Below are 142,075 nucleotides of genomic sequence, written 5' to 3' on the forward strand. Positions count from 1 at the left end.
CAACAAACTGTTGGTTCATAGTGGATATATTCAGCTATTAAAAGAAATTGTCACATGCATCAAGTTTTAACCCTTGGTTATCCAGGCATAATCTGGGATGTGGGGTCCTGTAGCAATTGCATATATTTGTCTATGGGTGGAACACCAATAAATGGAGTTTAATAACAGATCTCAGGAAGGGTCAACTTTTTGTGGTGTGCTTCAGCTGTAAGCTTTGAAAATCTGCCAAGTAACCCTGTTATGAATTCAATGCAGAGAAGTCTCCGTTCTTTGCAGTCAAGAGAGTCTACGCATTCTAAAAATAGTAGAGTATCCCTGGAAGCTGTTCTGCAAAGCTTAAAAAATATAGAAAAATAACGATATTTTTTAAGAATACTAGTTCAAAATGCTAACTCAGGACCAGGTTCTGATCCAATTTACACCCTGAATCAGGAGTAGCTCCAGGGAAATCCATGGGTTACACTTGTATAGAACCAGGCAGAGATCAGAATTAGGTCCTCATTTATAGAGCCTGCTTCTGGTGCCCTTGAAGTCATTGAATTCGATGAGAGCAAGAATGAGGTTTTACATACAAGTGGACTAAAGGGACCAGATCCTAAACTGGTGTAAATGGGCAGAGCTGCACAGCCCTGTTGACTTCCCCGGAGCGCTGCCCATTTACGCTAATTGTGGATCTAGCCCCAAAATGACAAATGACTATTTATTATTTGTATTGCAGTGGCACCGAAAGGCCACGATCGATGCTCAGTTGTGCAAGGTGCTGTACACACATATAATAGTAGGGGAATCATTTCTCTCTGAGTCAGTATTGAATCAATGTCCCAGTGGAGCAGTAAGGGTCAGCTCTCAGGTGAGATGTAAGATAAATGTGCTGACCCCAAGATGCTTTTCATAGGGTATTTGTTAACAATGCATGTGCTGGCCAAATTCACCCTCCCTAAAATTATCTTGGAAGTTCAGTCTCCTTCTTCTCCTGCAGGGAGGCCCTGCACTGACATACAGCTGCTGAGTCCCATCTCATAGGTGGCTAGAGTGATTCTTGTGTCCATGAAGCACGTGGACAAGATAGGCACTCATAGATAGATGGATACTAAGGTCAGAAGGGACCATTATGTTCATCTAGTCTGACCTCCTGCACAACGCAGGCCACAGAATTTCACCCACCCACTCCTGCGAAAAACCTCTCACCTATGTCTGAGCTATTGAAGTCCTCAAATCGTGGTTTAAAGACTTCAAGGAGCAGAGAATCCACTCGATATAGCTGAGACGTTATCATTGCAACTAAAAAGCCGTTGGTCCAAAACTGTGTTGGGACTTGCCAGTAAAACAGTCAGAGAAACCGCAATGAGGAAAGGTTGGTAGTTTGAGACTAGAATGCATTTTCTGTCCCCCCAGTTCCACTGAGACGCTTTCTGTGATCCTAGTGAAAAGCCAAAGCAGAGCAATTGCCTTTTGAAACAAGTGGCACGGGGCAACAGCTCAGTTTCATTATGTTTTTCCTTCAGGTAGCGATAAAGGTGGATTTCCCACTGGGCTGCTTTGATCTCACCCTTTAAACAGTCCATTCTGAAGCCCCCAGCCCTCTTATTAATCGACTTCCCCAACCACAGTTGTGGATCCTAATGCTCTGTGTTTATATTCCAGCTCGGGGCTGGCATCAAAGCATCACTGTGGGAAATTCTCCAGCAGGATGGGACGAATGATTCATAAAACAGATATGCTTTCAGAGGAGCATTACAGTCGTTCAACTGACACAACCCTGGCCTACAGTCTTTGGTGTTCTTTGTTTTGATTGGCTGGCCATTGTGAGTATTCAGCCTCTTCGATGAAAGTGGGGTGAGGGCCCAATACTGGAAAAGTCAGGACCCAACTATGTTGTTGTTTTGCATCTTTTTGTACAGCTGCCAGGCTGTGACAGGCGCTCTACAGAACCAATCAGAAGGCATGGCCCCTGCTTGACACGCTCATGTTAGAAGTGACACAACAAGTCAAAGTAACAAACAAAAAGAGGGAGAGAAAGGACAGGGTTTGCAATAATACTTTCATGCGGTTGCTTGGGTGCAGCATGCCCCTGTCTTGATTCCATTCAACGTAAAGCTTTTGTCTTTTTTACTGATCCTTTTTTTTACTAAATAACTTGCAGGTGGCGGATCACAGAGGCTACCAATGTATGATGAATGCAGCACTATAGTGTCGGCATTTCGCAGATCCAGCTCTCCAGCTATGCAAGTCATCCTTCCTGAAAGGGAGTTCCTCCTCCTTATGCCAGGTGTGTTTGGCCCAATGAGCTCAAAGTGCCGGGTCACCTGTACAGATGCCCAAAAATGTTTTCGGTAACAAAACTCTATAAATTGCCTTTTACAGATGATGTATTTTTGAAGAGGGATTTTTAAAGCTATGATCAGTGAGATGCGCCCTCTGAGCTAGCCGAGCTGTGTGCCGCACAGAAGAGAGAGTTGGAACAAAGGTGATTTGTGTCACTTTTGCAGCTTCCCAACCCTGGCAGGGCTGGTTGGGAGCCAGTTCGGACCCGAGAGTAACTCAGAGCAGCCTCGACAGTCTCACCCAGATCTCTAGGGCCCCAGCAGCCAGGAATGGCCAGAGTGCAATGGCACTGTGGCTATGCCCCCTTTACACCAGGCATAGAACTAATTCATCAGCTCTGCACAACCCAGAAATTCCCCTTACCCTGGAGAAATTCTCAGGATGCTAGTTAAGCTGCCTTTACAGTCCTTTTCTGCTTCCAAAGCAGTGCAAAGGTGCTGTAGTAAGCTTAAAATTGTGACCTGAGATGTAAAATATAAATGAATCATGTAAAGTACATGCAATAAAAGGGCAGAAATCTCTGCGCCACACTGCAGAGCCTCCACCTACTTCCCAATCTGTAAACCAAGATCCCTGAAATGGAAGCTGTTCCAGGGCAGAGTCTGAGGTGGGCATTAACAGGAGCAAATGGGGCCCAGAAAGAAGGTGCCAGTGGCTGGCACAAGGTCATGGTTTGGTGGCTGATTAAGCACCATCACCTCATTTTCAGCAGATGGAATCCAAATGTCCCGGTGTGGGGGAAAAATCCCTCTGTCCATTTAGAGTGTATCCTGCATTGCAGACATGTCTTGATATCCGCTCACGTTGCTACTAATAGGACTGGAAGATGATCTCTTGAGATGACTTTTCATGCTGTCTGCGGCTCTATGGGAAATTTCAGAAACCAGATACTGTCTATGGTGATAAAAGTCTGACACCTAATGGTCACATCCGATAGTGTAACAAGAATAGAAATTGGCCAGCTATTCAGTTATTGGAGGGGAAACGTATAGCATTTATTAAGGATGAAACCAGGAGGAGTCCACCGAGATTTAGGAGATATCTGTGGAGATTACTCTCATAATCTACAGAAAATTAGATACTTTCTGTGTTTTTTAAACCTCCAACAGAATTTATAGCAGGATTATTTATATATGTGTGTATATGGAAGGAAAGAAAGAAAGAAAACCTTCTGATAGCTTTTTAACCTATTTATAGCATGTAATGGAGACTTATTCTCTTCTGATTTCTAGAGACAGGTCAAAATATAAGACTTGTCTATAATGGTAACCAGAAACAGAAGAGGTTGCAACCAAATCTTTTGGCATTAAATTCTATTCCTAGGTTTTACTCTAATTCCAGGTGTGCAGGCTGCTAGCACCAATATAGGGAAGACTGAAAACAATACCTGACTCTGCCCTATACAAATTCTGGGCCCAATCTTGGGAGGTGTTGAATACTTTCAGCCCCCATTGGTGGTAATGAGAACAGAGGCTGTTCAGCACATCATAGGATTGGATCCTGAAACACCAAAAGTAATAATTTTCCTTTGGATACACTTAGTAAGTACCATGTGCCTCTATTTTATTTTAAGTGGCATGTAAGGGCCATTTACATTGATTGATCCCTATGTTGCAGTCGCAGTGAAGGTGCCAATGACGAACTGGGCCATGATGACTAAGAGTGGAAAGTCAGTGAAGCTATGCTGATTTCACCAGCTGAGGACCTGCCCTCAATTCCCCTCCTCCCCCGACAGGTGGGCCTTCCAGGTCAACACTGAGGCACTCTGGGATAGAAGCTCACACTACCTCTGCTCCTGCTGTATCTCTCCTGCGAGTAAATGGAGATATTCAGTTTCCAAGGTTGTTCGCTGGCAGCTTTCACCAACGGTGAATTCACTCTTTAGAAAATTAGATCTGTCTCTTATAACCTCAAGGCCCCAGATGTGTCCCTTTAGCATTCGTTAAATAACAACTTAACTGTACAATCAGTGATATTACTCCCTGACCTGATCGTTCTCCATCAGGCCTGCTGAGTATAACCGGGTGGAAGGGATTTAACAATGTTTCAAAATGAGAAGGTGCAAGTGGGCATTATTTGGGGACCATTCCTTGTCACTCCAACCCACAAAATTACAGTGTTTATAACAATCCTGGAGAACTGATGCAGTTCTTTGTTTGTTGCCAGCTGATGTCCCCTGGTGTTCAGAGCAGTGGGCTGTGCTTCCCACATTAGTGGGAAGCAAGTTAGATCCACACACAAGTTTTGCAACAAAACCAGGGGGAACATCCCTTCTGGGTTTCACCATAAAGCCAAAACGTGCACCAGTTTTGCTGCAAAGTTTGCTGAGTCTCATGAACCTTGGTTGACAGCCATCCAAACCTATAGCCCCAAGTTCTGAGTAAACCCAGGGGTCAGTTATAGCTTCAACTTGGAACCATACAAAACCATATAATTTTATACCGTTTCCACCCCCAAACTCAATGACCTGGGCTGGATTTCACTTTTTAAAGGTTTGTTTGAACCTGAAATTCAAAGTGAAACTCTGCGAATGTAAACCTACCAGGAAAAATAGTTCACGCAAGCCCCACAGGCTGAGATTGGCAAGTTTCACACTGCTCTCAACACAGCTATATGCTTGTGCATTGTACAGTATAGGAACCCTTAATGGTCTGAATGAAACAGGAGCCTGGTAGAAGTGTGTGGGTTTTAACAAGTGTCACTATGAGAAATATAATTGGACATGGAGCCACAGGTTACCTAACATCAGGAGAAACTGCCAGGTGATTCTTTTTTCATGTCTTTTCAGCCTTGTCCTTTTTCTGTCTGAAAAAAAGCCATTTTCAATGCTCCAGGCTCAACCCTGGATAATCCATATACAGAAGCAGCTTTAGTGTCTAATGCATCGCCCCATATAAGCAGAGCCCCCTGCAATGAGCTGCAAATGAAATAGTCAGATCCTGTGGTCAGGAGAATGTTCCATTTTGAAAACACTGACATTTTCATTCTAGTAATTTTAACAAGGGTGCCAATTAGTGCTAATCAGTTTTGTCATCTGTCCCTGAGGGAACTGGGCTGAGAGCACTGGCCTTATTTGCATATACATTATTGATCAGAAAGACAAATGACCTCAGGAAGTGGCTTGGTTGGTCTCTCAAGTCAAGGGATGTGCAATGTGGCAACTCACCCAGCAGAGACGTAAAATCCTGCCACAGCTTTCTAGTGCTTGGTAACTGCAGAGTGCTGTCAGTCAACAAGCAATTTCTATGCAGCTCCCAAGGAAAGGTGTGTGTGCAAGAACAGTGCTGCAGTCATTTAGGTTTTTATCTTAAAAAGTGTATGTATGTGCAAATCGAACTGGTACATTTCCAATGGGGTGCACAAACATTGAGTCCTTCCTCCTTTCTCACATGGCTTTGGAGGGAAGGACGTGTCATGCAGAGAGCATACCTTAGGGCTACACTTGCAAGTTAGAGTGCATTAAAGCAGCCCCAGGCACCCTAACTCATGACCTGTCCACACTAGCAGGGCACTTAGAGCGTCTGGACTCTGCAGCTGGAGTGCTCCTGGTAATCCACCTCCACGAGAAGCATAACGCTTGCTGTGCCTCGGCTGAAACGCCCCAGCGTCAGTGTGAATGAGGTGTTGCATTACTGAGCTCTGATCAGCCTCCGGAAACATCCCATAATCCCCTTAAGTCAAGTGGCCACTCTTCTCATTGTTTTAGAATCGGCTGTAGGAATGCGGATATGCCCTTTCAAAGCTCTGTTTCTGACAGCTGGCATGCTTATCTGCTCTGGGACAGAGCAAACCATTACTGTGGAGTGTTGCTTGTTGTGAGTATGTGTGAGAGAAAGGTGGGGGGGTGAGAGAGGTCTGCTGGTGTCTGAACTTACAAGACAGCATGCTGACATGCTCTCAGCCCCCCCAAAACCCACTCTCTCCCCCCACACAACACACTCCCTCTCACACTCCACCCCTGCCCACTTGAAAAGCACGTTGCAGCCACTTGCATGCTGGGATAGCTACTACAATGCACTGCTCTTTGTGGCATTGCAAAAGCTGCTAATGTGGCCATGCCAGTGCACTTGACTCTGACAGTGTGGACACACTGCAGCGCTTTCCCTACTGCACTCTCCAAGGGCTGGTTTAACTCACAGCACTCTACATCTGCAAATGTAGCCATGCCCTTAGTCACCACTGAGCTACAGGCTTGGCGGTTAGGGATGAGGGAAGCTTATTAGAAGCTTTGTCTGGGTGGGGTTTTGTAGAAGGTACCTTTTAGAAAGCTTGTTCAGCCAAGCAATCTCTGAATTTAAAAGCACATTATATATGCCAAAAGAAACACTGAACATTCAGTGAGTTTTATTTCCCCGGCTTCAGCTATCATAGGGTAGGAGGAAGTTAATATGGGAGGCTGTAACCATACATGCCAGCCTGAGTTGGCATCTCATCAGATTTTTCAAACAAATCAGGGTTGGGGCTGGTCATTAGTTAGATGGGAGACGTCTAAGGAAACGTCAGGAAGTGGCGTTAGTTTCCCAGGAAATGGCATGCTTCTCTCTGAAGTCATATTGAAATAATATCCCTGTTCTCTAGAAGTGCCCTCTTTTGGGTGAAATAGAGAACCAACATCTTGTCCACACAGGGGTTCCAGTTCTCATCTACCCACACCCAGTTCAGACATTTGCATGTTGCAAAGTGAGTGCAAAGGTGTGTGCTCATGCTACTAGATCACAACTGGAGCATGTCACACCAACATTTGCGTGGTGCAAAGACTTAACAAGGTGCAGGGCAACAGCAAATTGGACGAGTGGTCATTAAAGTTCCAGTGGCACTTTTTGCAAGAGTAGGAATCTTCATCATTGGGGATTTTTAAAGAGCAGATTGGACAGACACCTGTCAGGGATGGTCTAGGCCTGCCTTGAGTGCAGGGGACTGGACTAGATGAACTCTTCCAGTTCTATGATACACAGTCCCACTCATCAACATACATGCATGACTCCCCCTGGCTTTGTTCTCTCTCACACATTTTGTTTGCTTCCCTGCTCTCCCTCTCACTACATCACAGTCTGTCTTGCTCATTCTTGCCTTTGATCCCTGGGCTGCTCCACTGACTCTTCCCTCCCGGTGTCCCTCTCTAGCTGTTTGATAACATTAGAATTGCAGACAAAGCCCTGAAGTTTCAGCTCTGTGCAGCTGCGCCAGCAAAGGCCCTTCAAAGCTTGTGGATTGGAGGGAGCAGAGCCGCATGCTTCGCTGGCATCTGGACAGCACAGCGGAGGGATTAGGACGGAAGAATCCAATGCACCGCTACAGACTAGGGTACGAATGGCTAGGCAGCAGTTCTGCAGAAAAGGACCTAGGGGTTACAATGGATGAGAAGCTGGATATGAGTCAACAGTGTGCCCTTGTAGCCAAGAAGGCCAATGGCATTTTGGGATGTATAAGTAGGGGCATTGCCAGCAGATCGAGGGACGTGATCGTTCCCCTCTATTCGACATTGCTGAGGCCTCATCTGGAGTACTGTGTCCAGTTTTGGGCCCCACACTACAAGAAGGATGTGGAAAAATTGGAGAGAGTCCAGCGGAGGGCAACAAAAATGATTAGGGGACTGGAACACATGACTTACGAGGAGAAGCTGAGGGAACTGGGATTGTTTAGTCTACAGAAGAGAAGAATGAGGGGAGATTTGACAGCTGCTTTCAACTACCTGAAAGGGAGTTCCAAAGAGGATGGATCTAGACTATTCTCAGTGGTAGCGGATGACAGGACAAGGAGTGATGGTCTCAAGTTGCAGTGGGGGAGGTTTAGGTTGGATATTAGGAAAAACTTTTTCACTAGGAGGGTGGTGAAGCACTGGAATGCGTTACCTAGGAAGCTGGTGGAATCTCCTTCCTTAGATATTTTTAAGGTCAGGCTTGACAAAGCCCTGGCTGGGATGATTTAATTGGGGATCAGTCCTGCTTTGAGGGGGGGGGGTGGAGGGGGATGACCTCCTGAGGTCCCTTCCAACCCTGATATTCTATGATTCTATTCTATGAGGAACCATAAGCCTTCATGTCCTGACCAAATTCTAGCTATCGTATTGTACGTAGCTAAACCTCCACTCCAATTTCAGTTATACTTTCTATCCTAAACTCTATTGTGTCATTGCAATATGCTGTCAGGCAGCTGACACGTTCCATCCAGAGGTGGCAGCATTTCAGTTGTGGTCATGCAATCTCTATCCAAAATGCACAGCATGCTTTGTAATCTTTGAATAGAAAAAGGTTAGAGAAAATGATTGTGTGATATGATTATTAAGAGGAGTAGGGTCTGATTCTGACCTCATTTACGTTAGTACGTCATCAACAGCAACTCTCCTGAAATTAATGGAGTAACACTGGTGTACAAAAAGTGGAAGAGCGGAGAATCAGGGCCATTGTGTCAGGCTAGCATTGTGCAGCAGATTGATGGCACAGCCACTAGATGTCACTCCGTTTTAAGACTGTGATTGAAAATTTTAGATTTTTTCTCTTTTCTATTGACATGTACTTGAGGGGGGCTGAGGTATCTGTAAAATTTGCAGCATTTCCTGCATTCATGTTGGATCTTCACTGTGTGGTTTTGGTAACAAGCATACCAAATACTGTATGTTTCATCAGATGAATTTGTAGTGAATGCTAATTGTTGTGAAGCATCATACAAATATTTATGCTCTGTGAAATTGAGTGTATTGGAAAATAAATCAAGGTGGCATGTTGGCCCTTTCATCTGTGGGAAACTAAAGAGAACTGACATACATTTGAAGATATTATTAACAGGAGTGTAATATGTGGGACATGGGAGATAACTGTCCTGCTCTACTCAACACTGGTGAGGCCTCAGCTGGACTATTGTGTCCAGTTTGGGAAAGATGTGGACAATTTAGAGAGAGTCCACTGGAGAGCAACCAAAATGATAAAATGTTTAGAAAATTTCACCTATGAGGAAAGGTTTAAAAAATGGGGCATGTTTAGTCTTGAGAAAAGAAGACTAAGGAGGGACCAGATAGTCCTCAAATATGTTAAGGAAGGTTATAAAGAGGATGGTGATCAATTGTTCTCCATGTCCACTGAACGTAGGACCAGAAGTAATGGGCTTAATCTGCAGCAAGGAAGATTTAGGTTAGATATAAGGCAATCTTTCTAACTGTAAGGATAATTAAGTACTGGAATAAGTCACCAAGGGAGGTTGTGGAACCCCAGTACTGGGTGTCTTTAAGAACAAGTTAGGCAAACGCCCGTCAGTGATAGCCTAGGTATACTTGGTCCTGCCACTGCATTGTGGGGGAGGGGGAGCTCTCAAGTTCCCTTCCAACCTTACATTTCTATGATATACAAACTGAAGGCAACTTTAATATTCTTTACATGAACATTGAAATTGGCCCATCATAAAAGAGTTGTTGGGCTTTTTGATCATTAAGGCCCCAATGAAGCAAAGCTCTTAAGCATGTACATAACTTTAAGTACGTGAGTGGCTGCACTGAAGTCATGGGTTGAATCAGGGACTTAACGGAAGTTCTTGCTCTCTTCTGAAAGTGTTACATCTGCTGTTCCGTTGTACAGTATCTGAACAGCAACAAATGCTCTAGAATTGCCTGCTCATTAATCCTGATTATATGTCTCCCTGTTCCTATGTTTATAGGTTTCTAGATGCAGTGATTAGAAACTGAAGCCAAATTCTTTGCTGAGCCAACCCAGGGGGAAGCTTGAAGCCACCTTTGAACCCTCCTGATTCAAAGTTTCTCCAGTGGCAAAAACAGTTCCCAGAATACCTGTTGCTTTCTCCTCCTCAGTGCTGCTTGTGGCACGAGTCAGAATCGCTGTAACGGTATGTGCTATGCCCGGTCTCCTCCTACTCCCTGGTTCCACCCTCAATATACCCCCTAGACCAGGGCTTGCTGCAGACAGGAGCAAGTGTAGGGAGCAGAATCTCTCTTTGAGTTTTGTGCTTGCTTACTTGGGGGTTATTTGGTTTTAAGGATTTTTTTCTCTTGGCCAAGGGGTTTATATTACACTCCCAAGGGTCCATTAGCGTGAATTATTTTTTATCTTTGTATGCGACATTTTTCCTGGTCTTGGTAATAGCATCTGTGTATAAATACACTGCACTGTATGGGCCCAATCTTGCAAATTTAACACAAGTGAGTAGTCCTGTTGAACTCAGTTGGACAACTCAGGTGAGTAAAGTTATATATGTGCATCAATATTTGCAAGATTGGGACTTTAGGCCCTGATCTTGAGATGAGTTCCACACAGGTGACTCTAGGCCCCAATCATGTAAAGATTTATGTATGTGCTTATCTTTAAACATGGCAGTAGCCTGGGACTACTCACCTGTGTAAATATTTGCAGGTTGGGGGAGTGTCTTTTTTTGTAATTTTATTGCAAAATATCCATTATATATAGTTTAAAGTATTTTTTGTTCTAAAGCATATTTTTTCTATTTCATTTTTACCTGGCGTTGAAAAACATTTTAGGTTTTAACTCTTTCCAGTCTTTAAAAATATTATGTGCATTTACAAGGAAAATATTACCTATTTGTTCAAGGAATATTCCATTATTGCTCTCTCTCTCTCTCTGATGAAGAGTGCAAACTGTTGTTTAGCTTTTGTTGGTTCCTTTTACACCTCCAGCTCATATCTTCTTCAAGCTGATTGTCCCTCCGCCCTTTTTTAGGCCTGCATAACAATGCAGGACAGAAAATGAACAGAGTAAAAACGACGATAAATATAATCCTGAAAGAGCACTGTCACTGCAACAATAGTGTTCTTTCACGGCTAAGAAAAAGGAACCAATAGTCCTCTTTATGAGCTGTCTGTTACTAGAAGGAGTGGTATTTCTGACAGGGTGTTTCAGTGAGTTAAATAGGAGATGGCAGATGGTGTGGAGAAGACCCAGAGATAGCCACAGAGCTAGATGCGAAGTATAGCTTGAGCTAAAGGTCTTTGTTAAGTGCAGGGAGAGACAGACCTTGCTGGGAAAAAGGAAGAACTTAAAACAAGCACTGTATGATGATTTGCCTACATAAAGACACTACTGGTGGGGTCACTTGCAAATTTTGAACATGCGATCTTTAGATCAAGTCTGAGTCTCTCACTGCTTAGCTATACATATGTGTGTAAAGACAGGTTTCAGAGTAACAGCCGTGTTAGTCTGTATTTGCAAAAAGAAAAGGAGTACTTGTGGCACCTTAGAGACTAACCAATTTATTTGAGCAAAGACTGACACTCATAAATTCACCAAGTCCCAATCTAATACCTATTGAAGTGTCAGTAGAAAGATGCCTGCTGACTTCAATTGGGCTTTGGATCAGGCCCCAAATGCATTAATCAAGTTGACCTCATGTTAACTCTTAAAAAAAAGAAAAGTTTACTTTTCGGAGAGGCAACTTGTTTCTATGGACACCAGCAGCATGTAGGGGTCTGTGACTGTCCAGAGATTAACCCCACAGCTGAGGTGCTGGTGTTAATACAGCAGGCCTAAAGGAGACCTGCTAACATCCCCAGCATGGGACACCTGCAGTGATGGAGCCAGGTATCAGCAACGTGCAAGGAACCCCGGGGGGGGGGGCACTGCTCGGGGCCAGAAGCGGAGAATCCGGTTCGCCACAGACGAGAGGCAAGAAGAGGACTTCTTGCAGCCCAGGGAGGTCTTCACTTCAGGCTCTTGGGCTCGGAGAGGGGATTTTTCAGAAGGGCTCACGCCACCCGCCGGAGGGGGGGGGGGCGGGAGGCAGGTTTTCCAGCGGGCTCCCCTCCCGTCTCGGGACCCAAACGAAGGGGCCAGATTCTGGAAATCTTTGGGCAGCTAAACGGGAACTGAGCCTCTCTTGAAAATCGGCTCCCCGCAGCCCCGAACAAAGGATGCCGCAGTCGTTGCCGGGTTCAGGCACAGGGGGGGCTGGGAGGTTTAGGAACCGGTGACTAGGGAGGGGGGCAGAGATTAAAGAGACGGAGACGGAGACGGTCCGTCCCCCCCCCCCCCCCCCCGGACCCTTAGCCTCATGTACAACAGGGACCCCCCAGCAATTCGCCATCTGCAACCCCGGCCCCAGCGCACCCTCGGCGGGGGCAGAGTGGGCAGGGCTGGGGCAACGCACTCGCCTGCCTGCGCCGCCGCCGCCCCCCCAGCTGGGGGCCCCGGCCCCGGTCCCGGCCCCTACCCGCCGCTCCGGCCCGCCAGGCCGCCGCCTCCCCCGGCGGAGCCCTGCGGCGCATGCCCCCCGCTCCCCGGGGGCAGGGGAGGAAGCGCCGCCCGGCGCCCGCCCCTGCACCAGCTCGGCGGGCAGCGGCCGGAGCAGGCGGGAGCCGCGCCCCGCTCCCCCAGCGCCCCCAGCCCGGGGCCCCGCGGCAGGTGAGCGGCCAGCGCGGCGGGGAGGCGCCGCGGCAGCCGCCGAGGCCCCGGCCGGGCAGCGGAACAGCCAGGCCCAGGGCGGCGGGAGCCGCTGCCAGGCGGAGCCGAGGGGCCAGGCCCGGGGCCGGCGCGAGGCCAAGGGCGGTTGGGGGGCCGGGGTCTCGGGGGCGGTTGGGGGGCCGGGCTCCTGGGGGAGGGGCTGGGATCCTGGGATCGGGGTCCTTGGGGGGGCTGGGATACGGGGGGGGGGCTCGCTGAGGGGATGACAGGCTGCCACCCCGGGGGGGGGCTCTCTAGCGGTGACAAGGCGGGGTCCTGGGGTGTGCAGGGCTGGGATCCTGGGATCGGGGTCCTTGGGGGGGCTGGGATACGGGAGGGGCTCGCTAAGGGGGTGACAGGCTGCCACCCCGGGGGGGGGGCTCTCTAGCGGTGACAAGGCGGGGTCCTGGGGTGTGCAGGGCTGGGATCCTGGGATCGGGGTCCTTGGGGGGGCTGGGATACGGGGGGGGCTCGCTGAGGGGGTGACAGGCTGCCACCCCGGGGGGGGCTCTCTAGCGGTGACAAGGCGGGGTCCTGGGGTGTGCAGGGCTGGGATCCTGGGATCGGGGTCCTTGGGGGGGCTGGGATACGGGGGGGGCTCGCTGAGGGGGTGACAGGCTGCCACCCCGGGGGGGGGCTCTCTAGCGGTGACAAGGCGGGGTCCTGGGGTGTGCAGGGCTGGGATCCTGGGATCGGGGTCCTTGGGGGTAGGGGGCTGGGATACGGGAGGGGCTCGCTAAGGGGGTGACAGGCTGCCACCCCGGGGGGGGCTCTCTAGCGGTGACATGCTAAGATCCCGGGGAGTGACAAGGCAGGGTCCCTGCGTTGTGCAGGGCTGGGGTCCTGGAGGTGGGATCCCTGGGGTGTGCAGGGCTGGGGTCGAGGGCTTTCTGGGGGCGACAGGCTGAGATCTCTGAGGCTGGGCCGGTGGGAGGGGTCCCTCGGTGTGGCAGCCTAGGGTGTCTCTGGAAAGGACTAGAAGTTGCAGCCCAGGAGGGTGGAGGTAGTGATGTTTGAGCAGAGAAGCCAAGGGCTGGTTGGGAGCGTTTCTGGGTTGGGGTCCCGGGGGGTGTGAAGGCAGAGGCCCGCGTGAGGTGGGGCTGAGGAAGACCGATGCTTTGATGTCTCTTGATAGGGGCATCTCCTTCAGGAAGGTGAAATTCAATGTGCCTGGCCATTCTCGGGCACTGAAGGTACCGTGGCACTGTTCATGGGACATCTACTTTGCAGCGATCGGACTCTTCAGCTGCTGTTCTCAAATCCTTTTACCGAGGTGGGTTGCTATCACTGTGTCCATTTATAGCAAGTTGCTGAAGGTTGTGTGGCAAGTCAGTGGCACAGCTCTGAAGAGAACTGTGTCCTCTTCAGGTCCACGCCCAACCAGCAAGAGTCAGGATGCTAACTTTAATGTCGTGGCTAAATTCCACTTGGATAACTTCATTTTACCTCCTAAAATCTCTGTGCTTGTATTTGGGTGCAGTCTTGCTGTCTTAAATTATTGTGGTACACTACTGTCTAGCATTAAATAGCTGCTATGTACCTTTTTAGAAGTGGCTGCATTTCAATAGCTGGAGAAAGTGATAGCTATGTATGTGCTCTGTAAAGTACTTTGGGATCCTTTGTCCATGCAGATGCTGAATGTGGTTATTATAGGTAGTCTATTGCTTTAATATAGTGGTGTGCAGTTAAGTTCCGTCAGCCTCTATTAAATGATTGGCAGTGGCCCACTGAAGTTATGGGTGGATAACATGACACAAAAGTTAAACCCAATCCCCTGTGGATAGCTGTGAATTTTCAGTACGCCAACAATCCCATGTTGTTCAGATAATGAAGACATCCACTATTCTGGAAAGAAAGAGGTTTAATAGGGAAGAAATAGCAATGTGTACAGAGCCCAAAGCTTAAATGTATTGAATGCATTACTCAGGGGTAACTAGCCCAAGTGTTCTGAGTCTCTCTCAATTCATTTCTCTCATAACATGATTGTTTAACTTACCACCAGTGCTTGAAAGCCTCCAGGTTTTTTATGAAGTGTACTGTAAATTGTATTACAGGAAACTTGGAAACTATTTAATCATCCACATTCTCTACCAGTGACCCTCACTGTAGTACACATTACAAGTAAAGTCTTCTAGGCTACTACTAAGTAATCACCACCTAGCTAGGTCACCAGTTTACCTGTGGTTCCTAATTGCTTGACACTTGAAAGGTCAAAGATACTTGTATTTTATTAGAACGTGCATACTAGGGGTAAATCCTTAACTTTTTTTTTTTTTTTTTGTTGCTTGACTATAGAAATAATTTATAATGGCATGTGTCAGATTGCTCTGGGCACCAACCAAATTGAAGAACATTCTTAATCAATACCCTTAAAAATTAAATTATACAACAAGAGCAATGCTCTAAAACTAATTATAACAGGGGAAAAATCAAGAATCAATATCTAGAGCCAAAGGCTTGGGTGAGAATGTTTTATGCCAGAACATTGTGGCAGGGAGCCAAAGGATGAAGGAGCAGCGAAGCATTAGCTCCGTTGGACTTTCCGGGATGGGAAATCACGTAAGGCAGATCAGGGGTGACTCTGCCTAGACTGATGGGATTTGAACAATGACCCAGGCTATTTTTTAAATGGTGTTAAAGTTGACCCCTGCCTCTAGGTCAAAGAACAGGTTTGACAAAAATAACCATATGTAGCACATTTGTAATAAGAACAGGAATACTTGTAATGCTTTTTTCATTCTTGGTGCTCCAAGTGCCTGATAAAAGTAAGCAAGCAAGCATCATTCCCCCCACATTTTTAATACCCACTTGTCTGTAACAAAACCATGAGAGAGGTAAGAAAAAGTTAATATGCTTTGTTTTAAAAATTCTAGAACTATAATAATTCTTAAAGAAAATATACTGCCACAAATTAAATTGTTGCAAAAAAAATCTTTCTGAATGCTCTGTCTAGAGAAAAGTTAGATTGGAAGAAATTCAAAGATAGAAGCTTGGTTTTATAGTTTCTATACAGTACAATGCCACGCAGTGGTTGAGACCCACCATGTTTGTGGGAGTGACTGCGTGTCAGAGTTGTGGAATGGCTCCCCTGCAGCAGTGTTTTGCCAGAACACGGGGTTGACAAGAGTATGCATTGAGCAAGCAAAATTCGATCTTGATCCTGCAAACTGATGCCTGCAGTCAAAATCCTGTGTCCTTGTGGAGTCCCATGGAAGATTGTAAGGTCTTTGGGGATGAAGTCTATTTTACACTGGGTGGCTGTACAATACTTACGAGAGTGGGCCCTACTGTAATATAAAGAATAATTCATAATCTTCTTACCACTTTTACTGGCTATTGAAGATTTGTATTTATAGAAGGGCCTTGATCCTGCAGTGAAGTCATATTGCTGAATGTGTAATGTTGCAGTCATTCAGTGGAAATATATTCATAAATGATTTTACCGCACAAACAAATAGTGAAACCTGGTTATGGATGGTGAAAATTACTTAAACACAATAATGATGACAGAAAATACAAACAGACATTAGTAGAATATTTTGCAGTTTTCCCCCTAAGTCTGTTCCAGTTTGAAAGTCCTTCTTAATTTTTTTTTCTTTTTTGTCCCCAAACTCTTTATAGAATTAATAAAATGATGGACCCCCATATAAACGGTCCTCTTTACTCATCCCTAAAATGCAGCTACAGCCCACCTTGACAACTTTTTACAGCCCACAGCAATTAGAATTAGAGTAAAAGAATACTATGTTCAAAGTGCAGGAAGAGTTTTAGGTAGGCAGAGTATAATTACCTGGATTGGACTATAGCTAGAGCCAGAGTGCCAGGGGACCTTTAATGAGCTCAAATGGTCAGCAACTCAGTTTTATCTCCTCTTTAAATGGTACTAGTAATAGATTTCCCATTTAAATTATATTTAGGAGCAACTTCTGAGAATAGCTGATGTAACAAGACTACTGGACATTAGTAACGTATGAGTTGTATCACATGCAAATCTGTCTAAGTGGTGTGTTTATATATTTTATTTTATATACATTATATGAGTACTTGTGGCACCTTAGAGACTAACCAATTTATTTGAGCATAAGAGTATGCATCCAATGAGGTGAGCTGTAGCTCACGAAAGCTTATGCTCAAATAAATTGGTTAGTCTCTAAGGTGCCACAAGTACTCCTTTTCTTTTTGCAAATACAGACTAACACGGCTGTCACTCTGAAACCTGTCATTAGTGTTTTTTCTTTTCCCTTAGGATGGACGAGAGACCAGCCTGAAAAACTGTTCTTTTGCGGATGTCTTCATTGCCTGCTAGAATGTTTCTTATGAATGCCTCTCCTTTGATAGCTCTGCAGACAAAATGGGAGTCCTTTGGACAGTCGAGGAGTTGTAGATACCCTGTTTGCTTCTCTGAATCTGAAGAGGATGTTACTAGAGCATCTGTAAGTGCAAAAGTTCAGATGATCATAAATAACCTGCAAAGTCAAGAATCTTCCCTGGGTATGAACAATGATTATGATTGTATTACACAGAAAAAACGAAAGGGAGAAAAAAGGGGCAACAGACTTACATCTAGTACCCGGATGCTACAACAGCACACTAAATATTCCAAGCGTGGTTGCCCTGCTGATTCTGATGGCACAGAAGTGGAAGACAGTTCAGAGTTTGGGACCCTCCTGTTGGATTCTGATAGTGACGATTCTGTTGACCGAGACATAGAGGAAGCCATTCAAGAGTACTTGAAAAAGAAAAGCAAGAGTATCCAGCCATTGCCAAACAATGCAGAGTGTTCAGATAGAATAGATGGAGACAAGAGGGTCAAAAGGGAACTCTCACAGAATAAGGTGACTAATAATCTACTCCCTATGAAATTTAAAGCTGAAATGGTAACTGAAGGCTTCATTTCTGATCACTTGGGAATTTGTGAAAAGCTACGGTCTGCTTCACCTCTGAGCATCAGTAGTGATGACTCTTTTGAACAGAGCATACATGCTGAAATTGTACAGTTCTTGAATGAAAAGAAACAGCAAGAAACTAATAAGTGTGTAATTGTGGAGGATAAAAAACTAGAACAGAGAGAAACTCAAGTGAAATCTATGTTTAAATGTAACAAAGAATCAGCTAACAAAGCAAATCGCAGTACTTTAAAGCAAGGATCCAAAGCACTCCTCTTAAGGCACCAGTCCAAACTAAGGAGGACCAATGTACAATCTAAATGTTTGAAGTCTAAAATCAGTGAAGAGCCTAGTGATTTCAGTAAAACAAACCATGCACATTTTAAAATGACTGCTATTAGCCAACCTTGGGTTGTCGAGCACAGTAAAGAAGGTGAAGGCAAGAGAAATTTCTGCAAAACCGGAGGGGAACAAATAATTGAAAGCACACACTTCTCTGATTCAAGTAGCGATGATGGTATCGAAGAAGCCATTCAGCTTTATCAGCTGGAGAAAATCAAGAAAGAGGCGAATCCTACAACAGACTTGCAAAAAGGTGTGGCAGACATTTCTGCAAGCCTAACAATTAGTTCAACAAAATGTGCATTGGCAGAAGACCCTAAAAAATCTTTAAGCCGCAAGAGGAGAGAGATTAGTACAAAATCTACACCATTAAAAGGCACTGGCAATGAATTTAACAAACTGTTTAAGCCATTGAGAAAAGGCAGAAGTTGTGCATCTCCAGTAAACAAAATTGCCAAATGCGAGCTCACATTGCAGGCTTCTTGCAGGGCAGACACGTCCGCAGAACTGATGTGTGCGGAAGCCATCCTTGACATTTCCAAAACAATCATGCCACCCCAAATGGGAGGTGAGGACAAATCATTTGCAGCAAACCCTTTTTTCTATCCCCAAAGCATGCCTTCCTCCCACTGTGAAAGTGACAGCAGCCCTGTGGACAGTGATGATAGCATAGAGCAAGAAATAAGGGCTTTTTTGGCTCTCAAGGCACAGTCAGAAAGTCTTGTAACAAAACCTGATAATCTCTCCTACTCTGTCCAAAGGCCTTTGTCTTCTGAGCGTAACAGTGTAATTGGTGGCCTTGAACCTTCCCTCCCCAAAACTTTAAATCTATCGTTGAGTCGTAAAAGGAGACTTAAAGGAGAAAGCAAAGTAGCAAAACAGAGCATAGACAATAAAACGGAAGGGATGGAGAGGGGGTGTACTGAAGCGGGTTATGGTAATAGCGCCAAAATGCCAGTTTTGCAAGATGGGAGTGGCCTGAGCAGTCATAGAAAAGCCTGTGAAGCTGGAAGGTCTGGTAACGAAGAAACAAGTCAGCAGCTGATCTCTACAGAATTAACTGGACTTGTTGAGAAGCATGTAGCTTTAGACTTCGCAAACAGCTTGATGCAGGTTCAGAGTAACACAAGAGAACTGATAAAAAATACAGTCCAGGCTCAAGAGAGAGATGGTACAGATGACAAGAGCAGTTCTCTGGACAGCGATGAAGATCTTGATAGCGCTATCAAAGACCTCTTAAGGTCCAAGAGGAAACTAAAGAAAAAGTCCAAAGACCAAAAAATCCAATGCAAGAAGAAAGTCAGATTTGGTGACACAGAAACCCAGCTTTTGGATGAACTCAGTAGCCTCCAGCAAAAGGACTGGAAATGCAAAAGTCCTATTCTGCTAAAAAGCTGCCTCTCAAAGTCATATAAAGATACTAAGGAAAATGCAGTTAGAAGCCCCCAGAACAATGTAAATGGCAGGTTGTCAAAGGGAAGATCAGAAAGCATAAAGGACTTACCGTTTGCGTTGCAGTTTAAAAAAGAATGTAAACCTAAACCAGTTTGCAACCAGAATAACCTGGAGGCAGCTAAAAATAAAAGATGTTCTTTGACTGCTACTTCAGCAACAGATGACAGCAGCTCTGTGGATAGTGATGACAGCATCGAACAAGAAATTAGGAAATTTTTGGCAGAAAAGGCTAAAGACTCTGCAAGCAGTATGGAAATACGGAGGGTTAACTTAACTGCTGACTCATTGAGAGTTACCAAACCACGTGCAAATAAAGGAAAAGCAAAGCACCAGCTAATCAAAAATGAGACTAACATGTTATCAGGTCAGAGTAAAAAAACTAAAAAGGTATCTCAGCAAACAGATGAACTGAAAAGCTCTCTGAGAACTGTAGGAGAAAGTGCAATAATGCATGATAGTGGGGAAGGTGCATCCTACGCAGAGAATGTGTACCTCCATACTACTCTGGAGTTGAAGGCTGAGCAAGGGACAGTGTGGACTAAAGGTGTAGCTGCTGGTGCTTTATCTGTAAAAGGAAATTCATTAAGTAAAAAGGGTACTATAGAGCCTAAGCAGAAAAGTCTTCCATTGCCACACAGCAAAGGTGATGGGTGTAAATTGCAAAATTACTTTAATGCTAAGTCGAGTTCCAAAAGAAATAGCACCTTTCAGTTAAAAATTTCCAGCAAATTTATAGCTGGTCTAAAGTATGCTCGTGATAGAAAGAAATCTGTGCTTTTAAACAAAAGGCAAAATGTAGAACTTTCACTTCCCCATAGCAACACATTAAGGACTGAGATAACTCTCCCGAATGTTTGTGCACTTGAACAGAAAAGTGGAGCCTTGGTGCAAAATGGGAACCTTAGTGGAGAGGGAAAGACAGGAATAAAAGAAGCAAATTTTACTCAGAGCCTCATAGTAGAGGAGACAAGTCTTCATATAGCAGAAACCTGTGAACAACTGGAGGCTGCTTCTTTGCATGTTAAAACTGAAGCAGATGATTACAGAAAGGATAACAGTTTGGGAGACAAGCAGATGTATTGCAGCTCAGATTCAAATCCAGATCCCCCATTGCAGGAACCCATCATGGCAGCAGTAGATGAGGACCAAGTTAGTGTAGGAACATTTATTTTTGAGAGCCAAAACACGTACACTAAGGAAGAGGAAGGAGAGAGCCAGCAAGACAGCAGCAGGCAGGAAGAAATTAATGTACCCAACTCTACTTTGGAAGGGAAAATGTTAGCCCAGCAAAGTAGAGAAGCTGATTGTAAAGAGGACCATGTTCAGGAAGCTTTAGACAGAAGTTCTGCAGAATTTAGTGACATAGCTGTAGAGGAATGCACAAGTTCCCTGGTGAAAAGCGAGGTGTCAGATTTGTAAGTACTTTTTTTTATAACAACGTTCAGTCTTTTTAGAAAATACCTATCATTGTAAATATCTTGATAAAACTTGAGAGTAAAAGGAAGAAGATGGAAGATACTGATATATATCATGTGTACGCTAATGTGAAAAATCCTATTTAACAGGTGTATCATGGATAAATGTTTAAATTTTTTTGTAGAATTTTGTAAATTATTTAAAGTGTTTTAAGGAAATATTTTTATAATGATTTTTAGGGCATGCATTACTACAGGATGCTGTATTTGACATGTAATTGTCATAGATAAGAAGACAGCATGGCTAAATATGCTTTCAATTATATGGTGCATCGAAACATACATATATTGGAATTGAACCCATTTGTGTCCATAATGTATTGGCCAGTTGCTAAGAGATCTTAGAAAACAACAGCAGTTGATTAGGAATACTATAGATAGTGAAGCACGTTCTCTGACATTTCATGGAATTGGAACTATTTTAGAACAGCCTCATATAGCCATTTTCCACTTGGGTCCCCATCTTGAAATTAGAACTGCTCTGCTGGACTACTATAACTAACACAGGCCCACTGAAGTCAGGAGTCTGTCCCTATAGATTCAGTTGCAAGTTCAGGAACATGGTGTGGAGCTGCCTTTTAAGGGCTTCCTGCTTCAACTCTGGGACTGCTGAGTCCTTTTTATCTTCTGAACATCCTGGTAGCCTCCTGTAAGCAGGTGCTTCGAAGCACAATTGCAAAGTGGCTTTTTGCTTCTGTATGTTCATTCGAACAACATTTCTGCAGTGGATTGCTCTAGATCTACATGTTGCTGAAGTATCCGAGGCCAAAATAATTCCAGAGGCGTTCTTTAATCTCATTTTGATGCCCTACAATTACGTGATGCGTTTTGTTCTTCAAAATTAACTTTATGTTGCATTGGAGTGTCTTGTGTCTAGTATTTAACAATGGTTTCTATAAGATGCATCTCTGCAAAAATTTGATCCCTTTCTACTGTTTTGTGCAATAGAGCAAACTTAGGCTTGCTACAATAAATACTTCCTTAAAATTTTTGGCGGGCAAATCTTTGTTTGAGTGAGATCCTAGGGTATTTTCAGTGTCTCTACTCCATTCACCCCTCCCACCCACATTCCATCCAGAGTAAAAATCAGGTTTTTTTTAAACGGGACACTGATGTTGGAATAAGAGCATCCCCATGCATAGACTTGCACTGAAATAACTAAAATATGTGAATTAAAACTAATTTAGTTGTTTCAGTTTGTGTGTAGTGAACCCCTTCAAGTCAGTCTGTATCTTTTGTATCAGCAGTTTTATTTAGCATTTCTGTAATAATCTGGTCTTTTTAAATGGCTAACCTCTTCCAAATCTCTATTTACCACCCATCTATTTCTTATTTCAACAGCCTGCCTGAGGCTGGCCTTAATTTCCCAGAATAGAGCAAAAGCAGTCAAGAATGCATGCAGTATTGCATTTCATCCCCCTATATGCTCTGATCTTGCAGAGAATTGGCAGGCTGTAGCATAGAATAGTGTAGTACTAGTAATGTTGTTATAAAAAAGAAACAATGACCTTTATGTCTAGACATCTTTTGTGTGCTTTATACTGTTGTGCAGTTAAACTTAAAAATATTTCAGTTGTGGTCGTCTGGCATCTTATTGCCTGACCACATTTGATTTTTAGATTAAATATTTACATCAGGTCACTAAAAATTTTAATTTAGTAATAGTACACCTGGAAAAAAAGATTTATTCTAAGCCCCCAAACCTGCAATCAGTCTGCACAGGCATAAGGTTCTGCCTGCCTGAGTCTGATTGCAGGCCTGGGGTCTTTAGTTTGAAATTGGGATGCAAGTTGGTATTTTAAAATAGCAGTTTTCCAAATATATTGCTTTAATAAGATTAAGCTGTAATTAATTTTAATGACGAAAGCACTATATACCCTGTCTATATAAACAAGGCTAAGTGTTTCCTTAGTTAAAATTTCAGTAAACCAACGTTAAGGTTTTAAAAGTGTCTCATGCCCCAATTGATGTGTGTGTGGTTGAAACCTTTCTTGATGTACTAATTCACTTTCAATTAAGATGCAGTTTCTTGTAACTTGTGCTTTATACTAATCTAATTTTTAAAGAGCACTTTTTTAAAAATTGAAAAACTTGATTTGTATATAAGAAATGGTGTGAATTCATAAGTTTATAACATTTAATAAATTGGGTTCTGATCATGAACCATGAAACCAGCAAGATTTCAAGTGGTTTGTATCAACATCCTGAGTAGAAAGACTGATTGAAAATGAAATCTTTCTTTCCCTGTCCATTTTTTAAATGCAAAGTTGTCAAGAACTGCTGCCAGCAGTTCTTGTGAGTAGGTCAGCTGGATGAAAAAAAGACTTACTTCTGCTTCCCTTGAAGACCATGGCAAAACTCCCATTGACTTAACTGGGAGCAAGACCAGAGGCTCATCTGTTCCTGCTGCTTATTGTCTCCTCCCACTTCTGTACACATCTTATCTGAAATCATAATTCTGTGGCTATGACAGAAGAAGGTTTCCAGTGGGAAGAAGCAGGAACAGATTTTAAAAGGTCTGGGTTTTATGCAGATATTCCTAGTAACAATAAAGAAAGCGAGAGGAGAACCTACAAAGCTTACAGGAGGAAGTGTGACAAGAATGTAGTTTGGAGAATTTCATGAGTGATGTGAAAAAAGGGGTCTGTAGATCTAGAAGTTCTAATGGCTCCCAATTGCATTCAGAGCTGGGTTGCCGGATGCTCCAGGGCTGCAAGAGAAGTAATAGTAGGCACCTTTCTTCCCCTAAGCTTGTGGACAAGGAGGGGGATCTTTCCTCAGCTTGCCGTAGCAGCTTCTGAAGACTGCTTTGCAGGAGCATTGTTTTTGCTCTCTTGGGAGGTAGGCAGAGGTCAGCAGGAGATAGTGGGATTGGAGGCAGAAAGCATTTGTAGAGACTTCACTGAGATACTTGGGCACCACCAACCCCCACCTTCCAGGATCAGCACTCACTCTTACCCAGCACCACTTCTCCAGTATCCAGGACCAGCATACACTCCTTACAGCTCCCAGGGCCAGTGCTGAGGTTTGGAGGCAGTGAGGGTGGTTATCTGCCTGCACTGGGAGAGAAGGAAGTGAAAGTTTTCCTGCTTACACTGGGGTGTGGATGGCTGGGGTTTGAGACTGTACTGGGAGGAGGGTGGTTGGGGATTAAAGATATTCTGCACTTCACAGAAGCTTGTCTATTGTGGCCTGAGGTTGCATTTTGGTATGTGACTCAGCCAGTCTTCCCTGATGTTTCTGTCACAATGTGTGCCTTACGGATATCCCCCTAGATTGCTTTGATGCTTCTCCTGAATTTTTCAAACTTCTTCCCCTTAGAATTGCTCACTCGTCAGAGAAGCAAACTTTTCCACAGGGAACTTTATTCTAAACACTACACATCATCTTCAGTGTTGGCACCACACCCACATGCAGGCTGTTGTCAGGCTTCTTCCTATGCTGTGTTTGCAACAGCATCATTCACTTAGTCAAGAAAATAAAACCTGAGTGCTTGGAACAACTAAAAAATCCATATTAAACTAACAGAATAAAGGCTGCCCAGTTAAGGAATAGTAGTTTTGCATTAACTGAGTCAGTGACTATATGAATTTATGTGGATTTAAGCTGCATCCAGAACCTGCTTTGGGATCACAAAAGAGATCAACCTGGCCCCTTTATACAAGGCAACGTCGTTTTAGGCACAATACCAAAATGGTTGAAGCTTCTGTTTTCTTTGTACTGAGGAATGCCATCAAAAAAGCCAATGATTGGAAAGGTATGGAGCTAGACTAACTCTCTACCTGTGACACCTCCCAGGTGATGGCTGAAGGTGCACTGGCATGCCCCTGCAGTGCCTGTCCTGTAGTTACAGTGACTCCAAACTTCCTTTAGAGGTTGGTGTTATCCTTTCACTGTTCCATATTTCCTCTGCAGTAGACAAACTCAGATCTTGGCAGGTAGGTAAAGAAGAAAATGACTGACTTTAAATCATCCACCGTCTTATTTTAAAATGTAATTATTTGTGATTTTTAACTCTGTGCATAAATTCTGCTAATTTAGGTTTTAAGCAATTTAAAATATATATATTTTTCATGCCTAAAGCAGAAGTGATTATAATGCAGGTCTGTTTCACTTTGTCTACTGATGCATTTTGTTGTTGTTGTTGTTTTCCAGTTCTTTAAGAACCTCTATTGATCCTGGATTGACAATACAACCTTATATAACTTTATCTCCAACACAGCTATGTAAAAATCTTACTTTAAAAATCCCGAATGGAAGGAGAGAATTCCAGGTATATTCTTAGCTGTGAAATTTCACCTTTTTCTTTGAGTGTTTCATTTTTTGATCCTCGGTGTCCCAACGTTTAAAATGTTTAAACACATTGAGGGCCTATTCGTTGCCACAGATATTCTCTGGAGTTTACTAGATATACTTTATCTTATACATAGTTCTCCATATAAATTGATCCTATTAGGAATCATCTGTAGGGGCCTTTTTCTCGTTAGAATGGACCAGGGCCATGGTTGTAGAAAAGCCTCCTCTTTACCTTACTTAATGCACAACTTTAAGAGCACACTACACTGAAGCATTTAGGCAGCATGCGGATGCAAGGAGAGATGATCATTGTTCATACACCTATCCTAAATGCACAGGTCCTGTGTTGGCCATGATATACATTGTATGTGGACTGGATAATCTGGAGGATTTGTAATAAGATAATGGAGGCTTTCACCTCTAGGTCAGCTGTGATTTTAAGTTGCTTGTATCTAACAACGTCCTGGTGACCTATGTGCAATGAATTTGACAAGTCTCAGTCCCATTCCCAGTGTACAGATGTCCCCATTAATAAAGCCACCACTTCAAATGGCATTAATTAGCGGCTTTCTTGGCAGTCTCAGTAGAGAGGTCAAGAATTAGATGGGACCATACAGGTTCCTCCAGGTCAGGAAGAAAGTACATGTGTATTCCTGCATTGTCTATTCTTTACCTGATCTGCTACTAAACAGAGGATTACAGTCCCCAAGGCTGTCAATACAGCATTTTTCACCAGTACTCCATTCATCTAAAACTGGTAAAGGTTAAGTGTTAGCTATATTTCAAACTCTGATACAACACTGATGGGCTCATGAAAAATAACTAGGCAGAGAGATTTGTAATATTTGTCTTGTGGGGGTGGAGAGGAAATGAAGGGTTGTCTTAAAATGTTTGGAACAAGTGTTTACAGAGACTGAAAAAATGTTATACTAGTAAATTCTGGATTAGTCACGCTTAGAGAAAATGTAAATTTACAACATCTGATGTCAACATTGTAGTTTAGTACCAAGCATATCAACAGCATCCCTGTGATAAATACAGTGTAAAATTTTTAGACTAAAACCTGTGTAAATACCTAGGGAAAAAATCAGATGCCCTAACACTCTGTTTTCGTATGGGCAATTTTCTTCATAGCCCAATGAAAAGACTTTCCCCCCTAAATCATGTTGGTATGTTTAATCTAGGAATGAAAGGGGTTATTTGTTTTGTTTTATTTTTTGGTGCTTTCTGAAAGTGTGCTGCATGTTTCTGAAGGCAAAAAAACAAAGAAAAGAAGACTGACTTGTTTCTCAGGGTTGAAAAGCAATGGAAATAACAAAATAACGTATGTATTGGACTTCACTATGACACCACCTGTAATTTTAAAACCAGCTAGTAGGCTTTCTGCAGACAATTTTGTAGCTCATTTGCTGTTTAAAACAGCTAGTCAAGGCTTTTCCCACGATAGTTAGACATTTTACCAGGTAGCATGAATATTATCCAAATACCCTGGTCATGGTGATGTTTGATTCTAAAAATGAAGGGATAAGCACTTTGTTTCCGAAAAGGAGGGATGAGTTTAGTTGTGCAACTTGTATTATTTCATCTAAAAGGGGGGGGGGGGGTGTTCCCGCTCTTTATAATGGTACACAACTACAATTCGTTACTATATGATTTTATTTTGCATAGCATCTTTAATACAAACTGTATCCCCAAATGTGCTACAAAGTTAAATTATGCAAGGCAGCCTGTTGTGGAAGATTATTACATATGGTTTATCTCACAAAGTGAAACATTCAGCTCAAATACCAAAACCAGGGAAGAGGCTTAGGCAAAAGAGAAAAGTTTTTTTTTTTAGGTGAGATTTTAAAAATTGTGGAGAAAGTATGTGGTAGAGAGATATGGGCAGGTAAATGTGAGTGGTTTTTTAAAAAGAGGCAGTCCTCTCTATAAACTAATCTCATCGGTAGAAAAAGTGGATGAAACAGTAAAATTCTGTAAAATTGCCAGAACTGATTCTTATTTATTCTGCACTGTGTTGACTTTGTATTTCAGGCAAAAAATTGGAAACAATGGAGGAAATGAAGACATGCCCTGAAGTCCTAGAAGAGAAGTGGTAAATGAGAAAGCAGAGGGTTGATTTTTTTTTCTAAATTACTTCGGTTTTTCTTTGGAAGCCAGGTGATAGATATTGAAAATATAAGTCCTTTGGGCAAATTTCAGCCCTTGCTTTATAATATTTGTTCAACTCCATTGACAGATTATAAATGAAGGCAGAATTTTGCCAGGTATTTCTGTATTTGAGATCACCAAATCTTGTGTGGTGTAATAGTGGAACTACACCATGGGCCTCCTCCAAAACTCTTTGAGGTCAATGAGAACTACAATAGGTTTTAGATCAGGCACCATATATTTGTATTTGTTTATTCTATGTTCATGCCTTTATTAGACTTACTATTCAGTTTCATATTTCAGGTGTTTCATTATTGATCTTGTGAACTAGTAACAAAGTAATCTTGCCTTGCTTGTATTTTTGAAAACTTAGCCCTGTCATGCTTGATTAATTTGGTTTTATAAGACAGTATAAAATGATCCAAGTCAAAGTGACGTTTTCTTAAGAAAATGTTATGAAAAATAGAGGTTGCAGTATTACCTGGGCACATCTCATCCATTATATCAAATATTCTTTTTAGCCAACTGCTGGAAATTTTTCCTAGCTTTTAGTTCTATATTACCAGTGTGTTGCACTGTTAAACTAGGATAGTGTCTCATCTACAAACAAATTTCTTGAGAACTATAGGTAGAAATACATTGCGAAGTTAGCACTGCAATGGAGTGTGATTTATATATTAATGATGCAGTTTCATTGGTTGTATAACTGCATTTGTTGCAATAAAACTTTAGAAAATATTTCTCTAGGATTCATTCCCCTTGTTTGAATAATCCATTAAGAAATTATAGTCTTGAGACAGGAAGGAATAACAAATCAGTTAACAATACTATTTAAAGGGTTATTATCTTTGGGAAAACATGGATCTTGAGATATCCTGGTCAGATTCTAAACAATATAGAAACAAAGATTCAAAAATTCATTCATCCTTTAGTACCATGCAGTACATGAGCCAAGAGTTGAAAGGATCACTTGTGATTGAAGAAAAGGCTATTAAGCATATGTTTATCTTTGTTGTAAGCTACGTTAACTGAACTGCCACTTAATTATAAGTAACTATATGTTGACTGGAAGGGGTTCAGTAACCATTTCTACCTGAACACCCAAATATCATTTAACCATATTAAATGTGTGTTAATGGATGTCTTTTTTTCTAATAAAAGTTTATTCTTGAAATTCTATAGTGATTTTTTTCCAGTTCCATCGTGAAACATGTTTATGTTTCCTAGACAGAAGCTATTGAAACTGTTTACAATGAAATTTTTAAAAAATTTTTGTATCTCCAAACCTAAATTTAAGGGTTTAGCTCCTTGAGTCTCTCTCAAACAAATTTCCCCGATGATACCTTTTCTCAGGTTTATGAACACAATTCCACCTTAAACCTCTTAATTTTGTAGTTGCTTTGTCAAATCCTCATAGGAAATGTCCTGTTATCAAGCAAGGTAATTTTTTTTTCCTGCAGTGGGAAAAACATAGTTTAACAGGACAAGATTTGACTTTTAAGGTTAATGTTGAAGCATTTTTGTTAATCTGGTACCTCTTACTGCACTGTAGGAATTATTTTATGGCCAATTTATGTACTTCTAAGCAGTATCAGCTCAAGTTATTGGTACCACTTAAACTACTCTGTTTCTTGCAGTAGACAAGTGTCCATGTCACAGAAGTCACCATTGTAACAGTTACGGATTGTGTTCAATAAACATGTCTGTTCCATATTAGGAAAAAACAGATGATGAAATGTTTCTACTCCAGCAGTAACTAAGTATGTTAAACAGCAGCTACTAAAGTTAGACATTTATAAATCAGTAGGTTCAGATGACTTGCATCCAAGAGTTTTGAAAGAGCTGGCCAAGGAGAACTGTGGACCATTAATGTTGATTGTCAGTAAGTCTTGGAACACAGGGGAAGTTCCAGAAGAGTGGAAGAAAGCCAATGTTGTGCCAATATTTAAAAAATAAGTGGTATCACCTAGTTAATTATAGGCCTGACATTGATCCCAGGAAACATAATAGAGGGGCTGATACAGGACTCGATTAATAATGACTTAAAGAAGGGAGTAATAAAAAATTAAAGTAGGGTAATATCAACGCAAATCAACCTGGATTTGTGGAAAATAGATCCTGACAAACTAATTTGATATTTGTTTTGATGAGACTACAAGTTTTGTTGATAAAGGTAACAGTATTGATGTAATAAACCTAGATTTCTGTAAGGTGTTTGACTTGATAACGGATGGTATTTTGATTAAAAAAACAAGAATGATATAAAATTAACATGGAACACATTAAATGGATTAAAATCTGGCTAACAGATAAGTCTCAAAATGTAACTGTAAATGCGGAAATCATCACTGAACAGTGTGCATTTCTAGTAGGCCCTGGCAGGGATTGGTTCTTGCCCCATTGGGCTTAATATTTTTGCAGATGACCTGGAAAAAAAACATAAAACCATCACTCTCAAAGTTTGCAGATGATACAAAAATTGGGTGAGTGGTAAATAATGAAGAGGACAGGTCACTGATACAGAACGATCTGGATCACTTGGTAAACTGGGCACAGACAGAAGGCATCTGAATGCAGCTAAATGGAAATGTAGACATCTGAGAACACAGGCCATATTTGGACGATGGGACACTCTGTCCTCAAAAGCAGAGACTGAAAATGGTCGTGGTGATGGATAATCAGCTGAATGTGAACTTTCAGTGCAACACTGTGGCCAAAAGGGTTAATGTGATTCTTGGAGGCTTAAACAGGGGAACCTTGCGTGGGAGTAAAGAGGCAATTTTACCTCTGTATTAGGTATTGTTGCAACCACTGCTGAAGTACTGTGTCCAGTTCTGGTGTCCACAATTCAAGAAGGACGTTGATAAATTGGAGAGAGAAGAGCCATGAGAATGATTAAACGGTTAGAAAGCACGTATAGTGATAGACTGAAGAGGCTCAATTTATTTAGCTTAGCAGAGAGAGGATTATGGGGTGATGTGATCAGTCTATAAGTACCTTCCTGGGGAACAAATGTTTGATAATGGGCTCTTCAATATAGCAGAGAAAGATGGTTCACTGGAAGTTGAAACTAGATGAATTCAGACTGGAAATAAGGTGTAAATTTCTAACAGTGAAGGTAATTAACCCTTGGAGCAATTTACCAAGGGCCTTGGTGAATTCAAATCAAGATTGGATGTTTTGCTAAAAGATCTGCTCTAGGAATTGTTTTGAGGAAGTTCTCTGGCCTGTGTTATACGGGAAGTCAGACTAATGATCACAACGGTCCCTTCTAACCCTGGAATCTATGAATAAGTGTAGCCTTACTTGGCAATCTTAGCAGAGAGCCAAGATAGGAATGGACCATAGAACTTCTCTGACATACCCGACAGTGGGTTTGCTGGGCAATCCTGAAGCACACTGGCAGGGCAGCATGGCATGGGAAAGTGTGTGTGTGCTGGCTGCCTGTGCTGTAGTGTATAGTGGGGCCATCCATTTATGTTTAACCAGCATTAAATTCACTTATGTTCACAGGCATTTTAAGAAAACAACAAACACTTTTCCGGATTATTTTCTTTATTAACACACCTGCTCTAAAGCAACATTTTGCTCTTACTACTCTCTCAATGACAGAGTTTTCATCCTTGCTCATTTACCCATTTTATTCTGTTTTCATGACCTTTTCTACTACGTTATGCTAACATGCTAACATTGGATCTAGGCTGTCCTTCAGCAGGGTAACCTGAAGTCAGACTTTAAAATAAAAGATTCCCATTGCAGCTTAATGGTGCTTTAATGGCATGTAGCATTATTGTAACAGAAGCCTGTGTTTCTTGTGATGAATCATCCTGCAAGCTAATGTGGCAGACGGAAGTGTATTTAACATCACTCAGTGCAGGAGCATATTGTTTCCAGTCATGCTTTCAAAGTGAGTCTTAGGAGCTGATTTAGGAAAGAAGCAGAAATCCTAAGGAAATGTCAATGCTATTGTTTGCTTGTTGTTTTTTTTAACCAGGCAGTAGACAGTAAACTGAAGAACAGTGTCATACTGCAGACACCACAGCTGAAACATTATTCACAGTGGGATGGCCCACTGCCATTGTAACTGGGATGAAAGTTGAGTCTGTCGTAGAAGGTGATAAAGTTATCTATGCCAGTCACGTCACTTTTGTCTATGTAGGTGTTGAGCCCGTTATTCCTATACATGCCACACTTTCCTAGATGTTTCGAAAATGCGTGTGAGGTAATGTTAAAGGAGGTCTGTAGGGGAGAAAAGCAAGAGGAAATATTTTAGATACCCATATGAATAGCATCTCTGTGTTTTACAAGAGCTAGGGTATAATTACAAGGGCGCTGAAACTTCATGCTTCAGAGCATGAATCAAACACCAGCTATGGTCAGGAAAAAAACCCTACACATCCATCCGTTTGCGTATTTTTAATCAAGGGTCTTTGTACTCTTGGAAACTTGTCCTAAATTTTGCTGCAAGGGTGCTGGTTTTTGCAGCACACCAATGGAGCAGACCAGAGATGTTGCACCAACTTCAGCTAAATTCAGAAACTGAAATTCTTACATAGCGTATTAATTCCTCTATCATAGAAAGGTATACTATGTGTGAGTGGGGAGAAGAGCTCGGGCCACCGTCTGAAGCTTCAGGCACTGATCATCACACATTTCCCTGAGTGTGGTTTTGGTTATGGTTTATTTTTTCACTTTAGCAATCCCTGTGTTCCAACTTGGCTTTTCTGGTTTTTGTTGTTGTTTTTTTACGTAGTAGTAGTATACTATAGTAGTTGTGGGGGTGTTTGTGAATAAACACCCTTTTCTTTTGCCATCGGACTTTAGCCACAAGTGGCCAGAGATTAACTCTCCGGGTTTATTTAGGAGGGGACTATATTGTGTCCAATTAAAAAAATCATTGATCTGCTCCAGTGTGTTTCCAAAGAGATTCTAGATCATTGCATCTGCCCCCTTTTAAACTACTGAGCCTTTTCTTTCTAACCTTCCTATGCTGTAAAATTCATGGCCTGGAGATACCGAAGCTTCTGGATGGGATTTTTCAAAAGCCCCTAAGTGACATGAGAGCACGTGTCTCACGGAAAATAATTTAGAGGCTTCTGAAAATCCCACCTTCTGATTTCAAAGATCCCCTGAGACCTAGAATATTAAAATAGAACTATGGTCCCCCTCAGTTTTTCATGAATTATATTACTGTAATTTTCCTTCCTTTGTAAGTGGCTGGAGTGGCAAGATGAAATGCAAATTTGAATAGCAATAGAAAAATTAGCCTCTTGGGACTTATACAGGAGACCTAAATTTGAACCACTGCTGGCCACCATCAAAAACCCTTAAATTTAACAAAAGACATAAGGGTAAAATAAATTTTGAATATCAGAATTCTTCATGGCCAATTTCCCTTGACTATTTTTCAGTATTATTCTGTGCCTGTATTCTGGTTGGCTGTGCCACGCACCTACCGTTTCCCTACCCAGTTTGCTCATGCCAAGAGCAGGTGATATCTGGGCAGAGGAGGGTGAATCAACAGTGCCCACAGGATAATATATGCATTTTAAAATACTGCAAGGGCTAGATACTCCTGTAAGGAAGGTAATGTATCATCGCAAGAAAGTGCATTGATCGTTTTTTAAAGGAAGGAACAAAGCAAAAAGCGTAGCTGAGTTTTTTTTAAAGTACTCCTACAGATAAAGCAAATAACTTATTCCTCAACAGGTACCTAGAGTTCACTTAAGAGGTAAGATTGATACACACTGTAATTAGCCTTGTGCTGCATATACTTACCGGCATTTCATGTACAGTAGGTGCTTTGCTTCCATAGATCTGATTGGTGGTCCTGTACCTGGGATGGGCCTCATTTGTTCTACACAATAGAATGTAATTTTACTTGGTATGGTTTCTTTCATACAAACTGTATCCCACAGCACTGTACAGAGTTAAATAGTAATTTATGGAGATAAATTACAGCAACAGATGGACATTAAGAAGTGCAGACAAGGGAAAAGATGCTTTTGGGATGAGGTAGGGAATGGATAAGATGGGAAGAGATGAGAAGGCATTTCTAAGTGACACGGGCTGCTAAGCAGCTCACCAGCAGTGAGACTGATGGGGCAGAGAGGAAATGTCTGCTAAGGAAACAGCAAGACAAGGTTCCTGGAGGAATTTAAGAACAAGGACAATTCTGTGCATGCTTGGCTTTGGAGAGCTGGGGCTTGAATGAAGAGGGAGCAAAGCATGCTTGGGACCTCTAGCCATGATGGCTAATCTGGCTGTAGGTAATGGGACACATCCCAGAGGTCCTTCAGGCCTTAAAATGGGTATCATTTTCACAATCATGCAGAGGTCATGATGACTTTACAGGATCTCAGGTCATTGTTGCAAAGTGTGGCAACCTTTGGGTGCACCGTGAACCCCTCCCTCTCTCTCAGCATGCTGCTTTTGCTCATCACACAAGTTATATCAGCTTCCTCACCTGTAGCCCCGAAACCATCCTGGGTGGTTGAACCTGGCTGGCAAATTGTCATTAACTCTGTAGTAGTCACTGGTTCTCTGGGACCGACCCTCCTCTGCCTCTTTGTTGCAGGTGGTGAATGTTTCCGGCAGATGCCCCTGGGACATTTTGAGCTAAGACCTTTTTAGGACTCTGGTCCAGGCAGGACAAAGAGGCAGGAAATTGACCAGGCACACAAGAAACAGGGTGCTTAAGTAACAAACTGTATGTTGCTAGGAGACAGGCTGTAACTTGGCAACAAAGAGAGAGGCCCTTAAAGACACAGTACTGTTTCCTAGACAAGAGTCCAGCTTACAAACACTTTCCATGCACACCGCTGGGGGCTGTGAAAGTATTAGCTCCTCCTAAGCCCTGCAGTGGTTGCAGGATCAAGCCCTTAATTCTGTTACTTTCAGTCCCCCTAGTTCAGTAGTTTTCCCGAAAGTATTTTGCATGACTCCTTTTTTATTTGTTCATGTAGGAGAGAGAGACCCCAGCTGAAGTGAAGCAATGAAGGTGCATTTGCTGACTTATATTTTCTCATTGTTTCCCTTGCACTCCCCGGTCTGTCTGCACCTGTTGTTTTTTCTCCTCTGCTTCGTTCCTGCTGCGAAGAATTGACGTTCTATCTTTTCTGTGTTTGCACAGTGCCTTGCACAATGGGGTCCTTATCTGTGACTGGGGCTTTTAAGGGCTATCGCAGTCCAAATAATAAATACTGATAATTTCTAAAAAAAAAAAAAAAAAAGGGGGGGGGGGTTGATCTGAGGAATAGTCATTTGCTCACCCATAAACCCTGTTGTTTCCAGCAGTGCTGGAGCCATTTTTACGGGGGGGTGCTGAGAGCCATTGCACCAAACTGTAAACCCTGTACATAATGGAAAGTACTTCAAGCCAGGGGGTGCTGCAGCACCCCTAGTTCCAGCACCTGTGATTGTTTCTAGAGCTTCACACCTGTTCGGGTCCCTGTAGAAACCCACTAGGTCCCGGCTGGGAATCCCAGCCAGCCCCTGCTCTGTGAGGGCAGGTTTTTGCAGGGTCTGCCTTTGCTCCGGGCATTTGCAGACTCCTTGCGGGCGGGGGGTGTGATCAGAGCGGCCCCAGCACGGCAGACGAGCCCGCGGCAGGGCGGGCAGCTCGGGCTCCCGGCTGGCGGCTGCCCCCGCCAGGCAGGGGAGGACCGGGGGGCCTGTGCAGCTGCAGGCGGAGCTGCGCCGCGCCCGCCCCGGGGAAGGGGGCCCGGCTGTGGCTGGAGGAAGCGGAAAGGGCCGGTGCAGCAGCCTAAGCTGCCCTTCCGTGCACGGAGCTGCTGCTGCCGCCCCGCTCCGGAGATGGCCGCTGCCAGGCTGCTGCAGGCGGGTGAGGCAGGGAGCCCGGGCTTGCTCTGCGTGCAAAGACTCGGGGGGGCAGGGGGGCTGGAGGGTAGGCGGGACAGGCGGGCGGGTCCGAGCCCAGGCGAGCTGGGCAAGGTGCCTCTCTCGGCCTTGGGCCTGGTGTGTCTCCGGCTGGGGCAGTCCTGCCAAGATCAAGCATGTAAAAATCCCCAGTGGCTTAAAAAATCCGGAGGTCTTTTTGTTTGTTTGTTTGTTTGTTTAAAGCTCATTTTAAAAAATGGAGCCTGATCCTTTGCTCTCTGGTGTCTGAGCCTTGCGGGCGCACGTGGGTGACAGAAGCTAGACACTTGTTTTTCAGTGTGAGCTGAGCTTCTCCTGATTCCAGGAGCGGGGGCTTTAAGAACCCCCCCCCCCGACGATCTGGAGACTTGCCTCTTGCGGGGTTATGCTGCTGGAGTCTAGCCCCCCGAGAAACAGCCCCTCCGGGTGTTACCAAAATCAAGCAACCAACTTCCCCAGCTTCTGGTTTTGTAGCAGCATCCCCCTTCTTCTCCCTAGCAGAGCTTCTAAGCCTGAGCCCCCTGCTGTCTACCCCCTCCCCTGGCAGGGTGTCTGCTCCTTGCTTTGCTAGAGGAAGGGGTGCTGCTTGACTTGTTATGAGGTCCAAGTATCCCTGATGCAGAGCCTGCCCCATGCTCCCTGCCATCTGGTGTGCACACTTCCTACTTCCCAAAGCCCAGCTGGAGGAGAGAAAGTTCTTAGATCTTTCTTAGGAAACTAGGCTCTTAACACTGAGAGGCCCAGAGCAAGCCACTTCTCCACGCTCTGCCACGGTTTCTGCCTCTGGGAAGTGGGTCTAATATTAACCTACGTTTCAAGGACTTGGGAAGCCTTAGTGTTTGTGGAGTGCTTGGGGTTCTTCTGCAGATGGGTGTTGCAAAGTATTCTTATTGGTGTCTTTATTTTACTGCCCATCTGTTTAAGGCTTTCGTTTAATTTCTCTCTTCTCTCTGTTGTCAGTCGTACCAAGGTTCAGCTGCTTTCCGTCACTGGGGAAAGCTGCTCCCAGAACCTCACAGCTTAGCAGTCGACTTTATGGAACTCTTCTTGCCCCGGAAGCGAATCAGCAGGTGGATCCCAATGGTAAGAGTCCTTACCCCACCTACTTTAGGAGAGTGAAAGCATCCAGTCTATTTGGCTTATACTGTCCAAAGCAAGTTGAGTTAAGCCAACCATCCCTCTCTGATAGCCACCAGGTTTGCTTTAAGCCAGAAGATAATGTATTGCTAAGTTAATGAGCACCTCTTCTAAGCCCTGTTGGCTACTTTAGTTTTCAGATAGTATATGCATGTGATTTTCAGTACATTAGATTCCCCTCTAACCCATCTGAACACGCACCTAGGAGAGGAAGGAACACTGTGTGGCTAAGGTTTGGGATTGAGAGTCATGGCTCCTGGGTTTTATTCCTGGCTCTGCCACAGATTTCCAGACTCCCAGACCTTGTGCAAGTCACTTAACCTCTCTGTACCTCTGGTTCCCTGTATGTAATGAGAGAGAAATAATATCAGTCTTAAAGTGTAAAGCACTAAGATACTAGGCTGAAAGTACACATTAATCGCCATATACATGCCCAATTGTGGTGTTATTGGCAATCCAGGACTAAACAATGCTCTTCTTTTCACACCACAACCAAACCTTTGTGCTGCACAAACTGGGGGCAGAGCTCACACTTCTTTTTGTCCTTCTTTCAGTTATTAATGACAAGCTTATAACCGAGCCCCTCAGACACCCGGACTTCTTCAACGTGAAAGAGCTCTTCTCCCTGAAAGATCTCTTTGATGCCAGAGTGCACTTGGGACATAAAAAAGGTTGTCGTCATAGGTAAGTTACACAACTTTGACGTGGACCCTTGGGGTTGAGCCAATACCCACTGAGTCAATGGGTGTATTTCCCTCAATTTGGGAATTCGGCCTTTAATAAAAAGAAGGGAAGGATTACTTTCCCTATAAAGTGCTTGTAAGGTGGCTCCTTCCTAATGACTTTGACAATAAGTCTGTGTTTGACTGTCCTAGCACAGGGAAGGTTATTTTATTTGCTGTCACACAGGCATGCAGCACTGGAAGCAAAAAGTTTTAGGCATCCAAAGATTTCTTCATATTGCATATATTCTGGGATTCCAGTGTAATGAGTTGAGTGGCCGGTCAGTTGGTTTAGAACCAAAATAAAACCAGATCCACCTGGTCAATCCCCTGTCTATCAGGGCATGGTGCAGGGATCTGATTGGTTGATCAGGGCCTTAACTGCCCTTTCCCTTAAATGGAACACAGGAATTGCCCGACAGCATCAGACCCAAGGTCCGTCTAGCCCAGTGGCCTGTCTCTGACAGTGGCTAGCAGCAGAACCTTCAGAAGAAGGCAATTTTGGAATAACCTGCCCCCTGAGAAATTTTCTCCTTGACTCCTATTGTTTAGAAGCTGGCTGATGCCCTGATGTAGGAGAGTTTCTATGGGACAGACAGCGTTTGGAAATGTCAGTCAAAAAATAAAATTTTTCCGAGATCTTTATGTCTCATTCTCCTTCCCCAGGTTTATGGAGCCATATATTTTTGGCTGTCGCCTTGATCAGGACATTATAGACTTGGATCAGACGATGAAACACCTCCAGCTGGCTCTCAACTTCACAGCCCACGTCGCCTACCGCCAAGGGATCATCCTCTTCGTCTGCCGCAACCGTCAGTTCGGCCACCTGGTGGAAGTCACGGCCAGGGACTGCGGGGAGTACGCCCACACCCGCTACTGGCAGGGTGGCCTGCTGACCAATGCCCACATCCAGTACGGGACTGGGGTTCGCCTGCCCGACCTCCTCATCTTCATCAGCACCCTGAACAACGTCTTTGAGCCGCACGTGGCTGTTCGGGATGCCGCCAAGATGAACATCCCCACTGTGGGAGTGGTGGACACTAACTGCAACCCCTCCATCATCACGTACCCCATTCCTGGGAACGATGACAGCCCCCTGGCGGTGGAGCTCTATTGCAAGCTCTTTAAGATGACCATTACCCGGGCAAAGAACAAAAGGAAGCAGATGGAGGTTTTGTATGGACTGCAAAACAAAGCCGAAAGCAGTTAGATCAGCCTCGTGCTCTTACTAGCCCTAGTGCAAAATCTGCTAGCTCATCCGTACCACGATGGTGTTCAGTACTCAGCAGGTTACCTACCAGGCTTCTTTGACTTGCCGGCAACATGCATAGGGCTTGGGTGGGAGGGAGTGGGGGATGGGAATGCTCCCACCTTAGCTCTGTAAGGGTCTGATCCAGCTCCCATTGAAGGCAGTGGAAATATTAACATGAACTTCAATGAGAATTGGATTGGGGTCCTAGGAGAGAGGTCCCTGGCCTACTCCTGAGGAGGAGATCCCATGGTAATGGCAGCCCCCGCTCTGCTGTTACACATCTGTGCTCATCTGTGATTCTTAACTTGCCGAACCAAAAAAAAAAGAGTGGATTTGTCAATCAATATCAGTCACCTGTGGGTGCTGCTTCCCCCCCTGCAAAAGGAACTTCATCCAGAGCACCTAAAACAATGCAAGGCTAAATAAGACAGACATATCCAGTTTGGTTTGCTTGTATTTGCCTCTTCTTCGAGGAAGAATGTGTAAAGCATCTGTCTTGTGATTTCTGCCCCACACACAAAACTTACTGTGATCTGAATTTAACTGTGTTAAAGTTCCCATCCCCTCTCCTCCCACTTCTCTTCTCCATATGAAAAAATAAAATATTTCTTTTTTTTTCACATGCAAGTGTGTTTTATTAAATGAAAGATGAGAAATCCCTTACAAAAATAAAAGGAGTACTTGTGGCACCTTAGAGACTAACCAATTTATTAGAGCATAAGCTTTCGTGAGCTACAGCTCACTTCCTCAGATGCATATCGTGGAAACTGCAGCAGGCTTTATATATACACAGAGAATATGAAACAATACCTATTCCCACCCCACTGTCCTGCTGGTAATAGCTTATCTAAAGTGATTTCCAGCACAAATCCAGGTTTTCTCACCCTCCACCCCCCCACACAAATTCACTCTCCTGCTGGTGATAGCCCATCCAAAGTGACAACTCTTTGGATGGGCTATCACCAGCAGGAGAGTGAATTTGTGTGGGGGGGTGGAGGGTGAGAAAACCTGGATTTGTGCTGGAAATCACTTTAGATAAGCTATTACCAGCAGGACAGTGGGGTGGGAATAGGTATTGTTTCATATTCTCTGTGTATATATAAAGCCTGCTGCAGTTTCCACGATATGCATCTGAGGAAGTGAGCTGTAGCTCACGAAAGCTTATGCTCTAATAAATTGGTTAGTCTCTAAGGTGCCACAAGTACTCCTTTTCTTTTTGCGAATACAGACTAACACGGCTGCTACTCTGAAACCTTACAAAAATATAAACTGACTGAATGTCATTGGTTGGGGCAGAGAAAAGGTGTCTTATAGGATAATCAGTGCGAAGTCTGAGTCAGGTGCTATGGCATAGGCTGAGTGTAAATTGTATCATATGATCCTAAAATATGGCTGGTAAAATCTCTACTCTTTAAAGTGTCCCTATCAGCTTGAAATCTGGTGAGTTTAAAAAATGAGTTAAATAGTTTTAGGTTCTACACCTGCCCCTGGGTGATCCAGGCCCATTTCTGTGGCTTGAAAATCATACGAACAGCCAGCCGGGGTAAGACCAATGGTCCATCTACCACAGTATCTTGTTTCTGACAGGGGCCAGTGCCAGATGCTTCAGAGGGAGTGAACAGAACTGGGCAATTATTAAGTGATCCATCCCGTTGTTCAGTCCCAGCTTCTGGCAGTTGAAGGTTTAGGGACACATGGAGTCAGGGGTTACGGTCTTGACCATTTTGGCTAAGTGCCATTGATGAATCTATCTTCCATGAATTTAGCTAATTCTTTTTTGAACCCACTTTTATTTTTGGCCTTCACAAAATCCCCTGACAACGAGTTCCACAGGTCGACTGTGCGTTGTGTGAAGAAATACTTTGTTAGTTTTGAAGCTGCTGCCTATTAATTTCATTGGGTGACCCCCCCCTCGCCCCCCGGTTCTTGTGTTATGGGAAAGGATAAATACTTTCTTGTTCACTTTCTCCACACCATTCATGATTTTATAGACCTCTATCATTACCCTGCCCCCTACTCCTATCACAGTCGTTTTGATCTCTCCTCACATGGAAGCTATTGCATTGCCCTAACAATTTTTGTTGCCCTTCTTTGCACTTTTTTTCCAATTGTAATATAGAGTTTTTGAGATGAGGCGACCAGAACTGCAGGCAATATTAAAGGTATGGGCATACTATGCATTTATATAGTGGCATTATGATATTTTCTCTTCTATATTATCTCTCCTTTTCCTAATGGTTTATAATGTTGTTAGCTTTACTGACTGCTGCTATACATTGAGCGATATTTTTAGGGAACTGTCCACAATGACTCTGAGATCTCTTTCTTGAGTGGTAACAGATCATTTAAACCCCATCACTTTGTATGTATAGTTGGGGTTATTTTTTCCATTTTGCATTACTTTGCACTTATCAACATTGAATTGTCATCTGCCATTTTATTGCCCAGTCACCCAGGTTAGGGATATCACTTTACTCTTTGCAGTCAGGTTTAGACTTAACTTCTCTTGAGTAAAATGGTGTCCCTAGCCTCTGTTTGCCAGAAGCTGGAAATGAGCGACAGGGGATGCATTACTTGATGATTACCTGTTCATTCCCTATGGGGCACCTGGCACTGGCCACTGTCAGAAGACAAGAAACTGGGCTAGATGGACCCTTAGTCTGACCCAGTAGGGCTGTACTTATGTAATTTTGTATTGACTGTAATTTTGCCACCTGTTCACCTATTTTTCCAGATCATTTATGAATATGTTGAATATCACAGATCCCAGTGCAGATCCTTGGGGGACCCTGCTATTTACCTCCCTCCATTGTAAAAAATTACCACTCGTTCCTACCTTTTCCTAATGTTTAGCCAGTTACTGATCCATGAGAGGACCTTCCCTCTTATCCTTTTGACTGCTTAGTTGTCAAAGGTTTTCTGAAAGTCCAAAAATACTATGTCAGCTGGATCACCCATGTCCACATGCTCGTTGACTCCCTCAGAGAATTCTAATAGATTGGTGAGGCCTGGTTTCAGCTTTGCAAAAACTATATTGACTTTTCCCCAACATATCATGTTTATCTATGTCTGTTGCTGTCTGAACTTACAAGACAGCATGCTGACACGCTCTCAGCCCCCCAAAACTCTCTCTCTCTCTCTCCCCCTACATACACACAACACACTCCCTGTCACACTACACTCCACCCCACCCCCTGCATTTGAAAAGCACGTTGCAGCCACTTGCATGCTGGGATAGCTACCACAATGCACTGGTCTTTGTGGCGTTGCAAGAGCTGCTAATGTGGCCACATCAGTGTGCTTCCAGCAGAGAGTGTAAACACTTGGCAGCGTTTTCCCTGCTGCGGTCTCCGAAGGCTGGTTTAACTCCCAGCGCTCTACAACTGCAAGTGTAGCCATGCCCTAAACTAGCGGGAAATATTTTTTTCTCCAGTCTTTTCCCATCACAGTGATTGTAAGTGTTGCTTGTAACAATAATAACTAAAGCATTATTCAGACAACTGTGTGATATTTTTAAAGGTTAGAGCATTCCATTAGAAGTTATGATGTTTTATTTTTTATTTTATAACTCTATTGCTTTATGTGGAAGGAAAATATGGGTGCTGGAAGGCCCCAGTTCACCAAAGCTCTTAAGCTTGGGCTTAACTTTTTAGCTTAACATTGATTTCCCACTGAACGACTCACATGGTTAGGTGTTTTGTGAAGTGCAGCCTATATTATGAAAAGACTGGGTTCTCAGCTTAGCATTTGAAACAATCCGTTTATTTTAACGCCAGTGGCAAGATCTGTGTTTGACTTGGACAAGCACAATTTGATCAGTGGTCTCTGTGTGCCATTGCTTTTTAAACCAGCGTCCCTGTTCATTTCAAGAGGAAGGTGTGTTTAGTAATCACTGTTACCTATATGGTCCTATGTCTGCGCACACCTTGAATATGGAAACGATGCACAGGTCTTACTCAAACTCACCAGACTAGCTTCCCGTTCACTCTGAGTCTATCAGCCTCATTGCAGCGCTCTCCTCTTATGCATGCACACTGAGATATTCCAGGGGTAAAATCACTTCCTGGACAGGAATCGGTCTCTAATCCAGCCTTACCCCACTTCTCGTTCCTTCCCAAGGCTGATCTCCTCCCCATTTCCCTTCCTTTCGTCCCCTGCCTTTACAGACCCCTTTCCAGTGTTGCCAGCTCTTGAGATATTTGGTGTTTCTCTTAAAGCTCCATCTTGTGGAGTCATGGGATTCATTGAGCCTCTCGCCATTGTAGTTATTTTTTTTAAAGGAAACCTGTGTGTCTAGCCTGCATGGCTGGGGAAGGAAGCTGGGAAATGTGAGCTGAATAGGCTCAGACACCAGAAGGAGCAATACAAACACACAGGCTATTTTGAATGTATTTAGCTGTTGAACAGAGCTAGGCTCATGCTTTTTGAATGCTGGAGGTTGACCATATTGGCCCCCTCTTTTCTTTTTGCCTTGCCCCCCTCCCCCTGCTGATTCTCCTCTTCTCTGCTTCCTCCCCTCTTCCTCCTCCCATTCCCCTCCGCCCCCTCCCTGGGCCCCTGAAGCCGACTCCCTGCACTTCACACTCCTGTCCAGCAGGGGGAGTGTGTCTGCGGCCACGAGGCAGCTGCGGGCCGCGGAGGGCAGGGTTTTTGGTCCCTTTAGAGCTCCCGTCGGGCAGCTCTATATAAGGGGGAGGAGCGGGCCTATCGGCCCCTTTTTCTCGGCGAGCCGCGCAGGGACGGTGAGTGAGGAGCGGCCGGGCCCTTCCCTCGCCCTGGAGGGACTGTGGGGGAGCTCGCCACCCCGCACCCCAGCGGGGCCGGCCCCTGCCTCGGACCCTCCCTTCTTAGAGACCCGGGGCCGTGCTCCGCTCAACGGTCACCCGCGGCGCCTCCCTTCCCCTCCCCCCCCCGGCCGTCCTTCGCGGCGCCTCCCTTCCCCTCTCCCCCCCCCCCCCGGCCGTCCTTCGCGGCGCCTCCCTTCCCCTCTCCCCCCCCCCCCCGGCCGTCCTTCGCGGCGCCTCCCTTCCCCTCCCCCCCCCGGCCGTCCTTCGCGGCGCCTCCCTTCCCCTCCCCCCCCCCGGCCGTCCTTCGCGGCGCCTCCCTTCCCCTCCCCCCCCCCGGCCGTCCTTCGCGGCGCCTCCCTTCCCCTCTCCCCCCCCCCCCGGCCGTCCTTCGCGGCGCCTCCCTTCCCCTCTCCCCCCCCTCCCGGCCGTCCTTCGCGGCGCCTCCCTTCCCCTCTCCCCCCCCCCCCCGGCCGTCCTTCGCGGCGCCTCCCTTCCCCTCCCCCCCCCTCCCCCCCCCGGCCGTCCTTCGCGGCGCCTCCCTTCCCCTCCCCCCTCGGTCCGTGTCCGTGTTCGCGGCGCCTCCCTTCCCCTCCCCCCCCCCCCGGCCGTCCTTCGCGGCGCCTCCCTTCCCCTCCCCCCCCCCGGCCGTCCTTCGCGGCGCCTCCCTTCCCCTCCCCCCCCGGCCGTGTCCGTGTTCGCGGCGCCTCCCTTCCCCTCCCCCCCCCCGGTCCGTGTCCGTGTTCGCGGCGCCTCCCTTCCCCTCCCCCCCCCCGTCCGTGTCCGTGTTGGCGGCGCTTCCCTTCCCTTCCCCCCCCTCCCTTGTCTGCTCCTAGGGCGCCCCCCCCCCCCGCCCCGGCTACATGTTTTATCCTCATAAGAGAAACAAGAGGTTATATTCAGTTTGGCTGTAGTGTTTAGTTTTCCAAACTGCTCTCCGCCACACACTGATACCTAAATAGTGGGCCCCTGAAGCGCGTGTCCAAATGAGTATAACAAATGCTCTATTTATTTTCTGTGTTTTTGCTGTTTTTACAGGGGGTGGAAATGTGAATACTGCACATGCAAGAGGTTTTCTCCTAGAGCTCAGGTGAGCATCATTTCATGCAGGTTCACTACATGCCCCTATAGGCGTTGCAGATATGGTTGCTATGCCATGTTTGTGTCATCAGGTGGCAGAGAGGAAGAGGCTGTGTCTACGCTCAGCGCTCTGAAATCATGAGCGCTCAGAATGATTAGCAGCCTGACATTTTGTTTCTTTTCTTTACATTGTTCAATATAAATGTAGTAGTCAGTGAAAGGTGTTGGATTAAGAGCTGTGGAGATAGAAGTTTTCTATCAACTGCAGGTATCACATGTCAGGAGGAGGGACAGTTTCTCTGCCCTGCCCCAGTGTGTCCACCTCTGGGCAAGAAGGTAATTGGTCTCTCTACCCATTCCATTGGGGCAAATTGTGGTGATGCCTTTTGCAATGTGGGCATTTGTCCTACGTTGGACTGATGCTATGTAACCTATTGTGCATTACCAGCAGATAGCTGTTTAGTGGCGAACCAATTTTAGTTAAGTACTACCAGTTGGAGCTGAATTTGAATCAGCAGCCTAGAATTGATGAGTATTGTATTCCACCAGTATCAGTCCCCTTCGGTCATTTGGTATCCCCTGGTGATATTGGTTCTGAAGTAGCGTAAAGAGGATGAACAAGGTCTTTTGTGAAAATTCACTGTTTTGATCAGCAAGAGTGGGGAGCTCTAACTTTGTTTAGGTACCATTGTGACCTGGTGTTTCCGTGAACTGCAATTTACTCGGTATTTGGCGATCTTTAAAATTATAGGTGGACCTGCCCTGATATTTCACTCTGCAGACTGGGATTCTTTAATGGAAATAAACGCCCATCTAGCACATTATTCCCCCCCGCCCTCCATTTTTTCAAGAACATTATGTTTGCAGAGGTGAGCCTGAATCCAACTCTGTTTCTCTGAACTCTGAAATAGCCTAGATCCAAACATCCCATCCTTTCCATCTCTCTTGAATTATAATTCCTTTTCATGTCAAATTTTAGAATGATTATAATTGCTGTACAGTGTGTTTTGTCTTTTTCGGCAGAACAATCAAAAGATACCATGGTCCAAGAAGTCTGCATCCTAGGAATGAGGTGAGCATGGAGACCGTGTACATTCTAAATAGTACTTCCATATATCAGAGACCATCGGCTAAACCCTTGTCTAGACTAGGAATTAGGATGTGTTAGCGATAAGAAAAGGAGGACTTGTGGCACCTTAGAGACTAACCCATTTATTTGAGCATAAGCTTTCGTGAGCTACAGCTCACTTCATTGGATGCATCCGATGAAGTGAGCTGTCGCTCACGAAAGCTTATCTTCAAATAAATGGGTTAGTCTCTAAGGTGCCACAAGTCCTCCTTTTCTTTTTGCGAATACAGACTAACACGCTGCTACTCTGAAATTTTGCTAACAATGTTGACAGCCTGGAGTGTAGACAAGGCGGTGTGCCTTTAACACATGTTAAACTGACATGGGTTATACACACAGCCTTGTCTACACTAGCCTGTTAGTATGTCTTGTCTAGACCAGAATTTGGAAGTAGTTAGCGAAGTCCTTGATGTACAGCTCTACAATCAAATACAGATATAAGCTACAAAATGGCAGGTATTTGCATTTCTTTAGATTGCTGAGAGATGAGAGCTGTCTCAGAGGAGCTGCTCATGAAATTCTGCAGCTGTTTGTAAGTGGATAGGGGGTGATTATATATGTCCATTTCAGTCTCATGGTTGAGGTCCTACTTCGGATTTCTTTTTTGTTTGTTGCTGCTTTGCATTTATTGTGGAAGAATCGCTACTTCTCTTCAGCATCCTATATATTAATCGTCCCATGCCCCTAGAGGCGTTACACTTGTGGCTGTCATGCCATGTGTGTGTCATTAGGTGGCAGAGAGGAAGAGGCTGCGTCTACGCTCAGTTGTTCTGAAACCTGTGAGCACTCAGAATGATTAGTAGCCTAACATTGTTTCCAAGTATACCTGCTTTCTCCAGAGAATTGGTGAAAGATGGCGCAAATATCCTTTGAAAGGCAGTTAAAAGCACACTAATTTTAGCTGCGTCAGGAAAAGGCCCTACATCCTTGTATGCAAGGACAAGTAGAAGTGACTGTTCTATTCTCGGGAACTCCTCAGTCCCATGTTTGCCTTTGAAACTGTCTTCTGTGGCCTTGGGAAGATTGCTACTTGGTGTCTGTTCTGCTATCTGTAAATTGGGGTTAACGTTTTAATACCTCTCATGAGATTTTTTGGGGGTTGTACTTTTAAAGCACTTTAAAGACAAAAACTATCAAATAAATTCTAAGACTCTGGAATGAGAGATTTCAGAGTAACAGCCGTGTTAGTCTGTATTCGCAAAAAGAAAAGGAGTACTTGTGGCACCTTAGAGACTAACCAATTTATTTGAGCATGAGCTGAGCTGTAGCTCACGAAAGCTCATGCTCAAATAAATTGGTTAGTCTCTAAGGTGCCACAAGTACTCCTTTTCTTTTTGGAATGAGAGAGTGACTTTCCGGTTTATCTAATGTCTCTTTGGCCGCAGTTTAAGCTATGTGAAAAAAGGACATTCTTATCCTGGAATAAGAATGCCACATGAGGCGTTCTCCCAGTATACCTATAGCAGTCTAATTATTCAGCTATAGTTTTGCTGCTTAATTTCCCATGTAGACAAGCCGTAAGTAATGCTTCTATTCAAATGTTAATCCATTAGCTTCAGTTCTGGGTTTGTGAGACTTAGACACACTTCTTAATGAAAGAGCAAAGAGATAAATTCTGGTTACTTATGAATTAAAGTAGAAATATTTGTGGCTACATTGTTGGCATGCAGAGTGGTTGAATTATACAGGTTACGGAGTGTCCAATGAAAGGGGGGGGTAAGCAAATGATATATGAATTGTAGGAACATTACTGAGTTCACGTATTGCCTGCATGGAAATAAAAGAACAGTTCAGTGGGTTTTACATTTGAATGTATAACTTTAAAATAGGAAGAACTTCTGAGAAGTATTTTAAAATCACTGCCTTGCTTTGCAAACGTTTGATATTCTGTCTCCTATTCACAGTTGCTTTGGAGGAGGACAGCACTAATTTCCTTTGAAATTGTGTAACATAAGTGCTGTTGAAGGTACGTATTATGGCATCCTTAGCACCGGAATCTAATATTCCTGGCATGAGATCAGTTACCACAACTGCTGGTGCCAGTGAGTTGGAGCATAAAAACTGATGTTTAAGGGACATCATGGTCAGGTTATTTTTTTTAATCATATTTATAAAAGAACATATCCTTATCTATATCACCAATAAACTGTTAGATGCTTGAAAATGAAAGAAGGCTTAAAATGTAACTTTCCTTCCACCATTTTTGCTGATTTCCCCCTCCCCTCTTTTAATGCCCGGAATTTATATTAGATTGGTAGTTTCACTTTTGTTGTAATCAGTTTCGCTTTCTTCTTCTCTGCAGCACTGTGCTCATGCATATGTTTAGGTTACTTAGTCTGAAGGGGATTTTTAAATTCAACCTGTAAACTATTTTCATGGAATTAAAAACTTTGAGTACATTTCTCTTTGTAGCTTATATTTCTACAACGTTCATTTTGGATCTAAGCTCCCAGACTATATACCGTTAATTTTGAGAAACACTCAGCAATTATTTTTTCCTACTTTGTGTCCATCTTTGCTTTTTAAGCCTTAAAGAAAAACCCAGTGATCGTGGAAGACAATCCTATAATGCATTCATTATTTAATTTAGAACAATCATGTACATCATTGTCTACTGGGTTTGGGCTGGAACTTTTTTTCTGGCTAATGTAGGAAACTGACAGTCTGTTAGAGCTCTCATATTTTATGTTTTAGATGTACATTATTTGTAAGCACTATAAAATTCATGTGCACACAAGCAGAACTACATTACTTCCATCATAATATTTCCTGATAACCGTCTGGCACAGGGCAGGTCCACCACTAGTGTGTCAACATTGTGGAGACATATTAGTCTCTTAAGTTCAGATAGCTAAAGTAGATGTTTGCTACTTCAGTTGGCAAGGCTACGTTTTTAAATTTTCCGATTACCATTGCCTGCTAATCAGTTACTGCCCCGTGGAGACGTAAATACAACTGCAGTGTTGTCTTTATGCCAGAAGGAGGCAGACAGGAAGCACTGGCTGCTTTGAGTCTATATCCTTAAAGAATGGATGCAGACATTTACCGCGGCTAAACAATTTATTAATTTGGGGAGGAAGAGTGAGGGGGCTGTCTGTTTTCTTTGTATCAGACTGTTTTGTAGAGATTGAATTTGTGTTAAGGTTTTAAAGTAATAAGCACATTTAAGGACTGTTGAGTTTCAAATTAAATTGGTCTTAATGCATTAGTATAGCAATTAACTTGTAATACAAAGTTATTAAAGCACAGAATTTTTCTCAAATGTCTCAACAACAAAATTATGCTAAATCAGTACACACATTTGCTAAAGAACTTCAACGCTGATTGTATGTTTCCACATGTCTGTTTGCAAAATCCTTTCAAACACTGCAAAAGCATTCATCATATGTCACAAGTATGTAATAAAACAAGTTAATTCAGACATGTTAAAGGAATAGATGAGATAAAAGAATACGCTTTCAATATCCAATCCAAACTCCATGCAGAAATTCAGTGAAGTCCTTTTATAAGAGGAATAAACTTTACAGTGCATCCAAAGGTGAAATGCTTTGATCTGATTAAAGAAAAGTTCTGGTTTTTTTTTAAAGCTGCAACGTGGCTTGTAAGTTTTCTACTGAGTTTTATATGTTAATGCATCTGCAAAGAAGCTTGACCTCCAAGCTAATGTTCTGTTAGGAAGCAAAGATATAAACGTGTTGTAATAATTGTGCAACCTATGCCATCTCTGGGAGTATAGTGCAGATAGTCCTCCACTGTATTGGTGGTATAAGGTGACTGAAGAGGAATAGGCTATCGCCAGACTGAGTTTTCTAAAACTCCTGAAGGCTTTGACTAATAGCCTGATAAAATCTGGAAGTGCTGAATGCTGGAAAATGTCCTCATTAAGTGGGCATTATAGGGGCCAAAGGTGCCATTAACCAAATGGGTAGCTGGTGGCTGCAAAAATGAGCCATTTAATTGGGAAAAGGCGCTGCCCGATAGCAGTGGCTTCTTAAAAGAATGTCAATAAGGTTGTGGTGTATACGGCTGCAGTTCTGTGGAAAGATTCATGCATTAAGATGTGAATGTTTCATTTAAAATCCCTGATTTCTTTTATCCCCCTCAAATATATATTTGGTTTCTCATAAGTCTTTAATTAGATCAAGGGTTCCATCAGGGTAGTAAATGCCTAATGAGGCTATTTTAAAACTTCACCTTGTTAAAAGTATAACTTTTTTTAAAATCCTCAGAAAATCATGTTCAGTTGAATTATGCTGCTAGAAAATTAAAAAATCTAAGACAAAAATTTGAGAAAATCAGAGAAAATAGAATTCTAGAATTTGATTAAAATACAGTGACTCAAGCAGATGCTTATCGCTTTGGTTTGAACATGTCAATGAATCTGATGCCTAGTCTTAGGAGATGCAGTTACATTAGGTAAAACAAAAATGTCTTATTTAAAAATTGCCCAGTATTAAGATCACTTCTGTGCAGAAGGGTTACTCGCTCAGTGGATTCCCCAACATGTTAATACTGCTAGTTAATAATTATCTTCCCAAAGCCGGACAGAAATCCAGATATGGACTATACCTTCCTGGGGGACTCATCTATGGTTCTGACTTTCAGCCAGTGAAAATACCAACATTTTAAAGTAAGACATGCTTTGAAAGAAAAACCTTTGGTCACATTGACTCATACCTCAGAATCTAGAGCCATTCCATGCTGTGGCATAATCTCTAAAATAAGTCGTCTTCACTGTATTGCATTTAAATCACAAATATCCAAGATGTAAATATTGTGAAAAATAAAGTACTTTTGAAACTTCCATCTGTCTAACCATTCATACCCCACGTGAAGAGAGGTTGAGGGGGTGGGGTTATAGTATAGCACGGGGTGGGCAAACTTTTTGGGCTGAGGGCCACATCTGGGTGGGGAAATTGTGTGCAGGAGGGGGCTCAGGGCAGGGGGTTGGGGTGCAGGAGGGGTTCAGGCTCCGGCCTGGTGCCGCTTACCTAAAGCAGCTCGGGTCGCAGCAGTACGCACCAGGGCAGACTCCTTGCATGCGTGCCCTGGCCCCACGCAGTGCCACTCTGGGAAGCAGCTGGAACCCTGTCCCTGCGGGGGGGGCCCAGGCTTCGTGGGCTGCCCTTGCCATGCCTCCAGGTACCTCCCCCAAAGCTCCCATTGGCCATGGTTCCCTGTTCCTGGCCAATGGGAGCTGTGGGGGGCAGTGCCTGGAGGCAAGGGCAATGCACAGAGCCCTCTTACCCCAGGGCCCCAGGGATGTGGTGCTGACCACTTCTGAGAGCGGTGCGGGGTCTGTGGCACCACAGGGGGCAATCCTGCGGGCTGTAGTTTGCCCACCCCTGGTATAGCATATTGAAAGCTGTGCCAGAAAGAGGTCAGTAGTAAAATGATAGCCAAATAAGAATCAAGATAATTAAGAGAGTGGGGGGAAAAAAGAAATGATCTGCATAATTACAGTCCGAGATGTTGAGCAGAATTTAAGATAATGGTTTTTTTGGACTAACTACACAATTAAGTAATGGTCTGATTTAAACCAAGGAATACAAAGAAATTAAGAAATTAGGCTAGTTCTCTAGTTACAGCTCACTGGCTAGATATTGCATATGATACCTTATGGAAGTCACTGTTCCTAGACCTGGGCACAGCTAAATGAGTTCAAGAGAAACTAAAAGCCTATGTTCCAATATGTGTTCATCTAGTGTGGAAAATACCAGTCTTCCTAAGGATTAAACAGATGAGCATGGAAACCTCAGTTGAGTTTGTTACTTTACCAGGTGTTTATATGTAATTTCCTACAGATGTAATTGGGATCTCTGAAAACGTTTGAGACACTGCAAATAGAGGTAGTAGGTTGGGACTCCAACACATTTGATTTAAGCACTCCAGCAGCCTGACGGTTGCAGTTGTAAAATCGCAATAGCCATGTGGTGTCAGGCCTTTGAGGGTCTGAGTTTGAGAGAATGAAAGCTCCAGTCTTGACACAAGTGTTAATACGGAACAAACAATTTGTGGAATGGTCATATGATTTCATATTTCAAGTTTTGTTTTTTTAATTCATGTACCCCACCAACATCTTGAACTCATGGAAATAGGAGTATGATGGAAAAGCTATAAGAGACAAACTTGGAGGATTTAAAAAAAAAAACTTGGAAGAGTTGAAATGTTACTGATATAGTGAGAAACTTAATAAACTGTCAAGAAGCATGTATCTTAAGAAAAGTTTAAAATGTGCATTGTTGCATATTATAAATTAAACATAAAACATGTCTTGAGACCCAGTTTAGCTTATGCTGCCTTTGCTTTTTCTTCTTGAGTTGTCTTAGAATTCATGCTTACTAAATATGGCAATAATCTCTTCATAAATATAGCTATAATTTGGTTTCTGCATCAGGTTTTCTTATCAGCTGCCATGGGCTTTTACCTGCAGCTTGTGGCAATGGTGTTATTATCTGAGATGAGTTCTTGTATCAAATCTTATTACTGAATATGCCCAGAAATTACTACAACTCGATCATATTAGTGAAATTAGTTGCCGAAAGGAGATGAAGCAATTTGGATATCAAAGTAATAAAACCTTAGTAAATAACTAAGGCTAGATCTAGTCTGTTGGAGTACAGCTGAGAATGATAAATCCTTGATTGCAAATGGTTTTGGAAAAAATCATCCCTTTGGTGCAGCTCAGTGGCATCCTGGGTAATGCTCTCTGTTGCTATTGGAGACCCAGTTTGAATACCAAGAGCCAAAATCCAAGCTAGACTTCATAAGGGTGTCTAATAGCTGCATCTTCATACTGAGCAGCCATAGGAAGGTGTAAGTTAAAGTAAGAGTTGGAGCAGGTGCAGGACTGCTTAATTTAGCACCTGATGTCCTTCTGTTATTGATCCTCCCTGTATATCTCTCTTGCAGAATCTCATAGAAATTACACTAACATAGATTCTCAATCTCAAGCCTGCTTGCTGATGTAATCATACAATTTAGTTTTGGCTCTGATTGATACGGGCTTGGACCTGCTGTGAGGTTAGCACACACAACTTTTAGTTTTGAGGTGGGAGGCAGAGAGAGAACCTTGCATTGCTCACCAATAGCATCTACTCATTTTGAGATTTGCTACTGATGCTTCGTTCCTCTTTGGCTGGAAGGAAGATGGCTACAAGTTGGCTTTACAGTGGTGATTAGGGGGGAAGGTGGGAACTGGCAGAGGACTCTGAGGGATGCAGAAGACCCTCATAAGCAAGAAAGGATTGGAAAAAAGACCCTATGGCTTGCTAAACTCTCAAATGATTAGATCTTTAACTTTTTTCTGGAGTGACCCATGTCCTGAAGCAACACTGAACCATCAGCCCAATAACCCTACGCAAAAATGGAATCCTTTGCTGTGGACAAGTCACGAGGTTGTGAATGGCTTCTTAACCCTGTATCCTCTTTGTTAAATGGGCCCTGAGTATTCTTTACTGGAACAAAATTCAGCTCAGTGTGTGCACAGAGCCGTATTCATGACTTAAATGCATTGTCAAAGGGATTAATTGGGGTTTACAGGTTGCATAAGGCCTCCTGCCAGGCCTTCAGTGCTGGGATAAATTTTACCCACTGAATCCATATTGCTTTGTTTCTTAGTAATGTCCACCTACCACTGTTCCTGGGCACGGAATGGTTAAAATGTAAGCTCCTTTCGAATTCTTCATTTAGCCATTGTAATGACTTTCCTGAAAACTGGGTTTCATTTTACAGAGCTGTTTTTCTTTGAGAAATGAAATTCTCTGAATAGTCCTTGAGTCATAACTGACTCGGTTCAACATCCTTGGTCCATTGGCTACAGGGACAAGATCATCTTGTTGCTAATCAGAACAGAGATGTATGTTCATGTTAAACGTGTAAGGTACTCGGATGCTGTACCACAGTGATCAGCAAGGTCTTAAATGCAGGGACTGATCAGCTTCTCTCTTTCCTCTCAGAGCCACAATCAGAGGTGTCAAACCAGACGTGCTTGAGGAGCAGTATGATGTACCTTCCTGGGCTACAGAAGCAGGGCTGGCCTTACCATGAGGTGACCTGAGGTGGTGCCAGACTGTGGGGGGGCACCACTAGAATCCAGAGTGTAGAAAATTGTGTCTGCTGCTGGTGCGTATGTATTTTCTCTGATCTAGATGCACAGAGATGGTGGAGTTCTGTGCTAGAGGAAGGAGGGCACAAGATACATAACAGGCAGGCAGGAGAAAAGGTGAGAAGGAATAACAGAAAGCAGCAGGAGCTGCAGGGAGAAGAGAGGAGGAGGAGCCTCTTATGTACCTCTCTAGCACCCCCCAGGAGCCTGGACTGATTAACACCAGCTTCTCAGGGAGATTCCTGTTTCCTGCTGCTTCCCTGAACCCACTTGAGGGGAACAGGCAGTCAACTGAAGTAGTAGGAGCCAGTTAGGCCCTTAAGACACTAATATCTTCCCTCACTCGCTCTGCCACCAGCCTGCTTATTTGTCCTCTTCAACTGAGTGTTGAGAGCCACTATAGCTGGCACAGAACAGCAGTCATGAGTGAAAGAAGAAAAATTCCCTCTGGGGCAGTATTCAGAAAAAGAAAGAAAGCAAAGGAAGCTGGTCTATCTAAGCAGGACGGAGCTCTCCTGAGATACATAGACACAAATGTTCACGGTGAGCCTTCTGGCCCCAGTGAGGATGTGAGTGGTGAGGAGATGCCTGATCTTCCAGTTAATGAGAGTGCAGGTGACCTGGCAGCTACTGCAGCATCCATATCTCCATCTCAAATGGATGTAACCATGTACATTCCTGAAGAAAAGTGTAGATGAGAGAACAGTGTGGGAGAGGCACAAGAAACAGCTGCTGCTGAGTTTAGTTCCTTAAGTCTAGATGATCCAGGACTGTGGACCCACTTGAGCAGTAGCCTGAGGGACTTCCTTATACTGCATGAGCCACAGCAAGTGAAAAACTTCATGTTCCCCAAAGACAATGAAAATAGAAGTTTCCATCCAACACATTACTGGCGTGAAATCCCCAATGGTGACAAAGTGGAGAGGCCATGGCTTATGTACTCAAAAACCCAGAATGCTGCATACTGTGTGTGTTGCAAACTCTTCCAGTCTAATGTTCCAGCCACATTGGGTTCTACAGGAACAGAAGACTGGAAAAATCTGCCTAGAAATCTGGCATGCCATGAGAAGGCAGCAAATCACCAGACAGCATTCCATAGGTGGAAAAAGCTTGAGATGAGGCTAAGGTTAAAGGCCACCATAGATAATCAGCATCAAGTGAAGATTGCATCAGTCTCTTTATTGGCAAAATGTTCTGAAAAGGCACATTGCCATTGTGAGAACGCTTGCTACCCAAAACCTAGCACTGCATGGCACTTCAGATCAGCTGTATGTGCCAAACAGTGGAAACTTCCTTAAAATTGTGGAGCTGATGGCTGAGTTTGATGCTGTACTTCAGGAGCATCTAAGAAGAGTCACCACCCAAGAAATGGAGTACTAAGTGCCACCTTAGAGACTAACCAATTTATTTGAACATAAGCTTTTGTGAGCTACAGCATCCGATGAAGTGAGCTGTAGCTCACAAAAGCTTATGCTCAAATAAATTGGTTAGTCTCTAAGGTGCCACTAGTACTCCTTTTCTTTTTTGCAAATACAGACTAACACGGCTGCTACTCTGATACCCAAGAAATGTACACACACCACTACCTTGGAAAAACAATTCAAAATGAAATCATACGGTTACTGGCAACAAAAGTCAAACAGAAGATTGTGGCAGATCTGAAGTCAGCAAGATATTACTCTGTTATTCTGGACTGCACACCTGACATCAGCCATATGGAACAAATGACTTTAATGGTGCGTTTTGTAACAACAACAGAACCTAGTGAAAATGTCCCTGCAATGGTGACTGTCAGAGCATTTTCTAGTATTGACATTGATGATACTACAGGAGCTGGTATGACAAATGTGCTGCTTAAAAAGCTGGAAGATACGGGAATTGCAATAGCTGACATGAGAGGTCAGGGCTATGATAATGGTGCCAACGTGAGAGGAAATAACAGAGGAGTGCAGACACGGATCTGAGAGTTAAACCCTCGAGCTTTTTATGTCCCATGGAGTTCTCATTCATTGAACTTGGTGGTCAGTGATGCAGCATCAGCTTCTAGTGAGGCTGCTGAATTTTTTAATGTAATTCAAAGCATCTATGTATTTTTCTCTGCATCAACTGCATCAACAAGTTGATGGCAAACTTTGAAGCAACATCTGGGAACATCCTCTCTGACACTGAAACCACTGAGTGCCACATGATGGGAAAGCCGAGTGGAGGCGATAAAGCCTATCAAAAACCAAATTGGGAAGATAGGGAGGATAATGCTATGACAGGAACTGTTTGTGGGAGAACAGTGGCAGAGAGAAATGGAATCACCAGAAACATACATAACTTCAAATTTCTGTGTGACTTAGTGTTGTGGCATGATATACTGTTTGAAATAAATGTTGTAAGCAAGAGACTCCAAGGTGTTGACCTTGATATATCTGAAGCAATGGAACAACTGGACAAAGCAAAGTCATACCTACAGTCTTAGCGGTCAGATGAGGGATTTCAAAGTGTTCTGAAGAGTACACAGAAGTTGGCAGAAATCTTCACACTGAAGCTATTTTCCCACCTATTCAAGAATACAAGAGTCACCGAAGAAGATGACATTTTGATTACGAGGCACTGGATAATCCCATAAGAGACCCCAAACAACAATTCAAAGTTGAATTCTTTAACCAGGTGCTAAATTGTGCAATACAGTCAGTTGAAGAACATTTCATGCAGCTCAAGGAACACAGCAGTATATTTGGGGGATGTTGTATGATATTCCAAAACTCCTCACTATACCTGAAGAAGACCTACACCAGCAATGCAGGGCACCTGTCATAAATATAAAGGGAAGGGTAAACCCCTTTAAAATCCCTCCTGGCCAGAGGAAAAATCCTCTCACCTGTAAAGGGTTAAGAAGCTAAAGGTAACCTCACTGGCACCTGACCAAAATGACCAATGAGGAGACAAGATACTTTCAAAAGCTGGGAGGAGGGAGAGAAACAAAGGGTCTGTGTGTCTGTCGGTATGCTGCTTTGCCGGGGATAGAACAGGAATGGAGTCTTAGAACTTTTAGTAAGTAATCTAGCTAGGTATGTGTTAGACTATGATTTCTTTAAATGGCTGAGAAAATAATTGTGCTGAATAGAATGACTATTTCTGTCTGTGTGTCTTTTTTGTAACTTAAGGTTTTGCCTAGAGGGATTCTCTATGTTTTGAATCTAATTACCCTGTAAGGTACCTACCATCCTGATTTTACAGGGCTGATTCCTTTACTCCTATTTACTTCTATTTCTATTAAAAGTCTTCTTGTAAGAAAACTGAATGCTTTTTCATTGTTCTCAGATCCAAGGGTTTGGGTCTGTGGTCACCTATGCAAATTGGTGAGGATTTTTACCAAACCTTTCCCAGGAAGTGGGGTGCAAGGGTTGGGAGGATTTTGGGGGGAAAGACGTGTCCAAACTATGTTTCCCAGTAAACCCAGTTAGAGTTTGGTGGTAGCAGTGGTTATTCCAAGGACAAAAGATCAAATTAATTTGTACCTTGGGGAAGTTTTAACCTAAGCTGGTAAAAGTAAGCTAAGGAGGTTTTCATGCAAGATATTACTCTGTACCCTAGAGTTCAGAGTGGGGGAGGAACCTTGACAGCACCAGAGACAGTGTTGACACGTGATGACATTCGCGATATTGATATGAGTGATTTAGGTGATGAACTGAAAGCCCTTTCAAGATACATTTCAGCTGGATCAACTCCAAAGGCTGTTCTGGAATATATGTGCACAAATAAGATGACCACCCTCTTTCCAAATGTTTTTGTTGCTCTGCGCATACTTCTAACACTTCCTGTAACAGTTGTCTGTGGAGAACACAGCTTCTCCAAGTTGAAGTTAATAAAATCACATCTACGCTCCACAGTGACACAGGAGAGGCTGGTTGGCCTTGCAACCATCTCAGTAGAGCATGAGCTGGCCCAGACTGTGGACCTTCAGGAAGCAGTTCAAATCTTTGCAACCAAGAAGGCACGGAAAGCACCACTTTGATTATTCAAACAGATAAAAATGCCAGTGTTTACTATGCAGACAAGAAAAGTTACATTTGCTGTTCAGGTGTTTGAAAGTTGTGTTACTTAAAATTTTTGAACAAGGCATTTTAAGTTGTTAGTTCTCCTTTATTGGGGTAGGTAGCAGAGCAGTAACATGAGAGGAGTAGAACAGGAAGAAGGCAGAATGGAGACATTTCAAAGGTTTGGCCCAAGCAAGGGGGAATGGGGGCGTCATTTGAGCTCCCCGCCTCGGGTGCCAAAATGTTGCGTGCCAGCCCTGTACTGAAGTATTGCAGTGTCTAGCACAACATTTTGAGGAATGCATTTATTTAAAGTTCTTATTCTAATATGCTGGTGCACTTTGTTTGCAGATGATGCCTGTAGGTTTGTTTTCTAACAAACCTGACAGCAGAAAAAGAAAGCATTTAGAATCTCTGCACTTGAAGTTTGCTAGATATAGCTTGATCCTCTGCCATGCACTTGCTCAAAGACGCTCCATGCGCTGCAGACCATGAATGTGAATATAATATGGTGTGATGTTAATATATTTTTGCAACTGTAAATGTTTTCTGTAACCTGTTTAGCCAAGGTGCAATAAAGAATAAAAAGCTATTCTGACCTTTACACTGCTTCTGTGTGTGCTCCTGATAAATTACATTAAATGCTATATTCATGTGTTTTCCAGGCATTTTCAGATTAGCAAATGGATAGTGAAACCATAAAAAGACTAAAGTTTAAACAGACTTTCTTCCTGGCTTGGGGTTTGAGCTTCATTTAAGTGTCAGTCTAAAGAGAAAAGGGGCCTACCCAATTAATCTAAAGTGAATTATACTGATGTATTCACAGTACTGTAAGTAATATCCATTTGAACCATTCCAATTTTTTTATTTTATAAAAAATTGTTTAAATTCACTTCTGATTCAACTGGCAAAAAATGGGAAATCCGGCACTTAACTAGGCAGAATCCTTTAAAAACTCTTAAACCGAGTGCCCTTTTAATGCAATAGCATGCATTAAGTTCGGATTGTTGGCCTTGCCTTTGCATTTCTAGGTTCCTTTTCTTTTCTTTTTTTCTACACACTGTAGTTTTATAGTATTTAAAAAGTGTGAGTAACTTTTATGGACATAACACAATGAATCTGAAACCCCAAACAACAAAAATACCCCCACAAAAGATGCTTAGTTTTCTGGTGTATGAATTACTGTAGTGCAAAGCTGGCCTGGCTCTGGGACAACAAGTTAAACAGGCTGCAAGCTAGATTTAAAGTATTGTTGCCACTAAAACATTTTCCCCATAAATAACAGTTGAGTGATAATGATGGTCTTATAGAACTAAAAGTAGGGACTGATATCTCCACTCCAAAGGACTCATAACTTTACAGCTGTGACATTAAAGATTGCTTTCAGAGGCCATATATCCTGTGGGACAGAATTTTTTTTTTCTAGTGATTGTACTTCAGATGTGTGCTTCACTTCACCAAGCTACCGTCGGATCACCAGCATACAGTCTATCAGAATGGAAAAAATGGTGCAGGGAATGGAGAACCAACTAACAATAGTTTACATAAGCTAAACACCCCACTCCATCCATGTGTTCAGAGCACTTGTGAATGTTAAAGGATTATTATAAGTTTATTATAAGATTATTAAAAGGATTATTATTATACAAATGGAAACAAAGGGTCAGTACTTCAATAGCAGGTAGTGTTTAGACAGCCAAATGAGATTTGTTTTTGTTGTCTACTGAAAAATTGTTTGAAATTCCTTTCTTTTATTTTTATTTGGGGGCAGGGGAAGAGCAGTGGATTAATGGGGGATTAGTCTTTTACCTTTCCAATCAAATCCTGTCAATTTTAGAAGTGCCAATTAAACCAAGAGGCAGATTTGGACCTGAACTGGTGTTTGAGCACTGTTATTCTCTTGATACGGGGAATACAGTATACTATATAGCGCATATGCCACTCTTAATTTGGTTCGTGTCTTTGTCTGGGGACTTTCTGTATTTGTATAGGTCTGTTTTATCCTTATGTTATAGCCATCAGTGTTTTCCCTCAACTGTAATCATTTTAATACATTATTAAACAATGCAAATGGGTAATGGTGCGGTCCACCAGGCAATGCTCCTTCTCGCAAGCGTAGCAAAACCTAGAATTCCTAGAAAACCTAGAATTCGCCAGGACCTACCTACTATGTGGTCAGGCAGTTCAGGAAGGTGTGTAACAACCAGACTCAAAGTGTGTGTGGGTGAGCTTGTCTTACCTGCTCCCAACACGGTGTCTGAATTTTACAGAATCAAATTCAGACTTTAAAATAAATTGTGCAGACTCCAGCGTGGGATAATCTACCCTTTTAAGAATCACCAGGATGCTGGTATTTAAAAGGCTGTTTGCCATTGACGTACCAGGGCTGCTCACATAAAAGCTATTTATTTACATCAGAAGTGTTCATCAAAATAAGATATGACAATTACAGCATGATGATTCATTCTCTTTCTGCACTTGTGATTGTTCCTTGATTAGCAGGAAAGAGGTGCAGCTCGACTCTGGTTCCTCTATCTTCTTCTCCCAAACCTATTCAGCCAGGTTGTTGGTATTTCTACTTTGCATCATGTTCTTTACAGACCTAAAGCACACTATTGATGATTTTGCTAAGTAGTACGGGTCACTGATGCTTTATTGGCGGTGGGGGTTTCATGAAGGAAAAAGGACTGCAGCCATGTGAACTACCTGCTTCCGGTGCATTTCCTCTGGTGGAATGAGGAGGCATGACCTTCTGTCCTTAACTGGATACCAACACTATAGCCCACAGTCACGGCTGTCCTGTTAGGAATATTTGGTATTTGAAATCTTCTTCCAAAGCAAGGTCTTGAGATTGTTCAACACAAGTGAATGGTGCACTTCCATCTGGCTAGCCAGGCCGCTAAGGGTCATACAGGTTCGTAGCTGCTTCTGCAGCTCTTCTTTCAAATCAGATGGAGCTCCGTACAGCAAGTAATCCTGCAGCAGCCCGCAGACTTTTGCCAGGTTGGGCTGGACCATGTCACTCTTGCACTGCTTCATGAGTTTGTCACAAGTCGCCATGCAGTCCTTCCCGTAGGTGCAGTCCACGTTCTGCTCACAGTGACGTCCCTTGAGGAAACCTCTGATTGTCATCTCTGTTGCCACCCTCCTCAGGTTGACCATTTTGAAGTCATACTTGTCATTGTAGCCCACATTCTTAAAGCTGGTTTCACAGATGTAGAAGTTCCCGTATGTCCCATGGAATATCTCCTCCACAAACTCCAAAAGGCCAATGGCGATTTTTGCTCTCCTGGGCCAGGCTGGGGCAAACCACTGGTGAATAATCCGGTGTACAGCTGAAGGCAGCAATGGCTGGAAGAAGTGAGGGACATTAGTACCATAGAGGGAGTTGTGAGGGATCTTCTCCGTGACATACAGGTCCCCGCAGTGTCCCAGCAATTTGGAGGTGTGCTCTTTCTCATGCAAGGAGAGCATGAGCAGGAATTCGTTCAGATGAAGTAGAGCCCAGATGGATTTGGCCTCTGCCAGAGACACTTTCCCATCTCTATTCACATCTGCCATGGTGATGATTTGGTTCACCAAGGCTGCAAGTGATGTCTGATCTCCTAAGTTAGCCTGCAAACCAATAAGAAATTGCATCAGCTCTTCAAATTTTACCCATTGTGTACATTAATTCAGGGCAGAGTATTAGGGTGCTGCTCTCTGAGTGAGGTAAAAATACTAGAACAACCCTGAGACACGCATTCTGCTGCAGCCAGCTGCTTACAGCCCTTTAGATTCTCAGAGTGATTTTGCTGCTGAAAGCTGCTCTAATGTGGGATAAGCCCTCACGGGGATAGGCAGAGTGCAGCATTCCCTGGCTATGCTCTTGACACACCTTTGTGCCTGTCCAACACCCTTGGAGTGTAGTGGTTCTAAACCAGTTGGAGCCAGCCTCGGGTTGGAGCCAATCTGGGATCAGAGCCACCAACTCCTTCTTGGTAGGAAATCTATTACAGTCAAATCTATATTCTAATTACAAAAGAGTAAATACATCTCAAGTGAAAATAAGAGGATGTCCTCTTAAACACCCTGGTTTAGGTTCAAACACTACTGCTAGACTGCACAGGAGTGGTAGAGACTCACACTAAAACAAAACAAAATGAGAATGAAATGTACCGTCGCACCTAACACAGTGATTTTGTTGGATGTATATCCTTATCTAGTGGTTCCTACAGTATTTGCTCTGGGGATTATCTTGAATATGACATATCACACAAAGCCTCACTCTACAACAAACAGTGGGGATCAGAGTCCTTCAGACAGGACTGGATCTTTTCAAAGATTACAGGGGATAGACGAATGCATTTAGCCTAGGCTTCTTGCCACTGGCAAGCACTACTGCTGGTCCCAAGGACTTCCAAATGGAGGTGATAATACCCTGTCCAGAAAAACACAATGCGAGAGCTTGGGAGGCTCAGCAACACTGACTTTTAGGAAGTTCAGGAGCATCTCTCTGAATTCGTCCATGGATGTCCCTCTTGTAGGCTTGTCAAAGAGAACCAGGTCCCTCTTGGACACTGAATCGGGGTTGCTGTCGGCCTTTAAGGCATCTTCAATACCACATTTAATGATCACTTCTTTCTCCATCCAGTGGCCCCTGTAAACCTGGACCAAAGCAGAGGTAAGTGACCCTGGGAAGATTGACTGGGTGAAAGCAAATGCAAATGATTAATTGGTGCGTTCTTCATGGGTTCCCAGGAGAGCCCAGTGGCTGTGGGGCCCATTGGATATCAGTAAGATTCATTCCACCAATTCCAGTGAGTTTTCTATTGGCAAACAGTAAGAGGGTGGGTTTGCAGCCATGCAGCCCTATATCTGCATAATAGGCACCAGATGGGCAGTGGTGGTGCAAGCTTTGCCTACGCTGTGGAGCCAACATGGCCCAGGCAAGGAAGAGAAGGGTTCAGGGTGGCCCCCTTGGTCCTTGGCCTTTCTACTGAAGCAGCCAGTGCGGAGGCACACGGGGGTAACCACAGTGGAGGTGCTCTGGGGAGTGTGTTCACCCACCTATGAAGGGAGGGGTTGAAAAGCAGCTCCACAGAACTGCCATGGTAGCCCAGCATTGCACCAAGTCTTCTCCGTTTTATTTAACGGGGATCTTGGATGCCAACTCCAGAGAGTTCAGGTAAGCATTGCATCCCCACTCTTCTAATGGCCCCCGTACAGCCATTATTTCTTGTCAATGCCACCAGAGGCTAGAAAAGCTGGTTGACCTGCCTCATCTCCAAGGGCCTGATCCAAAATCCATGGAAAGGCTCCCAGGAACTTTCATGGACTGTGGATCAGGCCCTAAATGTTCCCTCACCCCCTGCCCTGCTTTGACTGTAGGAGACTGGCCAGGGGATGGATGAGGTTACTTAGCAGCACAGGCTGGCCTGCAGCTCCAGGAGAAGGAAGCAGCATCCACTGAGGTCTCTAAGGAGCTCAGCCCAGACCTCCCAAGCAAAAGACATTTGTGACAAAAATGGTGAAAACTAGGCTCTGAGGAGTAGGGGGTGTGCATGGCATACATCTATCTTAAAGGGGCACTAGTAGCCTACTTCCCCCCCTGTGGGAAGAGACTCATTTGTCCACCAAGCTAAGTTCCCAGAACTCAGACAGCCCCACCTACCTGCTGAGTGGGGGATGAGGAAAGACACTGCTGGAACACCAGGGTGTGCTCCTCACACAAGTCTTTGCATGTTGAGCCAGCAATGATCCCCTTCTTGTACTGATCGCACTGGGGAGAGGGAGAGAGATGTTAGCCAACTCATTTCCAGGTTCAGAGGCACAGTTTGACTTCTGTATGGGGGGCAGCTCCTATCAGGCCAATGGGGCTGCATGGGGGGGGGGCAGTGCCCCACTCCCACACTCATGGGAGTTAATGTCCATGAGCAGGATCCATTTTCTACTGCCACAGAGTTGTTCCCAAGCTGCAAGGAGTCATAGGTCATTTGAGCCCTGCTTCCAGAGCATTGTGCCAATGAGTCTACGCACCACCTCCTGGGTCAGGGTCCCAGCACTCTGTCTGAATACGATTATGGCAACATCTGGCTTCGGTATGACTGCCAAGGGCAATGAATGAAAGGAGGGTTGGACAGATTTAATCTTAATGCAGAATGTAAACAGCCAGTTCAAAGAAACTAATCGCCCCATCTGATTATGGCATTTTCTGCTTGCTCTCCTGGTCCATGTAAATCTGTCCGCTGAGTCATGCAGGATGAAACCTGCAGCTGTCCAGCCTACCCACCACCATTTTCACAGGATGTTAACTTCAATGCTTGGTGCTAAGGCTTTTAAATACTGAGCTAGAACAGCCTGAGTTACTAAAAAAACCCAAACAAAAATTAATTATAAGAGGCAGCTAGGTTCAGTTCCGTTTCTGACTCTCTGACCCATGTGCAAATAAACACAGAAGAGCCTGTAGCAGCTGAATGCTTTAACTATACATTCTGAACTGCTGCCAATCTTCTCTCTAGGTTAGCCTCTGTGGTTGATGTAAGGTTCAGCCACTCTTGACTAAGAGCTCTGTGCTTCCCTCGGTGGGAGTTAAACACAGCCAGTCCAGGGACATTGAACTCTAAATGAATCAGCATGCTTAGAAAACCAACTGAATGATCAGCACAGTTTACTTCTTTCTGTATTCTAGCACCTCATTAGTTACATTTTGAGATTTGCATTTTCCTCTGAGCACAGCTAGATGCTCTTCAGGCATCTGGAATCCTATTTGCTTTCATAAAGAGTGCGTGGAACTTTAATGTTGTCCTCGGTATAGCTGTTGTAGCCTTTTAGCTTTCGCAAGCCTGTTCCTATAGGGTAACCCCGGTAAAGGGCGAAGCCAAAGACCAAGAGCCCAAAGGGGGCAGCAGTGCCAAGTGCAAGGAGCACAGCACCACACGCTCATATTTTGAAAGCTGCACAGTCTCCTGGGAGCGGAGTGGTGGTTTGGTATCTCTACGGCTGGAGCTTGACCTTGGAAGAGTATCATGGCCTTTGTGGGGTGGAGAGGGGCTTTCTGTTTCCAGTTTTCCCCCCATGCCCCATTGGTAAACAAACATCTACTACTAATTTTAAAAAAATCATGGATTCAGGTGTAACTAGCTAACGGATATTGTACCTCATACATAAAACTGATGTTAATTAACTACTGTTTTCTCCTGCTGATAATAGCTCACCTTAATTAATTAGCCTCTTACAGTTTGTATGGCAACTTCCACCTTCGCTGTATATATAGCTTCTTACTATATGTTCCATTCTATCCATCCGACAAAGGGGGCTGTAGCCCACGAAAGCTTATGCTTTAATAACTTTGTTAGTCTCTAAGGTGCCACAAGTACTCATGTTCTTTTTGCGGATACAGACTAACACGGCTGCTACTCTGAAACCTACTATTTACTATAACCCTACAGTAAATGATTCAGGACTTAGACTAGCTAATGGTTCAGTAGCTATATGAACTAGTTCTATATTGTTAGGTATGTTTTAAATATGTTTTATACCAGTGGTCCTCAAACTTTTGTACTGGTGACCCCTTTCACACAGCAACCCTCTGAGTGTGACCTCCCACACACATTAATTAAAAACACTTTTTTTATATTTAACACTATTATAAATGCTGGAGGTGAAGTGGGGTTTGGGGTGGAGGCTAACAGCTCGTGACCCTCCGCATGTAATAACCTCACGACCGCCAGTTTGAGAACCCCTGTTTTGTACAGTCTGGTCATAGAATCATAGAATATCAGGGTTGGAAGGGACCTCAGGAGGTCATCTAGTCCAACCCCCTGCTCAAAGCAGGACCAATCCCCAATTTTTGCCCCAGATCCCAAATGGCCCCCTCAAGGATTGAACTCACAACCCTGGGTTTAGCAGGCCAATGCTCAAACCACTGAGCTATCCCTCCCCCCTGTCAATTTTTTTTCTGTTGGTAGAAGTTGACCCGCTAAGATAACCATACATGCAGATTAGAGAAAATATATATTTGCTCTGGTTTTCTGTCTGTTTACTTTGTGCATTCAACAGCATTTTGTTTATATTCAGTTTCATGGTTTCCTCTGCTCATGGGGGGGGTCTTTCAGCCAGTAACGGGGTCAGGAAAGAAAATCTTACAAACTAGGAAAGGGCGATGGTAAAAACACAAAACTTGTCAAGGGGATTCAGATACTTGGAGGTGCTCTGTGCCTCAGTTTCCCCACCTGTAACTTGGGGATAATGCAGTTGTTCAATATCATCTAGGTGGGTGAGGCTTAACTCATTCATGTTTGCAAAGAGCTGTGAAATTCCTGAAGAGCTACATCAGTCAGAAGGGCCAACATTTTCAGACGTGGCTCGTGATTGTTGCGTGCCCAAACTGAGCCAACTAGAAGGGCTGTGATTTTCAGAGGGCAAGTGCTCAGCCACTTTGAGGCTCAGGTTAGGTCCCCACAAATGGTGGTGCCCAAACTCACTAGACATTTCTAAAAATCTTGCCCAAGAATTTTTACCATAAACAGCCAAGGCCAAGGTAAAACTGGCTCCTGTCACTTCAACTGCGCTGGGCCTGAGTTTTCCACACTGGATCCATGTGCCAGCTACATTTGGCTTTATTGCAAAGCAGACCGTGCAGCTCAGCTGGAGCTGTTGCCTTTCCTGCCAGTTTGATCTGACCTGTTGCCTACAGCCCATGTCCAGCCCCGTACTGGACACTATCAAACGGCCATCATCAGAAGCAGGACAACTGCTGCACCAGATAAGGGTGAGCCCAATGCTTTGGAATGTAGCAAATTCCCCCACCCAGCCAGGGACATGTGCTGCACATCTGCCTACTCAAATGGATGGCTGCATTAGTCACCCTAATTGCTCTCTGTTCTGAAAGTAACCCACCCCTTTAAGCCCAATCTATCCCTGGGCTCAGGCCTGCCGTAATGATCCAGCAGGCATCAATAAACAAATTAGTCCCCGCAGGCAGGGAGTGGATCAATACTTGGTAATCACTCATTCTATCATGGTAGTCTCCATCTGACAGATGAGTGGTGCCTTAATTAGGATGGACTGGCAGGCAGCTCAGCACTAAATGACCTGCCGCTCTCACAGTGGGGAGATGGGCTGTGCCGTCATTGCATTGCTTCCCTCACTTGGGTTGTTTCATGCCACTCTTTGCCCAGCTCTTTCGATAAGCGCAAACAGGATGCTCTGGCTCAATCTGGAGCTGGTGCTTTCCAGCCAGGGCGCTACTCTCGAGATGGGGATTAGTTGTAAACTGGATCAGGATCCAAACTCTCCCAGCGTTCCGGGATGCTGGGGTTCCCGTTTGGCCGGTTATGGCACTAAGTACCAGCCACAAAGGCCAAGGAGCTCAGCTGTGCTGTGAAATGGTCAGGGCTAACTGGAGCTGGGGGGAGTTGTTCTGAGCCCCTCTCCAGGTGAAAGTGGTGCTAAGGCATGTCCCAGCCTATGGTAATGGGGGCATCTGTCACTAGAGATTCCTCCCCTCTTTAGCACAGGATCACACACTTCCTCCAGTCAGCACCACTGCAACCTCAAGTCTCAGATACAATATCAAGGGTTAGGGGAGGGGAAACAGGCCACCTTTGCTTTTAGTGAATTGCAATTTGAGATGGTCACCTTGACCCTGCCCTAGGGCTTCATCCTGCCAGGGGTAGAGGGCCCTTTCGTCCCACTGATGTCAGCAAGTTGAGGGCACTTGGCATCTCACAGGAGTGCTCAGCACCTTGCAGGATTGAGCCGCCATCATCCCATTTATAAGAAAGTGGGTGCCCCTGCTTGCTATGGTGGTGATAGAAGAGGGTTACCAGCTGGGTCAAACAGAGGCAGCACAGGAAAACCAGATGGGGAAGCACCTCAACTCCCCACTCATGTAGCTAAACAGGGGAGGGGTGGGGAAAAGCACCTCACTTCCCAAGGAGACAGCCAGCTAGCTAGAGAGTTTGGGGGAAGGTGCTAGGCCCTGGAGCAGAGCTGGGATTCCCTGCCCTGCAAAACTAGGGAGGGTCAGTAAACAAGCAACACTATAAAGCCAAGCCTGGGAAGTGGTCACAAGCAGGGGCTTGTGAGTCTGAGGGGCTGTTTACATGTGGAGTTATTCCTGATTGACCTGCTAGGTTAAGCTAAACTGGAACAAGGCACCCTTATTCCAGAATCAGGATGGCCACTCGTGGAGTAAATCAGGAACCGTTACTCAGACACAACTCTGTGTAGACAAGTTCTGAGTGGGAGATGGGCTACACCTGCCATCACTGAGTCTGGCTAATAGGGAGAGCTGATTGGAGAGCAGGAAGGGAAGGTGTCCAAGCCTTTGAAAGGGCCTGTCTGAGGGCTGGGCTGCCCTTAGTTAGGTAGCAAGTCTCCTAGTTGCTGCAGTGCTAGGGCCCTTGTTGGGGGATTTCTTGATAGGGGGGAATTGTTCTTTAAAAAGACTCCTTTGCTCAAGCTGTTGTGTAGCTAGAAGTGGAGGGAGAGAGTCTAGGCAGGGAGGCCTGGGGGTGTGGAAATGCAAGCCATGCCAGGTTGCTGAGTAGATGAGACATCTCTGAGGTTTGATGGAGGGGGCAACTGCTGGGGATAGGGGCTAGCTGGGATGAACCTGAATCAGGGAGAAGAAAGGATCTTGCAGTGTGTATTCGTTCTGTGTTTGCTAGGATGGCTGGTAAAGCTGCTGGATACAAATCAATGGTGACTAGGAGCCACATATAAACTGAAAAGGCGTTTTATGGGCGGGGGGGTCCTTTACACTCCCTGGCCAAATGAACCACTGTCCCAAACTTGCAAGATAAGGCTGCCTTCTCTCCTAAATCCGTTTGTCCTATTCTGTCCTCAAAGGACCCAGTTCCTGCCCCTCCCCAGCAGGGCTGTGCACCTGCCCATGCAGCCTAGGTACCATCTGATCCACAAGCTGATTGATGCTTTCATACAAATGAGTAAATTCAAGGAGCTGCTCAGTTCTCCTCTCCTGAGGCAATTTAGATGCTGCCTGACTGACCAAGCATCCCCTGTGATCTTGCCACTGAAGTCCATGCAGAGGCTGGATTCATAGCAGCTGTTGCCAGTTAAGAAGCTTGGGCCCTCCAGTGACTTGGACTTTGAGTTAGGAAAATAAATGGATTTTCCCAGTGTCCCCAGATGACATTGACTCTCCCTCCATCCCCAACTCCATCAACAGCTCTTCCCCCATGGAGGGACCTTTCTGAGCTTGCACCTGTGCAATCTGGCAGCAAGGGATTGTGCCGTGAAGGCTTGTGCAGACTTCAGCACTGTGCTCGCCCTGGCTGTTTGGCCTTCCCCAGGGGCATGCAGCCGGATGCACCTGCAACTCCCATCAATTCCCGCACTGAGTTCTCAGTGCCTCCGGGATTCAGGCCTGGGAATAAGCCTCTGAAAAAGGAAGCTAAGGGAAAGCAAAGAGCCAGGTGAGCTGCTGTCTCAGCCAGGCAGGGGGGATGCTCCCAGCAGCACATGGCCTGTGTACCCCAGTCCGACACTTCCCCAATGGGGCTGGCCCAGGCCCCACAGCTGACAAATGAACCCTCAACTCAGGAGGGTTGGGTGCCTGCAGCAGTGAGTTCAGCATGGCCAGATGGCAGACTCCTGCACCAGCTTACAAATCCTGCCTGCTCCCACCCACAACCTGCCCCAGCAGAATCTGTTAGAGCCAACAAGGAAACCCAAGGGAGCAGACAGAGCCTGGAATCTGGGCTGCTCGTGAGAAATAGATGGGGTCCAGTAGAGTCAGTAGAAACCCAGCCCAGCCATTGCCCGCTGCCAGCTCAGCACACGGCAGGGAAGGGCGCTCTTACCAAGGCTGGCAGGCTGTGCTCAAGGGCACAATGAAAGCCTAGGCACTGCAATCCACCCACTTGCACCCTTCTCCCCCACAATCCTAACACACACATTTTAGTGGGAAATTTATGCCAGAGCAGCAATGAGGTTGGCCGGCTGGGCGGGTCGACTCTCAAATGGTGCTGGTGACAGGACGGCAGCAGACCCATGGAGCACCAACCATTTAATCAGCCCGTAGCTATTCCATGTAATGATAAGTGCATTTCCGAGGCCAGTCCTATCTATCCTGGCAGCAATTTCCAGCAATACCGTCATCATATGTTCTCTCATCAAGCGGGCTCGTTGGGAGCGGGGTTGATTCAGCGACATCTCACCAAGTAGAATCAATTAATGTGTCAAAACAAGGCAGGCGCGGCAGTGCTGAAATCTGAAGTGAGCACGGTGTGCCTGCAAATGAAAAGGCTCCCTACCAAGGGAGCCGTTATTAGTGATGGAGCTGAGAGGGAAGAGATCTTAGCACAAATGGGGTGGGATCACGGCTTTATCGACTGCTGCCACACTGGGGGTGAGCAGAGGAGCTTGGCATGAGTGCCAGTTCCTGGACGCAAGCTGCCTGCAGAGACGAGTGCAAGGCATAGAGAACAGGTGTCAGCATGTCCCGCAGCAGCAACCTCTCTGATCTCTAAATGGGCAGAGCATGCCCTTTACCCCGCCAGCCAATGAGGAAGGGCCCGTCTTCTCACGCTGGCACCCTAGAAAATCCTAGCAAAAAGGAAGTACTGGGAACAAACAGGAGAATTTACATGCCAAGAGGAAAAACCCATTAAAATAATGAATCTGCCAGGCACTTGGTCTGAGGGCTTCAGTCAGCTAAGCCTCACAGCAACAGGGAGGAATAAGTATTTTTAAATCCATTTATACTGAGCGACAGCGAGGCGAAGTGATGACTCAGTGGATGAGAACCCAGGAGTCCTGACTCTCAGTCAGCAGCCTTAAGTACAGGCCTGCAGTCTCCTTCCAAAGCTGAGAAAAGAACCCAGGAGTCCTGACTCTCAGCCAGCTGTTTTAACAACAGGCCAAAACTCCCTCCAAAGCTAGGAACAGCATCCAGGAGTCTTGACTCCTGAGCCCAGGTTCTAACTTCTAGACAGTGTTCTTTATGTTGGGAAAAAAAAAATGACCCAAGTAGGAAGAGGCCATAAGAAAGGAACTGACTGTGAGTTAGGGACACCCGGAGCATGGGATTGCCTCCTTGACCATCCTGGCTAACAGCCATTGATGGACCTATCCTCTATGAACTTATCTAATTCTTGTTTCCACAGTATGCATCCGATGAAGTGAGCTGTAGCTCACGAAAGCTTATGCTCAAATAAATTGGTTAGTCTCTAAGGTGCCACAAGTACGCTTTTTCTTTTTGTTTGAGCCCAGTTATACTTTTTGCCTTCACAACATCCCCTGGCAATGAGTTCCACAGGTTGGTAGTGTGTTGTACAAAGAAATACTTCCTTGTGTTTGTTTTAAACCTGCGGCCTGTTAATTTCACTGGGGGACCCCTGGTTCTTGTGTTATGGGAAGGGGTAAATGACACTTCCTTATTCACTTTCTCCACACCAGTCATGGTTTTATAGACCTCTATCATATCTCCCCTCAGGTGTCTCTTTTCTAAACTGAACAGCCCCAGTCTTTTTAATCTCTCCTCGTATGGAAGCTGTTGCCCTTCTCTCTTGCACTTCTTAATAAGGGCCTGTGTATGCTTCCAGGTCTCTCTCACAGGCAATGTGTGCTTGGGGGACATAACAGAGACTCTTCCACGCTAATGCATCCTTAATGGCCTAGTGCTTCTGACCTCCTGATCTTCCCTTCCCTTTATTACTGCAAGATTAGTGATCGGGTGCCCACTGCCTGACACAATTAACTCAGTAGTTACGCACTGAGGACGATCAAGAGCTGCTGTTAAAATCTCATTAAGGGCAGTTGTAGAGACAGTGAAGCTGTCTGCTAATGGCTAGGAATCTCCTTGCCAGAGAAGTGGAGCCATGACATAAAGGAGAAAGGGATAACCCAGTCTCTGGGAATGCTTCCTTGGAACCCAGGTGGGGGAGAAGGGAAATGCAGTCTGGTTGTGTGGATAGATAACTATAGTGTAACCAGGAGCTTCTTCGTTAACGCCTCAGCCCAGCCATGTTGGACTAGCCCCAGCAATGCACCCGACCCTCTCGCAGATGGGCCTGCAGGGCGTGCCTTTGCCAAAGATATACTGATGTGTTCAGGATCTCCCCAGAGCAGCCACACAAGCTGCATTTGTTCCTCTGGCAGAGCAGCTTGTGTGCTACAAAGCCTAGGCACAACCAGGTTGAGCTCCAGCTGGCAGCCTTTCTGGGGCACTTCATTGCTGCTCTCGACTCATCGATTTTAAGGCCAGCAAGGCCGTTTGTGATCCTGCAGCCTGACCCCCTGCCTAATACAGGCTACTCAGCAATTCAGGTCAATTAGGTAACGTTACATTAACACAACTTCTCTGTGTTTCACTGCTTTTGTTTGGGCCTCTGTACCGCTGTTCCAGAAGCCACGGCTTTCCCCACTCCTCTTCAATGTGCAGCTCACACTGAGAAGTCCTGGTTTCCAACAGCAGGCGTGGACTGAAATCATTTTGCTGCCATTCTGCTAGTGCACCGTGATCTCCCCTGACACAGGAATCGCTTTGTCATTGCCTTGACATTGTAACTTCATTTCCATGGCCTGACTTTGACGTTAATTTGCCGCTGTCTGCCTGGCCTAGCCTCCTCTCTGCTGACACCTAATTAAATTGCTTTGCCATCCTCCAGCCAGGACAAGCTCAACTCGTGACCTCCCCCTGTGACAATGCCAAGTCCTAGGCTGTTAACACGGAGGGGAATTAGGAGTTACGAGGTGTTATTGGGGCCCAGCTTTCAAACCTGAATATTTTAATATCTCAGCTCCCCTTTGCCAGGATGCAAAACGCTTGCGATCAATTACACAGCTGGTATGCTCAGACCACAGCCTATCATGCTGACCAGTACCGTCTTATTGATTCCTTGTGCTCCCCAGGGGATCTGCCTGTATCCATCTATTGCTTCTTGCCTCATACTTAGAGTGTCAGCAATTTGGAGTAGGGATTGTCTTCTCATTCTGTGTTTGTACAGCCCCTAGCACAATGAGGGCCTGGGCCGTGACTGGAACTCCTATGTGCTACTGCATTATTAACAATGAACAATATTAAATCAACCGATGTAACAAGCTAAGAGCCCAGGCTGTGAACTCCCTCCCCTCTCCGGGACAACGTACATGTGTAGCTACTCACCAATGGGAGTAAGGGGTTCACAGTCTGGCCCTACATAGCTGAAATCCACATTTCAGGCTAGCTGGCTTGGGGTGTTGGACTCAAACTCAAGCATTATAAGATTGTGCATAGGAAAGCCTGAGAGAGAGAGTCATCTCTTTGTAAGGTGTTCAGATCCCACAGTGATGGAGGTGGCATTATAATTCTAGATGGGTGGATAGAGGGACTAGACAGGCAGATAAAAACACCAACGGACAAACTAGGTGCGAATGAAGCACTGCAGTAGCAGGGAGCTGATTTGTGTTACTCGAACAGCCCTGGTCCCATTTAGCCATGGCCCAAACCCAGAGGGTGAAGCTGGCTTCCCATTCTCCATCCTCGTTGGACGAGAACAGGGGGAGGTTTTGTGGCGCGCTCTTGGCGCTGAGCAAAGGGCTCCAACTGCCCCCTTTAGCACAGGCTCAATTCACTGCTGAGAGCTGCAAACCTCTTCAACATCCCTGCTCTTGAGATCTGCCTGCCACTGCTACAGCCTCCGGCAACCCTTTCCTCCCACCTCCCGCTAGCTGCTCAGTATCTGCCACGCATGTCACCCTGCATATAAACCCATCACTCTAATAGGCTTTGATGGCGCTACAATGCTCCTGGGACTACGGCTATGATCTCCCTGCTCTGATCTTGCTGCTCGTGCTATTAATTTACATCTAAGACGGGGCAAGTCTCAAGCGAAAGCATTCCCTAGCTTCCGACTGCAGCATGACCCGGACCAGTACACAAGCCTTCGCCCCTGGCTGCTGCAGATCGCCAGAGAAAACGCCAGTGACAGCCTACAACTCGGGTGCTGTAACATTAATGCAGCTGTAATGAGACAGAGGGAGAAGCCAGGAGCAAGGGTACAGACACATAAGTTTGCTGATGTGTCACAGAGAGATTACTAGAGCTGGCAGTGGAGACAGGTAGGCAGAGCGCGAGGGGAGATGGAAAGATAAATTCAGGGAGCTGATCTGCTGTTTTCCAGGCACCTGAGACGCTTTCCCAGAAGGAGCTGCCTCTTCACGTCTGCATCATGCCTCCCTCTGCTCGAAGCCTATTCTCTAGTGCCTTTCAGCACAGGGTCTGCCGTCAGGTTTAGGCACTGGCCTGAGACTCCAGAGACCTGGGTTCAGTTCTCAGTACTGCCACAGATGCCCTGTGTGACCTAGGCCAAGCCACTTCCTTTCTCTAGGCTGCAGTTCCCCCTCTGTAACATGGGGGTAATAATCCTGCTTTGTCTGTTTAGACTATAAGCTCTTCGGGGCAGGGACTCTCTCACTACATGTTCATGCAGCACCTAGCACAATGGGGTCCGTTGGGCTCTCTCTATCAAAACAAGTTTTAATAATAATATGGCCCCACAGGCTGAGCGGAACACCGTAATCCAGGGCCCTGCAGGGTTGTTCTGCCCGGTTGAGAAATGGTTGATATGAGTCGGGTATATTCTGGGTGCAGTCTTTTTATTCACAGAAATAGACACACCGTCATGTATCTCTGACCAGCAGTAGGGAGACACAGCACACAGGCTTTTGTTGAGATCCCCAGCAGAGCTGGCTGGAGAACGACAATCCCATTTCATGCCAACTTTCGAGGTTTCAATATTGGTTTTCGTTCTGCATTGGAACGAGACCAAAAACCTTCGGAACATTTTCACTAATTGCACTGTGCCAAAATGAGCATTTTGATCCCAAAATGTCTAGGTTTTTGATTAGGGTGTCTCTCACTCTCTCTCTGATCAGAGGTGACCATAGAGCCCTGGACCACAAAAACCATCACCATGAAAACTTTGTCGAAATTGACACATCTCCACAAAACATTTCAGCTTCATCCAAGCACCATACTGTGATGACATTTAATTTTGTTAAAAATGCTCCAACCAGCTCTCCTCCCAAACCGGACATGCCAGCCCTGGTCCCAAGAAGCTGCTGTCTCTCAGCCTCTGTCACCTTCCTGGGTCACTCTACACTTCTGTCTATTGCTCACTGCTGCTCCTCTACACACAGTGCAGTAGAGCGCCCAGCCCTTCTGTTGGCTACTTGGAAAACCCTCTTTCACCTCACTGGCTTGCCTTTCCAGGTGCCTTTGAGGCATTCACCGCACCCTTTGTCTGCAGCTGGTTTTACTGCAAGAGTTCCAATTGCTGCTCCTCTTAGACACAAAGGGGAAAGGTTAAGTGTACCCACTCACCTCAAGCTCTGTGATTGGTCTGCATCCAAGACCCCATTACCACCTTTCACCATAACAATAGCAATAGCATCCACGAGCACTTTGCAAATACGGATTCGTTAACCCTCATAACTCCGTTTCACAGATGGGAAACTGAGGCACTGAGTGATATGAGTTACTCACTGGGGGATCTTGGGAGAGTGGCAGAGGTGCTGATGGACCCCAGGAAGCCTGACTCCCAGTCTCCTCCTATGAACACTGGACCCAAGTGACCGGTGCTGGTGCCAGGAGAGCTGGGAGTTACTGAAATAAACCCTTTGTGTAACCCCCAGTGGGATTTGATTCCAGATCTGGGGTGTGGAGAGAGACAGAAAGTGAGGTGAGCAAGTCCAGGGTGTGTGTAGCAGGCAGGGAGGGGGTGCAGACAGTGGGTTCACAGGAGTGCATCACGGCAAAACCCAGGCTGCACACAGGGAAATGCTCAGAAACTCATTAACTGGCAGCTGTCAGGAAGCACCGTCTGCTTTGTAATCCTCTGCCTGTCAGCAGTTCAGAGAGGAAGGCAGGGATCTCCTTGGAGACCAAGCCAGCCAGCATAAGACTAGGATCAAGGAGGAGGAAGTAGGGTCTGCCATGGCAGGGGAAGCAGGAAAGAAAACTAAGCTGAATCTAGGGAAGCTGGCACATTGACCCATGTCCCTGCCACCAGATCTCAACACCCAGCAGTGCCTGGGCAGAGCTAAGGGCAGAGGGAGTGAGGGCTCTGCTGTCCTTTCATAAAGCTCCCACTCCATAGACACACACACCCCCGCCCCTTACCTTGGTCACCGCCTGTCCAGTCAATAAGCTGTAATCACCAGTCCATAGTCTACAGCAAGATACCAGCCGGTCGCACTGAAGTCACTCATCCCAGCCTCACAGTCTCTGGCTAATCAGTGGGTATCTGCTTACATGTCCCCACCAGATACACCCAGCTTCTCAGGTGTCCTTGCCAAGTGTGTGCTGGGTTCAGAACCACCCTCGTGTGGCCACGGACATTGCACCTGCTGCTGTCTTATCAGCCCCCCCGGCCCTTTCTGCCAGTGCCTGGGACACCAGCCTGGGGAGAGGGGCCGAAGCACCTATCGATCTGGGCATGTTTGCTCTTGAGAAAAGAAGACAGAGCAAGGACCTGAGAACAGTCTTCAAATATGTTATAAAGAGGAGAGTGATTGATTGTTCTCTGTGTCCACTGGAGGTAGGACGGGGAGCAATGGGCTTAATCTGCAGCAAGGAAGATTTAGGTTAGATATTAGGGAAAGCTTTGTAAAAGCAAGGGCAGTTACGCTCGGGAACTGGCTTCCAAGGGAGGTTGTGGAATCCCCATCATAAGAGACTTTTAGGAACAGGTTGGACAAACCCTTGTCAAGGATGGTGACCTTGGCCCTTCCTCAGCGCAGGGGACTGGACTCGATGACCTCTCAAGGTCCCTTCCAGCCCGGCATTTCTGTGATCCTATGACCTGAACCTGTCCCAAACTGGGCCCTGCCTTCACCGTTGGAAGCCATGTAGCTTTTCCCCACTTTGTCTCCCCCCCGTAGCTCCCTCGGCACTGCTGCAGAGGAAACACCAAACATCTCCACAAGCAAGCCAGCACTCTCTGGATTCCCAGACACCTGGCAGCCCAAACTCTGTCCTTGTGAGCCTTGCAGCCAAACCCTGCACACTCCACAGGAAGAGAAGGTTCAAAGAAGCATCAGGGTCCTAAGTCCTCATCCCAGGTGCTGATCACAGTACCCAGCCGAGAACCCACTGTCCCTTCCTCACTGTGGACTGACTTATAAGCCTCTGTGTGACTAAACTGCCACTCGTCACGTCTCGGCACCTCTCCTCGCCTCTATTGAGTGCTGCAATCAGTTACAGCCTCTTCCGAGACCATCAAATTGGTTCCAGTCTCTCCAGTTCTCTGCACGGTTCTCAGCGCCATTGCCCAACGATCAGCAGTGTATGAAGGATTTTCAATTCATGAAAGTTTTAGAGATTTTTTACTTTTTGTCCCAATTTGAGACAGGAAAATTTTTTCAAAAATTCTCGACGGACGAGAAAATCCACAAAGCTCTAAGAATCATCCAGCCTTCCTCCCACCCTGTCTATTTAGGGTCTAAGCTCTTTGGGGCAGGGACTGTCTCCCCCTGGGCGTTTGCACGATGCCTGACACAATGGGCCACAATGGACATTACCCTAATACAAACCATTAATACATCATAATAAAGAGACGTTCAGCTCCGATCACCCATCGCTCCGCACCACCACCCCGCAGATCACCACTTTTAGGACTATGTCAGGACAGAAAAGCAAACAAGCCCTGGACGCTCCTTGCTCTTGGTACCCTTGCCAATCTCTACATCCCCAGCCACCTGGCTGCTGCATGCTTTCCAGTGCCCTCCCTCCTCCTGTCACCCAGCCTCTCACTGTGCAATTACCCCCTTTGCTGCACATAGAGTAACTACTCAATCAGACGGAGGCAGATCACTCCTTGTTTAACAGCCATTAAATCGGGGCCTTAAGAACTCTTCAGTAGAGGCCACTCCCATCCCCAGCTCTTGATGGTAAATTCTGGCCCCTGACGCGCTAAAAGCTTTGAATTTATCTATCTCCCTCTCACTCACTCCCATCCCTGATCCATTACCAAAACATAGTACGTCCTTTCAATAACTAGGGCTGATTAAAAAGCCTGTCTCAGTAAGTGGGGAGAGAGAGAGAGACTGCTCTCTTGAGACCTTCCTTCCATTTTGCGAGAGCCTTACCCATCCACTGGCTGGATGAATTCCTGGCCAGGCATGGAGAGTTGCCATGGAAGGCAGTGGAGGTATGTATGTATGCAGCATGGGCCAGCTGCGCACACAAGCTGGGGGGCAATGTGCAGGTATCTGCAGCCCATGTTGAACCCCTACTCACTACCTGTTGTGTGAAGCCTTCAGCGTGAAACCAGCCTCCGTCACCCACTGTGACCCCTTGGTCAAGTCTTCCAGCTCAATGAGGGGTCATGGAGGGATTCACCTTTGGGCAGAGGGTCACCACAAGGCCTGTGCACCAGTTAATAACAGTACATAAGGAATGGTTCAGATTGTGACCTCAGTAACAACCCTATAAATCAGGAGTAACTCCACTGAAATCATAAGGCCTAGTGGGCAGAGCACTGGACTGGGACTCAGAGGAGACTTGGGTTCTACTCCTGGCTCTGTCATGGGCCTGTTGGGTGACCCTAGGCAAATCACTTCCCCACCCTGTGCCTCAGTTTCCCCAGGTGTAAAATGGGGGTGATGATACTTCTCTCCTTTTGTAAAGTGCTTTGAGACTGACTGATGAAAAGTGCTATATGAGGGCTAGATATAATTATTCGTAAGGAATTACCCCATATAGAATGAAATCTGTTCCAAACCGATGCTATCATTGCCCCTTGTCTTTTATTAATTAGATCACAACACAGATTTCATTCATCAGGGCTGGTGTCAGATCTGACTCCAGCAGCATTGACAGTGAAGCCTCTCCTCCCCACTTCATTCCAATTACAAGAATTAATCACTGCTGAAGGCAGATCTGATGGGAACACTAGATTGGACAGTCAGCCGCGGTGACCCCTGGAATAAGTAACAATAGGCCAAAATGCTATCGCGCTCTTGTTCAGGCAAAACTCCCATTGACAAGAATGGAGGCTTTGTCTAAGTAAGGACTGAGTATTGGCCCAATACAAATATCTTGCATTTCATCTCAAAGTGAATAGGTAAACTATATGAGGAGTCACTTCATCCCCCACTGAAATGCGGCCACTTCTGGGTTGGAGTATGGCAGCTGTTTAACAGCACACAACAGCACTACACCACAGTCTAGAAGGGATGCTGATGCGGAATCTTATATCCAACTGAAAGCGCAGGGTGAAGATAGGCAGACGGGGAGTAGTTACCATAACTGAACTCATCAACACTGACAGAAAACAGGACCTGCTTTCCGGTCAGGTGGGGTCTTCTCACCTCCCCCCATGTGTCTGTGGCCCCAACAGCTTTTGTTACAGGGCCCTAGTGTATAGTCACAGTACATGCTTGACTTGCCTGATATGCCTGCAAAGAAAATGATAGGTAGCCAGGTTGATCCTGATGTTGTCTCCCAGAGTTATGGATTCACTGTATATTTAGAATAACTGATTCACAAGGCAACTCCTTGGCGTTAGTATGGATGGCACATGAACATACCTGTTTAGAAGTTCCACCTTATTCTGCATTAGAGAAATGTCCATGGAAATGAAGCTGCTGTTAACTCTAAACACCCCCCTTCACACACACAAACATACACTAAGGGCCAGATCCCCAGCTCGTGCGAATCAGTGGAGCAACTTTGACGTCAAAGGAGCTACACGAGTTTACACCAGCTGAGGAGCGTGAAAGTTAAGGAGAGTATTAATGATTGTCAGCAAACAAATATGCTGCAGCTAAGCTAAGAAAAAGAGAGAGGTTTGAAGTTGCCTGACCCCAAATCTGATCTACTTTCATCTTTTTCTCTCTGTTTTCAAAGTCTGTGTAATTCTTTGTATAGTTCTTTCCCCACAGTAGAAGCTGAAATGTTCTTTTCTTCTGTAAGCGTGAGCCACACTGGCCGCTATTTACAAGACACTGCAAAAACAAGTCAGTACATTCTCATGCTTCAGGGTATAGGCAGACCACTAATTGGTTGGGGTCAGGAAGAAACTGTCTCTATGGGAAATGTCCACACCTTCCTCTGAAGCATCCTCTCACTGGCCACTTTTTGAATCATGATACCAGTCTAGGTGGACCAAGGGTCTGCTCTGGTCAGGCAATTCCTATGTTTGCAGGACACGCAGCTCCAGGACTCATGAGCCACCCAAAAAACAAACATACATGCTCAACCTAGGACCCATGCACAACCCTCCAATAACAAACTCACGTGAGCAACCCTACAATAACAAAGGGAACGTGCAGTCTGAAGAAGAAAGAGAGTTAAGGCCTAGGCAGAACTATGAAAGTTGCATCACAGGTTTCCGAGACCAGCCAGGTGTGGGGCAGGGCACAGGTATCAGATGTGAGTGGGCAGCTGCGGGGTGTGCTTCCCGTGCCACTTCCCATGGCTGGTCCAGTGACAGCTGCTTCCCCTGGGTCCATCCACTTTAATGCCTGCTTGTCCCTGCAGAGCTGCCAAGCAGAGCGGAGCTGCTCACACACAATGTCAGGCCGTGTACCACGCCACACTAACCTTTCATCCGAGCCATGGAGGAGGGGCTCCCTGTGACTGCAGGGCTGGCAGCATGGAGCCAGCCCGGCATGGGCCCGGAGGGGCAGGGAGCATACCTGGCACATGGGTGGGCTCACACAAGGGCCGATTCTCTCATCATGTTACAAGGGAGAGGTTTTGGGTTCAGGGAAAGGTGAACGAGCCCAAAGGAGCCGAGATGGGGCCAGATAACCAGCGAGTGACGATTGCCCTGAACAAAGGACCTCAAGTGAGCACCCAGAGGACCTGGGTCAGTTCATAAGGCATCAAGTTTCCACAGACGTCCGTTACTATGCGCAGGGCTGTTCCTCATGGATGCCCCCCCACCCAGTCCCTCTCTCCCCTCTGAGTTCTACACAGGAGCCACCAGACACTTCCCCCTTCACCCGTTCCTAGCTGCAGGGTCAGGATCAATAGCAGGAGATTAAGACAGGCTCAAATGTGTCAGCTGGAGCAGGCTTCAGCGGCCCACCTCCGCTCTGTGCTCCAAAGGGAACTCAGGCCTGGAAATGCACGGGTCTCCCCAGGCCCCAGTGGGACAGCAGTAGAGGGACGGACCTGGACACACATGCACCTGTTTATTGGCTACTGAGCCCCGTGTTTGCTTATCACTGCGGTACCTGAGTCCCAGACCCACAGATGGGGTGAACTGATCTGACTTCAGAGCTCTGCCAATGATCTGGTGCCTCATTGTTCCAACCCCCTTCCAGATCAACGCCCTTCTCAGAGAAGCTCTGGTGATCACTACATTTCCCGGCCCCAGCCCCATGGGCAGTTCTGAAGCTCTGGGGCAGAGATTCCTCCAGATGTGCCCCAGCCCTGGAATGCTCATGGCACCTCTGCAGGTAGAAGAGATGCCTGCCTCCTCCTCCCCTGTGGGCCCATGTGGCTCATCTCTCTGTGGGTGACAGGACCAGGCTGGGGCCCTGGATCGTTCCCTATCATGGCCTGCAGTGGAAAAGACCCTTCATCGCTTTAAAATAAAAATTAAAAAAGGAGATGAACGTGCCGCTATTTCATTCTAATCTTGACAGCAGGATTTACATCCTTAACGAATAACTCGTTAGTAGCGATTTAGAACCCCAAAGGGAGATGACAGAGAGTTAACAATAAAATTGATGGACAGCGTTACATCGTTTACTCAATATTGTCTTTCTCGTAGCTCCCCCGATCCGCCATCCCTTTGGGTTTGAATAGCTTCCCAGCGCTGGCTGGCTCAATTAGACAGCTCAGCCTGCATGGCAAATAAAGCATTTTTCAATCCCACTAACATCCTCCCTCCCCCACCCCCCATCACTGCTTTCTTCCTTCCTACTATCCGATTAGAACGTAACAATGTTACCATGGCCATTTGCAGGAGTTGGTTAGTGGGAGTGGGGTTGGGGACTTGGGGGGAGAGTTAATCTGTCTCAATGAAATCCACAGCTCCAGCCAGGAAATACATTTCTGGGAATTTAAATGGAGTAAACACACACACACACTCTCACATGTGCACAAGGCTGTACAGATACAACCATGCTCACACAAACAGGCCTATGCACTCGAACGCGTGTGCGCAGATGTTTAAGCAAGCACATACACACACAAGCATGTGCATGCCTATATATGCAAGCATCCATGCCTGTTAACACACACTAGCTCTTTTTATTATTGTGCAAAATACCATTAATCTCGCAGCAAAGAGATCTGCCCTGCAGGGTCTGAGCCGGAGAGATACTGAGAGCATTGCATCGGGGGAGTTGAGGGTGCTCAGTGGATGCTCAGGATCAGGCCCAGAATGATTTTCTTTGCCAGACGAGGATTTGCATTGGGTGGGTATAACAGGAAGACACTGGACTCCATCCTATGATCCTTAGAGACTAACCAATTTATTTGAGCATGAGCTTTCGTGAGCTACAGCTCACTTCATCGGATGCATACTGTGGAAACTGCAGCAGACTTTATATATACACAGAGAATATGAAGAATATGAATATGAATATGAGAATATCATATTCTCTGTGTATATATAAAGTCTGCTGCAGTTTCCACGGTATGCATCCGATGAAGTGAGCTGTAGCTCACGAAAGTTCATGCTCAAATAAATTGGTTAGTCTCTAAGGTGCCACAAGTACTCCTTTTCTTTTTGCGAATACAGACTAACACGGCTGTTACTCTGAAACCTGTCATCCTATGATCCTGAACAATGGCTACCTGTCCATCTCTGCGTGCATTTTGCATTGGCACAGGACATCCCTGCATTTTGGGGACATGACCCCCCCCCAACCTCAACAAATCCCTCTCCCACCCATTTGGTGTTCTAGTCATCTTGTCAGTTCGGGAGGTTTGCATGGCAGCACAAACTTCTCCCAACACAACAACAGGCTGCAATGGAACCCCCAGGATGTTTCTGTAAGACATCCCCATGGCTTCATGCAATCCAGCACTCAAAGCACGTGGATGTTGTGTCCTAGTGTCAACACATGGCACAGGAGTCTCAAGGTAGGGTCACTTGCTCGGCCCCCCACAAATAGCCATCCAGGCAGCTGTGATCCTTGCTCGTCGGATGTGTATTCACCCCAAACCAAATCAGCATGAGGCTGGAAAAATTCAGCTTCCCAAGCATACATGTTGGTATAATACACCAGCTCAAGGCATTCAGCAATGGCTCTCCCTCTAGTCTCTGCCCCCATCCTCTGTTAGCCTTCTACTCACTCCCAGATGAAAGACTTAGGACAGGATTTTCCAAAGCGACTTGTTATCTTGGTTGGTGCGGGCCCATCCTGAGTCACTTTGAAGTGGTCTGACCTGCAGAGGAGGGGTGTTCAGCTCCTCTGAATATTATGCCCCTTTGAGGCATCTGAGGTTGATTACTGGAGGCACCCAAAGTCACCAGTTGCTTTTGCAAATCTTGGCCATATTCCTGCAGCTCAGTAGTAGATGCTTGTGCATTCGGTACCCAGATCCCACCCTCCACATGCTAGCACAGCTCTTACATGCTGGCTGTCCCATCTACCCTGCTGGTTCTCCCGTGTCTGGCCATTTGCTCACATCCTCTAGTGTCAGAGGGTTCTTCTCCCGCAAGAGAGGGGACAGTGTCCTAGCACAGAGAGGAGGGAAAATGTTGTAGAGGGGAGGAAGCTGCTACCTTCCCCGGGGTCAACAGCACCTCCACACCCTGGATGATGCTTCAACAGGTGGATCTCCAGGAAATAGATGGGCTGGAGATCAGGAGGCTGTCTTGGCAAGAGGCCACACTGGGTTTTAGGGAGGGGGCTTCGGAGGAGGGAGTCGGGGGAGAGAGCGACTGTGGAGTGATGCCACTTCTCAAGGCGGCAACATTTGCAACTTCCTTTCAATGCTTGAGGCCGTCGCCTTATCACATATTGTGCCTGCTCTTCCCCACATGCGAGGGGGCCAGGGTGCTGCTGCTCTTGTGGACACCCTTGCTGAATGCAGGGGAAATGGGGCTGCTTTTGTCTCGTTCCTGCTATACGAAGCCAGGGGCATGGTCTCAAGCCCCAACGACCAGCTTTGTGAGCTGGAGCAGGGTCAGGGCCTTGGGAATACCTATCCTGGCAACAGTACCATGAGAACGGGTAGACATTGACTCATTTTTTAAAGGAAATCTAAACTGAAGGGGCCCTGCCCAGTTCTGGGGCTCCGTGGGCCCCCACTAAAGCTCACTCTGGGGCCGGTGTTACTTCCATTGCGGAAGTTTGGGTGAGAGCAGAGGTGAGCTGAGACGAAGCAGAACCCAACAAGTGTTAATGGGGTTAGGAAGGCAGTAAGAAATGAGCCAGAGAAGCAGAAAATTCTCCGGCATCTACGGCTCATTACACTGCTGAAAACTCTTGTGTATGTTAACTGTGGCATATAAGATCTTTGATTCCCCACTAATTACAGCTATCGGGTGAATACTAAGTGGGCTTCTTTGCAGGTCGGACACTTGTGGCACTGGGAGGTCACAGAAGGGAAGCACTGGGTGAGTGTCTGGGACAACCCAAGGGTGTTCATTCTAATTAGACATCTATTAATAAAGCCCAAGGAACCTCGTAAGAAGGCCCGTGATGGTTTGAAGCAGCTTTCCAGCCATCACCCTGGGGAATCATGTAACAGCACTTTGCAGCGCTGCTTGCTCAGCACATTCGGAGGCTGCTTGGGAGGGGAAGGGCTGCCCAGGACGTGCTGAGGGCACTGGGCGTATTGGCACAAGGTGAGAAGGAGTGAGCAGGGGCGAGTGCACTGCAGAGCAAGGACCTTGCCTCATCAGTTCATGTTCTTAGTTATTTGTGTTACCAGCGAGCCCCCAGTCGGAACTCCATAAACACAGAGTTTGAGACAGTCCCCAAAAACAGATTAACCCCATGTTACCGAGGGGGAACTGGCACCAAGACGAGGTGACAGGCCCAAGGTCTCACACAGGGAGTCTGGGGCAAAGCTGCGATTTGAACCCAGATGTCCTGCCTTGAGTGCAGGGGACTGGACAAGACGATCTACTGAGGTCCCTTCCAGTCCTACATGTCTGTGATTCTATGTCTTGAGTCCCAGCCCAGGGCATTCATTGCAAGGACATCTTTCCTCTCCAGGCTACTCCAGCTGAGTACCAGGAGCGAGGCCTGAGAGGGGAGAGCCTGGCTACATGTCTGCTTAGCATGATGTGGCTGGAAGCCAAGCCCAGGTCAGCTCCTCAGACACACCCATTCCTGGCCCTACTTTACCTTGCCCCCGTGGGCATGCAAGGGGTTGAGACACCACACGGCCCCGTGTGAGACTGAACTCATTCTGAGAACCCCTGCTGCACACATGGCCCTTGCCATTCATTCACGCCATGCGTTTGTCAAGAAACGTTTTCCACATTGTTCGCCTCACTCCATCTCTGCCCACATGGACGTGTTCCATTCTCAGATCCCCCTGCAGCTGGCTCATTCAGTAGAAGGTACTCAGATATTGGGGATAAAGGCAATAGAGCTCCCTAGATATGTAACCAAGTACAGCAGATCATCTCCCCACGAAGGGAAGGAGTCACATCCATGCCAAAAAGCCCTCCAGCATCATTTGGCTACAGTCATCCCCTCTCTTCCATCCGGGAGAAAACAGAAACTTCCCCCAACTCCTGACCCCTTATAAGAGCTCAAACCAAACCTCATCTCAGTCCTGAAATGCTAAGATCAGAGATAAGGCCAAGCTACAAAACTTGGGTTGGAGTTGTGTCCACATTTCTCCAAAGCTTGGGGATGGTTGGGAATTTTTTGATGAAACTTTTTTTTTGCTGGAAAATGCCAATTTGTCAGAACTGAAACCTGTCACGGAAGCTGCTTGGGTTTGATGTTAGTGTTTCTCAGACTGGGGGTCAAGTCTCTGCTCTGCCTGGGACCCTTTCTCTCTGGTTTTTCACAAAAATACTCTCCGACACAGAATGAAAACACATGACTAAAGCTCTAAATGTTTTGTGAAAGGGAATTCTTGTTTTCTGGCCAGCCCTAATGTTGTTCAGTCCCTAGGGGGCAGGATCAACCCATTGTGGGAACTGCGACCAGTGCAAACAATGGAAAGGGATTCCAACATCCGTGAATTTGGTGGGCTTCTTGTCCAGGGATTTGGTTCAGTCCATTATAGAAGCACACACCAGCTATGAAGTGTACATCAGGCTCTGAGCCTCTCCACAGTATGTGAATGCCTGGATCTTTAGCTGGGGTGTTTCTTCATTTTTGAAATGTGAAAACATCATGGAACAGGCTGTTTCCCCTCCATTGCCTGGAAGCCAAAGCGCAAGAAATCTCACAGGAAAGCATCTCCCCTATGAGATTCTCAGCCCACTCCTCTCTTAGTTTTATATATGGCCCCTTTCATCCCCAAGAACCCCCAAAATGTGTTAAAAATGACATCCAAACAATCACAGTGATCGCTTCCCTCGGTGAAACATAGCCAGGACTTCTGAGTCCGGTCCCCTTCTCTGATCACACTACCTCCCAATGCCCCAAGTCCCCCGCTCCCCTTCCTGAGGGCTTTGAAAAACACACAGATCTGAAGTAAAGCAGCAGGATCAAGTGAAAGTGGCCGGCACTCACGATTATCATCTGGCAGACGTGACCTCTGCACAGTTCGGAATAGGATGAGTAATGCATGTACACCACCCAGCTGCCCACGAAGATGCCCAGCCAGGCAAGGAAAAGATATTTCACTTTGATGCCAGGGAGACGACTCTGGAAAAAACAACAGGAAAATGCCGGCATTACATACAAGGAATATAAAAGTTAACGCTTGAAAAGGGGTGGGCAGTGGGTATACTGTGACTTATTACACTCCAAGTGGTCATTTCACTGTTACCTTGTCCATCCCCCTAACCCCAGCTGTTGTATTCACCTGTTGCCTTGCTGAGCTTTGAGTGTAAACTCTCTGGGGCAGGGACCGTCTTCTATCATTTTTGTTCTTTGCATTGTAGTCGTGTATGGATGGATGTTTGTACAGCAACGAGCACAATGGGGGCCATGATCCCGGATCAGGGCCTCTGGGCACTACTACAATGCAAAAAACAAAAAGGAGGCAAGTACAGAGAAGGGGGTTTGGGCCCCATGGGAGGAGCATTGATCTCCTTCCTCTAAGGATCAGGTAAAATAAGCAGGTGGCCCCAGGTGAGTCTCTGCAGGGAGCAGCAGTATTAAGGTTTTGGCGGCGGTCCCCATAGGGGACCTATCAATTTGTTTAGACATAGCACAGTGAGAGCCAGGATCCCCCATAGGCCAACTGGTTCAGACCCGTGGCTGGTGGAACTTGGCCACTGAAGTCAGTGGAGCACTGCTGATTAACACACATTTACCCCAGCTGGGGATCTGGTCCCAGTGGCCTCTGGGCGTGGAGGGAAGGAGCATGAGGAAAGTGCAGGAGTCACTCCCCATCCCCGCTCCTGCAGTCGTCCTGAGTTTAAAGCACACTGGGCGGAGCAGATAGACGCATTTATAACTGGGCTGTTTTTCACTCCCAGAATTACTGACAGGTACAAAGCAAATCACACCAGAGAGTCACACACAGTAAGTTTTGCACCTGCAGAGTCCTTCCTAGGGGAAGAAACAATTACCCCCCTCTCAATCCCATTGTGTATGTCTACACTGCACCGTAAACCCAGGCTCAGCCTCAGGGTTGAGACCAACCCCGCCCTTCTGTCCACACACAAATCAGGCTGACTCGAGTCAGCTACTCAGGACCCTGGTCCTAGTACCTACCTGGCAAGTGTAGCCATGCCCTGAGACTTGAGTCCAAGCTCTATCATTCTGCAGTGCAGATGCAGCTTAAGCCGCAGATCCAAGTCAGAAGGTCTGCATAGGGCAGCGTGGACCCATTAGCCCAGGTGAGAGACCGCGGGTCCAGCAACTGTAAACCCAGGTTTACAATGCAGGGTGGATGCTCAAGCATGGGCTTGGAAACACTGCGTCCAGATTTACAATGCAGTGTAGACACTGCCCTGCTACACAAAAGCCCAGCTGGAGGGAGTGTCAAAAACCTCAGGCTGAGATCAGAGAAGTCTAGCTGGTTTCTGCCCAAATCTGGTCATTTTTTTCCACAGATTATAGCCCCAATTAAACTGAAATGGGGCTTTTGTCAGCCCCTACGGAGCGGAATTGCCGTCGAAAAAGCTTATTACATGTGGAGGCAAGAGGAGAAGGTCACCGAACAGACTGTAGACATTCATTGACTACCAGGGGAAATATCCCAATGGCAGACATATGTGATTTCTGTGTGTGTGTGGCCATGGGCATATGTATTCACGTGTGTATCTGGGTACATACGTATTGGGGGAGTGAGTGTCTGTGTATGAGAGTGTGTGAGTGTGTCTGTGTTGGAAGAGATTGTGTCTGTGTATATGGCCCTGTGCGTGCGTAAGGGAGTGACTGCGACCCAGATCCTCACTGGGAGTTAGACAGCTAAACACTGTTGAGGATCTGGACCTGTGAGATCTGAACGCTGTGTCTGCGTGTGTTGGGGGAGACATGCTCACGTGATTACATTTCCACATGGAACAGTTTGACCATCAGCAGAAACTTCAAACTTTCTGTTCTCGGTAACCCTTTCTAACCTTTATTTTGATTTATCTGTACACCCCAATCTCTCATGAAACTATGGCTGCGAGTAGGTCATTTGCAAATTAAATAAAAGGAAGATTATGTTGTGACGATCTGAGAAGTTGGCCAGACTCTTCAGTACGATGGAGATGGGTAACCACATGTCCTGGAACCTGTGAGGCAAAACCACATGCAAGATGACTCCTAGGTTTGGGGTGATGTCACTGTGCCCCAAGGTGATTCGGCTGTGTCATTGCAATGCAAGAAACATCAGCCCTTTCCAAAGCAAATATTTTCTGTTATGTGAGAAACGAGGGGCAGAGCTCTACTCTAGGTCTACAGAGCCCTTTCCCTTGCAACGGGCTGCCTTTGAGTCCCTAACATCATGCTGCTGTTTTGATTCAATGCCAGCTCAGAGGGGGGGAAATCGCCCCCTGGAATCATGTCCAGCACCTGGGGTTCCCTTTGAGCTCTCATCTCCCCTGTACAGAGCCACTCCAGTGCTGCCTTGCTTGCAAGAGCTCACAGTGCAAGCGCCTCTCTCATGGCACATGTTGGGCTCAGTTGATGATACCAGTGTAGCACCATTGACTGGGTTGGTTTGCAACAGCAGAGGCTCTGACCCTCCTATGAAACTGTTCCAAGGGCCTGTTCAGAAAACTCCAATTCCTAGATACAATATAATCCAAGGGCAGGGATTCCAGGCACCCATAAACTCTCTAACACTGCCATTGTCCCCTTGGTAAGGGGCACTGGGATAAAATGGTTCTGGGCTGACATATACAGCTGGAGGCATCGCCTGTTGCTCCTTCAGAACACCTCGTGTACATGGAACAAAACCACCAAGCACTGCCAGGTTCTGTCCTCTGGTGTCCGTGCCTTGTCGTGGTGGGACAGCTTGCACGCTCTAACGATCCCCAGAGTCTGTGTCGCCAGTGGCTTTTTGCTCCTGGCAGGTTCAACCATGCCGAATTGGTCTGTGGAGGAGGGGTCAGACAAAACAGACATCCTGGCTTTCCAGGTTGAGGGTTAGGCACAGGGCTAGCAATCCTGTCCCATAAAAAACAAAATATGTTATGGAAACAGCAGTGGAGAAGTCGACCATTATTGTGTGTGATGGCCTGCAGGTGTCAACGACCCGTAGGACTGCCAGCAGTGAAAGCAGAGAGGAAGCCACTGGCATGAAGACTGAAGTGCTCACCACCAAGACAAAAACCAAACTTGGTTTTTGGAACACACAGACATCTCAGCAGAGATGAGACGCTTCAGCTTACACATCCTGGGTGGCAGCGAGAGCAGATGGACGGGATCAGGAAGATTAACAACAGCCTTGCGCCATGTACTTCGGATGGAAACTGATTCCATCACCAGAATAGCAATAAGATGGTCGTCTGAAGGCAAGCAAAAATGAGGCTTCCTGAAAATAACATGGCGATGAGCTGTGGTAGCCGAGCTGAAAAACCTGGGGCACACCTGGGAACCATTGGAAGACAGGAGTGGAGGAGCTTCATCGCTGCCCTAAATGCCAGAGACGTAATGGGAACATGATGATGATGATGACTGTCAGGTTCTTACCTGTGGGTTTTCATTCTGGAGAGTCCACAGGAACAATGAATAATGAATGGTCTGTCAAAGGCATCAACAATATTCCATGCAAATGATGCTGAGGTTCAGAGACTGATTTGTTCCTGGCATTAAGATGGTAATTTCTCCCTCTCTGCCCCGGGGCCAGCAAGCGCAATGTCCTCGCTATCCGATATCATTTGGCTTCCCTACAATGAGGATCTTTGCCTGATTTTTGTAATGGGATCCAGGAGTCCTGGTGGATCTCCAGTGCCTCTTAAGCAGTTAAGTAGATGTAGCAGCAAACCACTTCATTTCATCTGCATGTGATGAGGAGGTTACAACCTTTCCTGGGGCAGGGGAGGGACCTTGCCCCAGTGAGCCAGTCCTTGGTTGGTTCTAGACTGGATTCCTGCATTGCAAACTTCAACTAGTGCAGAATAGCAGCTGCAAACTTAGGACCTGAGCCAATGACCATGGAAGTCTTTCCATAGGCTTCAATGGACTTTGGATGAGTCCCTTACTTGGCAGAGCTCTTCACAGGAGACTCTGTTTCTAGATGCAATTCCTGGCATTGGTTTTGACCTATAAAGCACTTTATGGTGTGGATCATGGCTACCACAGAAACACCCTCTCTCCTCATGTTCTGTCTCAACAGCTGTGATCAGTCAAGTCACTCAAACTGAGAGTTCCCATTTTTAGGACCAGATCCAAAGGCCATTGAAGTCAATAGGTATCTTTCTATTGATTTCAGTGGGCTTTGGATCAAACACCCGGGGCTGGAAGTAGGGTCTCTTCACTTAGAGGTCACCAGCTGTGGACTCACGCCCCATACTGGTCTGAGAAGCCAAATTTATTGACTGTCAATGTGTGTTTCAATGCCTCCCTATTTCTGCTGGCTTTTCCTGGAGGGGATGAGCCGGGGGGCCTGAGGGGCCTGCATGGTTTTAGCAAGTGGTGCAGAAATATCAGTGAGAACTTCCACTGACTCTGGCGGTCACTTTGTTAATTGTTCACTTCGTTATTTCATTAGCTTGTTTCCAGCTGACCCTTCTAGAGTTCGGCACCACGTTTTATCAACCAATCAATGTTGCTCTTATTGGTTTATCTGTGCCCACTCAGTGATGTTGTATTTGGGTCTCCAGCAAAGATTATAAACACACTGATCCAATTCATCAGAGAGTCACATTGGGGTGAATCTGACCCACAGTTTCCAGTGAAATAACTCACCAAAATCGGCAATTGTTTCCATTCATGTAAGGCCAGATCTGAATGGACCCAATGGATTTACACCAGTCCATACCAGCTGAAGATTTGGCCCATTATGGTTTCCAAAGCCACTTAGGGATTCTAAATATTGGGCCTATAGCACCTCCTTGATCTAGCTGCATGAACACCTTATGGTGTTCTGACCTGCTGTCAAAAAACAAGGGCAACAAACACTCCCGTTCTTCCATTTCAACTTGATGGGCTTTCGTTAGCTACATTATTTCAGTTCAATCTGAATAACTGTTTCTGAACTAATTTGCAGATAAGTGTGAAAGCGTCTAGGTTTGAGCAGACATCTTGACACACTGTGTGCTAATTGCAAGTATTGTAGCAAGGTGTGAATCAGCTCACAAAGCCCTAGGTTAGCCTGCCTTATTTCACCATCAAAAAAATTCACCTCAAATTAATGTCTGTAAAAAGGGGGACTCTAATTACTGGAAGCAGTTGTCATATACAAGAGATTTGTGGCTATTCCTATTTGACTATGTTGCATTTAACATCTAAAATCAGCTGTACTCAATAAAGGCACACACATCATCAGCAAATGGGGCTCTCTCGTGGCAGTTTAATACTACCACCTAGGCTGCTTCTGTTGGATCTAGAGGGGGCCTGATATGGGGCTATAGCCCTGTCAAGTGAGACTGGGTGTTTAGTCTTGAAGTCAGGTCAGTGAGCAAGGTACTCCTATTGTTTTCTATTCCAGTTCTTGGTATCTGAATGTAAGGATGCCCTGCTTGGGTCACCTACAGCACTGAATCCAGGACATCTCAAGCTACAAACATGACTTGGGTCTGCAAGCTTGACATCAGTAACAGAGTCATACTCCTTTTACATGATTCAGCCTCTCGAGGGGGACAAAAACACATTGGGCCAATGCATTTCATGAGCAGGAGGCTTCAATAGGAATTTTGCTCAATTAAGGGCAGCACGCTTAGGCCCAAACATTTGTAAAGCCACATGCTATTTGAGTCCTTTGGAATGCCTGAACATTTATACTCTCCAAGTTAGTCTGGTTATTTGTCTGACTGTAGGTGTCAGTGTCTTTGGATTATCTCTGATGGTCACAAAGCTTCACCACGTGTCTTCACCATTGATAGCTTAGAAGGAACAAGGCAAATATATATATATATTTTTTTTTAAGAAAAAAGGGAGGAAATGAAAAGGAAGAGTCAGGGAGGACAGGGGGAACGCTGAAGAGAGTGGAGTTTGCCTGACAGAAATTAAGGGTTCAATACTCCACTCCTTGCGCTCTTCAAACTCCTACTCACATCCTTAACTGGAAAAATTAATGGACCCCATGGGTGTTAAAACAGGAACGGGCACTAAATTATCCATAAAAAGGGTGGTCTCATGGGATCTAGTGAGACATAAAGGGTCGACAAGAGTGCACAGGAAAAGGCAGCCCTCTTTCTGCAAAGTGGCTCTACTGCATTAGCCCAAGCAGCAAGGCTAGAAACTCCTGTGTGGCCAAGAAGAGAAAGCCAGTTCAGCAGGTAGAAGCTAGCTCCAGCAATATGGACAACCCCAAGTGCTCACAAATCATGAGTCAGCCGCCACCCCACCGCAAAAAAATCAAGAGATTTAAAAAAATAATATTTGCCTTCTGGTGTTTAAGCCTTGATTCTGATGTATTCACATGATTCCAGCAGCTGGGACTTTAAGAAAAAAATACCAAATATCCTGAGACTCGCAATAAAATTGCCAGAGTTTGCCACACAATTACAGGGTCAACATTCCCACTGAGGTGCTTGGGAGCCTCACCTGCACAAGAACTACAGGATAGGTCCCTAAAATGTTAGTGTTCTTTACTTTAAACCTGGTCTCCATCTGTGGAGCAAGCCAGCCAATCATTCCAGAAGATGACACCAGTGGTTTTTCTCCTTTGATGAATTTTATCTAAATACCAATTGCCTTTGGCCCATTTGGACATTTTATTTTATTTTTTTTTTTCAAAAACCCAGCTCCTTAGCTAAGCCTGTCAAAGAGGTTTGCTGGGCAAGCTGCCAAGGCTGGGATCCAGCCTCCAGTGAGTCAGCAATGGATGGGCCTGGGCAGCAACATTTTGGATCTAGATTCTGAACACCCCAAACACTGAAGGTGTTTGGATCTGGCAGTTCAGATGAGGCCCTGGTTTAATGTCAGCACATCATACACATAGGTTCATAAATTAGTGCAAGCCAGTTATAGGAGAATACTACATGTTATATTGGGGCAAGTGATTGGATAGATAGATAATAACTGAAGAGATGAGAGGCTGCACTCATGTTATCCTATCTCCATTTTCAAGCGAAGTTACATATCCTAACAGCTCAGCCATCAGCCCAATGATGGTCCATTCAGCTATGTGCTCTCCCAAGGAGGGTATTGGAAATGCCATTTCTTAAGACATGTAAAACTTGCCTAGACAACGTATTCCAAAGTACACAGTAGGGATGGACTAGATAATCGAATGGACCTTTTTCCATCTTAAGCTGCTGTGAGTGACATAGTCCAACCTTCATCCACTGAGTTAGTTTTTTCCAAGCCATTGAATAACTGACCATGTGTAAGCATCACTCTTGCCCTGAAGGATGCAAAGTGCCGGTGCGTTCCTATAGTGGTGTTCCACGTGCAATGAAGGGGAATTAGACCCCTGACCTTCCTAGCATGGTCCTAGAAGACAGACATCTCTACTGCAACTCCCAGTGCCGTGGTCTCCTGCTCCTTTTATCTCACTTTTTTGCCTTCCCAGTGAATTGCAAGAGGAAATCGTCCTCCAAATGGTGCATGTCACAGCTGAGACAATTGGTATTAGAGTTTCCAAAGTCACGGCTACTTCTGCTCTCAGTTAAACCAGTGGAATCCAGAATAAATCCACTGAGCTAAAAATCTCGGCGTTACTCTGGATTTACCCCAGAGCCGTTTGTACAGCATCTAGCACAATGCGACTGGCCCCTCTCTCTAAATAATAACAGGACCCATTTGTCTTGATTTATTTAGAGCTGGATCTTCACTTTGAATAAATCAGCATAACTCCGCTGAAGTCAGTGGAATTCTGTCAGTTTACACCAGCTGAGGATCTGGCCCTTCAGGTTTAATTTTTTCTGGTTTTATGAGTAACTCCACCAAGCTAAAAACCCTGAGTGACTCTAGGTTCATACCGTGTAAATGAGAACAGAATTTGGCCCCAGTAGGGATCTGTTTGTTTATTTGTATGTATTTAGTTTTCGGCAAAATATGGGCCACTTTCCGGGAAATCAGAGGGAATCTGTATCAGTGTTTAAAAGGTAGCTTTCCTTGACTAATTATTATTTCTATTGTGGGTAACCCCTAAAGGCAGGGATCAGGGCCCCCTACCAACTAACACAAAGACACGTCCCTGCCCCAGAGAGCTCACAGTCAAGGAGCTAAGCAGTGTGCCGCAGGTGAATGAACAAACAAAAGGGAAGGACAAGAGAACTGCAGACAAGTGTGTTCCAATTCCATCTGAAACCCTGAGAATGCGTGACAGATCTTCAGCTCCCACTGGCTCCCTCCGCAGAGTTTTCATCCCCGCGAGGACGGATACATTCTGGGTATTTTTAATGTATATTTCACCAAAACCTATTCTCAGTCTCGGGCGGGGTTTTACTGTTAAACCGGACCCTCTCATTAAGATAAACTGCATCTCATTAGCAGCTAGCGTCTGCTCTTGCTTTGGCCAGCGTACAGTGGGCAGGCTGAATAACAAGCTGTCAGCTGGCCAGCAGGAGTCTTTAGTGCCTCCTGTTTGAAGTGCTACAGATACTTGGCTGGAGTTAGCTTCAAAGGCGAAACTGACAGAGTCCTCAAAGGCTGCTCTGTCTCCTTTCTTCTGCAGCAGCTCTCCATGACCTGCCAGCCATTCTCATGCTTACCTAGCTGCCCCTCTGATGATGCTCTTTCAGGATAGATGTGGGACTAGGGCAAAAATGTGCAACATCCATTCTCTTCTCTGCTGGGCTTTACTTGTGGATTGACTGTTATTTCACTACAGAGAGCACCAGTGCATTTCAGACCCCCGCATCCTTCCAGAGTAATGTCGGTTTCATCAACCACATCGTTTTGGCTCTTTTCAAAACAATTTGCCCCATGGCCTGTACATTTGTACTGGTTTCAGAGTAGCAGCCGTGTTAGTCTGTATTTGCAAAAAGAAAAGGAGGACTTGTGGCACCTTAGAGACTAACCAATTTATTTGAGCATAAGCTTTCGTGAGCTACAGCTCACTTCATCGGATGCATTCAGTGGGAAAAAAATATTTGTACTGTTTCTTTAAATCTGTTGCAGGAATCTAGATAAGATTGGCCTTGGGTTCTCAGCAAAAGCTTTCCATTGAAGCCTGGAGACACAGAGAGTAGCTTTAAGGATAATGCTGGTTTTTCCCTTATTCTGATGGAGTTCAGTGTTGGAGGAAAAAGGCTCTTTCTGTGATTCTTTACCACTGCCAAGCCTTGCTAACAGAGAGAGAAACTCAGGGCTTGTCAATAAGATTTCCCACAATTCTCACATTAAAGGCATAAACTGTATAACAGGCAAATTAAAAAAAAAAAAAAGCAAAAGACAGCTTCTTAAACAATACTGGTTCAGGACTATTATCAGTGCACACCAGGCTCTCACCGACAGCGGTTCTCTACCCAATGAATATCAAGTTCCTTTCTGTCGGCATCACATTTCTGATTTTGCAGATCAAAATCAAACATGCACACATCAGCTGCCAAATGCACTGATTTCACACAGACACCTAGAGGCAGATTCTCCGCTGCCTTGCACCTTACGGCAGCATGTGCACCTGGGCAAAGGGAGCATGAAATGCCAAATCATTTACTCCCCACTTTGCCCATCCTGGGCCAGATCCTCAGCTCCTGCAAATCAGCACAGCTGTGGTTTACATTTACAGGGCTTGATAGACAGAGGGCTGTGTAGATAGATAGATAGATAGATAGATAGATAGATAGATAGATAGATAGATAGATAGATAGATAGATAGATAGATAGAAGGGGGATATTTGGGGATAGAGCCGAGGACCTAGCCCACTTTGCCCAAGTATAATGGATGACACAAAGTGCAGGGCACAGAGAATCAAGCCATTATGGCTTCAGTGAGACCTCTTGTGCGAAGAAGTCGAGCTGGATTTGGCCTTTAAACAGTTCGGTTGGTCTCTTGACGTTGCCTTGCAGGGTTAACACAGTGAGTACTGGAAAAATAACTACGGCACTAATCCTAACGCAAGTGCAAAAGGCTGCTAAGTATTACCAGAGCTGCACAGTTGGCATAAGAGGAGCAAGGTGCAGTCAAGAGATGCCAAAATGGATGGCTAACAGGCTCGACTGTGTCTGCTCCGCAGCGGTGGTGGCTCGCTATTTGACACTCCATTTTCCATGCCAGGGACTGATTTCAAGTCCTGCGTGTAAAGCCCACACTGCTCCTCATGTACAGCATCACCCCAATGCCCATTTCAGTGCCATGATTTAGCATTACAAGGAAAGCAGAGAGCTTGGGGAGCTCAGAGGCCCTCCACCTCTGAGATCAGGACTAAACGGAGCCAGCAGAATGCTTTCAGCTCAGCTCCTTCCTGGGCAGCAATCCCCATCTCATTGTGACTGTCCCACATGCTTTGGCACAGGGCCGAGCTAGCATTGCAGATTAGATCTATGCTGCCAGGACTGTGATCATTCCAGTCAGAGAGGGGTTGAGAGGGCAGAATGGAATACATCATTCTGCAGGAACAGATCTGCCATACGGGAGAACTTTGCTCTTTAACTGCTCCCTCAACTTTCTGGGGTTTGCTGGATTTCTTTCTCTTTCCCACCCCCCTTGCCATTCCTCTCACTTTCTCTGCCATTCTTTCCATTTCTCCCGCAGTGCTGGCCCTAATGGATAATAGGAAATCTCCTCTCCGCATATAGCCCATTTTCCATCTAATCAAACATGTAAGAGCAGCTGAGATTGTTCCTTCAGCTCTAATGGCCACCTGAAAAGACAAGCATCATTGCTGGCTTCAATGTGACTTTTGCTGGTAGAACATTCATGGATGAGGAACTTCTGCTCTCCAGAGTCAGATCTCCTCCCCCTCCAAAAAAAAATCAGTGAGTCCCAAATCCTGCTCATTTTCCTTGAAATTCCCTGGGAGTTTTGCCTTGAGTAAAAGCCTCAGGTTCTTCTGCTAGGTTCTATTCCCTGCCACTCCAAAGACCTCTTGGGAGATAATCATTCCTAGTCCTTCTCTATAAACCAGACTTTCAATCCAGTTAGGTCGGCATGCCAAAGAAAAAAATAATTGTTCTAGACTGGTACATTGCTGCATTGGCTTATTCCGTTATTTATGTAAGGACTGATTGATTAACTGGCTCTTTCATTCTATGTAGATGCAATGTGGATTCTTTCCAACATGAGGCTCACAGTTAAACTTCATGTTATGCAATTGGTGTGCCATGCTGGTCCATATTTACCCCATGTAGAATAATCCAGGATCACTTTTCAAAAACAAGCCAGAGCGTGGGGGGCGGGGGAAGCATTAGTGGTTAAAATATCTCACTGCAAACCAGTGGATTAAGGGCTTGATCCAATGCCCCTTGGAGTCAGTGGAAAGACTCCTGCAGATTTCAATGAGCTTTGGATCAAGTCCTAAATACAGTGGCGCTGAAAGCTGAATATCCATCTATTTGCTTTTTTCATTACATGCACACCTGAGATTTCATTCATAGCAGGGTCAGAAACAGATTTCCAAGTGCAGCATCCATACCGATCCTCTCCAGTAACTACAGAGAACCAGGCATTCTGATCAAATTAAAATAAACAAAATAAATAAAAAATCCTCAGGGGAAATGGAAAAAGAAGCCACCACAGTGACTCACAGCTCCCAGGGCTGGAGGGTTTTCGAGTGTTTGGTGTAGGAAACCAGCATTCTGCAGGAGAAGAACATGAGTTGGGTACCAGGGAATGGTTTCATCAGACTCTTCCCATCCATCCATCTGTCCTATGCGCCCAAAGCTAAACAGCCACAATTTTCATCTCTCCCTGTGTGTCCAGCACCCTGACCTACAAGGTCCAGTACAAGGGAAAAGCAAAGGTGCAGTGAAATTAACCATTTGTAAGTTTCCCCCTCAGGCAAATCCCCTTGGGAGTGATGGAGGGGGGGGGGGTTAAATCCACCCCTGCTCTTTTTTTAAACATAAAAAATAAAAATTCCCTTCTCCAAATGGCACTAGGTTGTTCAGGATCAATCTGAAGGACCGGCCATGGGCTTAACTTTGCAGGTATTTATGTATGTCTAACTTGGGATCAAAGGCAGCCCCCCCCCCCCCCACACACACACACTCCCCCGACCTCCAGCCTCCGAAGACGCAGGATGTCCCGTCCCCCCCCCGTCCCCCTCCGCCAGGGCAGCTGCGTCGCCAGCCTCCCCCGCCTCCATCCTCACCTGCAAGCCCGTGGAAAGCGGGCAGAAAAGCACCAGATGCACCAGCCTCCGGAGCCTCCTCATGCTGCGGGCTCCCCCGCCGCCCCAGCCGGGGCTGGCCGATCCGCAGGGAAAATCACGGCGCGCTCCCCGCCCTGCTCTTCAGCGCCGGGCTGCGGGGCGGGGGGGGGGGGGTCCAGCTGCAGCCCGTGGGGGGGGGGGGTGCAAGGGGAGGAAGCCCCCCCCCCGGCCCCTCCCCGGGCGCGCGCCGCTCAGCCCCCGCCGCCAAGCCTCGGGCGAGGCGGGGTCCGCGGCTCTCCGCCCCCCCCCCGGGGGCGGGCTAGCGAGCCCGGCGGCTCGGCGGCTGCATCGGGCGCGGGCAGCGGTGGGCGAGGGCGGCCGCTCCCCCCGCGGCTGGCGCATCCCCCGGCCCGGGAGCTGGGCTGGGCTGCGCGGGATCAAGCCCAGCTCGCTCCGGCCCCGCGCGCCCCCAAGCCCGGCCGGGGCCCGGGGACCCCGCAGGCGCCGGCCCCGGGCCGCTGCATGGGGACCCCGGCGCCGGGCGGACGCCGCCTCCCGCGGCTGCGGAGCGAGCTGGGGGGGATCTGCAGCAGCGATGCCGTCTGGCTCCTCGCGCCGCGCCGCGCCGGAATTAAAGGGGAAGGCGAAGGGAGGTTTCTGACGGCCGATGGGGGCTGGGGAGGGGTGGGGGGCTGCTTTCCACTCCTCCCTACGTCCCCCCCCCCCCGCTCCCTGCTGCGCTGAGCGTGGGGGGCCCCCAGCGCCCCGCCGGCTGGGTCTTGAGTCAGGGTCCGGCTGGGGCTGCTTGGGGGGAGCATCTGGGGGAGATGAACCCTGGTGAGATCTGGGGGGGGGGGCGTCGTGTGCCGCAGGCAGGGGGATAGAGAGACAGGTCCCCGGTTTCTATTCATGGCAGCAGCCCTCCTGAGGGTTTCCAGACCCCATTAAAGGCCCTCAGGGAACAAGGCTGCTCTGGCCCCTAGATAGAGGCACTGGTTGCTGGATGAGCTCGGCCCGCTCCACCCCCCCCCCCGTTTCAGTGAAGGGGATCATTTATTTGCAGAGTGCCCCCCAAGTTGGCCTGGCTGTTTGCTGCCACATCAAAAGCAAGGACTCTGGCCCATGAAATCATCACCCCCTGGCTCTCAGCTTACAACTACATCTGCTAGTCCTGGCCCACAAGGAGCTCACACAAGCAGGTCCCATTGCAAGATTGGGGGGGCGGGGGGACAAAAACTTTGTTGCATACCTGTCCCTTCTAATAAACCTAGGGCTGGCTATCTATCTATCTATCTATCTATCTATCTATCTATCTATCTATCTATCTATCTATCTATCTATCTATCTATCTATCTATCTATCTATCTATCTATCTATCTATCTATAGTAGGTACCTATATGGCCCTTATCATTATAATGTCTGAGTACCTCATCTGAAGTCTCATTCAACTTCAGAGAGTATGCCCAGAAAATGTATCCCTAATGGGCTTTCCCTGCAAGATGTTCAACTGGAAATAATGTGTTTCGCCGTCAAAAGCGTTTCAATAAAGACACTGATTTTTCTGACCAATAATTTACGCACCCTGACCTGTTTACAGTAATTAATCTATGAGAATAGTCTCAGTACTGCATATTTCCCTTTTGTTTTATGTTCCAATAGATGAGGCTTATCATAGAAACTCCACAGAGCTATTCTCATCGCCAGAAGGAACCATATAGTCTGACCTGCACATTAGGCCACAGGACCTTGCCCACCCCCTCCTGTAATAGGCCCATAGCCTCTGGCTGAGTTACTGAAGTCATAGAATATCAGGGATGGAAGGGACCTCAGGAGGTCATCTAGTCCAACCCTCTGCTCAAAGCAGGACCAATCCCCAATTTTTGCCCCAGATCCCTAAATGGCCCCCTCAAGGATTAAACTCACAACCCTGGGTTTAGCAGGCTAATGCTCAAACCAATGAGCTATCCCTAAGCTAAAGACTGCAAGTTGCAGAGGATCCAGCATCTACACTAGTTCAAATCTGCAAGTGACCTGTGCTCCATGCTGTAGAAGAAGCAAAAAAAATAAAAATAAAAAAATACCCACCCTAGGGTCTTTGTCAATCTGACCTAGGAGAAAATTTCTTCCCCATCCTGAGAAAACAAGCTCCAAGTTTCTTTCTTTCATCTTATTAATTTAACAGTACACCGATAACAATATTAAGTATTGTTATTTGTATTACATCAAGGCCCCATTGTGCTAGGCATGGTACAAACTGGTAGAAAAAGACAGTTCCTGCCCCCAATGTGTTTGCAATAGAAATAGACAAGGAAGAAAAACAGCAGCACAGAGAGGGGAAATGATATGGGTAAGGTCACACATAAAAGTTAAAACTCCTATTTTTGAAATAATTGCTTGCCTGTGTTACTAATAGCACTTCAGATTATTAAACCTGCACAGGTAGTTTTGTCCTTGGTTTGGTTTGGTTTGACTCTACTTTCCTTTTCACTGTGTAAGCTATTTGTTTACTTTTGCACTTCACTCAAAGTGGACTTTGAAACCAGAATGTGATCACTTTCACTTATGAGCTTATGCTCAAATAAATTGGTTAGTCTCTAAGGTGCCACAAGTCCTCCTTTACTTTCACTTTAGTTTCCCATTGGTTTCTATTCAGTTTTTCTTTCTGGTTCTTATATATTAGCACAAAGATGCTATTGTTTAAGTTCATAACCCTATAGGGATCTGCTTAAATTAACAAATAAATAAAACACCCCATTTATTTAATTTTGCTTTTAATATAAAAAAAATCATTCTATCCATATGAAAACCCCTAGAAAGATTTTATTACATCTGCACTTGGAGTTTTAAACTTCTAGTTAACAGCATCCCTTTCATAATAAGCCTGGATTAACAGCCAGCTCTAATTTACTCCGTTTCCTATGGTCTGATGAAGTTGGTGTAATTCTTGCTCATCTTATTTTTAGTTTGAATTGGCCCAGGAAAACAGACAAGTCCCTTGAACTTTCTTTTAAGAAACCACTTTCATGGAAAACATAGATAGCAAAACACAGGTTGTGAGGGACATGTACAGAAACCCCTAGTACAAGTAGGGCCAGTGTCAAATGTCCCAGGCAGCAGGTGTTCCTCTTAACACAAAAAGAGATCAGATGAGAGACCTCTGGCACAGACCACACCAGTGGGGTGTAAACATATTCCACTGGGCCAGTAGAATTGTTTATCCAAAGTCACCCCTGTGAGTGGAAGCACGTTTGAAAAGCACGTTGCCAGTGTCACTTTCAGTGTGGGAAAATAGGACCTCATACCAGATCAGTTCGTGCACTCATTATGCCCAGTGATCTGCCTCCAGCCCTGGGCAGTATCTCATGTTTCAGAGGAAACCAGCACTCCACCATTCTCCCCCACCCCAAAAAGCACATCTGCCAATCAGATTATTATATCCTTAAGCACAAGACTTTCCCACCCCTATTTTAGGACCTGATCCTGGAGGTATTGAGCTAGAAGAGGTCAGACTAGATGATCGTAATGGGCCTTCCAGTCTTAAAATCTGTTATTCACCTATTGACTGCAGTGAGATTTGAGAGTGCTCAGCCTCACTCAGGAGGTACTCAGCACCTTGCAGGATCAGTCCCTTTGCCTGCATCACTATAAATGCTGCTATAGTCCATAGTCCAAGGCTGGATCCAGATTTTGAAAAGTGAGCTGTAGCTCACAAAAGCTTATGCTCAAATACATTTGTTAGTCTCTAAGGTGCCACAAGTCCTCTTTTTCTTTTTGCGAATACAGACTAACATGGCTGCTACTCTGAAACCTGTCAACTCAACATTCATGGGAGTTCAGCTCCGGGTTTTCAGTTCAAATCATTATAAAGATAGGGAGGCAACTGCAAAAAGGGGATTGGCGCCTGGATTCAGAGTTCAGACAATCCCATATTTCCGGGATGTTTGGATCCAGGGTTTTGAGCCAACATCCCTGGCAACATCCCATCATGATCCCTCTTCAGGACTTTGGAATCACCATCAGAGAATCCATCCCAGGTTTTACTGCAAGTTCATGGAGGACAGGACTTTTAAGAGTTTAGTCAGTGCAGAGTGGATGCCCAGGCCCTGTAGTTCACTACCCTCACTGCTGAGACTCAAGTGTTTTGCTTCAGGAGGCCCTCAGGAACCTGGACCACAGCTGGGCCTATGCCTAGCTTAATGGGATCCATGCATTTGCCAGAGCAATTAAAACAGGTGATTGACATCTGATCTGGACCAGATGCTCCTGGAGCAGCGGAGTATAGAAAGATGACCAGACAGGTCAATTCCACAGTGCAGTGTTGGACAGCAGCTGGGCACCTACTTGCCCAGGTTTAGTTAAATCGGAAATGGGATGCATTCCAGCTGCTACTAAACCAGTTTAACCCCCACTAGTACAGGGTTGCTTTGGTTGCAAGCCGGATTCATTTGTGTCGATGGAAGTCCAGAAAACTCCCCCAGGAGGACATGTGTGCATGGACACACAGCAGTTGCTACCGGTATAAGGAAAATTATATAGATCCAGGTTTGGTGCACAGACAAGGTCCTCCGAGTGAAATAGGATAAAAATCCCAAATGGGCCCAGTGCATTGCAATGTGCCCATTGCCATTTTAGTTGTAGGGAAACATCTGTTTGGAATAAGAGGGATCCATGGTGTGTTCGCTCACTCACACACGCGCACACGTACGCGTCACACACACACTCTATCCTCTCATCCACCTAGTATTTCATTTCATAACAGAATATGGTTCTCCCGCTCCCCCTCATCACACACTTTCCCTCATCATAGACTAGGGTCATAAAGGCAGGAAACGGCCGTGTTACTAAGCAATCATTCATTATTTTGCTTTAAATCTTAGGATCATTATTTTCACACTTGCCTGATGCTCATTGGCTTGGGGATCCATGAAGCAGTCTCCAGGCCATTATATATATATGTGTGTGTGTGTGTGTGTGTAGAAATAGATATATATGTTCTCATGAGGCTTTTGTGTCACAAATGGCAAGCACAATATTCTTCTTCCCCACTCCCCTCTCCTCCTGCCTCTCCCACCTCCACCCCGGCTCCCTACAGCCAGAGTCCTTCTAATAGGATTATGCAGTAATCCTTGTTTTGTATTTTATTGACAGGTGACCTATTTGACCTACTTGCAGAAAACCACCACCCTGGCCACTCTGTACACGGGGCCCAGGCTACCTAATAAAACCACCCAGCATTAGTATAGAGCTCTGCCTTTGACTCCAGCAGCATCCTGCTTTCGCTGACAGAGCCCTGGCAGATGTACGGCTCTTGATCTTTCGCTCCTACGCCCTGTGTTTGCTATTCATTGTCATTCTTCTGCTGGAGATTTATGCATTTTAAAAGCCCAAGAGCTGGGGCAGAGCTCTGTTCAGATAGGCACAATCGTACCATGTGTGGAGGCCTGGTGGAATAAGGAGCAAGATGAGAAATGACACATTTGTGAGAAGGGCTCAGAGGGGTTTGAAATGCCAGAGATTCCCATAGAGGCTGTGTAATATTCAGGGGTGGACTGCCCAGAGTACCTAATTAGGAGTGAGCAGACCTTCTACAGCAGCATCCTGCCAAGTAATTAAGTGATTAGTATTGATTGTTGAAATGCTTAAAGATCAATTATCACTGAATGATTAATTAATCCAATAATGAGCGTAATAAAAATTCTGCAGGTGTGATTATATCATCTACCCACTGAGCATGAGTAGAGGAATCTCTCTGCATCTCTGTCTGATTCTGGGATCTATCTATCTGTGTGCATTCAGTATCTGACACTGAACACTGGTGTAAATCAGGAGTGCCGATCCTGTTCTAAGGATCTGATCCTGCACCACTGAAATTAAGGGAATAAGATCAGATCCTTACACCAGTGTAAATCTGGAGTAACTCCACTGAAGTAATTGGAGTTACACCAGTGTAAAACTGGAGTGAGATCAAAATCAGGCCCTATGGCTCTCTTGTTCAGATCAACCTTCACAAAAAGGCCTTGTTGCCCAAACTGCATTGCTGTGACGCTCTGCCTTCACATCAGGTGTGTGAGGATTTTTTAGATTATCCTTTTGTTCCAGGAAGAGCTGAAATCTACCAAAGGATTAGTGGCTGGTTGGGAAATAATATAGTTTCCCATGGAAAACTTGAACAAAAATAACTTTGTTGTTTTTGTCAAAAATATTCATCAATTTTTTTTAGGCTTTGGCACTTTTTTTTATAAGATACCCAAATTTTTTTTAACAAAAATGGACATTTTTCATGAAACGTCAAAAAAGCCATTTCCCATCCAAGAGTTTCAATGGGAAGTTTTTGACCAGCTCTTCAAAGAGCTCGTTAAAAAACCTCATGTCTGTTAGACTGACAGACCCAGAGAGGCAAGGCAAACAAAGGAGAGAAGGGGTAGAACAGGGTGGGGTGGCAGGAAATCCGGCTAAAAAAATAACTCATTCATTAAAGGCCTTAGGTGCCATCCAGGCTCTGTTGAGATCAATGGGAGCTGTGCTGTGGACTTCAAATGGAGCCAGGATTTTTGCCCCTTTTTTCCAATGGAGAAACTTTTCTCTGTGCCAGGCCCATGCTGCACTGGTTTTACAGGACCTCTGTTGTGCAGGGGTGGCTGGATTGGGGACCAGGGCTATGGAAGCAAAGTTTCCCATTCACAGCTGGTATCTCCTGGGAAGAATCAAACCACTTAATCTCCTTCCTCTCCACCGATGACAACAGCTTGTCGGATGGGGGGGAGGGGGTTTGAGAGGCATCCCTTTCAAATTCCTACCCTGGGTCCTGGAATCTCCAGAGAGGTGATTCCTACCCAGAGATTCCATCCCACGTTTGCCCTGAGCCCAGCACCCTGGGATATGACTTTAGAAAGTTTGTCTGGGCTGTGGATGCTCTTGCACTGCAGACATGACCAATAAAGGTCAGGGTCCTTGCTGTCAAGTTTCAGTGCCTGGACATAAGGAGCTCCCAGGAACCCTAAACTCACCCAACAAAATCAGTCAGACCAAATTCCTGCAGTTTTGTTCCATTCCCTGCACCAGCAAGAACTATTGGCTTTACCCTCCTGTTAGCAGGTTGCAATTTGAAGCCTGTTCCAGGCTCACCTGTGAGTTGGCTCTAGGCAGTGTTGTTGTCGCTGTCGTGCTCAGGATATTAGAGAGAACAAGGTGGGGGAGGTAATATCTTTGGTTGGACCAACTTCTGTTGGTGAGAGAGACAAGATTTCGAGCTTACACAGAGCTCTTCTTTTAGAAAAATCCTGAGCAGTAGGAACCCTGAGACAGATTCAACCGTGATGCGAACCCATGTGTGTAAATGGCAGTACGATGGCCAGGTATAATAATAATGCCTACCTCTTACAGAGCACCTTCAATGGGTCTCAAAGCACTTTATAAAGGAGGTCAGTATCATTATCCTCATTCTGAAGATAGGAAACTGAGGCAGAGAGTGGGAAAGTGACTTGCCCAAGGTCACCCAGCAGGCCATGGACATATCTGGGGACAGAACCCTGGACTCCTGATTCTTAATCCAATGCCGGAGCCAGAGTCAGTCCAGAGGCCAATATCTGAAAGCCATCTATCAAAGGCTGGGCTGAATGCCCCCAAACTTTGCAGATATGAGAAGGGTTCAGCATCCCGGGCCTTTCTTTGAAGAGCCAGACCAAAACACAGGGTCTGAACGACTTTGTGGGGAGGTTGAAATCTGGGAGCAGGTTTGTGCCTCAGGACCCCCTCTATCACAAACAGGGCCATAGCAGGAGAAAAATAGGAGCACACCCAGTTTTGGAGAAGGCTGGTTGCTCTTCAGGTCAAGATTTCTGCTTTGATCCAGCTTGATTCTTGCTCTTGTTCCAGGCTATCATCCACCCCTCTGTGCTGAGAGTAAAAGAGCCTGCTCAGATATGCGATCAAAAAAGATCAGAACACAGCCTCAGCACCGTGACCTTTAACTACATGAGAAGCCTGCCACCAAGCCCATAGCTCGGGAGGAAGAATCCATTTCTTCTTCAGACTTTCTCTTCCCCTTGCTAAAGGCACAAGGCCCTTGACCACTTAAATCCTAGTCCTGGGAGTTAACTGGGGTGTGGATCTTGAGGTGGTCCCCTGCACCGGGGAGAATCCCACCAAACTGAACATTCTTTCCACAGTACAACCTTGGAAACCCACCCACACATCTGCCAGCCTCAGCGTATGAGGCTGGTGGAATGGCTGTTTGAAACTACATAGGAAGGGATACAACATCGGGTGCTTCAGAAGTGGAGGAGCTAAACAGTTTGCCTGCAAACTGCATCCTTGAGAGCCCCCAAAACAGCTATGTTGATCTTTGTGGGAATCTACCACTAAAGCCCTTTGATTTACTTGTTTCAGCTTCTCTCCAGTAATTTAGACCACAAATGCCCTGATAATCTCCGATAAATCGGCTTCCTAGAGAGCCACAATCCTGTGATCACTTCTCATCCATGTCTTTGGGTGTTTTTTGAAGAGAATGTATTGATTCAATGAAAGGACACAGACAGTAAGAGTGACACCGTTTCCAAAGTGTCCTCTCAGTAAATGGAGACCCACGGGAACGTTTCTGTGTATAATCAGAGTAGGGTAGGAATATGTTATTTTGTTTTGAAGTGCTGTTGAGAGCTCATGCATTCCAGTTACATCTCCAGAAGTTCTCAAGTGGCAGAGCTCAGATACCTGTCTCTTTCTGACACATACATGTGAATAGTATAATATACAACCCTTATAATAGTGTAATAAGCATCCCTGAATAATAAATAGCCCTTATTTATGAATGACACTTCCAACCCTTCCATCATTTGGCAAAACATTTACCAGTGTGCCAGGCGATTTCCCTTCCAAACAATGTGGTAGACACAATTGTGATAACACATCAGACCAATGTCTCGTTGGGTCTGATTTCCTGTCTCTGACAATGTCCAGGACCAGATGCTTCAGAGGAAGGTGCACTAGGTCATCTAGACCCAGGATATGGGGGTGGCATCTTTACAAGTAGTGGTGGGCAAAAGAGGAATGAACAAATCCTGAACATCAGGAAGCAATTCCTGTCTGCAAGCTTTATTAGACTGGGTACAGTTCATGGCCTCCGTTAGGCAGGTCAGGCTGGGTGAACGTGGCCTATGACTCTAGACTGTGGTGGAGTCTCTGAAGGGAAGTGATGGCTCTGTCCCTGGGTCATTTAGGAGTAAAGTTCAAGGAGCGATCCTGTATGGCGTGAGAGGACCGACAGCAACACCCTCGTTGCCCTTTTGTGCCTCTGGCTCCTGGAATGGATGGATAGACAATGGGGCACGTGCTTGATTTTCCCCAGTGATGCCCCATTATTAGCCACCACCAAATGTGGATAGCGATGCCTGTCCCCAGGGGGTACCAAGCCCTGCCCAAGTGCCAGTCACCCCTACTGTTTGTATTACAGTAGCACCTAGAGGCCCTCATGGACATTAGGGCTCCATTGTGCTCGGCACTGTATAAACACAGAGTAAGAGACAGTCCCTGTCCCCGAAGAGCTTAAAGGAGGGAGAAAGGGGGTATTATTATCCCCAGAAGGGAAACTGAGGCACTGAGTGGTTGGGTGACTTGCCCAAGGTCACACAGAGTCTGTGTGAGAGCTGGGAATTGACTCCCCAGAGTCACTCCAGCCCCTTCATAACAAGGCCTCCTTCCCTCTCCTCTTTGCATCTATAATTCTGAGCAAAATCTCTCCAAGTGCTGAGTGCCAGGATCGTGTCTACCAACAGCCTTTGTGTGTGGGCCCTGCCCCCCAGCACACTGCTGCCATGACAGCCTACCTATCAGGGTGAATACACTCGGGCCATGTCGTCCTACCTCAAGACTGATGCCGCCTTCTCCGGTAGCTGCTTGGTGTAGGGAACAGGCACATCTCCGGAGACCATTCTGCCTTTCCATCCCGCACTCGCTCACCCCCCAGCATCATTTCAGATTACGGCCTCCGGGATTTTATCCGCACAGAGTGGATGTGGGTGTCTCTAGGGTGCTCCTGGCGCCAGGTTCCCCAGGGAGGAAAGCCTCCAGGGTGGAAGGATGGCAGCTCTCCCTTCCAGACACAGCAAAGGGAAACAAATCAGATACAGAGAGTCTAGTAGAATTAAATGGGATTGTTTGAATTCTCCTGAGTGGGACTGATTATGCTGCTAGCGTTACAGGAAACACGAGGAGTCAGATTCTGCTTTGAGTTGCGCTGGTGTAAATTAACATCACTGGGGTGAGTCTTGTGGAAATAAAAGCAGAATCCGGACCCCAGCCTCTCCAATCATCCCCATGGAAACCATTCATACAAAAATGGAGAGCAGAACAGCAGCCTCCCTGCTTTGTCAGGTCCCATACTACAGGATCTTGCCTTCATGGGGTCGGGGCAGGTGCTCAGCACCTCTCAGGATCAGGCCTGCAATCTGTTACAGGAAAGATTAGGGACCCAATCCTGCAAGGTGCTGATTGCCTCCTGCACATGCAGAGATGAGTTTAGGGAATTTGAGGGTGCTCGATCCATTACAGGATCAGCCCCTGGGAGTGCGGGGAAAGAACAGCTCTCCTTGCTCTAGGGATCCACTCACACAACAGCCAGGCCACGGGAGTGGCTAGCGAAGCAGGGGACGGGGACTTCCAAAGGACATGCACACTGTTATGAACACACAGACACAGACACTCTCGCCGAGTAATTCACAGCCACACGCGTGTAAACTCTCACGCACACTAATAAGGATCTGAGCTCCCCATGAGGTGTGTGCCCCTCTTGCACGCTGCATTGAGAGCGACTCGGTCACATTGCACAATAGATGCGTTCGCTCCCTAGGGCTCCCAGCTGCCATCTCTTGGGAGCTGTTCTGCAAACGACAGAGGCGAGGCAGGATCCTGACGAGGAAACGTTAGATCATTGCTGTGCAATATTAGGGGAGGTTGGATCCCCCGGGATTGGCAATTGACTGACTCCTTGTGCAGAGATTTGCCCTAATCCCATTTAGCCCTTGCTACCAATTTGAACTTGTCAAAGGAATGGGACCCAGTCAGCTGGGCTCAGTGGGGGATGACAAGGCTCTTTCTGCTTGATTTGTAAAGAGGATGTTTTGCTTTCCCAGCCTCACTCACTATCTCGCTGAAAAATCCCCCTGAGCTGCCCCAGTCTTCACGGCTCATCAGACCATCCTAGAAGGCAGGAAGTTGGATGTTGGCATTGCGTGAGAGCAAACAGTTCCCATTGGTGACAGCCCAGTCATTCTGACTGGAAATCGATGACGTGTCACTGAGCACTTGCCTGCTCTTAAGAGGCATCCAGATTAAACCAGGATCTGGTCTCTGAGGCAGTGTGGTCTAGTGGATAGGACACAGGACTAAAATTTAGGAGAGTTTGGGTTCTATTCCTGACTGCCACTGGGTAACCTTGGGTATTCCACTTCTTCTGTCTGAGTTTGTCTACAAAATGGGGGCAGAGGATGCTTCCTTCTTTTGCAAGTGCACTGAGATCTACAGATAAAGGCTCTGTATAAAGGTTGGATGTTATTATTCTGAAACCCAGTGTTACTGCCTCCTATCAAATGCCAGAGGTTTCTGACTGTGGAGCTTCTTCTTAGCAAGGCGTTTCTCTAAATTAATTTCCTAACAGGACAGGTGTCCCCATCACAGAACCCATCAGGGCCAGCTGGCAGCCTCAGTAAAGAGCCCTAGGACTGAGTGGCCCATGGAGACAGAAATCCCAAAAGCAAGGATATTCTGCCAAGTAAACTCACGTCACTGGGTTTGCCAGTGAGCTAGTCTGGTATGTCAGTTCTTATTCCCTTCCACACGGGATCTCAATCTCTCTCTCACAGACACACATTTAAAAAGAGATTTAAATACACTGAAATCCACACTAAGCTACTGCAAAGAGTCTGAGATGAGCCAGCGCCAGGAAATGCAGAGCTGAAAATGAGATTCTTTCTCTTCTACCCACCCACCCTCTCCGGCTAACCAATTTATTTGAGCATGAGCTTTCGTGAGCTACAGCTCACTTCATCAGATGTAAGATGAAGTGAGCTGTAGCTCACATCTGATGAAGTGAGCTGTAGCTCACGAAAGCTCATGCTCAAATAAATTGGTTAGTCTCTAAGGTGCCACAAGTCCTCCTTTTCTTTTTGCGAATACAGACTAACACGGCTGCTACTCTGAAACCTCTCCGGCTGTTATTCCTGGGGAGGAGAGGAAGCATGCACTGTGCTTACCATATGTGGTTGAACAGCGTAAGGACTCCAGCTACCTGGAGCCCTCAGGTCAAGGTTTCCAGGCTGGGTCAAGCTAATCCAATGCCCCCTTCCAAGCCCCTTAGCTGCCCCCTTTGTCGTAAAGCCCAAGATTTAGAAGCCTTCTCCCCATCTGCCCCGACTCGTTCTACCAGGAGGCTGGTGGATCACTTGAGCTCAGGAGTTCTGGGCTGTGCCAGGTGGGCGCCTGCACTAAGTTCAGCATCTGGACAGTGGTCCCCAGGGAATTTGGAGCCACCATTTGTCACACTGCGCCCTGGGGTGGGTTATCATCAGCAGGGATTGAAGCTTGGACGTCTGGTTCTAAACAAGTTGTGCAGCCTCAGCTAAAAGAGCCTGCCCCGTTACCCACGGATGTAGCAGGCTTATGGATTATAAAACCAGAAGGGACCACTGCGACCATCCTGTCTGACACCCTGTACAGCACAGGCCACAGGACTCCCTTGAATTCCCATGTGAGCTCATGTGTTTCTTGTAGAAAAACATCCACTCTTGATTTCAAAAATTTCCAAAGATGGAGAATCCATCACAGCCCTTGGTGAATTATTCCAATGGTTAACTACCCGCCCTGTTAAAAACGCCTGACCCTGTCTAGCTTCTTCCAACCGTTGGATCTTGTTATACCTCGGTTGGCTAGATTGAAGAGTCATTTATTACCAAATTTCTGTTCCCTGTGTAGGTTACAGACTGTGAGCAAGCCAACCTTGAACCTTCTCTTTGTTAAGCTAAATAGATTGAGCTCCTTGAGTCTATCACAATAAAATACATTTTCCAACCCTTTAATCTTTCTCATGCCTCATCTCTGAACCCGCTCCAATTTCTCAACATACATTATGATTTGTGGATCAGGCGCTGAACACAATATTCCAGTAGCAATCGCACCAGTGCCAGATACAAAGTATAACCCCCCCGACTCCTCTTCAGTATTCCCCTGTTCATACATCTAAGGATCATATTAACCCTTTACACCACAGCATTGCACTGGAATCTCGGATTCAGCTGATTATTCCACCAAGCCCCCCAAGGTTTTTCAGAGTCACTGCTTCCCAGGTAGAGTCCCCCGTCCTCTAATAATGGCTGACATCCTTTGTTCCTAGATGTATACATTTACATTTGGCCTTATAAAAAGGCATATTTTTGCTTGCAACCCAGCTTACCAAGCTCTGTATCAGTGACCAGTTCTCTTCATTATTAACCCCTCCTCCAATTTTTGTGTCATCTGCAAATTTTATCAGTGATGATTTCATGTTTACTTCCAGGTCATTGATAGGCATGTTAAGTAGCACAGGGCCAAGGAAGAACCAATCCCTGTGGGACGCAGCTAGAAACATATTCACTTCATGGAGATTCCCCAGTTACAGTTACATTCTGATACCTATCAGTGAGACATTTTCCAATCCATTTAGTGTGTGTCCTGTGGCTTTTGTATCGTTCCAGTTTCTTCATCAAAATGGTGTGTGTTACCAAGTCAAATGCCGCATAGAAGTCTATTACATGGATGCTGTTACCTTTATCAAGCAAGAGGGGGGCTTTTTGTGATGAACTCCAGGCAGGGCTTTGAAAAAGGGGATAACGCCCTGAACCCCCAAGAGCTCAATCAGCGTGAAGCGGCATGCACTGCACCCTGTTAGCCTTAAAAAGGAAACATCGCATTAAGGACTTCCCCTTCTGCCTGGTGAGGTGGGAGCTGGGGGCCCCACATGGCCGCAGGCTTGGACCCATCGCCCAACCTGGGATTCCCAGCTTCCCCAGCTTTGCTCAGTAGATGACAGACGCCTATTGTAATGTTATTTTCTGTGCATCCTTGAAGTGTTTGAGGCAGATCATCCATACTTCCTGCATCGAACTCCCAGCTGGCCGTACACAATGCCATCGGCTGTTTCTGACTGCCCGACAGGGCTGATGTTGCTGTGTGCAGCAGTTATAATTAGAAATGCTAATCGGCTCTTTTTTTTTTCTGGCTTGGCAGCCCACCCACCTCCAACACAATATTCTCTCTCTCTGTGTCCTCCACCCCTTCTCTGAGTTCCCCATTAGTTATGATTAAACCTCTGCTGAAATCAGTGAGTCTCCAATTTGGGAATAGGGGGTCTGTTCAGATCAGCACAGGTGGGGGAAAAGAAAAGCAACATTTGTATTACCTGCCAGGACTCCTTGGTCATGCAAAATTGGGCCGACAACCTCGAGAGCTCAAGGGGATTCCCAGCACTTCCACCTCCGGCCTCAGCCTGACACAGGGCACCCAGACATGGACCAGGCTGTTTCAGAACCTGAACGAAAGGGCCAGCGAAGATTCGGGGAGCGGGAGGAGAGGCGGGTTCTGTCTTTAATTTCTTCCTCACACCATGGGACCTCAGGATTCAATTCCCGCAGCTGAGACTCTTAGCATCCCCTTTCCTATCCCCATCCCCTCTTTCTCTTCCCCAGAGGACCCCTGGGTTCTATTCCTGGCTCTTCTGCTGTCTCCCTTGTATGAGTCACACACAGCCACAGTGCTGGGACCCAGCCTGGGACTTCTCCAGGGCTCAGGGATGCTCAGATTGAGGGCTTGGGGCATGCCCCTTCCCTGTGCCTCAGTTCCCCATCTGTAACATGGAGATGATACCAGCCAGGTGTAATAATAAGGACACTGAGCCCCTACATACTGCTGGACTTTTCTCAAACCACAGGGTAAATATGAACAAAGTCCTGTTAATGATACCATTACCCAGGGGATAGTAATCCTTCCCTGCCCCTGAGCAGGGCCTTGTGAGGCTTATTCCATTCACGACTGTAAAGTGCTTTGAGATCCTCGGGTGCCAGGGGCTGGAGAAGGGCAAAGGATTCTGGGTTCAGTTGGATCCTTGAGATAGTCTGTGGAGATTAGATGGACTCTCAGGGGCTGAGTCATCTTTCCCTGCTTTTACCCCAGTGTAACTCCACTGACTTCAGTGACATTGCTCCTGATTTACACCAGTGCACACTGGAGGAGAACTTGCTTTTGCCTTGGCTGTGTCCTGCCCCAGGGAGCCCCATTTGCACACCAGATTTAGCAGAGCAGGAGCGAGAGCCAAGCACCGCGGTCTCCCCTCAACCTCTCAGATGGCGGCAGAACTAATTGCCTGTTGACTTTGTAACTGTTTCTGGTCTCCGGCAAAACATACATTGTGATCATTGTCCCCGTATCGCTTACTCTGCTGGTTCAATCGATTCCCCACGCCAAAAACACTGCTGCAGCTCAAGCTCTGTGTCACGGCAGCCTTTCTTTCCAAAGCCCAAATCTACCCCAGGCCCGCTCGCCTCATCTCCCAACAAACCAACATTTCTGGGGAAGGTGAAATCCTCTCAGGCCGCGTGGTGAAGCAGTGCAGAACAGCTACACTTGGTTTGTGTCTGCAGAGCTGTGGGGTGGGTTTGCCTAGCTCTGCCCAGATGAGATCTGGCAAAGGGGTGGGAGGATGGACCAAGGGACAGCAGGAATCCTGCTTGGGCCACAAAATTCCCATAAAATAGGAAGCGATCTGAATTTTGATCTCGATTTTTGCCCAAGGCGCAAATTGACCCCAAACTCTTTGTCTGCAGTGGTGTGGTAGCCATGTTGGTCCCAGGACATTAGAGAGACAAGGTGTGTGAGGTAATATCTGTTATTGGACCAGCTTTGCTGGTGAGAGAGACACGCTTTCAAGCTCACACAGAGCTCTTCTTCAGGGCTGGGAAAGGTCCTCAGAGTGCCCCAGCTCAGTGTAAGGTGGACCGGATTGTTAAGCATCAGGAGTTAACACATGTTGCAAGAGACCGGTCAAGGTGAAGTGGGCAGTTAACATCTCTGCAGACACAGGAAACCGGAGGGTTAGTGGGTTACAGATGGTTGTAATGAGCCATAAATCCAGGGTCTTTATCATCATTTCTGGTGTCTAGCAAAGTTAGGAATTTAAGCTCCCAGGCTCGTCTTTTGAAGGGGTTATGCAGGTTTCTTTGGGGATGAGGACGAGGGAGTCTCCTCTAAGAGGGACCTGGAGTGATCGCATTCGGAAAAGTGTTTGCCTGGGGATCGGGTGTTTTTGTCTTTTATCGCTTTTGGGTGCAAGTTCATTCAAGAGCCTAGTGATTGTCTCGTTTTATGTGCACAGTTGTCATTGGGACACTTAGTGACAGGGCCTAGTGTGCAATGTGAACATACCCACAGGGTCCGGAGACTCTAGATCAACACCTGAATCTAAACACTTGGCCTGCAGAGGTTTCCCATCACGAGAGGAAATCTTCCTGGGCAGATAAAGTGGAACTCAAAGGCCCAGGCCTGGAGGTCCTGGGCTTGTTCTTGTGCCAGGATTGTCACAGAAGAGAGAGGGATGGACCTACGTACGCTTGTCTCTGGGTGTTAAGCATTGGCTCAGCTGATGAGTTTCAAAGCTCACTTTTCTCCGGGAATTCGCTTGTGCCCAGCCCCAGAACAAGGGGGAGGCAGTGCCCTTTACTCAGCTTTCATGACTTTAATGACCGCAGTGCATCTCTGGTCCATGGTGTTCAAGGTCCCCACCTACCATTCACCCAGCAACAGTGCCGTTCCCCATCTTATCTGGGCCACTAGGGTGCAGAGGCAACAAGCTGGCGTACAGTGTGGGATGGGGGAAGGAAGAGGGCTGGTCTGTTCTGCACTGCTCCTTTCCTCGGTTTCCTCTGTCCTTTGATTTTTTTTTTTCCAGGAGAGACACTTCCCCAGTTAGCAGGCTGGTGGGAGTGTGTGTGCGCACAAATCCGTGTTTGCATGTGAGCCCAAATGCATGTACCTGTCTGCACGAATGGGTGTGGTTCCCAGGGGGTTAATCAGCAAGGCTTCCTTCTGCACTCCCATGCATCTGCAAAGTCCAGCAGCCAGGCTGTGGGTGGGTAGGGACAGAGAGGGGAGAGGCTAGGCCATGCACTCCCACTGCTAGCCACCCTCTGCTGCTGCCAGCCCTGTCATCATGTCTGTTCATCACCCAACACACTGAGGATCTCCCTGCAGCTTAGCTCTCCCTGGGGAGATCCCAGCTGGGCCAGAGCCCTGATATCATCCGGGTGCAGCACCCAGCCTGCGCCCAAGCCCAAGGTGAGCTGAGTGAAGCTTATGACACAGGTGACGATCCCTAGCAATGCATAAGTCAGTGAATTGTTTTTCCTCTTTGCTGTTCACCACCAGGAGATTCCAAGCTCAATTAATTGGGCTCGGCCCGAGCTGCTTGCTTGGCAGCCCAATTTATCAGCTTGCCAGGGCTCAGATGCTGGAGTTAAAGGCAAAAAGGTGGAGCGAGGGGGAGTGGGAGGAGGCTGCCATTCAGAACAGCCAGCCAGGCGGCTCTGAAAGGGTAGCTGCTTTCATTAGGATTTCTGTCATGTGCCAACTACAGGCTCTTCCCAGCTGAGAATCCAAGAGCAGAAGAAAGGCAGGGGGCTGCTGAAGGAGCCTGAGACGATGTGGGAAGAGAAAGTAGTTCATGCTAGTTAGTTAGTCAGTCTTCACTGTTTGTGCTGGAAGATTCAGGCTGCAGGGACGAAAGCTTACGCTCAAATAAATGTGTTCGTCTCTAAGGTGCCACAAGTCCTCCTTTTCTTTTTGCGAACCCTTGGGAAGTGTCCTTTGCTTCTCCCTCATCTCTAACCCCTCCCCTCACCACAAGGCATCATCCCACCATTAGCTCTTAAAACAAAGAAGCCTGGGTCTTCTCCAGAGAAAGAGTCCATGGGCTAAAGCCATCTTCTCCCTGCAAGAGTTACTGACATGCGGACAATGCGATCAGTTCCTTGGAAACAAGGGCAATGGACTTTGGATGCAAAGTTTTACTCACACTAATGCTGTCCACACAGAACCGCTGTACACCCCCCACCCCCACCCCCAGCGGACACCAGAGAGCTACTGCACAGACACATCCAGAGAGCAATACACACAGAACTGCTGTGCACACACACTGCTACACCAAACCACTGTAGACATGCACAGTTATACGCACAGAGCTACGGCACACCCAACAGCTGCATACGCAACTACAGTAAATACCCACAGACAGCTATATACGTAGATGCCGTCCTCATATACACACACAGCTGTCGTACACACACACCCATATGCAAACACAGAACTATACACATCAGCTAATCAGTTCCTGTTTGGGCCCATCTCTACTGTGCACGGGTATATTTACTGTGTATTTGTCCCATAGATATGACGCGTGTGTGTCTGGGACTATCCTCTGGCAGGTGTGTAGACAAGCCATAGCCAGAGGCCTCCGGCTGATCCGTCACTAATACCGGGCATGTGATTAAAAATGCTTAAAAACACTGAGCTCCCCCGGCTGGTACGTGGGTTGGGCGAACCGAGCTTTCCAGGGCAGCCCCAGCCAGTGCAGTGAAGAGTTACAACATCATTACAATAAAGCTTCCGAGGCAGGGAGGCAGGAAATGAAATTTAATTCTGAGCTACACTTCTGAGAGCATCTGCAGAAGCCCTGAAATATCACAGCTCCTTTAAGTGGTGTTCTGCTGGAAAAGAAATAGACAGCTCTCGGGTTTATTAAAGTCAGTCTTCATCTCCCAAGTGCGTCTAATCTATTGACATAACGTGTCAGTAGGAAAAAGCTGGACTCGGCGGGACGAGCATGCAAAAGGGCAGGATTTGCAATAACACCCGGAATGGCCAGAGGCCCAGAGCAGATTAGAGTTACTCAGGTTCGCCTGTCTCAGACAGCGGCGGGCACCAGCTGACTCAGAGCAAGGTGCAAGGATTTCCATAATGGACAAGTATTATTATCTATTATTTGTATTACCATAGTGTCCAGGGGCTCTAATCAGAGACCAGGACCCCACTGTGCCAGGTGCTGTACAAACGCAGAACAATGAAATAACCTGCCCCCGAGGTTAATACCCCTTTCTTCCATAAGCTACACCCCAAGCACCTAATTCTTCTTTCAGATACTCCTGGATAAACCCCCACTGAAGTGGGAACTGAGGGTACATCATAGGATCAGCCTCTTAGGCCCTGATCCTGCAATGGGATATGTGTGGATGGACCTAGGGTGACCAGATGTCCTGATTTTATAGGGACAGTCCCTATTTTTGCGTCTTTTTCTCATATAGGCTCCTATTACCCCCCACCCCTTGTCCCGATTTTTCACATTTCCTATCTGGTCATGCTAGATGGACCCCTGGATCCCTGCAGAAGCCAATGGGGCTTATGTGGATCTGAATGCAGGATTGGGGCCTTGTAAGCCCCTTGGGGCAGGCACCTGTGAAACTGATTTGTCTACAAAGCACCACGGGTGCTGCAGAAACTGGAATGCAATCTTTGGGAGAAGCCCTGTTGTTTAACAGGTGAGCTCAGGGCTCTGAAGGTGCTGCTGATTGCAACACGAGGGATCTCAGAGAATGGGGCAGGTGTTATAAGATACGGCAGATGTCCCACAAACCTACCACCAAGTCCCCGCAGCTGTGGACCCCTTTCCTGTACAGGCTGATGCAGGCTGCATGGTCCCACTTCCCACAAGGCCTGGAACAAGCTGTCAGACTCAACAAGGTGACACTGAACGTAGCGCTTACCTGCGCCTGGCCTACAGTTCTCTAGCAACCCCCCTCACCCCCCATGTCCCACAGAAAAGCTACCACTAGTGCTAGGCAAGGAAGGGAAAGGGGACAAATAGCAGGGTGGGGTTTACAAGAAGGAAAAGCTTTGTTCTGCCTTTCTTTGCCTGAGTCAAGAGTGTGTTACTGAGAGTCACACAGAGCGGCAGGTAGCGCCCCAGGGTCAAGTCCTGCCGGAAGAGGCTGGGTTTGACTGGTGCTGCTGGAATGTGGTGTGACGCCCTGAAGAATGATTTAGTGGGACACAGCTGTGCGTTGTCGAAGCTGGTCACGCACACGCGCGTATCCTTGTGTGCACACACGCGGCAGGGGCACATTGTACCTCAGAGCACCCGTTTCCCACAGCCTATGGGAAACAGATGCCCCAGCCAAGATCGTCTGGGCCTAGGGTGGTTTTTCTTCTTTCATATTCTGAACACAGTTCTGGTGTGGGGGGATTAATTCATTGGCCTTGCACGTCAGGAGACCTGGGTTCAGACCCTGGTTCAGGTGAAGATGGGTGTTGGGTGGTCTCACCCCAGCCTGTTTGTGCCTGACACACACTTTAGCACAAGGGGAGCACTAGCCTCTCCCAGTCCTGGACAACGACAACAACAAGACGCGTAGGCAGCGGAGGTCCATAGCGCCGAGCGTCCATGACCACACTGTGCGGCTTTATTCCAGGTGTCTCGGGGCTCCGCAGGGTTATTACTGACCTGAGGCAGGCAGAGGAATGGCAGGGGATGGAGTAACTGCCGCCAGTCCTTGACAGGGCAGCATCCCCTCCTGAACTCAAGGCCCAGTCCCGGAGCCTTCCCCGAATTGTTCTGTCAGGGCAGAGGTTCAGTTGCTCAATGGAGCCTCCCCCCCAAGATTGGCCCACATCTCGGGGATCTGCTGGATACCTAGAGTCACCCCCATGGAAGCTTGGTGCCAGTGGTTCTCAACCTTTCTGGGCTCCCGACCCGTCTGTAAACCTTGATGGCCCATCACAACCCGGGAAATACCTTTAGTGCAAAAAACGTCTGGCTTGCTAAATATTTCTTACCCACGATATAGAACATCACGTGCACCTTAGCCGCAGCCCCGTCCCACAGTGCTGGCTGGGCTCGGCTCCCTGCTCCGTGCAGCACAACCTGGGTGTCAGAGCCGCTCAGGTTTGGCCCAGCAGCTGTGCCACTCACTCAAATATGGCCTGGCTCGATCCCTGTCATCATGATGGAGGGGGCAGCTGGGCCAAACCTGGAGCAGGGAGCCAGCTCCAGTCAGCCCTGTGGGACCAGAACCACAGGAGCTCCTGCTGCAAGGTGAGTGCGGGGCGACCTCTGCAAATCTCCCAGGGGCTACGACCCTCCTCACCCGGCCCCATCCTTGGTTCCTCTGTGAGCCCGCAGGCGCCCTTTTCGTTTCCCTGTGATGCAGTGCCAGCCGTTGGTCCTAGCACGATGGCTTAATACAGAATACATTCAAGAGCTGGGTTAAGGCGTGATTCAGCTTCCCGCTAAAAGTCTCCCAAAGACCCTGTCATCCCCGAGAGATGCAGCACCGGCATCTTCACACCCATCAGCTTCAATGAGGTTTTAACGCAGCTGATAACACTGTTTTTGATACCATGTAATTTTTAGTCACGCTCAGTTTTGTAACTCCTCTTACTTAAAAAAGAAATCTAAATTTTGGCCTCAACCTGCTGCAGCTGAAAATAATCTACCTCCCAGGATGGGTGGCTATCTTTGTATCGATGTTCATCTGCAACTATCCTGTTAGACAAAGTTAGGGCCCAGTTCTGCTCTCCATCACGCCAATGTGAATTCCAGTGAAATCAGTAGATTTAATCCAGATTCTCCCCGCTGTCACGGAGCAGAATGTAGCTCCAAACCATCTCAGCTACCCAGGGCATGGGCTGTGTGTGTGATGGCCCCTTAACCAAATAAAGGGCTTACGCAATGAAAGGCGCTGCAGGAATCGTGGATGAACAGGAGCCAAAGCACACGTTTGCAGCAGCTCTTTGGCATTTGGGAAAGAGCAAACAGCCTTCCCTTCCCCTTGCTTGGTTGTCAAAACATTGCATTTTTCAGAGGAGGGAAATAGAAGAAACAAGGCTGTGTAGCAAACAGGACAATTGGTCACGGTCTTTGCAATCAAAGCTCCTTCCACAGAGTCTCTAGCAGCTTGAAGTTGTATTTATTTGCTGGACTCCAGTTCGTACAGGTTTCGGAGTAGCAGCTGTGTCAGACTGTATCCGCAAAAAGAAAAGGAGGACTTGTGGCACCTTAGAGACTAACAAATTTATTTGAGCATAAGTTTTCATGAGCTACAGAGCTGTAGATCACGAAAGCTTATGCTCAAATAAATTTGTTAGTCTCTAAGGTGCCACAAGTCCTCCTAGTTCGTACAGTGTTCAGAAACTCTCAGCTTGATGGCTCAGGAAACCTGACTGTTTAGGTGTTTAATGAGCATCAGCTCACTTCCTTGATGCTGTGAAGGGGCATGGTCCCCCCTAAGGGACAAGTAAGGGTATGCTGGCCCTTTAGGACCTTGTTCTCATCGAATCATAGAACTGGAAGGGACCTTGAGAGATTGTCTAATCCAGTCCCCTGCACTCAAGGCAGGACTAAGTATTATCTAGACCATCCCTGAGAGGTGTTTGTCCAAACTGCTCTTAAAAATTTCCAATGATGGAGATTCCACCACCTCCCCAGGCAATTTATGCCAGTGCTTAACCACCCTGACAGTTAGGAAGTTTTTCCTAATGTCCAACCAAAACTGCCCTTGCTGCAATTTAAACCCACTGCTTCTTGTCCTATTCTCAGAGGTTAAAGAGAACAATTTTTCTCCCTCCTCCTTGTGACCACCTTTTATGTACTTGAAAGCTGTTCTCAGGTCTCCTCTCAGTCTTCTCTTCTCCAGACTAAACAAACCAAATTTTTTTCAATCTTCCCTCATAGGCCATGTTTTCTAGACCTTTACTCATTTTTGTTGCTCTTCTCTGGACTTTCTCCAACTTGTCCACATCTTTCCTGAAATGTGGTGCCCAGAACTGGACATAATACTCCAGTTGAGGCCTAATCAGCGTGGAGTAGAGCAGAAGAATCACTTCTCGGGTCTTGCTTACAATACTCCTGCTAATGCATCCCAGAATCATGTTTGTTTGTTTTGCAACAGAGTTCCACGACTCATATTTAGCTCGTGATTCACAATGACCCCGAGATGCCTTTCCGCAGTACTCCTTCCTAGGCAGTCATTTCCCATGTCGTATGTGTGCAACTGATTGTTCCTTCCTAAATGGCGTACTTTGCATTTGTCCTTATTGAATTTCATCCTATTGACTTCAGACCATTTACTTTCAGCTTATTTACTTCTCCTGGTTTTCCAGCCTATGCTGGCTACCCTTTAACTCCTTGTCATAATCTTTCTAAGGGCCTGACTGACAACATGAGTCTCAGAAAGTCAAGTCCTTTCTGCCACCTTGCGGGGTGGCGTGGGAGAAATGCACTTAGCTGTTCCCTTCCCACCTATCTCACCCCACTCCCTGTGGGGCTGCCGAGTCTGTGCCTTGGCAGGTTTTTGCCAGCCACTGCCTGGAAGCTGCCCCCTTGGGCCTCAGAGACAGCCTGTTATCCCAGCTGTTGCTAGTCAGGTAATTAGCTGCAGGTGAGGAGGTAACTGCTTTGTCCATTAACCCTTCTGTGGCCATTGCTGAGCAGAGTTTATACACTCCATCAAAATGGCCCTGGTCCAAAGGCTTCTGGGCAATTTAAGAATGATAACTAATAATGATCCTTAGCGGCGTAGCTCTCCAAGCGCTTTCCAAAGGAAGGCAAATATCATTAGCCCTGCTTCCCAGATGGGAAAAGAGAGGCACAAAGAGGTGAGGTGACATAGCCAAGGCCATGCAGCAGCTCAGTGGCAGAGCCAGGAAGTTGTCTCATTCTCCAAACAGTCATGTGAGCAAAAACCCATTTGCACCAATGTTCACCAAGAACTCAATACAAAGAGCACAGATGAGGCTGGAACAACCTGTTCCCAGAGAGGACTTTTGAAGAGACCCCCCTACCCAGGAGATCTTTCCTCTGTGTCTCTTGCTAAACAACCAGCCGCTGGGGATCTGAGCAAGTGTCCACAAACTCTCCTTTCCCAGTATTCACCTGCCCATCTCACTTATAGCCCCTGTGGCTGTATTGGGCTGAAGATGCTGATCTAATGAGATTTGCCAAAAGTTTAAATTCTTCCTCTGCCAGTTGCAAACAGGCCCTTGTTGTAATTACGACTCCCAGCTGGGAAGAGGAGATGGACCTGTAACCCTAGGACTTTGTGCCTCAGTCAGCCCGGGTATCCCTGCAGAGCAAAGTGAAGCTTTTCCTCCCTGCTGCACAAACTGACTCTGACATCAGTGAGAAGGGGCTTTGCATCAGGGTCGGAACACCACCTCCCCAGACGAAGTTAGGCGATGTCTACATTTAAAATGCTTTAGCGGCACAGCTGTGGCTGCACCACGGTAGCCCGTCAGTGTAGACGCTCATTACAGCGACGGGAGAGGGTTTCCCAGTGCCGCAGTTAATCTGCCTCCCTGAGAGGCGGTAGCTAGTTGGATGGAAGAATTCTTGAGTCAATGTAGCGTTGTCTACACCGGGGCATAGGTTGGCATAGCTATATCTCTCTGGGGTGTGGATTTTTCAGCCCTCCTATGTCAGTCAGGGGTATGGTTTTTTCACACCTTGCACCGACATAGCTATATTGACCTAGCTTTTAAGAATAGACCAAACCTGGCTTTGCAGAGTTTTATTCTGTGTCTTCCCCTCCCGTCCTATTTATTTTTACTGGGGACAGTCCCCAGTAACCAAAAACCAGGGTCTGAATTTTGGGAGAGTTCAGACCCAGGATCCAAATATCACGACCTGTATTAGGGACGGAACCACATCTCAACACTCTTAGTGTCTCGGTAAGTTTGGATCTGCATCCAAACTGTAGGCCAGTAATTCTCCACAGACTGAATCAAAATTTTGAATACAAACACCCCTTGGCAAAATCTGCACCTGTGCCCTACAGTAACCGGTGAAGAAAGAAAACTGATTCTGACATCAGTGAAAAGGTCTATGCAGTGCTGCCAGCTGACTGGGAAGTCTCTGGGGATGAGTAGTTAAAATTTGCCGTCACTAACTGAATTTCTCCAGTGTTGCAGCTCAGGTTCCACAATCCATAGGAGACAGGTTCCAAGCTTTCAGAAACTAATGAGAGTTTGACCCTCTCTGTGCAGCCATTGGGACTTTTCCAATACAGTCGCTTGGCTTAAAAGGCCTCCTTTTTGTTTACATATCGGATCAATTGGGATAGTTATAATCTAGTCTCTGTGAAAGACTTGAGGACCTTCTTTGTTACCAAGCTCGCTCAGGGGAGGAGGGGAGAGAGAGGTCATGATGAAATATCGATTGGGCACATTGTGGTTTTGCTCCCAGAGAGGACTTCTGAAGAGACCCCCCCCCCCCCCCCAGGAGATCTTTCCTCTGTGTCTCTTGCTAATGCCTCTCCATTGATCTCCCCTGGCAGGCTGCAGCTACAAGATTTTTAAGCTGGAGTCATTCAAAGGAATCAATCAATAAGAGGTAAATGCGCATGGATCTGCAGGGGGGCCAGGGAGAGGGGAAGAGAAAGAGAAACATTTTCTCCGCAGGAGTTTTAGCACTTCTGGGTTAGTTGTTTTTCAGCAGAGAGTGAGGCCTGCCAAAATAGTCCCGTTGCCCTCAGCTTTGGCAGCTGGGGCACCGTCTCCTAACCCAGTCAGGCCCACCTCTTGAACTCAACCCGGTCAGTGCGATAGAAAGGGGCATAAGTAGGTTTAGTTTATAGTAATATAAACTTCAGTTTAGACACACGTCCCACGTGCTCAGCATTCCCAATTGGAGCCATGTCTGCAAAAGAGTGAGGCCCCTATCCAGACACCTAAACCAGGGACAGCTTTTCCAAACAGCTCAGCCCCCAGCTGCTCCCATTGTGAGACTTGTGGTCAGATTTTCCAGAGAGCACGATACTGAGTGTGTTTAGAAAAGCTGGCTCTTGATTTTGGTGCCTAAATGAGAGCTGTGCTCCTTGGAGAATTCTGGCCCCCTGGTGGCTGAATTCTAGTCTCATTTACACCTGTGTAAATCCAGAGTCACTCCATTGAAATCAATGACATGACTCAAGATTTGGACCGGTGCACATGAGGTCATAAACCAGCCCCAGACACTCCCTTGCACCCAGATTCACATCTTGCGGGGTTCCTTTGTCCTTTTCCCTGCTAATGGAAATCAAGTGAGATCCCCCAGGTGGAGAGCGAATGCGTTTGTGAGAGAAACATGGTTTGTGTGTGAAATGCCAGAGACGGCTCTAAATCTCCCCTTCCTCCCTCTCAAAAGTCATCTTGGGAGTTACACAACTAAATACCTTTGGGGATCTGAGCCATTATATCTAATCCCCATTAGCATTACTCAGATGTGGGATTATTCCTGGCACTTGCCTTTGATTCTGCAATGTTTGCAATGCGAGTCTCTTTCATGGTGAAGTGCTAGAGGGCAGTGTGGCTTAGCCTGGCCCAGGGCTGCCCTCTCTAAAGATTTGCTGAGCAGCTCCTGAATCCCAGCTCCCTGAGGATAAATAACCTGTCAGGGGTCTCTAGACTCCTTCCTTCTTCAGTTATAGGAGGCTGAAGAAGGGGAAGCTTCGGGGTGGGGCGGGGGGGAGTGAAATGCGGTTTGGAGACACAGCTTCAAAAGAAACAGCGGGAGGACAGGGTAACTTCTGAGGCTGTGATGCAACTACGGGGGTCATTTTAAAGACCAACTTAGGCTCTCCCTGCCCTGCTCACCAGCAGTGGCAGGATCCTGAGCATCTTTGCAAAAGACAGTCCCAGGCAGAGAGGTAGGTGCTGCATGCAGGATAGCTTTGAGTACCTCATGCCTTGCAGAATAGCATTTGTTTTGCAGGAGATCCCAGTTCAGGCCAGATCCTGCGTAGTGTGGGTGCAGGGAGCTGCACATGCAAGCAATGAGCTGGTCCGAATGGGCAGGGAACCTTATCTTCCTTTAATGACAGTGCTACTGGGCAGACGCCACCTTCTTCCTGTCTGGCAGCCGATCATTAGCACCATGGACTCCAGACACCGTTCTCCACCCAAGCCCTACCCTTCTGCTATGCCCTGCGCTTTTACAGGGAAGCAGGATTCAGGGCCGTGCCACTCTGTGCAGAGGGCTGTGCCAAGCATGTAACCCAGTATCGCCGATCCCAAGTGTTCAGAAAACATGGGTCAGGTCCCCAAACCTTGAGATTGGCTTAAAAGTCATGAGGAGTTTTTTAAAACAATGGGTTCTCTTTCTTTCTCTTCTGGTTTCTGAGTCTTTGCTTTATGCCTCCAAGCTTTTCTCATCAATCACAAGGGCTGGAGATGAACTTTATGTCAATGCAAATAGAGATTCTCGTGTAATCTCTTGATTCCAGCAGCTGGAGCATTAAGAAAAAAACACAAATATCATGAGACTCACAATGAAATCTCAAAAGCTAGTTATACTGCTAACCTTACTTGTTCCCTTGCGTGGCCTCTGCTCGCTCCTGAGTTGGAGTGAAATGAGTTCACACTCCATGCCAGCACTAGAGATGGGCAGGAAATGATTATCCCATCCTATGAACATTTTTGAGATATAAAAAAAAAAAAAAAATCCATCCCGAAGTGGGACAGAGTCAAAATCTCAAAATGTTTACAAGCTGAAAACCAGTGGTTCGTGTCCATTGAAATGTCAGATTCTTTTATTTTGTTTTATTCTAATTAGCTCTAATTGCTAAACCAAAAGTTGTTCTGAGCCAGAAAACCAGAATTTTCTGTTTTGAAAACGTCAAACCAGAATGTTTCAACAATTTCAAAACTTTTTTAGTCAAAACTATGTGTTGAAACCAGCCCTTCCCCGGGATGTTTCAGTTGTGACAAATGGGCATTTTTCTATGACAAACCATTTTGTCAGAAAATTCCCAGCCAGTTTTACTGAGGACGTTCAGGGTTAAAAGTTGAATGGGATACTTATTATTGAGACATCACCTGGGTGAATGGTGGGCCTGAATCTCTTCTCACACTGTGGTAATTCAAGGAGAAACTCTCTGAAGTTAGTGGGCTGGATTCACCCACTATCCTTCACCGAATACAGTCATCTACCCTATACCTTGTTTTGTTCAGAACAGTGTGAGTGGCAATCATAAACGATGTTGTCTGCAGGACACAGCAGGGGAGAAATAGTGTTTAGCGCAGGACTCCTGGGTTCTATTTCTGGTTCTGCCACAGACTCACTGTGTTGCTTTCGGCAAGTCACGTGCCCCATGTCATTTTCAAATATGCCCCTGATTTTGGGTGTCCCGATTTTTGGGAAGCCTAACTTGAGATACCTTTTATTTGGGAGGTAAAATATGCATTCAGGATCCTCACTTTAGGCAGACAGGTATGAAAATATTGGCCTTAACCTTTGTGAGCCTCTGCTTAAAGAGGTATAAAAGACTTCCCTGCCGCCAAGGCGGTTGTGAGCGATAGTTAATTAATGTTTGCAGTGCACACCTCTGAAGGAATGCTGGTTTTGTAAGGACTAAAGAAGAACTCAGGAGTCTTACAGAGAAATTAGAAGTGACTGTAATGTGCATGGATCTATTGACCTGATTCTTATCACAGATGGGTGTCAGAGCTCAGTCCTGTAAGGTGCTGAGTGCTCTGGCCCTGATTTCTCAAAGCAATTGAGCACATGCTTAATGTTAAGCCTCCACTTAAGTCCCATCTATTTTACAGTTATGTGCTGGATGAATTGGGGGTCTTAAGTACATGCGTAACTTTAAGCCCGTGCTGAAGTCCCATTGATTTCTAAAGTTAAACATGGCCTTAAATGCTTTCCTGAACTGGAGCCAAGGTGCTGAGCCCTCAAGAGGGAATAACTCCCCCAACTCAGCGGAGTCACTCGCCAGTAAAGCAAGAGGTGAATCAGGCCCTTATTTTCATTAAAAACATAGGTGCCCCACCTACCAATGGACAGCATGAATGATTCTTGTAGCATTACAATAATAATGGTATTGTAGTGCAGTATTATTATTCACAGATCTTTGGTCATCTGCCCATCGATCTGAGATACCATTCAAAACCAATGTGGGATTGCTAGGGATACAACTGTTACATGCCCAATGCCCAACAGAAACAAAGGACCAGAGCAGGAAAGAGGGGGTGTTTGGATGACAGAGCAGGCAGCATGATCCTGACGGAGCTGTTTTGTTCCCCTTGTTATCTGAATCACACCTCTCACTTAAATCTCCCAAACCCCAAATCATCCGCAGCTCCGGCTCACACAGCCCATTGCTCTGTGGCAATTACAGCAGCTGTCTTGGGAAACCTGTTCTTTGGCTTCCCCATAATTACAGCGGCAGGTCCGCAGTGAAAAGATCAAGGGGGAGTGGGGGAAGCGTTAATTATGAACTTGTGACCGCGAACAGTTGGTGCATGTTGTAAGAGCTCTGGGCTCTCACACAAATGAGTTTACAAGCATGCACGCCCAAACTTCTCCAGGCGCACCAGTGCAATCAGACTTATAAATGCACAACTGGCATGCAGACACACAAATGCACAGCAGTTCACTCTTTGTGTTCTTCCCCGCCCCGCCCCGCCCCGCCCCCCAGGGGTCGGCAACGTGCCTGTACACGGACATAAGTGTCCGTCGTAAAAATGTCGAGGTCCGTGGCGTGGGGGGCGCTCACCTCGGATGGCTCGGCTCCCCCCGCAAGAGCTCCCCATCCCTGCTGTTGCTGGCGGAGGGGAGGCACGGCCAGGCACTCTGCAGGCACGCTGCCTCCGTCTGCTGCAGGTGCCACCCCCGCAGCTCCCATTGGCTGCGGTTCCCGGACCCGGCCAATGGGCTGGCAGCTGCGGAGTCAGCTCTCCGGGAAGTGGGACAGCGGCAGCATGCAGCCTGGCCGCACCTCGCCTCCGCCAGCATCGGCAGGGACGGGGAGCCGCCCGAGGTGCTAGGAGAAGGTGAAGAAGAAAGAGGTTCTTTCTAGCTGTTGGCATGGCAGGTCTCTGGAATGAAATGGGTCGCTACACAATTATCCACTTTTACCCACTGTCCCATGTTGGCAAGCTGTGTAGAACAAGGCCATCTCAGCGGGAGCACCAGGAGGCACTGAACCTGATGGGAGCCTAATCCCAGACACACAGGGTTAGAACCCCCATGGCCTCATCCCTTCAGGGTAGTAACCATGCTGCTCATCTCCTGCATCTGATCAGTGGGCAGGCCAGGACGCTGCCTCCTCCTCAGCCCCTTGTGTGCCCAAGGAGGCCCAGTGAGGCCCAGCAAGGCCCCGCTGTCAGCAGAGCATGGGGTGTGGGAAAGTGGAGCAGGAACTGCATTGTGGTCGGATGGTCTTGGTGAAGGTGCTTGGTGGTCCCTGAGAGACCAGGTTTCTGTTCTTGGCTCTGCCTCTGCCACTGATTTCCTGTGTGACCTTGGGCAAGGCCTCAGTTTCCCAGCTGTCCCACAGGGATAATAATAACCCATTGTGCAGGAATGAGGGCCATAAAGAAATATTTGGAAAGAGAAGGAAAGTCTGATGCTGAAAAGAGATTCGAAAGGTGAGGAAGAAGAATTTCTAGTCCCCTCCTCCCCCGACCCACCGCTGATCATCCATGCAGGGCCCAGGTGCAGCCTGGCCCATAGTTTTTATTAGTGAACTGCTACTGGTGTACAGATTACAGAACTTTGGTTTTCTGTAGATCCTGTAAAAAGTAGTTATTTTTAACAAGTATTCGGAATTCAAAAGCATTTCCTCCATATTTAAACAGTGTGTAAACAGCTTCTAATAAGTGCAAGCCCAACAAAATGCACCTAGGGTACCTTTTATTTTGTATGATGCTTTGGTACCAACCAAACCCATTGCACAGCTAGAGCAGGCTTTACTCTATCAATCTACCTCCCTACATATCCACACACACGTGGGATCCAGTTCTGAGTGCCAGCAACTTCAATTAAAGTTAGTTAGCCCAGTCCTGAAAGGTCCTGAGTATCTTGAACTCACATGGCAGTCACTGGCTCTTGAGGGCCCTCAGAAGCTCATAGCCGCTGCACAGGACCTTGCAGTATCAGGGCTTCCTTCTCTTTCCAAACTTCTCCCTTGGTACTTCTATGGAACTCAGTAACACAGCATTTGAGTGCAACATAAACAATTAATTTAGCCTCATGCAACCTTTGTGAGGTCTCCCGATGTCTGCCTATGCTAGCTGTGGTGGCGAGGTACATTTAAAACACTAAAGTAAGTTGAATTTATTATTATTCTTGTTATTGTTATTCTTCTTATTATTAGCGAGCTAGCTAGGTTACTTTTAGTGTGGAAAATTACATGCACTATTTTACGGGTTGAATGACTGAATGACACGACCCCCTGCCAATGTCTGTCTCTAAGTCCAGTAATTTTGTCAAGTGTCCGTCGCGCAACATGGTGACCCCTGCCTCCCTCCCCCCAGAGGGGTTTTTCTGCCCCTCTGATGGTGTGCTCAGAAAGGGGATGTCTGTTACAGAGCTTGCCCGGGACTGCATATCCCCCAGCAGTAGGGGGCTGCTTGTTTCTCTTCTGTCTGCCCGTGTGTAGATGTGGAAGGAGATAGTTTTGCGGGGGACTGGATGGTGGCTACTCATTTGAATTTGGCCCAGGTTGGTAGCACATGAGAGTTTTTACCATCTGATGTCTGTTTTTAGGGGCCTGTGTGAAATAAGGTGCTGTTCTCAGTTCCATTCTTAGTGAACTGAGCTGGTCTCTATGGGTATGTCTACATTAGAGCTGGAGGGGTAACTCCCAGCTTGAGCAGACTTAGGATATATCTACTTGAGTTGGAAATTACCTCTCCAGCTCCTACCCTACGTCACAAAGAACATCAGCACAATTGGCACTAACTTCTAGCACCTTTCTTGGCAACCTCAGCAGAGAGGTTACCGAGGGTGAACTAACTCTTACCTTAGATGTTCCTCCAGAGCATGTTTTAGGCAGAGCAAAGCAGGTAAATCCTGACTCTGTCAGTCTCCAGGGCCAGCTTTCACCGCATGAAACACACTCAAATCCCATTAGAAATGGCCAGTTTTATTTTATTTTATTTACTGCCTTGGGAATATGCTGGTTGGAGATCCCTAGCCAGATGGAAGTCTGGATCAAAGTCTGATATTGTCTGTTCAGTTCTTTATTGCTGGATTCTAAGAGCCCTGTTTGGTGCTCAGTATCTCTCAGCTCATCAGCACATGGGGTTGCCAGCCTCAGTATGTAACTATAATGCCATCTTGAATTTCTGGGGGTTAACTTATTATTAAAATGGGGGATAAACTAGTCCCTGACTCGAGCTTCCGGCATGCTAAACTGGGAAATGATGCTGGAGGATAAGATACTGCACATGCTAATGCAAAGCTAAGGCTATTGGGCCCTGATTCTACAAACACTGATCCATGGACTTAACTTGATACGAGTAGTTCCATTGAACTTAATGGGACAACTTGCCCGGTTAAAGTTAGGCACATTGTGATGACTTGTGACACACATGCTGTGCATCACCTTGCTGAATCAAGACCTTGTGTATTATGATGGATTTGAACAATTTGGCTAATCTGCTCACACAGGCTCAGAAATACAGAGAAAGTAGCTGTGGGACCAGAGCTCAAGGAGATGCACTTGACAAATGTTTTTTTAGGAGCCTTAGGACCGGCTGGGCTGGCAGGGAGAAGCTGTGATCAGAGGGAAAATGTTGAAAGTTCCTTCTGCCAGGACAGCAGATTCTCTAAGCAAATGGCCTTGTCCGTATGACACTTCTGTGGCAGGTGAGGAAAGCAGGAGTGATCGGGGAGGTAAGTGCTACATGTAGGCAGACATTCAAACCACGCAGTAGAAGTAGCTCTGAATGGAACTGGCAAGAAGTGATGAAACCTCAAGTTCCAGGAGAGAGGAAACAAGCCACAAATCTTGTTTGTGGGGCCGCTGATCAGATAGGTCTCTCTGTACGTACTGGGTATGGGATCTAATAAAAAGAGCAGGGGACTGAACTAGTTCTATTCCTGGCTCTGTCATTGACTTGCTGTCTGACCTCATAAGTGATCCTTTCCCTGTCGCTCTTTCCCAGCTTCTGGCAGACAAAGGCTAGGGACACCATCCCTGCCCATCCTGGCTAATGGTGGACTTATCCTCCATGAATTTATCTAGTTCTTTTTTGAACCCTATTATAGTCTTGGTCTTCACAACATCATCTGGCAAGGAGTTCCACAGGTTGACTGTTTGTTGTGTGAAGAAATACTTCCTTTTGTTTGTTTTAAACCTGCTGCCTATTAATTTCATTTGGTGACCCTAGTACTTGTGTTATGAGAAAGAGTAAATAATACTCCCTTATTTACTGTCTCCACACCAATCATGATTTTATAGACCTCAACCATATCCCCCCTTAGTCGTCTTTTTTCCAAGCTGAAAAGTCCCAGTCTTATTAATCTCTCCTCATACGGAAGCCGTTCCATACCCCTAATAATTTTTGTTGCCTTTTTTCAAACTTTTCCAATTCCAATGTATCTTTTTTGAGATGGGGCAACTATATCTGCACGCAGTATTCAAGATGTGGGCGTACCATGGATTTATATAGAGGTAATATGATATTTTCTGTTTTATTATCCATCCCTTTCTTAATGATGCCCAACATTCTGTTCGTTGTTTTGACTGCCGCTGCACACTGAGTGAATGTTTTCAGAGAACGATCCACAATGACTCCAAGATCTCTTTCCTGAGTGGGAACAGCTAATTTAGATGTATAGCAGGGATTATGTTTTTTTCCAGTGTGCATGACTTTGCATTTATCAACATTGAATTTCATCTGCCATTTTGTTGCCGACTCACCTAGTTTTGAGGTATCCTTTTGTAACTCTTTGCAGCCTGCGTGGGACTTAACTATCTTGAGTAGTTTTATATCATCTGCAAATTTTGCCACCTCGCTGTTTACCCCTTTTTCCTTTTACCTCAGGCCTCTGTATGCCTCAGTTTCTCCATTTGTAAATTGAGAACAATGGTACTTACCTATTGTACCTCCTAAGGGTATTGTGTGGCTTAGTTCTTTAATGTGTGCAAAGTGCTTTGGGTTGCAGTGACAAAAGGTGCTTAAACAATGCAAATGAATTTCCTTCTTTGACAGGGTTATTGGCCTAGTGGAAGTGGGGAAGCAGTGGATGTGATATATCTCGATTTAGTATAGCTTTGGACACAGTCCCACATGACAGTCTCATAAGCAAACTAGGGAAATGTAGTCTAGATGAAATTACTATAACATGGGCCTGCAACTAATTGAATACCCATTCTTAAAGATAGGTTTCAGAGTAGCAGCCGTGTTAGTCTGTATTCGCAAAAAGAAAAGGAGTACTTGTGGCACCTTAGAGACTAACAAATTTATTTGAGCATAAGCTGAGCTGTAGCTCACGAAAGCTTATGCTCAAATAAATTTGTTAGTCTCTAAGGTGCCACAAGTACTCCTTTTCTTCATACTTAAAGAGTAGTTATCAATGGTTTGCTGTCAAACTGGGAGGGTGTATCTAGTTGGGTCCCGTGGGGGTCAGTCCTGGATCTGGTACTAGTCAATATTTTCAGGACTTATAAACATACTCTCCAGGCCATTATATGAAAATTGTGGCCGTCACCAAGCTAGGAGGGGTTGCAAGCACTTGGAGGACACGATTAAAATTCAAAACGCCCTTGACAAATTAGAGAATTGGTCTGAAATCAACCAGATGAAATTCAACAAAGACAAGTGCAAAGTATTACACTTAGGAAGGAAAAATCAAATGCACAACTACAAACTGGGGAATAACTAGGCTAGATGATACGGCTTGAAAGGATCTAGGCGTTCTAGTGGACCACAAACTGAATATGAGTCGTCACTGTGATGCAATTGTGAAAAAGGCTAATATCATTCTGGGGTCTAATAATAGGAGTGGTGTATGAAAGACACAGGAGGTAACTGTCCCACTCTACTCAGCACTGTTGAGGCCTCAGCTGAAGTATTGTGTCAGTTCTGATGACCCGCACTTTAGGAAAGATGTGGATAAATTTCAGAGTCCAGAGGAAAGCAACAAAAATGACAAGAGGTTTAGAAAACCTGACCTATGAGGAGAGGTTAAAAAACAAGGTCATGTTTAGTCTTGAGAAAAGAAGAGTGAGGGGGGGTCGTGATAACAGCCGTCAAATATGTTAAGGGCTGTTATGAAAAGAATAGTGATCAATTGTTCTCTGTGTTCCCTGAAAGTAGAACAAGAAGCAATGGGCTTAATCTGCAGCAAGGGACATTTAGGTTAAATGTTAGGAAAAACTTTCTCCCTACAAGGGCAGTTAAGCTCTGGAACAGGCTTCCGAGGAAGGTTGTGGAATCCCCGTCATTGGAGGTTTTTAAGAACAGGTTGGACAAACCCCGTCAGGGATGGTCTTGGTTTACATGGTTCTGCCTCAGCGCAGAGCGGGGAAATTGATGACCTCACAAGGTCCCTTCCTGTCCTACATTTCTTTGAAAGTGTTATAATTAATATATTGTTGGATAAGAGATATGCCTTCTTTATGCAGGGTTATGGCATGGACTAAGGGTACATAAAAGGAAAATTCTAGGATACACAATATACCAGTGCAATAGTTTTCTCTCCTTTTCACTGATGACCAGAGCCAAATCTTCTCATGTGCTCTGTCTCTTCCTTGAGTGCTGATAGGTGCACTTCTGGAAAACCATATACAGATGTGAATTCAGAGCCATTTAGCAACAGAGGGCCTCTCTTTTGCAATGTCTCTCTGAAACCTGGTAGCTAATTACATATGACGGTAAATATGTCAGGACCGAGACAGTTACAGACTGACCTAGTGGTCAGAGCAGGAGTGGTCAGGCCTAGTGGTCAGAGCCAGAGTTCACGCCAGGAATCAGAGTCCAAGAACGAGGGATCAAGCAAGAGTCAGGTCAGCTGCAGCAGCCACTCAAGAAGTCACTCAATTGCCCAGACAACTTCCCGTGCGTCCTTCTGGCTTACATAGTATGGTCAGTCCAATCGGTGCAGCTGGTCATCACCCCATCAAGATCCTCGTGGGAGGTGCCTCTGGGCAGGGTCACACTTCTGCTAACCCTTGAGCTGCCCAGTAGCAGCCAGCATGGAGGGCTGAGAACCCCCAGACTTGGGATTGGGGGCCCCTACGCCCTTACAAAAAGCAGTTCACATATTTAATGTGCCAGCTCCTTTCTAGAGTGTTGATTCTGTTGTCATGAGAGCAGGATTGTGTTGTTGTTGAAAGCTGTTGAGAAAGAAAGCAGCTAAAAAGGGCATCTGATTTCTGGACCCCATAAACCAATGTAGCATCATATATCAGCTCAAAGCCCTATCACCCCCCTTTGTCTCAGCATCTCTAGATTTCTATGGCAACAACACTAAAAAAAATATAGGTTGGAAATACCATATGTGGTCCCAACGATCTCTGTTGTTACTAATGGCGTCATATCACTTGTTGCTTATACATGGGCTTGGCAGAGTTCAGTCTTTATTTTTTAATAATTTTGATGCATAATATTGATGTTTATTTTTAAGCATTTTTTTTTTACTTTTTATGGATTTAAATGTTCGCATTTGTGCAACATTATGAGTTTTAAGCATTTTCTTCTGTTATCTATTTCAGTTTTTACAGTTGCAGGAACTTACAGTGGGGGGAGGGAAGGAGAAAATAATTATGCAATGACAATAGTTGTTGAGATTCAAAACATTAAAGCTACCTGAACGGCACCCCTGCCGCAGCTCCCCTAACACCAGCGTGACCACACGGTTTATACACATTGCGGTTGGACTCCAATAAGTTCTCAAGCAGGACTTTTCTTACTGTGCCTATCTGTAAATTTCTACTACTACTGATGGAAATATTTTTTGTCAATTCGCGTGTGTGCGGTGAAATCGATGCTTGTCGACATTTACCAATGAAAATCTAACCCTTCCAAGCCTACTTACACAGCACACAGGCGCTGATGGTTTGTCAGCCAGAGCGCCGCCCCGCCCCCGCGGCCCCATCTTGCTCTCATTGAAATAAACAGAAGTCCAGTGGCACAGAAGTCCAACTTTGACAAATCAGTGCTTTCAAGAACGACAGGCCCCAGGAAATATGGCTGTGATCGTAGTGTTGCCGTTTGGCTCAGACAAGTGAGTAGGCCTGAGGTCCAGTGATGAGGGGGGCCACATCAGATAGATAGAAGTTCTCGGGTAGAGAGTCTCTGACACCCTGCCAAACTAAGCAGTTTGGCCTGTGTCATTCCTGTGGATGTCTGAATGGCACCAGGGGTTAATAACCACCCACCTGAACCACCAATAAGCCTGAGCTGTCGGTAGTTTCTGCAACTGCTGAAAGCTAAGTCAGTGACGTGCCTGTGTACTCTGCCATAGCTAAGATGCTCCACTGGTCACTTCCAGCTCCTTTCCTTTTTTTTCTCATGGCACAAAAGCAGTTGCTGCTTTCAAAACACTCCAGTTGTCAGGAGGCAAAGTGAGGGTTTGAGTCTTCAGAGCCGCTGCAGGAAGTCACGGGCAGGCGCTCAGTGAGGCAGAACATAACATGATTCTGGAAATAGAAACGACAGCAGCCCTTGATCCACTAAGTTTGAGATTTACAGTGCGGACTCCTGCGAACCGATTCTCTCAGTAAAACCTTCACACTCCATCCGCAGGGCTCAACCATGTACAGGGTTATGCAAAATGATTGATTGCATATCTCCTCTATCTGCACCTCTCTGTAACTGCTCTCCCTGTTTCCCCCCACACTTGTCTCATCTCCTCTGTCTGCCGTGCGTGTGTGTGTGAGAGACAGAGAGAGAGCTGCCCATTCCCTTCTAGGTGAAACCTATTCAATCAAAAGTGGCTGCTTCTTGCAATTGCTCAGTTTCCTGTGCTGTTTCCATGGGAGGCAATAAATCAAAACAAATAAAAGCTGAATAACCTCAGCAGGATTCTGCCCCACCCGCCTGCATGGAATTGGCCTGATTTAAAGTCAATGGAAAGTCCCTTGGTTTACATCACCTTTTTGTGCATATTTATACATAACTGAAGCTTCTCCAAGGCCTCAGCTGTGGAGAAGCAGTCATTTGATAGACATAGGCTCTCAGTCATGAAAGGGGGAGATTGGACTCACAACAACAACAACAACAGTGCTGTAAAATCAATCCAGGAAAGGGCATTTCAGAAAAATCTCTTATGCCTTTGAGATTTTGTTTTAAATCCCAGTCCTGCAAGCTGCCCAGCTGGACTCTCTTATGCCTCTACAGAGCTGTACTGAAGGCAGTGGGGCCTGCATAGGTAGGTCTGCTCAAATGGATCATGTAGGATCGGGGCCTTGGTTTGTTATATTTGTATTGTGGCAGCACCTAGAGACCTCAGATGAGGGTCAAGGCCCCACTGGACTAGGTGCTGTATATAGAATAAAAGGACAATCCCCTCCCCTAAGAGCTTACAATCTATTCAGGGTCAGTGGTGTTTTGTTTTTGCATAAATGTGTTGGACACACGCATTTAGAACCACCCAGAGGCACATTTGAAATAAATCTAAATAATTAAATCAATATTTTAAATATGCAAAATGCACTGCACAATCTAGTAGGTTTTATGAAAAATACACAATGTTGTATAATGCACATTGTTGCTGAATCTTGCCCAGGAAGGGACGTTCTCCCTGAGCTTTCAGCAGAGGATGGGGTAGATGTGCTACCCTGTGTTCCCACTTACTTTAATCCCTGCCCAGAGCTGGCTGCATTTCAGTGACTGTGACGTGATCCTTGCCACATTCACTTGTCATTCTGTAAAGTGCTTGGAGGCTTGTGTATGTGACTATATAAATCAATTTGTTATGATATTAATGCATAAGCAGTTGTAATCCGGTGACAATTGCATAACCATCTTCTTTATGCAGTAACTCAATATAACCACTCCACTTCCTAACATACAGGTCCATGCCTGACTTTCTAATTTGGCATCCGAAATTATTCCCTTTCCTCCACTTAGGAGCTACAGACTCATACTAAGTGTTTCATTCGCATTGCTCAAGCAAATCCATTAGAGGGCTTCAAAACTTACAGCTGAAATAGACATTAACACTTTATGAGAGACAGGTAGGTGAAATAAACTGATAACACAATGATCTCTTTTATATTGTATTTGCTACCATCACTTCATGTCATCTTTAAATTTCATTTTTCTCTAATGGCACCCATTTTCAAGCAGGAATGCTTAGCTATTCGGACCTCAAAGTGATAGACTGTGAGTGACTTTCTTAAGATGTTAACAAAAGTGAGTATCACAATAAGTCAATGCAACAGTGCTCCAGCCCTGAACAGAGCTCAAAGATTTCCACAAACACATGCTGTATGGTGCAAAAGATAACTGAAAAGCCTTATATGGTACAGACCACACAGATTAATATAATACAGTATCTAGATGCTAATAAAATACGGTTTCTTGGCGGTATTAGTGGGAGTCATGAGGCCAGCTGTGAAACTTCATCACTGGGTGAAACTTTCTTGCCCTCCTTGCATAACACTGGTGCAGGCAATTTTAGGGACTGCAAGCCTTGATCTATAGAAATAAGAGACATAACAGCTGTACTTGTCTCTTTTTTTTAAGTATTAAAGCAGCTTAGTTATCAGATCCTCTTTAAGAGGGACAGTAAAAATACAAACAGGCAGACCCTGTTTTTGCTAAGTTCTCATATGGGAAAGATCTGTATCTCCGTTATTGAATGTAGGGACCATAGTGAAAGGACAAGAGGCTGCAGAGGCTGTAAAAGGAGGATTTGACTAAAATAACCACACGGTGCTCATTATCTATGATCTGTTATCTGTCTATGTGTGACTTTTAGGTCCTGATGTACGGAAGTCAATAGGAGCTGTGCACAGCCCTATACAGCACGAGAGCCTCATCCTACAAATATTTATTACCAGTCTTCAGGTGAAATCCTGCTCCACTGAAGTTAATCAGTTTTCCCACTGACTTTAATGGGGCTAGAATTTCACAAATAGGGTCAATTGCAAAACTCACTGAAGCCAATGAAAATGATCCCACTGAGTTCAATGAACTTTGGATCAGGTCGGTAGTGCTTGCCACCATGAATTGACCCAATGAAGTCATTGGGCCTGATTTTGATATCACGCTGGTGTAAATCAGGAGTAACTCCACCAAAGACAATGGATTTATACCAGTGTAAAGTGAAAGCGGTAAAGCTCAGTGGGTCATTCACAATCATCAGCACATCACCTGGTACTAACTGTTTGCAGGTCTGAGCCCTTAGTGGATTTCTGGGAGCAAGGGTTTCATTTCTTATTGTTTCTGCTGTACACACAGCTTAGTAAATTGCTGTGTACTGTCCCTCTCCAACAATGTATAAACCTGGCAGAGAGCGGTGAAAATTTAGAACACCCTTGAATCAAGGGAGCTCTCTGTTTGGTAGAAATTCCAGACCTCTGTGAGCAGTGTTATCAAGCTGAAAAGGAATAAAGAGGTGATGCACAATGTCAGGGTGCATCCGAAAATCAGAGCTGCGTGAGATATTGGGGATGTGTTTAGAATTTGAAAAACTGTAGCCCTTTGGAAAACATTTACATGTCTATATTCAGATATTATGCAGTTGAATGGGTACAAATTCTATAAAGCAAAGGCTCACCTTGTGTTAAAGGGACAAGATCAATTTAACGTTTGCCCACCAAATTTTGATTTTGTACAAACAAGCTTTTAGAAAACCTAAGTCCAGTAGAAATGTTCTTATGAATTAGGGGCAAAATAAAACTCCGAGGAAACTTAAAAAACAAACAAATCCTCAGTCCACTTACAGCCAGGTGGAGACTGGCTCCTTGACTGCCTGTGTATGAGAGCCATGACATTTTCTTGCAGGGTGTCCCTCAGACATGAGATTGCAGATTGAAGGTGCTTGAGTTGACTTGTACAATAGCCCCAACCCCAGACTTCCCCAGGGCTCAGCACAAGAGCAGGAGGCGACTTGCATGGAATCAGTTGCAGAAATTACGTGTAAGCTTGTATTTATTTTATTCACTTGATCTTATTTTTTCCTGAATTCTTTACAGACATTCAGGTGCCAATCGTGCAAACTGTCCTACACAGGCAGATTTCTGTATCCACACAGAGTCCTGCTGTGACTTCATCAGGGCTCTGTGCAGATGTAGAGCCCACTTACAGAGCAACTTGTGCAAGTGCAACTGAAAGGCCTTGTCTCCGCTGGAAAGGGCTTGCGGATATGGCGAATACCAGTATAGACAATAGACGCAGCTTATAGAGGCAAAATAATGTTTTTGCCAGTATAGCTTATGCCAGTTCCCCAAATGAAATAAGCTATAGTGGCAAAAGGCTTTTTTGCCTGTATAACTGTCTACACTTGCGCTTTTGCAAGTATATCAATGGTGTAAAAATCACACCTTTCAGTGACATTACTATTCCAGCAAAAGTTTCTAGTGTAGACCACGCCTTAGTGAATTGTTTTAACCTTTTTCTCCTTTTCTCTTTAAATGCCCCCAAATCTTTGTGTTTGTGTTAGTCAGGGTTTACTTCTGATCCTGCTAACCCTTGGACCATATCTACACTACAGCCTTCTCTCATATAATTACATCGGTCAGCGTGTGAAGAGGTATAGTCCCCAACCAACACACCTGTGACAGCTGACATCTCTTGTGTAGACAAAGTTATACCAGCAAAACTGAGCTTTTAGCAGTATAGCTTGTTTGGCTTGGGGTGGCTGGAATAAGCTACCCTGGTAAAAGCACGCTTTGCCAGTATGAACTGCAACAACTAGGCGCGTTTTGCCCATAAAGCATACTGATATTCCTAGAATGGCAAAGCACTCCAAGGATAGACTTGGCCTTACTCACTTGAGTAGTCCCACTGCAGTCGAGCGTGATTCCCCCCTCACCTTGACTGGGTTTTTAGTGGTGTAACTCCATTGCATTCAAGGGAGTTGCTACAATTTACACCAGTGTGAGATCAGAATAATGCCCGATATGGTCACTTGCATGAGTAAGGATTACTCATGCATTGCAGGAGCAGCTCTATAATGGGTAGTGGGTGTGTACAATGGGAAGAGTTGGTCTCTTTCCATAATAAACATTTGGCAAAGCTTGCTGACTTCTCAATTGTTGTCACTTTGGACTGTGACTACAATCCAACTGCCACCTCTACTGGGCAATCCTCACAGCAGAACTGGGTCAATCCCTCCTGCTAATCCACGTGCAGGAAAGAAAATTCAACTCCTGGTGCCACTTCAACCCATGCAGCAATGTTCTCTCCACTGCAAAGCACTAGAGGATAAAACACTCGTTGAAAATGAAAAACAATCGTTCCTCCGTATCCTCAGTCCCCGGTCTCCAGTGACCACAAAACATAGATGGACACTGGCAGATACAAACCACAGTCTAAACCCAGAGAGCTGCAACTCTGCCACCACTGTGACAGAGACATGGAAGCACAGAGATGCTTTCCCCTCCAGTGTCTGAAAGACGGGGTTTCCTGAGATTTCCTCAAATGATCAGGAGCCCTAAAAGCTGCCTCTTCAAAAAGAGACGAAGAAAACCAGTGCCTGACCCTGGGAGAAAGGAGAGAGGCCGAAGTCAGTATCACACCGCATAGCGGCTTGCCCTGGGATACAGAATGGACCGTGCCGACAAATGGACACAGGGAATCAAACCCGGGACTCAGCATTTGGCGCGCTCTTGGGCAGGTCAGACCCTCCTCCCCGCTGGACACCACGGGGGCCTGCCTTTTCCTTGCCCTTTGGCATCACTTGCCTAGCCTGTGGTGCCGACAAAGTCTCATTCAATATTGCAGGAAGGGAATGCCAACGCTGGGTAGCGCAGGGCCTGGGCCAGGTGAGCTGGATGGTGGGAGAGCCGGGAAAGACCCCCAGAGGATCTTGCCCAATAATATCCTTGGCAGGGAAGTGTCTGTTGGTGCTCGAATGCCAGGGAGGGGAAAAGTAAGTGTGTGTTGGGTAGAAAGGTGAGTGTCACAGAGAGGCAAAAGAGTGGGTGTGTCACGGTGAGCAGGGGGAAAGAGTGAGTGTGTCAGGATGAAGGGGAGGCAAGAGTGAGTGTGTTGGGGTGCGATGAAAGGAAAGAGTGAGTGTCAGAGTGAGTGAGTGTGTCAGGGTGAGCAGGGGAAGTGAGTGTGAGAAGGGGAAGAGTGAGTGTGTTAGGGTGAGAGGGAAAGAAAGAGCGTTGGGGTAAGAAGGGGAAGAGTGAATGAGTGTCAGGGTGAGCGGGGGAAGAGTCAGTGAGTGTGTCAAGGAGAAGGAAATAGTGAGTGGGTCAGGGTGAGCAGGAGAGGAGTCAGTGAGTGTGTCAGGGTGAGCATGGGGAAGAATGTGTCAGGCTGAGCCGGAGAAGAGTGAGTGTGTCAGGGGGAAGGAAAAAGTGAGTGGGTCAGGGTGAGCACAGGGAAGAGTGGGTCAGGCTTAGCAGGGGAAGGAAAGAGTGAGTGTGTCCGGCTGAATGGGAGAAAAGTGAGTGAGGAGTGTGTCAGGGGGCAGGAAGAGTCAGTGAGTATGTCAGGAGGCAGGAAGAGTCAGTGTGTCCAGCTGAGTGGGAAAAGAGTGAGTGTGTTGGGGGGAGGCCGAGTCCGTGTGTCAGGGGGAAGAAGAGTGTGTCGGGGGGAGTGTGTCGGGGGGAGTGTGTCAGGGGGGAGGAAGGGGGAAGTGAGTGTGTCAGGGGAGGAAGAGTCCGTGAGTGTGTCGGGGGAGGAAGGGGGGAGTGAGGAAGGGGGGAGTGTGTCAGGGAGAAGAAAGAGTGTGTCGGGGGAAGGAAGGAGTGAGTGTGTCGGGGGGAGGAAGAGTCGGTGAGTGTGTCAGGGGGAGGAAGGGGGGGTGCCAGGGGGGAGGAAGGGG

The 142,075-nt window shown here is 46.2% G+C and overlaps 4 protein-coding genes, 1 long non-coding RNA gene and 3 other non-coding genes across 14 annotated transcripts; 6 read left to right on the top strand and 2 right to left on the bottom strand.

Moving 5' to 3' along the window:
• The first annotated feature begins 12,524 nt into the window (after positions 1 to 12,524).
• On the top strand, positions 12,525 to 20,905 carry PPP1R26 (protein phosphatase 1 regulatory subunit 26). The gene is made up of 3 exons (XM_073315010.1): positions 12,525 to 12,683; positions 13,858 to 13,995; positions 16,969 to 20,905. Exon 3 carries the CDS (start codon positions 17,009 to 17,011, stop codon positions 20,822 to 20,824), a length of 3,816 nt encoding a protein of 1,271 aa, XP_073171111.1. The 5' UTR covers positions 12,525 to 12,683; positions 13,858 to 13,995; positions 16,969 to 17,008; the 3' UTR covers positions 20,825 to 20,905.
• A 9,965-nt stretch (positions 20,906 to 30,870) lies between these two features.
• PIERCE1 (piercer of microtubule wall 1) lies at positions 30,871 to 34,510 on the bottom strand. The gene is made up of 3 exons (XM_073315011.1): positions 33,794 to 34,510; positions 33,106 to 33,184; positions 30,871 to 31,566 (listed from the first exon to the last, which is right to left on the bottom strand). The coding sequence occupies exons 1-3, from the start codon at positions 33,937 to 33,939 to the stop codon at positions 31,378 to 31,380; spliced, it is 414 nt and encodes a 137-aa protein (XP_073171112.1). The 5' UTR covers positions 33,940 to 34,510; the 3' UTR covers positions 30,871 to 31,377.
• Positions 34,511 to 34,895: 385 nt separating this feature from the next.
• On the top strand, positions 34,896 to 38,936 carry MRPS2 (mitochondrial ribosomal protein S2). Its single transcript, XM_073314462.2, has 4 exons — positions 34,896 to 35,170; positions 36,166 to 36,288; positions 36,897 to 37,026; positions 37,731 to 38,936. The coding sequence occupies exons 1-4, from the start codon at positions 35,143 to 35,145 to the stop codon at positions 38,272 to 38,274; spliced, it is 825 nt and encodes a 274-aa protein (XP_073170563.1). The 5' UTR covers positions 34,896 to 35,142; the 3' UTR covers positions 38,275 to 38,936.
• A 4,008-nt stretch (positions 38,937 to 42,944) lies between these two features.
• Positions 42,945 to 58,048, top strand: LOC140899319 (uncharacterized). Of its 4 annotated transcripts, none has more exons than XR_012155283.2 (6): positions 42,960 to 43,058; positions 44,139 to 44,190; positions 45,204 to 45,252; positions 47,214 to 47,275; positions 49,850 to 49,939; positions 53,268 to 53,869. It is a non-coding gene; the product is annotated as an uncharacterized LOC140899319 (long non-coding RNA). The 4 variants fall into 4 exon arrangements; XR_012155281.2 differs by lacking the exon at positions 49,850 to 49,939 and adding an exon at positions 57,796 to 58,048 and having other exon boundaries at positions 42,964 to 43,058; positions 53,268 to 53,433; XR_012155282.2 differs by having other exon boundaries at positions 42,945 to 43,058; positions 47,214 to 49,939.
• LOC140899456 (small nucleolar RNA SNORA17) lies at positions 44,219 to 44,351 on the top strand. Its single transcript, XR_012155341.1, has one exon. It is a non-coding gene; the product is annotated as a small nucleolar RNA SNORA17 (small nucleolar RNA).
• LOC140899457 (small nucleolar RNA SNORA17) lies at positions 45,987 to 46,121 on the top strand. Its single transcript, XR_012155342.1, has one exon. It is a non-coding gene; the product is annotated as a small nucleolar RNA SNORA17 (small nucleolar RNA).
• On the top strand, positions 48,239 to 48,369 carry LOC140899458 (small nucleolar RNA SNORA17). The gene has a single exon (XR_012155343.1). It is a non-coding gene; the product is annotated as a small nucleolar RNA SNORA17 (small nucleolar RNA).
• Positions 58,049 to 59,834: 1,786 nt separating the features above from the next.
• On the bottom strand, positions 59,835 to 98,504 carry DIPK1B (divergent protein kinase domain 1B). 4 transcript variants are annotated; one of them, XM_073314626.2, is made up of 6 exons: positions 98,289 to 98,504; positions 97,723 to 97,773; positions 86,050 to 86,184; positions 63,098 to 63,205; positions 61,915 to 62,091; positions 59,835 to 61,059 (listed from the first exon to the last, which is right to left on the bottom strand). In XM_073314626.2, the coding sequence occupies exons 1-6, from the start codon at positions 98,349 to 98,351 to the stop codon at positions 60,247 to 60,249; spliced, it is 1,347 nt and encodes a 448-aa protein (XP_073170727.1). In that variant the 5' UTR covers positions 98,352 to 98,504; the 3' UTR covers positions 59,835 to 60,246. The 4 variants fall into 4 exon arrangements, with proteins under 4 accessions (XP_073170727.1, XP_073170731.1, XP_073170728.1 ...); XM_073314630.1 differs by lacking the exon at positions 97,723 to 97,773 and adding an exon at positions 97,802 to 97,906 and having other exon boundaries at positions 98,289 to 98,344; XM_073314627.2 differs by lacking the exon at positions 97,723 to 97,773 and having other exon boundaries at positions 98,289 to 98,501.
• Positions 98,505 to 142,075: the final 43,571 nt, after the last annotated feature.

This window comes from Lepidochelys kempii, chromosome 16 (genome assembly GCF_965140285.1).
Source record: "Lepidochelys kempii isolate rLepKem1 chromosome 16, rLepKem1.hap1, whole genome shotgun sequence".
Lineage (NCBI taxonomy): Eukaryota > Metazoa > Chordata > Testudines > Cheloniidae > Lepidochelys > Lepidochelys kempii.

Bases quoted from the DNA above. Each gene is read 5' to 3' on its own strand.
- PPP1R26 (XM_073315010.1), top strand. From the start codon at position 17,009: ATGTCTTCATTGCCTGCTAGAATGTTTCTTATGAATGCCTCTCCTTTG.
- PIERCE1 (XM_073315011.1), bottom strand. From the start codon at position 33,939: ATGTCCCAGGGGCATCTGCCGGAAACATTCACCACCTGCAACAAAGAG. The intron at 33,185-33,793 runs GTGAGGAAGCTG...TCTATTGTGTAG, and splicing joins GGATGGTTTCGGGGCTACAG to AACAAATGAGGCCCATCCCA. The intron at 31,567-33,105 runs GTAAGTATATGC...TCTCCCCTACAG, and splicing joins CTACTGTACATGAAATGCCG to ACCTCCTTTAACATTACCTC.
- MRPS2 (XM_073314462.2), top strand. From the start codon at position 35,143: ATGGCCGCTGCCAGGCTGCTGCAGGCGG. The intron at 35,171-36,165 runs GTGAGGCAGGGA...CTCTGTTGTCAG, and splicing joins TGCCAGGCTGCTGCAGGCGG to TCGTACCAAGGTTCAGCTGC. The intron at 37,027-37,730 runs GTAAGTTACACA...CTCCTTCCCCAG, and splicing joins AAAAAAGGTTGTCGTCATAG to GTTTATGGAGCCATATATTT.
- DIPK1B (XM_073314626.2), bottom strand. From the start codon at position 98,351: ATGAGGAGGCTCCGGAGGCTGGTGCATCTGGTGCTTTTCTGCCCGCTT. The intron at 62,092-63,097 runs GTAGGTGGGGCT...GCTTTGGTCCAG, and splicing joins CCTCATCCCCCACTCAGCAG to GTTTACAGGGGCCACTGGAT. The intron at 61,060-61,914 runs GTCAGTGTTGCT...ATTGGTTTGCAG, and splicing joins TGCTCCTGAACTTCCTAAAA to GCTAACTTAGGAGATCAGAC.